This window comes from Hyperoodon ampullatus, assembly GCF_949752795.1.
Source record: "Hyperoodon ampullatus genome assembly, chromosome: 5".
NCBI lineage: Eukaryota > Metazoa > Chordata > Mammalia > Artiodactyla > Ziphiidae > Hyperoodon > Hyperoodon ampullatus.
In genome coordinates, this window is record NC_136918.1 from 117,386,737 (window position 1) to 117,530,915 (window position 144,179).

The window sequence follows — 144,179 nt, forward strand, 5'->3', positions numbered from 1 at the left end:
GGGGGTGAAAAGGGTTTTGTAATTTAGAAAGTCAGCTGCTGTACAGGGTTCATGAATTCTTTGTGGTGGGGGATACAGGGAACCTGCATAATGGGGATTTCATAGGAAGGCTTGAGGCTGGTTGGGCCTGATTGTTTTAGGCCTGATTACAGTCACCGTAAGTTGGTGGAATCAAAAGGGATGGTAAAATGAGCCTTGCTGTGCATCTCTGGTGCTTCAGCTAGAACTACTTCTTGGTTGACAGTAGTCATATGAATGACTTGACTGCCTCATGTTTTGAGATCAGTTTTAAAAGCCTCCTATAATTGTTGTAAGGAAAGAGAGGTTAAAGCAGGTGTAAGGTGGTCAAGAGATTTTCTGGGGAAGCCAGAGACGTTTGGGGGATTAAAATAATTGGTTGAAGAAGTGGGGCTGAGGGCTTGCCTGGTGGCACAGTGGTTGAGAGTCCGCCTGCCGATGCAGGGGACGCGGGTTCGTGCCCCAGTCCGGGAGGATCCCACATGCCGCGGAGCGGCTGGGCCCGTGAGCCATGGCCGCTGAGCCTGCGCGTCTGGAGCCTGTGCTCCACAATGGGAGAGGCCACAACAGTGAGGGGCCCGCGTACCGCATAAAAAAAAAAAAAAAAAAAAAAAAAGTAGTGGGGCTGGGCTTGGAAGCATGTAGATTTGGGACAGGGGTCCAGAGATCTAAAAGCTCTTCTGGGGGGTCAGGAACAGGGAACTGGGGCTAAAGGTGAGTATAGGAGGGAGGCAGAGGAGAATTTATGGTGAACTTAAATTTTTGTCCTAAGTCTGACTCCTGCTGTTTAATTTTGTTAAGGGAATCTTTTAAGCCAGCCGTAATACTTTTTTGTGACCTGCTTTCAATTTGATCCTCCCAGAGGTACCAAGAGGGTATTTGTTTAGGATGAGAGCTCTCTATAAATCCCCTTAAATATGAAAGTTTTATAAATCATAGGACCCATTGTCTGGCCACTGACACTTAGGATCCGCATAAGTATACATGTTCAAATGTAACACAAACCAATAAGTCTCTTTTTGGGAAGACCTGGAGGTAACCTTCCAGGCTTAGAATATGGTTTAACTATGTACATGTGAGGTGTCCCTGAAGAGGGCACAGAAAATGCAGCCTCCATAATCCAAAGTCACTCCCAAATATAGCTGGAAAGAAGGAGAACAAGTTGCTACCTGCAGTAAGAATGGTACTCCAGTCTCTCACAAAAGTGAGACACCTCTAATCAGGAACCATCTAATCCATGATTCCGGGTGGGCAATACTGAGAAAGGAATCTCAACACTACAAAGACAGTGAGATAGGAAAGGTTTTAGATTAGGCAATCCCCTGAGAGCTGATAATGTTACCTCATGTCTCAGAACCCTGACCTGACAGTCAACCTCACCCAGGCACAGACCCTATAATCTGCACCTGCAGCAGGCAGAAAATTAGAGAGAATGCTCTTTCTGGAGCTAGGCCAAGCTTTCAGAACACAAAATCAAGATGGAAGGAGAGCCTCATCCAGTTTTATAGGTGACTCACAGAAAAGTTTGTCCAAGTGAACAGCAGTCCAGTGAGAATCGCAAACTCACTGGCCTATGAAGCCAGCTCAAACAACAGATTTATAAAACCTCTGCCTGTATTCTACCCTACGATTCTCATTCTTATGAAAAACACTTTTAGATGGCACAATACAAAACAGTAACACAAAAGACAACGACAAATGGATGCAATGATTATCCCTGGGAAAGACTAATCCAAACCAAGAATCACAATACCCAGAGAACTAGTTCTAGCCAAAAAGTTTTTTTCTTGTAAATCTAAGTTATGGATATTTCCCTTTTTAAAAGTCAAGGGAAAGTTCTTATTGCTCTCACTTAATTGGATACTTAACAGAGACCCAAGAGTCTGACTGGTAAGAAAGCTTACTTTCTCTGGCTTGGTTGGAGGTTTCAAAATCTCAACTGCAGGGACTTCCCTGGTGGTCCAGTGGTTCAGACTTTGCAGGTTCGATGGTTCAGGGTGCAGGTTCGATCCCTGGTCAGGGAGCTAAGAGCTAAGATCCCACATGCCTCGTGGCCAAAAAACCAAAACATAAAACAGAAGCAATATTGTAACAAATTCAATAAAGACTTCAAAAATGGCCCACATCGAAATGGAGCTAGAGACTGTCATACAGAGTGAAGTTAAGTAAGAAGGAGAAAGACAAATATCGTATATTAACGCATATATGTGGAATCTGGTACAGATGGTACAGATGAACCTGTCTGCAAGGCAGAAGTAGAGACACAGACATAGAGAATAAATGTATGGACAGCAAGGGGGGAAAGGGGGAGAGGGGTGAATGGGGAGATTGGGATTGACACATATACACTAATATGTATAAAACAGATAACTAATGAGAACCTGCTGTATAGCACAGGGAACTCTACATAGTGCTGTGTGGTGACCTAAATGGGAAGGAAATCAAAAAAAAAAAGAGGGGATATATGTATACATATGGCTGATTCCCTTCGCTGTATAGTAGAAACTAACACAACATTGTAAAACAACTATACCCCAATTAAAAAAACAAAAATCTCAACTTTAGCCTCCAGAGTGAGTGGGGAGCCTGGAATACCCCATCCTCATTATCAGAACTGTTGGGAGAAAACAGTTCCCCTATCAACTTATGTCCAAGTGGGTGGGGACCTGTGAATTAATTAACAACATACAGATCAACAAGATCTATTGGAGTTCTCTAGAGAAACAGAACCAATAGGATTGGTTGGTTGGTTGATTGATTGATTGTAAGGAATTGTCTCACATGATATGGAGGCTGACAAGATCTGCAGTAGGCAAGCTGGAGGTTCAGGGGAGCCAGTGATGTAGTTCCAGTCCAACTCAATGCCTGAGAGGAGAGCCAGTGGTGTGCTTCCAGTCTGAAGAACATTAAAAAACCAATGTCCCAACTTCAAAGCTGCCAGGCAGGAAGAATTCCTGCTTATTCAGGGAGAAGTCAACCTTTTGTTCTACTCAGGACTGTAACAGATTGGATGCGGACAACCTACATCAGGGAGAGTAATCCTCTTTACTCAATCAATTTAAATATTAGACTCATCCAAAAACACCCTCCCAGAAATACCCAGAATAATGTTTGACAAAATATCTGGGCACCCTGTGGCCCAGTCAAGTTGATACATAAAATTAACCATCACATAGGAGGACAGTTTAAACCACATGCATGTGGGAACACTATAAGGTGGGGCTCCCCAAATACCAGAGGTCGTGGTTTATACACCAGTTTAACAAAAGGGGAGGGGTGGTTTAGAGCTTCAGTGGGAAAGTATAGAAGTTTCTATCAGGCTTGTTTACACAATTTTTCATCCAGGTGCTGGGGGCAGCCTCCTTCTGGGCTGGAAGCTCACCCTAAACGGAGTTTATGGTAGTTGAACTCTCACATCCCAATGCTAAGGATCCGTCTTCTCCCAAACAGGAAACTCCTTCAGAGAGGGGATTATGGCTCTGCTTAAGTCAGTAATGGGAAGTTTAGATAAGGTTTCTTTCTGAGGCTGCTGTTTGTTCAGATGTTTTTAGTTTAAAGTAATCCTTATACCATTCTGGTGGGTGGTGGCTCCCTTTATTAGCAAATTCACTTGTCTGTTTATATTTATGTAAGGAACCTGATACTACATTTTGAAAAAAATTAGTCTTTCTTAAGTGGCAAAATTCAGTAACCCTTAAATTCTGTTTATTATGAGCTAAGGTGTTTTGGGCTCAACTAACACATGCCTCTGTATGCATGGCCAGACATTTTTTAATTGTTCAAATGTCTGTACAACACTTGGTCTGAAAAATTGTCATCTTTTTTTAACCAGAGATTCTTAAATGATTATATTGCTTTAAAATTGAATTAAAATCGCCTGGGCTTAAAACATTATCCCTAGGTAGTAGCAAAGCTCAGGGCCATACAACCAGATTTTGGATGGCAGATCAGACCAGCCATTTGCCCCAACTTGCCCTAACTCAGAATATGTGCACAAAGATAGAATCTGATTAAAATAAACATCATACCCAGGAAACAAGAAGATAAGAAATTCCAAATGTCAGCCTGTGGGTTGTATGTGAACATAAGAGAGAGGCAGTTACATGCCATTACTTTGATGAAAGTCTCAGATCGGTCTTTATCACAAATTGGTACCACCTCCAGCTTCTGCCCACAGATTATCCAGCTGCCCATGCAGCAGTTTCTTCCCTCCTCGTCCCTCATCAAAGTAGGACTAAGACAATCATTCTGGTCCACTGTACCACAGAAGTAATTGGGAACCTTATGAAAGAATTGTGCAGTTTACCATAATGTACTTTTCTGAAGAACACTGAAGATGAATTCACTGAACTGCTTCAAAGAACTAAATCTTCAGGCGATAGCAGAATAGAACATCAATCAAACTTTGTTTAGTACAGGAGATGTTCATTACTTGATTTGGGGAGTATGAATGAATGAATGGGTGAATGATTAATGAATGAAGGAATAAGGAACTGAAGCTGTAAGAAGCTAATAATCTGAATAACTATTACTTATTCAGACGGCTGTGTGCCAGACATTAGTCCTGAGAAAAACACCTGTAAATGAGGAAGCTGAAGTTTAATTGCCCAAAAGTGCACATCTTTTTTCAGCAGAGTAAAGCTAGGATATAAGTGTCATGGGACCTGTTCCCGGGCTCTAAATATACTACCACACTATTGGTAGTAAAGATTTACTTGCAGGATCCATAATAACTGACTGGTGCTTTTAAATGGAAATTTGTTAACAGCTATCATAATTACCTCTTGCTAGAATTGATTTCATTGTCACTTCTTCTAGATACAAACCTGGACCTAATGGTCAGTGTGACTAAAAATGAGGCTCTGTGTAAAGACTCTGCCTTAACTTAGTATAAATTTCAAATCTATTAAGGTTACTTTGGGTAAACTAAATGGAGGTTTCCTGCAAATATTCTTTGGAAGAGAATCATTTTATGACAAAACTGCTTTTTCATTCTTTGATCCCCTAATTTTCCTATTTTAGTCCCATATTTCCTGAAGTTTCAATTCTTTTTCTCCACATAACAGTCACCACTGAGAAAAAACATGAGAAATTTTAAAAGAGCTAGTGGAGTGTGTGTGTGTTTGTGTGTGTGTGTGGATGGGTGTCTGTGTTTAAGAGTTATCGGTATCAAAAAAATCAAACAAAAAACAAATTAAAAGAATTTTTAAATGCAAGACAACACCTACAAAGATGAATGACAATGAAATGACATACTTCACTTAATTTTTGCTTGGTTAGTTTTTATGTCACTTGCTTAAAGAAACCTAAACTTGAGGCATATTGACTGTACCAAAATTTGAAAGAAAGGTACAATATAAAGCAGGATTTTTGTCTGGAGAGAGTAAGCAGCTCCCTGACAAGAGGACTTGCAAGGTGAAATTGTTAAATTTAATACAAAGAGCAGTCTATGAAGAGCCTGTTCCTCCATTTCAAAGTTCAGAAACCTGCTTATATCTGCACACCTATTGTGGATTGACTCACTTTAAATAATCTCATTGAAATACCAATTCCCTACCACCATGATCCACACTATAGCAACCAAATGACACTGGTTCCTTAGTCATGAATGTTTGAAGCAGCTAAATGTACAAAACCCAAGCCTAGCCAATCAGAGTCTCTTGGTGCCTTCAACTTCTGGCCAAAACGACTTGATCAGAATTGGCACCCAATCCAGGATGGCTCAGTCATGGTCTCTTCCTCTGGAAAAGACAGAAAGAGAAGGAGTGGCTGTATTCAGAAAATGTAAATTTAGGAGATGCCTGTAGCCGTTTTCATCTTGTGTATAAGAAAAAACAGATAAAGTCCTTTACAGAAGAGAATAACATAGATATGCAGAGAAAAGCAGAAAAGAGAGTAATAAAGACATTTGAGACCATGGTTCAAATAATCTACCTAAGAATCTGTAGTTTTACAATAAATTCCCTCTCTTTGCTTAGGTCTTTGATTTAGATTCTGAATAATATACTCCTTAAATCCAAGCATTTATTGTAACATAAGGATCATAGGTCAAGCTGGTAGTGATCTCTGTGTCAAAATCCAATCTGTTACTTAGGGTAAGTGGCTTAACACTTCTTATTTTGGTTTTCTCTTTAGAAAGATTATAGTAATCTATGTTTCTATTGGCAGTATTAGTCACTTCTGGCTACCATAGACAGGCTGTCTTATAAATAAATAAAATTTATTTCTCATAGTTCTCGAGGATGGACATCCAGGGTGTTCTCTAGTGAGAACTCTCTTCCAGGTTGTAGGCAGTGACCTTCTCATTGTTTCCTCACATGGCAGAGAGCAGAGAGGTGAGGCAAGCTTTCCCATGACTCTTATAAGGGCACTAATCCCATTTAGGAGGGTTCCACCCTCATGGCCTCATCTAGTCCTAATTACTTCCCAAAGGTTCCACCTCCTAATACCATGACATTAAGAGGTATGGTTTCAACATATGAATTCTAGAGGAACACAAACATTCATCCATGACAATATAAGGTAGCTCATTTTCCAACAATCTTACCCTCACTAGATATTTAATTTCTTTTATAATTGCCAATCTCTAATAAGCCAAGTATGTTATCTTGTTGTTGTTGTTGTTACTTTATTATAAATGAAATTTATGAGGAAAAAGAGGGTGAATATTTTATTTTAATTATTGATCACTTCCTGGTCTGTGTAAATGAAGTTCTTTGTCCATTTTGTCTAGTGGGGACTCATATTTTTCTTAATTTTCTTAGTTATTTTAAGTGGGTCCTTTATGAAAGGAATACTAACCATTGCACTCATAGTTGTTACAAATGTACTTTCCCTGTTTGTCAAGTCTTGTTTGGGGACCTTTGAACTGAAGAATTTACAATTTGTTCTCAAGTCTGTCATTTTTTTCCTTTGTGGTACCTTCTTTGGGTGTCATTCTTAGGAAGGTTTTTTCATTATTAAATTATGTGACTTTTTCCAGCTTTATCTCTGGCATGTTATTTCATATTTAGCATTCAAATATATAATATAATCTATCTAGAATTAATATTGTTGTGTGGTATAAGTTAAAGATCTAACCTATTTATTCTCCAAATAGTTATTTTAAAATGACTCCTCTGTTACATAATAAATTCTTACTTGTTCGTGTTTCTGTGCTTTTTACTATATTCCATTGAAGTAGTTGGCTTTACAAAAATACTACATTGTTTTAATTACTCTAGCTTCAGAATATAATCTCCACAGGCTTTTGTATCTCCATAAAACATTTAAATCAGTGCAATTTTATTGCAGTTAAAATTTGTTTTTCTGCTTATTTTATTTTATTGATGTAAGATAATTTAAATTCAAGAACTACTTACCAATAATTAAATAAGGGACCTAGCAAAATAATCACCTTGAAGGGTTAATTTTGCTTAGGATTCCTTTTTTCCTTCTTTTCTAATGTGAGTTAAAATATCTACAGAATTTTTTGAAGTCCTGGCAATTTATTTTGAAAATATATATGAGAAGGCTGCCCTCTTGTGTCAATGTAATTTACATTTTATCAGTCATTCCAGTTTTAAGTAGTCTCTATTCAGGGTGAAAAGGATAAAACAAAATCAATATTTTTGAACGTTTATATGACTGTGTCATTAGAAATAAATAATAAGGGAAAGTGAGCAATCTAATATTGCTTTATATTTTCTTCTCTCTTCTTTGTTCAATTGGTAACTCTTGTAACATGAAATTTTTTTTCTTCAAGTTCTCTTCCTATTATAAAAATGTGCCAACCCTAGTTCCAGTGGTATTGACACATAATACTTTAAAAGGACTAAACATCCCCAAGCCCTTGAATATTTATATCTATGTAAGACAAGTGTTTCCCCATGGAGAGACCTTCAATGGTATAGCCTTTTAGCATCCAGAAACCGGGAAAAGGCTAATCTGGAATTCATATAACATGACCTCTGGCTCAAGAGCAGGAAGTACTAGAGTTATAATAGGATGGTGTAGTTATTACAGGTGGACATGCAAATATTCTCTCTTAAATGAACATGTACATGAAAGTTATGGAATTCAGAAGTGGAGGAGACACTGACAGAGTTATCTGTTCTCTCTGGGCTGTTAGGTACCTGAACACCAGAAACATCAACAGCAGCTTCAACTGAGAAATCTTCAGAGGAAGTTTTCTCTAGCTGAAACAAATGTGAAAGCAGGAAGACTTTGTAGGTCTAAGCAATTCTACAACAAATGGTAGAAGCAACAAGGCTAAAAATACCTTCCCACGTGTGGAGTCCACATTACCTGACAAAGCTCCCCTTTAATACAGCAATGAAGAGTAAGGAAATGAAAATGAAGAGGGTTTTCCAGATTGCAAAGAAAAGCTTCCAACTTTGCAAAGGTCCACACTTTCTGAGACATTAGCAATGTTTTGATTGCCACTTCGGAAAAAAAAAGCGTATGTCTGTGGATTTTACCCAGAAATGTGGTAAATGCTTGTACCAAAATAACCCTCCTACAGGAATGAGTTGTGGTTTACAATTTATGTATCTATACAGTGAGCATTGACTATCTGGTATTAAATGGATAGCACTAGCATTCTGTCAGAGCTGAAACCAGGATGCCCTACCCATCGTCCCATCTACCCATCACTACTCATTTACAGCTAAGTCTCTTGCAATAGACTTTGGCAATGCTAAGTATTGAGTTCTAGAATTATAGTCCTCATGGCTAGGAATTGGCTTTTTTCTATATTTGCTAAGGGTTTGGTCAGTGCTGGGATATTTATGAGCTTCCTGTTAACTCTTGAACTCTTTAAAAGTTGAGGTACATCAGAGACTTGGTGGAAATGAACTCACCTTGAAGGACTTACACCCATTTTCAGTGAATTTGTAGTGTGTCAATTTAGCTGAACTGGAACTACATTTCCCAGAATTCTTGTCTCTGTAATTCCAGGTCATGTTAGGCATATGGAAAACTGTATCTGGAAGGAAACATGGAAGCAGCAACAATTAGGCTTTGAAGTTGTGTGTGGGACATCAGACACTGTTGCAGCCCACTGCCACACTGTTACTGTTCTGCAGGTTCACGTTCAAGCCCACAGCTCCTCAGTATCTCAGGGATCTCCTTGTTCAGTTTTTCTGAGTCCTGGGGCAGGCGTGTGTTTAGGTCTGTGTGAAGCGTCAGCTGCTTCTGCAGTCACTCACATCATCCTGGTTGGAAATTCTAAGAAATAAACATAGGTTCCAGTTTGTCCTTGATCACCCCACTTTCACATCCCCTTTTTTTTTCTCTACTTCTGGCCATAATGATCTATAGCAACTTCAGGCTGGCTACTGGATGCAGAGGTAACACTCTTCCAAGACTTCTCCACCAGGTTCAATGATAGTACAAGTTTTAATCCCTAGAATAAATCCCCATTCCTTATCACTCATAGTAGTTCTTCTTCCTTGGTTGCATCCTACAAAATCTGGTGCCTGAAATAGAAATGCTGTCATAACAACAACCTAAAACAACTGACCCTGGCTTTGGGACAGCATGGCAGGAAGAGGCAGCTGGCCGAAGCTGGAAGGGTCTTCCCAAGATGATTCGTTAAAGTTGAAGAGTCTACAGAAGACAGTGAAAATTTGAAAAACAGTAAGAAAATTTTTATTGGAAAGTTTGGTAACATAGCTCCCAGTCATAATGTGGAAAATAAATAAAGGATTTAATGAACTCGCTGATATAGCTGGAGAAATTTATAGACAGAACATGGAAAATTCCAACAGGCTTCTTTCTATGATTAAATACATAATGAAAGGGGGGTGGGAAAAGAAAGGGAAAGTAAAGAAAGAATTGTACCATTTTCACTTAGACTTTAAGAATTTAGAGGAAATACAAAGAATCCAGGGATTGTCAGGTTTGAAAATAAAATGGTTTTTCATCCGTAGTTATTCCCAAAAACATTCTCAAAGAAAGAAATAGCCTCAGCAAATGTAAAATCCAATGCACTGAAAGAAACTCACAGTAAAGACTGTAAATGTGTGGCTGCTCTAAATCTCCATGTTGAGACCTCAAAAAAATGTAAGCGCATGACTCCTAGGACTCTAAAGGATCTTATAGATGTTGCCCCACAGCAGCCTTACTCTCTGCCCGAGGTAGAAAAGGGCCCGTCTCGGTTAAAAAAAAAAATAATTGTGAGTGGTTTATGCTAATAGCATGGGTTTTAAAAGTACAATACAAAATACAAAGGAGTCTTTGGACCTCCCCAACCTACTATGGACAGGAAGCAGGCTGAGGATGTCACTTGGTTACAAAAAAAAATTGATCAGTACATATAGATAAGGACCTAAAAAGCAGAACCAAGAGCTGAAAGGCAATGCCAAGAGCAGAGGTGAATCATTCCCAGGGAGCAAAACTGTCCCTGACCCTAGATTTCAGTAACCCCTGTGCCTCTCATTCCCTACTTATTTGAACCGAGTTTCCTACTGCTCTTATTTTATCTCACCACTGTGTGGTGCTAGGAAAACGTGTCTCTTTAGTTCATAGCTCATCAGATAGAGAGGAATCAAGCCCCAAGAGCCAAGGAGGCTCATCCACACCTGGCATCTGGCCTGAGCGTGTTGCCGTAGTGCAGTGAGACCTCAGAGGGGTCATGGGAAGGGCTGAATGTATTTTCTGTGTAGTCAAAGGGCAGGCAAACTATCACGCTGCTTGAATCTGAGTGGACTCTTTGACTTCTCTGCAAATAGAATGTGGCTAAAATGATGAGATGCTAGATTCTGGGTCCAACTCTTAACAGACTAACATTTCCATTTCCTGTATCTCGAATATTCACCTTTGTAGTCTTGAGTCTCCATGTAAGAAGTTCAGCGGGAGGAACCCTGTGGAGAGGTCCTGAGACTGCCTGGAGAGATAGAAGAGCAGAGTTGAACCCAGTCTTTCCTCAATCTGTGCTAAGACAAGCATGCAAGTGAATCCATTTCGGACTTCTGTATCAGCCCATCAGCTGAATACCCCCAACTGACCCTGATCAAGACTCTGGGGAGCAGAAGAATTTTATAGCTGAGCCCTGTTTTGATGTCTGACCCACAGAATCATGAAATATAACAAAATGTTTTGTTTTTAGCCACTTAGTTTTGGGGTAGTTTATTACTCTGCCATAGATAACTGGAATGACATTCAGTGTGAGACATCTCAATGTACAGCAGCTGGGATATGGGAAGAAAAAAACTCTTATCATTTTAAAATGGAAAAAAAGAAGCACTGCTCTTTCCCTTGGTCTCCTTAGTGGTCACGTGGCCTCAAGGTGTAGGAATTCTCTGTTCCTCATACCAGAGATTTTACCAACACGACCTTTACTACGTTAGTAAACTTTTTGGATTTTAGAGTCCGATTATTGGGACCATTTGGATCTAATACTCCACTGCATCTTCCCACCAAGGTTTATTAATAAAAAGTGTTATGGGGCTTCCCTGGTGGCGCAGTGGTTGAGAGTCCGCCTGCCGATGCAGGGGACACGGGTTCGTGCCCCGGTCCGGGAGGATCCCACACGCCGCGGAGCGGCTGGGCCCGTGAGCCATGGCCACTGAGCCTGCGCGTCCGGAGCCTGTGCTCCACAACGGGAGAGACCACAACAGTGAGAGGTCCGCGTACCGCAAAAACAACAACAACAACAACAAAAAAAGTGTTATGTTTTGGCCTCCATCTGCCACTCCTTTTTCTTCAGACATCTTTGGAATTCAGGCAGAGATGTGGAGGGATATTTTCTCATTCCTCTCTAAAGTATTTCTGCCAAGCCCAACTTTCAGAATTTTAATGCAATCAGATTGGTTTTATTTGCTTTTAAATACCAGTGAGATGGAAAGGAAAGAACTGATTTTTTTTTGTCATCTTCCATTAACCAACGTAAATAACTTTCCATATGCTCGCTGAACAATTTAAATGCATTTCTGCAAGTCAGCCTACCTTTAATCTTTTTTCAGCATATTTGTTAACCAGGAAGTTTAGATCAGCGTGACACCTCTCCCTCCTTATGGTTAGAGAGTGAGTAAAATTACAGAGCTTTAATCCTGAGAGTAATCTGCAAAATTTTTTACTGTTCATTTCATTTTAACCATAAAAAAATCCCATTTAATCATATGCTGTGTCCATAAACAGTTTTTTTTTGTTTGTTCGGTGTTTTTTTTTTTTGTTTTTTTTTTTGTTTTTTTTTTTTGCGGTACATGGACCTCTCACTGTTGTGGCCTCTCCCGTTGCAGAGCACAGGCTCCGGATGCGCAGGCTCAGCGGCCATGGCTCACGGGCCCAGCCGCTCCGCGGCATGTGGGATCTTCCCGGACCGGGGCACGAACCCTTGTTCCCTGCATCAGCAGGCGGACTCTCAACCACTGCGCCACCAGGGAAGCCCCATAAACAGATATTTTAAAACCTGGTCTTAAAAGTCTTGGGAAATAACTTGCATTAAAACTACTCTAAGAATTTGCATATTCTGCTTATTTTTGGCTTTTAGCTCCTCTCTGAGCTGGCCATCTGTGTAGCTATCTCTTGGACTTCCTTTGTCACACCTAAACTCTGGCTTCCACAAAGCCACACAACCTAGAGAGCTTCAAACCCAGTTTAATCTTCTCAGGTCAAGTAGATTACAAAAGCTCTGTTTATGTCACTAAATGCCTTTCGTTTCTTTACATTTCATTCAAGGAGACAAAATAGTCTCTTCCCATCTTCTTTCCAAATCCACCCTGCTTCTTCACAGTTGACCATGATGCAGATCCAGCCGTGTCATTCTCAGGCTTCCTAACTCTAAACATCTAAGTGGTATTAGGCCCCCCAGTATTTCCTAGAACTATTAAATAAGAATCTAGGTATAAGAAAGTATAGAGTATAAGGTATTCTATAAATAAGAATCTGGAATCTATAGCTCTTTCATTGTTAAATCAGAGTTCTAGATCCCTCAGTAGACTGGATTATTGGGGGTTCCATCCAAAGGGACAGCTGTATACTGGCAAGATGCCCCCTCCTCTGGCCTCCTCAGTGAGAATAAAGGAGGGCTCCATATCTGTGATGCTCTGGCGAGAGCCTCATCACTCTCTCTCTCCCTACCGCCAACCCTGGTGCTCACAGCTCCTCCATCACCATTTCCCCTGAGCCCATTAAGACGATCCTTATTACGGTATCCATCTGGATTGCTTTCAGTTGCTACAAAAAAACACATCAGGGCTTCCCTGGTGGCGCAGTGGTTGAGAGTCCGCCTGCCGATGCAGGGGACACGGGTTCGTGCCCCGGTCCGGGAAGATCCCACATGCCGCGGAGCGGCTGGGCCCCTGAGCCATGGCTGCTGAGCCTGCGCGTCCGGAGCCTGTGCTTCGCAGCGGGAGAGGCCACAACAATGAGAGGCCCACATACCGCAAAAAAAAAAAAAAAAAAAATCAGGTCATCCCTCCTCTCCCAGACTATAGGGACCATGAGGCATCTGAACATCTCTCCTCTTATTTATGTTCCCCTCCTTCTCACTTCCTGAACCTTCCTGCTATGCTTTTAGAACTCATAGTCATTCAGTAGAAAAAAACCCCTGTATCCTTAACCTGTTCCCTTAACTACCTGCTCTAACTGAAACTAAGTTTTCCTCTGAGGACACTGGTTCCCTTGCAGCCCTCTCTGGTGGCGGCACCCACCAAACACTGCTCAGCCTGGAGGAGGGGTGGCTGGCTCTTTGCTCAGCATTGCCACTTCAAGATCACTCTCCCTTCTTCCTTCTATCCCGATACATCACCAGCCATGCCTTCTCATTGCATCATTTACAGTGATCTCTCTCACTTCTTTTTTTTTTAAACATCTTTATTGGAGTATAATTGCTTTACAAGGGTGTGTTAGTTTCTGCTGTATAACAAAGTGAATCAGCTATACATATACATATATCCCCATATCCCCTCCCTCTTGCATCTCCCTGCCACCCTCCCTATCCCACCCCTCTAGGTGATCACAAAGCACTGAGCTGATCTCCCTGTGCTATGTGACTGCTTCCCACTATCTATTTTACATTTGGTAGTATATATATGTCCATACCACTCTCTCACTTTGTCTCAGCTTACCCTTCCTCCTCCCCGTGTCCTGAAGTCCGTTCTCTACATCTGCATCTTTATTCCTGTCCAACTTCACTCCTGGCTCACTGTCCATCTCTTCAATGCTGTTCCTGCCAAAATTCTCAGTGATTTCAATGTACACCTAGCTGATCCTTCCAAAGCCCTTCTTCCTTAGTTTCCTGAACTGTCCTCTAAGGATCTCAACTCTTGCCCTACCTCATACACTCACTCCTGTGGTCATATCTTAGATTTTGACTCATTACCAAAAAATGTAACCACTCCATATTTCAACTTCAAGAATTCTTCTCTTCACAGACCAACTCCTGTCTTTCCATTAACAGGTGTGGGCAAGAGCAAGACAGAGACTAGCGCTCATATGATCACATTTTAAACCCTGAGCTAATACAGACTTGAGAAACTCACATTTCATAGTATTGCTTCATTACTTTATTGTTAGGAATTTGAAAAGTTTTTCACTAACATAGATAATGCTACACATGTGTACTACACATCTCTGATGTGTACTACACATCTCTGTATAGACTGCTGATTGTTAATGACTTTATTTAATGACATACATTTCTAGGAGTTAATAGATTCAGAAGAGCTCTTTTAGTCCTCCTATTGCATTAGTTGAAAGTGGCCAGATTTGCTCAGAGGAGTTATGATGAAGGTTGAGAGATACAACAGATTTTTATTTTTTCCTTTATACTTCTACAGTGTTTGAGTTTTAAAATAAGAACCAACATTTATGAATCAGTTGTGAAACTAAAATCTTTTAGTTTTAAAAATAGTAAATAATATTAACCAGTGATTCACAAAACAAGAAAAGTAAATTGCCAGTGAATATGTGAAAAATAATTTCCAAAGATGAACTCAGAGACCAGTAAAAATATTCTTTCATTCTTTGTAAGCAACTTAGTTATCCTGCCTTGATACTTCTAGAATTTTTCTATTTACCATTGTTTCTTAAAATATGAAGATATGTTCAAGGTGTTAATTTCTTTTCATTCACAGGATATTTTAAGGTGCGAATTTATTATCATTGACTTTACCTGGAATATGCTGTACTCTTCTTCCAATTTGGCTTTTTTTCATTTATGGAATATATTAAGTCCCTCTTTTTCTCACCCATCTCCTTTTTGTCATGTCTAACTCACCTTCATGCCAACCTACTCTTTCTTTGTGGTCTTCTGCCATGCTTAATTAATGTGGAAACACCTTGTATCCTGAGGAGAATTAACATGCTGATCATTATATGTCTTCAAGTAAATAATTTTTGGAGTCTCCTCTTTCTCTGAAATTTCACAAAGACTTCTTTTCTGTTGCTTTATCATACATTTTAAAATCCCTCTTAAAAATGTACTCAGTCCTAAATAAGGAGAACTCTCCCCAGGCACAGTGTTACCACATCACAAGGACCGAGGAATGAGTTTACGTCCATTGTGATCCAACTTGGGTGCAAGTCTCATTCTTTTATTGGGACTTTATCCAGAACACTGTTTCAAGAGCATGTGCTGATTTCATATGCTCTTTCATTACTTAGAAGGCTTTTATCTATTTGGATCCTGCAGGAATGAAATGAGCCCTTTCTATACTCACCACCTGAGTTTTTTACTGTTCTGAACGAATAATGCACATGGATCTGTAGAACCCTCAGTGCGTACCATGACTGGAGGTCTTCCTGACGCCATCCCTCTTTCTAATACTTATTTGTGTGCATTACATCTTGCAGAAGATAGTAAGCTGCCACCATCAGTCTCAATTTTGGGTGGCCCCTGGTTCTATCCCACTGGTATTACAGAAATTTTGGTCTCTAATTAAATGTAGAAAAATTTGAGTTGGGTTGTAGACGTTGACATCACAAGGTAGCATCTAGGAAGTAGAAGAATAATTTTTCTATTTGATAAAGATCTTCAGGTTCTGAAACAGGAAGAAAATGGCAGAGGATGCAGAGGGAATGGCTTACTGCTTCCCATCACTGAGCTAATTTGTTTCTCATTTCTATCATCCTAGCAGTTTGTAGAAAATGTTCCCAAATTCAGTTAGGTTTACTACCATGGCTGTTGTGAGTTTTTATTTTCTTCTGTTTCTAGAATCGGTTATCTGAGTTAGAAGTTGAGTGAGGCAAATTAATTATAGCCATTTTCTCAAAAGACAAGAGATCATTAACTAGAGGCTTTTTATTCATGAGATGTAAAAAGGGAACCAAAGCAACCGGATGGGGAAAAATACGGTATAAAAGATTGATTTTGTTTTCAAAATTTAAACTACTGATATTTTCTGCCATTTACTTTATCTTTTACTAAGAAAAGCATTTAAATACATGCTGGGGTACAATTAATTTAAACGGAAAGACTAAACATCTTATTAAAAAATCACATTAGTCTTGATTCCTCCTCTTAATGGCAGTCATATCATGAAAGCAAATTCATCTGTTCCTTCACCATAGCTTCTAAGGGAGATAAATAGTAACTTTGAGTCAAATGGACTGTGTATTGATTGTTTTTACCATTCATCTGAAGATATCATTGTTTACTAATACTTAGGTACCTAAGTCAGGATGCAATGAAAAATAATTTTACTGTAGGAACATATGCAATTAAATTAACTTATATCATTACTTAGGACATTTTCATAAATTACCATGTACTAGTCATCTTAAATTCCCTATAGAAGAGATCCTTAATATTTCTTCAAGAAACTTAATATCTGAAATCTATGTCCAGTTCAAATCAAATATAGAAACATGCAGCAATAAAACTTTGTACAATTTCTCTTCTTAGTTTATTCATACACAAAGTGGGAAACAATAATCTTTTCCACATGTTAAGGATAAAGCAACTAAGAATGTCCTAGGTATCTTACAAATGTTTAGTACATATTATTTACCCTCTGGACTGCAAAAAAATCTAACATGCCATATTTAATTTAAGAATTTGACATGTAATCATGAGAGGGTGTGTGGGAAAGGACTGATGTTTTCTCAGTTCTTAAAAGAAAAAGCAAAGTTGTGTTGCACGAAAATGAAAAAACACTCAACACAGAGCACAATTTAATAGCTTTCAATATTAATATGTACAAGGATATACTATAACTATGTTCAGTTTTCCATATTTCTATGCCTGTGTTTATCTATTGAGACAGATAATTTATACAATTCTCCATTTCAAGTGCAAGGATGAATTTTAATATTTTTCACCCTAGAAAACATAATCAGGAGAAGAGAAATGTATCTCATTCCCTTAAATTGTTTACCATTATCTAACTAGCATAGTCAGATTGTTACAATGTGACACATCACAAATAGTAAATTAAAATTCTTTTTAACATAATCTAAGGTAACTATCTGGATATCCCAGAGTGCAGTGATGATGTAGGGATACATTACTTTATTCTCCAGTTTTCTCTATGCAAAGAAAACATGAATGTTTTGATCCATCACCCCCTTTGCTACCATGGATATAGCAATATTAAAATCACTTACAAAATTCATTTTTGCAATGAGAAATAGAAAAGAGAAAAATTACATCTTACATGTGTCTAAGAGTTGTAATATTATAATCATAGAGCTTTCTGAAAAGATAGATGGCACTCATGAATATAGAATCATTATACAGAATCAATGATCCTACCCAGCAGATGTCAAAGGAAGGTTAAGAAAATCATTCCAGTCCCAAGAACGATAAGGGCAAGCTGAAAACTACTTCCAGAGAATAGGACTCCTCATCTTGACTTCCAACCATTGGCACTTCCCTGGGGTTCTGTAAGTATCATTAAAGACAGAGTTTGGCTATTGATCCCACTAATCCTGTGTGGAGGATTTTTTTTGTTTGTTTGAATTACCAAATCCAGTAAAGCGTAATAAGTAGCCAACTAAATATTAAGCAAAATCAAACTTCACTCGAGAGTCTTAACTCAAGAAGTTTTAGACATTGAGCTTCTAGTAAAAGGTCCAGAGTCAAGGGCACTCAGTATATCTTAGGACTGATCAATAAATCTCCTTGACCCTTTGCTCTTCTCTCACTGTGCTCTTTGTCAAAAATATCTCATCATGACCTCTGTGAATCATACCTGAGTTCATATTCCATCTCTGAGCTTACTCCTGAATACTGATCTCTTGTTCACAAGCCCCTATAATGTGTCTTAACTGAAGATACTTGACATATTTGATTGTTTTGAAGACCAGCAGGAGAAAAGCTAAGGTTACAGCTCTGCTCCAAGAAATAAGGAGTCCTCTCTACATTCCCTCTCAGGCAGGGAGCCCACCTGAGTTGTATCAAAGGACAATGAACAATGTGACAATGAACAGCTTTCTTTCAAAAGATATTTTTAATCACACAAGTGTCTATAAAGGTATTTGGCTGAGATCTGATCACTGAGACTAAAACATATTATTCTGGCCCACAGAATTTTATAGATGGGTAGTAAATCCAGTTGCCAGTACCATTAAACAAAACAAAAACAACAAACACATCAATATGGTTCCTTTAAACTTTCTAATTTTCATTATTTCTTGTGTTACACAAAATAAGATGAACTACTATGAAATGTGGCCGAGTGAATTACCCTATTGGAAGATATCTTTTTTTGATATTCATTGACAGATCATTTATTATCAGAGATGCCATATTTTGGCAAATTATGTGGAGAAATACTTAATATCTTCCTAATTATTGCTCAATAACTTAAATGAGTTACAAAGTAAAGTTATCTAAAGACTATGCTGAATACTGGTTTAGTCTATTACAAGCGAAATGTTTAAAGATGAGTGATCTGAACAGCTGGCACCTGAGTTCTTTTTAGGTGCGAGCAGTCTGTGTTTAGGAAAACACCTTGAGAAGCCACTAGAGGGCAATAGTTAGCAGGAAGTTGGGAAAATAAAATGTGTCAGAACTGTGTTAATGTAAAATAAAATATAAAATACAAAATAAAATGTGTCAGAATAGGATGGTGTGGGAGAGAGCTGATTAAAATGCTGTGAGACTGGACCCTTTGTTGGTGGAAAGCACCATGAGATAATGTTTAATGTTCAATTTCAAATTATTACTTTGTAGTCTAGGTCAACCTAGGTCATCTGTCCAGAACATCAGTAAAGTCAGATATGCCAGATAAGGCCTTCAGTAAAGTGTGTGTGTGTGTGTGTGTGTGTGTGTGTGTGTGTGTCTGTGTAGAAAATAAGGAAAACTCTGAGTTCACTGTTTGAGTTAACAAGTCGTGGAGAAGTGGCAATAAATTATTTGTTCTAATTTAGTTAAAGTAGGAGTTTGAAAGTAAAGATGACACTGACTAAGATTATGCTGGGTATTCCCAGAAGCCTTGGGGATCCCCTTGAATATTTCATAAGATATGGATTTGGGATTTGAATCAATCTTACAATCTTAAGAGGCAGGATAAGTTTAGTTATCACAGAAGATTTTAGATTAACATGCATACACACACACAGACGTGTACACACACCACAGTTATTAAGAAAAAGATTAGCACAGGGCTTTTAAGGGTTATTGGTTCATGGTGGCAGATAAAACAGTCTCAGCAGCCAAGTAGATGCTCCTTATTACTAGAAATTTATTTCTATATCTAGCATGTTTATCTCTATCTCTAAATGTATATATTTGCCAAAAAATCAGGGAGATATATATATATATGAGATGTATCATATATATATCAGGGGTTGGTAAACTATGAACCACAGGCTACATTCAGCTTGAGGTTTATTTGTTAAATAAACTTTTATTGTAATAATACAGCCACACCATTGTCTATGGTTGCTTTCACACTACAATGGCAGAGTTAAGTAGCTGTGTCAGAGCCCTTAGGGACCTCAGGATTTGTGGTTCTGCTAGTTTAGTGGTCTTGGTTCCCAAGGGAGGAATTCTTCCACTAGGAGACCCAGTAATATGGTTCCATTAAACTAGGAAGTTTAGCCTACCACCTGGCCACTTGCAGCTCCTCATCCCATCGAATCAGTAGGCAAAGAAGGAGGTGAATATCCTGCCTGGGCAATTAATTCCGAAGAGCTAGTGGAAATGGATTGCTACTACACAGGGGCATAAAGAGAAGTATATTTGGAATTCAAACGTTGCTCTGGTATCTTAGTGTTTCCAAATTGGTTGCTATTTAAAGTGTCCAGAAGATGGTGCTCAAGCAACATATATAGTTGACTTCGGGGGCTCCTATTGGCTGATGATTTGCTCCGACCAGCCGTCCTTTGCCAGAGAAAGGTAAAGGCTGAACTTGCAATTGCTAATGCTAGAGCTGGACATCCCCCTGCTTCTATATAGGAGCTGAATGTAATTGCTTATTTTACTTTTGGTGTAGAAAGAATAAAGGTCAGACTAATACCTTACATCTTTTATAAACCTCTACTGATACAATTTTTATAGAATCATAAAATAGTCTTGAAATTAAATCAGAAAGTGTTATATGGGCAAAAGGGCAATACTTTATAATCATATGTCATACTTTTAATTGAAAAGTCATATTTGAAAGTTGTGCTCTATTTTTAATCAATACTATATGCTCACTGTTTTGTTCTATGATTAGCCTTTAACCCTGAACAAGAACACTTATTAAGCCTTGTTTGATCTTCTCTAGGAATCCCTCATCAGCTGAAATAAATAGTCAAAATATTGTAAAGGATTTCAGCTAAAATTTACAAATCTATAGATAATCAAAAGCAATTGCTAAGCAAAGTTGAAGAAAGATAGACTATATAAAGTATTTAACTGTTTTGGGCGAAATGGTTGAAAGCACAGTCTCTGGAAAATAACCCAGGTTCAAACACTGTATAATTTGGAGAAACGTTGTTAGATTTTTATGTGCCTCAGTTTCCTCAATTATAAAATGAGGATCATATAATTTCTTCCTCATAAGTTTACTCTGAGATAACGTGAATACAAAGAAAGCACTTAGAACATGCCTGCCATGTAGGAAGCACTAAATGAATGCTAATAATATTAATTATCATTACTATTATTTAACAAATTTAAATTTTGTGAACAGATGTCTAAAATATTAAAATTGTACTATATAACTTGGGCCATTCATTTAAGTAAGTTTGTCCTTTTTCTTATTTAAATATTTCATACAAATCAACTTTATAAAATGCCATGTTATTATCTTCCATTTAAATAGCATGACAATGAGGGCATATGTAGTTAAATTGAAATGGATTTCAATTAACTCAGGATTTAATTCATTAGTCAGAATTAATTTCCTCATGCTTTTTTATGAATGCCACATTCTGGTTCAATATACCAATATTTATACTCTTGATAATTAAAATATGATTGCAAATTTTATACTTAACTGGAATAGTTTAGAATGCATATCCTGTATATTTCAAAAAAGGTACCCGATTTAATATATTTCAGTTAATTCTGTAGATACAATCACACATGGATTTTGTTCTAGTGAAAACATTTATTAAAGCTGACTGATTTTAATAGGAGCACTGGAGGGCCCCTCTCTCCCCAGCCGTCTCATTTACAGAGACTGCTGCACCTGTTTACATTGAGCAACTGTCTACAAAGCCTTAACAATTTGACTTTGATTATACTGAAAAGATATCGGTACTCCTGAAGTTAATGAATGCATTTAACAAAACCCCACCCCATATACTTATTTTGCAACTCAAGAAAATAATTCTAAAATTTTCTGGTAAAAATAAATTTTCAAAACTATGAAATAGTGCTTTGAAACAAATGGAACAATAAAAACCATGAGTTTAGCAAGCAAAGTATAGCCTGCTAAAGAATGAAACGTATTTGGATGCAACAATCACTAAAGTATTATTGTGTTGGCATGAAAATATATCAGTGAAAAAGAATAGAAAGTTCATAAACATACAATTGTCTATGACACTGTAAATATAAGGAAGTACATATCACTAAATATTGGCAAAGGGATAATATTTAATAAGAAATGTTATGAAAAATTAACAATTTAGAAAAAAAAGTTACACAAATTATAACATGTTCAGAAATAAATTCCAGTCAGGTTAAAGGGTTAAATTAAAAAAAAAAAATCAAGTCTTAAGAAAACCAATCCTCTCAAAAATCCTGCAAGATTTTTAATACTATTTGCATAGTATGACTGGGAAAGCTTATCTCAAAGAGGTTAAGTAACTTACCCAAGGTCACTGTGCTAATTAGTGAAAGAGTAAGTAATCAAATGAAAGTATATTTAAATACAAAATCTATAATTTTCCATTACAATTCTTTATTAAGTGCTTAGAATAGTGCCTGGCATGCTTTGAACTAGATAGATTTATCATTGTTAGTGGTGTTTACACCATTACAATCATTATTTTCCATAGAACTAGAGGAGAGTTGCAGAATTGATGAAATAAATAAATCAATTTAGAAATAAATATGACCTGGAAACAATGTTAGTAGTATACTTTTACATAATGTTGCCAAAAGTTACCAAGAGCCAATAAAAATTTTAAACCTCCTGAACTAATGATTCTTGGTAATTTGTTTCAAGGAAGTAATAAAAAGAAGTGGATAAAAACACTTTCTGCACAAAGAGGTTTATGACTAGGTCCTCTGTGACAGTAAAAATTTGAAAATAATTTAAAATTTGAAGAATCGACATTACTTCATTAATTAAATTTGCTGCATTAGCACAATAGAATAGTAGGTTGATTTTTTTTAAGTGATAATTGTGTAGATAATGTAGCAAAAGGAAATCATTGTAGCAAAAGGAAGAGCATAAATGTAATCCTGGTAAAATGCACTTAACTACAATAATGGTGCTTACACAGAAAATCACACATAGAGTGACCATCGTGGGGATATGGAGTTTTGGTGATTTTTTTTCTTCTCTCTTTTTTTCTTTTTTGGCAGTACGCGGGCCTCTCACTGTTGTGGCCTCTCCCGTTGCGGAGCACAGGCTCCAGACGCGCAGGCTCAGCGGCCATGGCTCACGGGCCCAGCCACTCCGTGGCACGCGGGACCGTCCTGGACCGGGGCATGAAACCGCGTCCCCTGCATCGGCAGGCGGACTCCCAACCACTGCGCCACCAGGGAAGCCCTTTCTTCGCTTTTTAAAAAAATATTTTTTATGTTTGTTCAATTCATAAAATTGGGATATAATACATTTACGTAATTTGCTTAATATATTCATAAATATAATTATTATTTCCAAATATACATAAGTATATTGACATTTAAATTCAAATTAATGTGAGATTTAATTAGATTGTTTCAGCTCATTAAAAAGGGATAAATTTAACATACTAAATAATGTATTTTCACTTTCTCCTCCATTTTTTACAAATTTGAATAAAAATAATTTTTTCTCATTAATCCTTAAATTAATTCCCAACTAATCACTGGAGGGGGGGAGAAACCATGTCTAAATTTTAGTAGGAATTTACTATGATTGAGGATAATCACTTCCATAGTCTGAAGAATCTAAAGCTTTTCTGATTTCCCTCTGTTCATTAATATGCCATTTTTACAGCCTAATTAATAAAACTTTCTTCTATAGCTCATCCTTGTCCCATAAATTCATCTTGTTAATGTTAATGGGAAGATAATGATTACATTCTTGTGTCATAACCACCACCTTTTCTTTAACAGATAAAGATTGATAGTGATTCCAAGTAGGAGAATGTTGGCCCAGGAAGGGATAGGGAAAGAGGCAGAAATTGTACACAACCTGTTGTGACTTCTTTTTCAAGCTTTCAAATACACACAATTTTTTTTTTGGAGTATAATTGTTTTACAATGTTGTGTTAGTTTCTGCTGTACAATGAAGTGAATCGGCTATATGTGTACATATATCCCCTCCCTCTTGGACCTCCCTCCCATGCCCCCCATCTCACCCATCTAGGTCATCACAGAGCACCGAGCTGAGCTCCCTGTGCTATACAACAGGTTCCCACTAGCTACCTGCTTTACACATGGTACTGTATTTATGTCAAACCTAATCTCCCAATTCACCATTCCCCCCACCGCCCGTGTCCACAACTCCGTTCTCTACATCCGTGTTTCTACTGTTTCTGCTTCTAGGTACTTAAACGATATTAACCTTATTTTGAAATGATACTTTTTTAACAAACAAAACCAACAAACAAAAAAACTACCAATGAAACTATGAAACAATATTCTCTTATCTATTAGATGTGTTATTTTATACTTCTTTAGAGAGCTTCTTTAGACTTTAGACAGTGGTTTTATTGTATCACTGTTGTGCCTACATAAAAAAGATAAATAGAAGCAAACCAAGCCAATTGATATATTTCTAAAACATCTTCACACTCAGATCCAACTTTAATAAATCTTTCTTTGGATCAGGGTTGTTTGGTCCTCTGTGTCCGCACTATATCATCCACTGTGCCATCAAGAACCATAGTGAGGTGGATATTCTGAAAAGTGCCCCACAGTTGTCCCAGCTTTTCTCCAAACTGTTGACATCGCTTTGCAAGTTTTCATGTCAAGGTTTCCTTGAATATTACCAAATACCACATTCCTTGTTCCTCTTTCTACTCAGGTGTTTGCTGAAAGACCCTTTTTCAGGGAGTCTCTTGCTGATCACCATTCAACAACATTGTATGCAACAACATCATCCATATTCCTTTTCCTCTTCCCCTCATTCTTCTTCCCAGTAGCATTTATTCCCATCTGACATCAAAACATTCCTCATTTATCTATTTATTGTCTTCCCCCAAGCACAGTAGACTGTGTTATGAGACAGGATTTTACTTCCCCACCCTTTTTTTACCCAGCACCTAGCACAGTGCCTATCCCATAATAGATAGTCAATGAATAACTGATGAATGACTCAATGACTATTCACCTAAACTATGGAAAATTCAGAAAAGTATTCCTAATTCACAGGCATCGCCCTGCCTTTGAAAGACAGGGTTTACACAGTGAGAAAATGTATTTCTCCTCGAACCTTCCTCTATGGTAAAAACCCCACCCCTTTTGACACCATCCTCCCTAGCTGTGTTAATATGAATGTACATACAAACCACCACAGCTCTTGAGTTTTGAGTGCACTGTTTCCCTTCCTTCTGACTACCTTGATGGTAAAACTGCTTCTGGTCAACTCTTGGCTTATCAGCCATATGACTCTTTACAAGTTATTTGTTTTCTCAAAAATGCATGGGTTTGGTTTTGTAGACTTCATTAGATATTGAATGTAAATATCTTAGTATATACTTGACAGGTAATAAATGCACTATACATATTAGCTATTATTATGTTTTTAAAGTCCTCCCGAGCTCTGTTCTAGCATCCTACATGAATTTAAGCAAAAATATTCAAATCTATTTGAAATGCATTATGTGCAGAATGTCCGGAAAGAATCCCATACAGATATGTGGGATAAGGCTCAATAAATGTTCATTTAAATACAGTAAATGTGGACTTTAGCCCATATTTACCTCCTTAGAAATCAAATAATGCTTCAGGTAATGATGGGGAAGGAAGGTGGAGAAATAAAGAATACAGTCCTGCTGCAGGTATAGCAACACCTAGTCATGGGAAGATTATATTTTTCAAGTAATTTACATCATAAAATGTATGAAAAAACAAACACAAAGAAGAATTCAGGCTTCCGTCCATAGTATTCCTTTACCTGAAATAGTTTGCCTCCAGCTATTTTTATGGCTCCCTACAGTGTATTTATCATGTCATAACCTGTGAGCCTTCACCAAACTAGTCTGGAAGGAGGTGCCTGTGTTGGTTGATTATTCTCTAATATTGCATCCTGTTCATTTTCTTCATTGCACTGTACATCTTGTAGTTATTTATTTATTTATTTTTGGTGTACTTGTTTCTTCTTGGTCTCTCCCACTAGTGCATAATTTGATGAGGACAGGAATGATTCATTACATTTCTAGCACCTTCCAGAATGCCTAGCACACAGAGGCACTAAATTAATGCTTGTTAAATATATTAATTAAGTAAAGAACAGCATTCAGCAAAATGCAGTGGAGATCCGAAGAAATTTTTTGGAAAATATTTGGAAACTCCTTTTTTTGCCAAGTCATGTGGATACAACTTTAGGATCGCAACAAAGATAATCACAAATAAACTGTGTTACTCTTTGTTAGTGTAAAAATGAGCAGACTTTGCATTTTCTCTCTTATGTTTGCAAATCAGTAGCTACTTGAGGCAAAATGAAAGGGTATCAGATGGGTAAAGTGGAAAAAAGAAACACAAAGAATCCGGGATTCAAGGAAATCTGATGTTTTTCCCCAGTTTTCCTTATGACTGTAATGTTGGGAAAGTCATCAAACCTTCTCCTGACTTGGTCACCTCCTCTGTGATGTGGTGGATTTGGAATATATCCTGAGAACCCTGTCATCTTTGTTTTTAATTTTTAACATTTATGAAAACATGTAATGGGTTTATTATTGTTATCTTTAAATAATTAATAAATATTTTTACACTTAAAATTTTAATTTCTAACATAGATATCAGTAGAGCTGCTCCACACACACAAAAGTTACTTGGGTAGTCAATAATTTTCAAGGATGTAAAGAAGTCCTCAGTCCAAAAATTAAGAACGCTTGATCTAAGAAAAATATAATATCAGTCCTGAAGAGAGTCCTTACAGCACTAACCATGAGGGCAAACAGTTGGAGTTAGCCTACATATTGTTCACTAAGTGACTAGTCAAGTAATAATCATAATAATTTATGCAATATTTACCATGTGCCCTTGCTGTTCTAAATGCTTTACTTATTACATGAATAAATCACATAGTGCTTACAACAAACCTATGAGGGAAGCAGTACTATTCCATTTTATAAATGGGAAAATGAGCCCTGAGGTGTTAATGATTTGCTGGTAAGTGGTGGTGCCAGACTTGCATCTGCAGTCTTACCTTGGAGCCTGTGTGCTCAATCACATTCTGAGTTCCTGGAAATTGCAGTATTTGCATAGAACAAAACATCATGCAGCAGTCAGGAACAATGTGTGAGTAGCCTCACATGGGTAGATGCTCTACAAATAATGTTAAGTGAAAAAATATGCGGGGAGGGAGGTAGGGAGGTGCATTGCAATAACTTTATAGGAAAATACCATTTGTATATATATTTGAAACAGGTGAAACAGCACCATAGAGTTTTTAAATATAAAGAAGTGTCTCAATAAATGTGTAGAAGTTGAATTGAAAGGATACTTATGTGTTACTCCAGATAAGTTGACTTATGGTGGGGAAAATGGATAGGAAGGTGGGGAAATAGAAATAAAACAAAATAAAATAAAAATGGTCCTTAACAAAATGATGATAGTATGCCAAGAACTGAAGAGTTGTGCATTCAATTTTAATACCAAGGTTAACAAGAACAAAGAAAATAACATCTATTCCATCTCTCACCTCCCATGAAGATATAACCTGCAATCACCTTGAAGAAAAGAATTGTCCCCTTTCTGCCACAGTGACAACCATATGCCCAAGTAACAATAGGAAACAGGCAGCTCTTTCTTTCAGCTTTACTTTTAATCAGTCTCAGGGATTCTGACCCTGATCTATGAGGCTCTCCTCAACAAGAAAGGGTGAGGTACAGTGCCTGCAGAACCTGTAAAGTAGAGCAGAATCCCTGGAAAGGTAAGAATCCTTCTAAGGAAGCTTTCCAGCGACCTAAAAAATTGAATATTGTGACATAAAATATGTTCCACTCCTTACCTATGATTTTTTTTTTTCCTGCAAAAGGAAATATTTCACAATTCAGCTAGCATGAGAATTCAGTGAATCAGAATGCTAATTTTGTGGTAAGGTTTGTTTATGCCAGGGTCATTTTATTTAATATTTTCTGTTCCTTAGACAAATCTGAATACTTCACTGAGTTTTCCTTAACTAAGCATTGAAGCAATAAAAACTGTAATTTCTTTCTTTCTTTTTTTTTTTGCGGAACGCGGGCCTCTCACTGCTGTGGCCTCTCCCGGGCCTCTCACTGCTGTGGCCTCTCCCGTCGCGGAGCACAGGCTCCGGACGTGCAGGCTCAGCGGCCACGGCTCACGGGCCCAGCTGCTCCGCGGCACGTGGGATCCTCCCAGACCGGGGCACGAACCCGTGTCCCCCGCATCAGCAGGCGGACTCTCAACCACTGCGCCACCAGGGAAGCCCTGTAATTTCTTTCTTAAAAACAAACAAACACCCCAAAACTCATGCCTTCATTTTCATTAGCATAGTCTTATCTTGTATCTCCTTTTGCGGAAGCTTGAGATTAAAATGTAATTTTGTGGGGCTTCCAGAGATGTTTCCCTCAATCCCTTTGGGTAGGGGCTCCAGCACTCCAGCTCCAACACACCTATCGGCCTTTCTAACTTCATCTATTCCATTACCTTAGGGATTCCTCTTTCCCCACCAACCAAGGAGCTGGGTCTCTTTAAAGAGCATAGTATTCATGAAAATCTGTCTGTTTCCAGTTGCTAGAGCCGCCCTTTCCTGAGGGGATTAACTCCAACAGGAGGAAGGTAGACATATGTTGAGTTTGGAGCCTGAGCCATTTCTAGGCCTTTTCTTCTTCCTGGCTTCCCCCTCTGGTTCAGGTTCAAGTTCCTTCTTTCCTTATAGCTGAAAAAAGCAGGAACTATCTCTATAACACCTTGCCTTTTCCACAAAGAATCCACAGAGTGAATAGTTTAAAAGTGCAGATGGAGAAAGGGCCCCTCAGGCTGAGGCTGCTGAGTAAAAGATGTCCCCAAATTGGTATGTGAATTTGTGAAAAGTTCTGGAAGACATGAAACAAAATTTCTAAGTCCTCAATTCTTCACAGACACATTTATTTTAAAGTGAAATCTACAACTTCCTCTTTGCATGGGGCCAGACAAATACCCTCTGAAGGGAGGAAGAAAGCCAAATAAATGTTCTAAATATTCCCCAGTACTTTAATTCCATGAGGTATCGTTTGGTCTAATCCTCATGTAGACATTTTTGGTACCTCAGTTTGACCCATTCTGTGGGCAGGCTAAAACTCCCCGTAAGTAACGTCTTTTGAACACCTTTCTCAAAGATGCTGGCCTTTTCTTTTCCTATATACTAAATTCTTTCCATTTACCTCTAACATTAATTTCAAGAAGCAGACAGAATGTTCCTTGGTCCTGAAACATAATACAAACACAATACCCATCCTTGTAAAATTATCACATGGCCTTATCCTCATTTATACAGAATTCTTAAAATTACTCCCTCTTCTGTTATTTCACCTTCTTACTGAACTGAAACAAAGTATTTCATTAGACCATTAGACACATCTCATGGAAAGTGATTTGTTGCATACACCAATACTTATTTATACAAAGTTCATGATCCATCAATATTTATTAAAAGTCAAAATGCTATTCTTCTTAATTTTCATATCCCCCTTTATAAGTCATGTATTTCATTTAGTTCTTTGCTAATCCTATACTACGAAGTTTTCCCATTTATTACATAGCTTTTGATTAATTTGAAAAGTAAAATTTAGATTCCCTATACTGTTATTATTTTATAATACTAAGGGAAGCATTTCATTAGTTTCTAATTTTAAAGCCCTTGCAGTTTAGTTCACTCTGTAAAATTCTACTGACACCTGTTGTCCTTAATAGTCTTCTGTAGGGGACAGCTGTTAACACTGTTTGCAAACACCTAAATGTCATCCCAAGGAAGAAAAAGCTTTCTGCTTCTATTATAAAGGGACACATTTTCTAACAGAGCAACCCTGGAAATTGAGAAGCGAGAATTACCGAGTCAAGTGCAAATTCCCCCAAAGGCAGAGATCTTTGGCCTCTGCAGAAGGTCCCACTTCTTCCCACTCCGCCCCTCTCTTTCCTCCCTCCGTCCCCAGCCGCCGCCCAGGGCGCTCGCTGGAAGCGCTGGTGGAGGGTAGGGCGACAGACTCCCGGGCCGAGTGCTCGCGTCCTCCCACCTTCCAGGCGCCGAATTGACCATCCCCAGCCAAGAGAGGTGACAGCCGCGGACCTCTATCCGCTTCCGGTCGCCGGGAGCCCTCGCGGACCATGTTTTCCAGCTTGGGGAGGTGGAGCGCCAGCGGCTCCTACCAGCGGCTCCCCCGGGGCCCCAAGGCGCAGGTAAAACTTCTCGGTGGAGGTGCGGGAGGCGGGACGGTTTTATGGCAAATGTGGCGGCGAGCGGAAGCGGGGAGAGCTGATTGTCCAGACCCTGAAACGCGAACTGGTGTCTTAGATCCCTGTTTTTGTCGTGATCACACAGGGACAGCACAGACTCAGACAGACGCGCACGCGCACACACACACACACACAGACACACACACACAGTCGGGAGAGCTGAGATCAGACCCCAGGATGGTGTGAAACTTCAGCCAGCGCGATCTCAGTCAAGGTGGCTGCTGGAGGAGAGAAAGCAGCATCTCTGAAGGTCTAAGTGACTCCCCTGTTTGCAAACAGAAGCAAACATTTGAGAAAGGAATGAATGGACCTGACTTCGGCTAAAGGAGTAGAGGTTGGGATAGGACTCTAAAACCAGTGATAGAGCCCGTTAAAACCACAGGAGAGATCTGGGATAAATAAACTCTTGTGTGTCAACTGACATGGTATTGACACTGAGGCCTGGGGCAAATCCAAAAACTGTAGACATTTGACTGTGCCTTGCTACCCTCCCCCCTGGCCCCCATAACACGTGCTCCTTGCACAATAGAAGTCATGTGCTAAGGCAGTAGTACAGGGAAATGAACCCTGCAGTTGTGTATCAGGAGCAATTTCCCTAATAAAAATTCTCTTTGTTTTACTTCTCATCACCTCACAAGACCGGGTCTTAGAACTAGCCCTTAACACATGTAGTTCTGTAGTACTAAAAAGGAAAAAAAAAAAAAAAATTCAGATTCAGATTTCAGAGGACCTTGTTCTAATCCTGGCTTTTGTTAGTAACTCCAAGTGTCAAATGAATATGACAGCTATTCTTCTGATTATGTATTAAACTATAAATTTCTTTAAAAGTAAAGCAAATTATATTTAAATCTATAAAATATAGGCATTGAATAAGTCCCTTAAAAATGTGCAAGCGCTCCACCAGGACAATATACCTTTTTTTATTTTAGACGTGGCAGGCTTAATCAGGTAAACTGGTTTAACATCATTAGTCTAACCACAGAGGTGGCCAAAGGCAGTGAAACACAAATAGGTGGGGTGGGAAATTATAAAACTCAAACAATTCCCTCACCCCAAATTCTAGTGGATTCTTCCTCTAAGATTCCAACAATGTTTATTTCCTTGACTATTACTCAACCTCAATAGCTTTATGGACCAAGAATCCATTTAGGCAAGATTGAAAATACTCATTTTCTATTTGTTATTTCTGTGATGCCAAGTTTAAAAAAAATTGATGGCTTCAAAGCATGTTGAAAACCTTGTATGATTACATTTCATTGCTGAGACTTTATATTTTTGACATAATAGATCTCAGATAAAAATCTCAACCTGACCTGTAAGCCAGGAACTTGACCTTCTGATTGAATTTCTAGGGCTGGCATAGTGACCCATGAATACAAAACCTCTAAAAATGTTTATTGGCAGTGTTTAACATTCATTCATTCATATATTCATTCATCTAAAACATGTTATGAGCTGGGTCCTGGAAATATAAAGGTAGATCAAACATAGTTTCTGTCCTCCAGAGAAACTAAGTCTAGCAGGAGAGAAGCACCTGTAGGCAAATGATTGGATAGTCAGGTAAGAGTGAGGGTAAATTCAGAGAGGGCAGATCTGAAGAGCCTTTAAACTATGGTAACACAGCAACAAGAATCTGAGCATTGGAGGTTGGGATGGAGGAGAGGAATGACCAAAGGCAATAAATGCTACAGAGGATTGGACCACAAGTAAGATGTAGCCAGGAGACGTGAAGTACAGGAAGTGGACAAGAAGAAAGGTGTTTCTAAGCAGCAGCAAACAGCAACAGTGTGTAACAGGTAGAGCTGAGGGTGTAAAATTATGACTGGAAAATAGAATGAATTTACTGGATCCAATCCAGTGTCTTATAGTTCTCAGTTGGAGGACTTTGGGCAAGTTTTTTTTAAACTCTAGGCCTGAGTTTCCTCTTCTATAAAATGGGGATGACAAAAATAGTCCCACCACAAAGACATGTTACATTTAATAATATAATTAGTACAGAATCTGGCACAGAATAAATGATTAAGAAACCTAAGTTCTTTTTGCTTTCTAGATGTTTTCCCTTCTCCATGGGCCTGTGCAGACACTTTCCCATAATTTCCTTCACGATTCCCAGGACCCTCCTTTAATACCCACAAGGAAAGCACCTGAAGTTAGTGGTTATGAGGTATTGTTAACTGTAGCAATCACACCACATCCTCAGGAGGCCGCATCTCAAGGTTGAACCCAAAGGAGATTGAGAGCCACACATTTCACTAAATCCTGGACCCAAGCTATGCCGTGGGCTAAACTTTCTGCTCCTGCATCATAATTCAGAAATAACAGGACCACCATTCAAGTGAAAATTGCCCATAAGTCATTAATATTAAGGTGTGTTTATGGGATGCCTACTATATGCCCAGTGGTAGTTAAGTACAAAGATAATAAAATAGCTTAGAAAACAAAGGCCTGTAGTGGGCCTGAGGAGATGAAAAAAATGAGAAATCATTTGGTGTCAGTTACATCTGCAGAGGAAGTGCTGTCAGAGTGAGAATAGATGAGTTAGAAGGATTGCAAAATGGCCAATGGAGCAGATGGGGGTAAATTAGAACATTGGAAGATACTGTCAGAATTGTCATATCCTGGTTTTTAACATAGATGTTGCTTTGCAGCAATATATCAATAAGGAACTCAGTGAGACCCATGTTATGAATTCAGTAATTATTTATTGAGAAGTCATTTATACATTCTTGGTGCTTGGTAAGGCTTAATTACATTTACCAGATATTTTACCTGCCTGCCATTTCTTCTGGGAGGTAAATATGCTTGGAATTCACTGTAATAAATTCAGTATAAGATGCCTGGCCCACATTTAAGGAGGCTATTTACCAGAGGACTCAAAGAGCCTCGTATAAGATGCTTTCACATGGAAAATGGGCCTAGAGCAAATATTAAATCAAATACGCAGTTTTTGGCTTCCCTGGTAGCGCAGTGGTTGAGAGTCCGCCTGCCGATGCAGGGGACATGGGTTCGTGCCCCGGTCCAGGAAGATCCCACATGCCATGGAGCGGCTGGGCCCGTGAGCCATGGCCGCTGAGCCTGCACGTCGGGAGCCTGTGCTCCGCAACGGGAGAGGCCACAACAGTGAGAGGCCCGTGTACCGCAAAAAAACAAACAAACAAAAAAACCCCACAAATACCCAGTTCTTGACCTGCTAAAGTAACCTTGTCTAGTAGCTTTGCAAGATTTTGGCCCTGAAAACAACAACCTTTTTTATTTAGCTAATGATTCTCTGGACCAGCTAGATCGTGTCCTGGTTTGGGTTAGCTTGGCTGATCTCTGCTGAGCTCTATCAGGCATGTGCTATCAGCTGGAGAGTTGGCTGGTGGCTGGATAATGTAGGACCAATTTCCTCATGTGTCTGGCAGTTTTCAAGCTGTTGGCCAGGATGACCAGATGAGAGCCTTGGTTCTCCTCCATGTGGTCTCTCATCCTCCAGGAGGTTAGCTGGGTCTCAGTCATGTGGTTCACTCAGGGTTCCAAGCATAGTAAGCCTCTTGAAGCTTAGAGTTGGAGTTCTCTTAATGTCACTCCTGTTGCACTGTCATAATCAGAACAAGAAGCAATGCCAGCCCAGATTCAAGAAGTGGGAAATAGGGTCTGTCTCTTGATGGGAAAAGCTGCAAAGAATTTGTAGTCATTTGTAGTCAGCCACAGAAATATATGTAATTTGGATGAGAATACAATCTTCACATTGGTGGCCAGTTATCAAATTGGCAACTCCCTGTAAAATAAAATGTGACTTCCAGGTTAATCAGAGAGTTTTCAGAACATTTTCCCCACTGATATATGCATTGATACTTATTTTCCAAATAATATGTTTGGTTACAAGAGTTATGACAGTTTTATAGTTCACATGTTTGAGTGGTTATTTGGGGCCACCATGTGATAAATGTTTTACGTTTGTCACAGCATTTACTTCTTGAAACAATCATATAAGGATAGACACCAGTTTGCTAAATTAGAGTTTACCCTTGAACAACACAGAGGTTAAGGGTGCCGAGCCTCACTGAAGTCGAAAATTCACATGTAACTTATAGTCGGCTTTCCATATATGCTGTTCCTCCACATCCAAAGCTCCTCATCCACAGATTCAAACAACCCCTGATTGTGTAGTACTTACTATTGAAAGCAATCCAAATGTTCAAATCCATGCAGTTCAAACTCATGTTGTTCAAGGGTCAACTCTATGTGTGTGTGTGTGTGTGTGTGTGTGTGTGTACACACACACATATATATTTCTTCAAAGATTTAGAGTATACTGTTTGCTATAACTAAGAGAACAGAATTGGAGTGAGTATTATGTTTTCTCCTCTATAGTCGGGACATTTTACTGTATAGGATGAAACACTGTTTCACTCATTACGTCTAGTATCAGAATTTTAAAAAATGTGGTAGGGGGCTTCCCTGGTGGTGCAGTGGTTGAGAGTCCGCCTGCCAATGCAGGGGACACAGGTTCGTGCCCCGGTCCAGGAAGATCCCACATGCCGCGGAGCGGCTAGGCCCGTGAGCCATGGCCGTTGAGCCTGCGCGTCCGGAGCCTGTGCTCTGCAACGGGAGAGGCCACAACAGTGAGAGGCCCGTGTACGGCAAAAAAAAAAAAAAAAAAAAAAATGTGGTAAACACTTTTTGAATATGAAGTCAGAACTGAATTAGAGAAGATCAATGAAAAAATTGTTAAATATGGGACAATTTCTAAGAATGAAATTTAATATTGTGATTAGTTTAACTTTTTAAAAGACACAGATTGATGCTGACCTTAAAAATGTAAAATTATGACTTTTGAGAACTTCCCTTTTAAACCCCTCCTCTTTTGGTTGAACTCACCAGGTCAATGGGAAGAATTTTATGGAACTATTATAACCTCCCCAAACAATATGCAATAGTGATAAATATATAATTGTGTGTATATTTATACATTTATACAAATTATGTAATTAAACACTTATGCAGAAGTTAGTAAACCAAATGCCTGTTATAGTCTATTATTTTTCTATTTTTCAGAAGAAAGCCAAAACTGTTTTTAATTTAAAAACAGTTAAATTAATTAAACAATTAAAATGTTTTAAATTTAGCTTATACATATATGTAAGCTAAATTATGTGTGTATATATGTATTCATATACATAAGCATTTGCATACATATATACACAGTCATAAGTTCAAGGAGCTATGTATATTATATATGTATATATATGTGTGTATATATAAAGAGAGAGAAAGAGAGAGGAAGTAATGGGAATTTTAGAAATAATTTTCCTTTTCTACATGGTTTCTTGCTATGTAAGCAGTTGTAATGTTGGGAGAAATCTTAATATTCATCTAGTGCAACCACTGTCCAAGAATATCTTAATTGTATTCCTTAAAGATTATGATATCAACGTAGCTGAAACATAAATGATTTCATGTCTACTCTTCCACTTGCTGACAAAGATTTTTCAAATGTAAAATAAAGACATTTTCTTCATACAATAGTTGTTTTATATATATATATTTTGTTTTGTTTTGTTTTGTTTTTTAGAAATGCAGTCCAGAGAAAAGTGCTTCATTCTTCAGTAAGATGACCTATTCCTGGTTTAGCAGGTAGGAATTTTACTAATTTATCTGTAGTATACCACACTGAGGAAGATTCCAAGAGAAATGACACTTACATATTATTCCTTTAATCTAAGTATGAATATTTTTACAAAATAACTTTGTAAAGGTTTTCTTCTCATATTATTTATTACAAAAAAATCACATATAGTAACATACTAAATAGTTCCACAGGTAAGACTACTAATACTCCTGTAATAAGGCTGCCCCTTTATAGGATCTGTATCCCTGTTAGCACTGGGGAAGGGCAAAAAAAAAAAGAAAAAAGTATATATATATATATATATATATATATATATATATATATATATATATATATATATATATAATATATATCCATCAAATATGTTACCCACTTTATACATTTTATTTCATTTAATTCTGCCGTATGTCCTATGAGATAGGCTTTAACAGATGAGAAAATCTGAGGCTTAGGAAGAGGAAGTAACTTGTCCATTGATACCCATGTAGGAGCACACTGACCTGTTAGAAGTCAGTTTTTTTTAGTTCATGTTTCACATTTTTGTTTGTTCATTTCATTATTCTATTCTTTACTGGAAATGCTCCCATATATACTTATGTATACTACTATTACAACACACAATCATTTTTGTAAGACATATAATGTGATTATTCTCAGAGTAATTCATCTGTAATGTGTGATGAAGGCTTTAACACAAGAGTTACATCATATTAAATAAGAAGAGTTGATGTTTTTCTAATTTTATAAATTCAGCTTTCTTTAGAAATGTATTTATTTTCCCCACAGAAATTTTATGATAATATGAAACTAAGTTTATCATCTTAATGCTTCTTGATCTTTAGTTGGTAGAAACAAAATTGCCCAATTTCATCTACAAATATGTTCTCAAAAGTAGCCAAATAGTGTAAAAAAAAAAGAAAAAAGAACAGTTTGGTTGCATACTAGAAGCCCTACATTATGCTGACTTTTAAAAATGCAGACATAAATGACCTAGATCCTGTCTTCCAGGAATTCAGAGTAGAATTAGAAAGATTAAGAAGTACAGTATCAATTACCCAAAAAGGCAAAAGGCAGTATAAACATGATGGAGAAACAATTTTCAGGAGTGTCATCTAACCAAGTTTGCACAGTTTGGGAGGGTCACTGACTGTAGATCAGTAGTTGAAGCCATGAGCATGATTGAGATCATCCAGAAGGAGAGCCTATTGAATAGGATGAACAAACAGTACATTGGGAATTCTCAGTATTTAAACAGTGAGAGAAGGGGGAATCTACAAAGGAAGCTAAGTACTCAGAATATGAGAGACAAACCAAAGAAAGCATGTGATTGCAAGCTAGGGAAACTGTCAAAAAAGGAGAAATATAAAGTAACCAATAGGGCTAAATACTGAAAAGGGGTAAATTGAAATAAGAGCTGAGTATATCCTCCATTGTAAAGATGATTGGTGATTTTTATGAAAGCTGTTGAAGTAGAAAACTGGTATACTTGATGAGCAAATAATTGGGCAGAAGAGGTTGAATTATGATAAGAATTCCAAGTTATACAAATATAGGAATCACTTAAAGAGGATGGCAAAAATTGTACACCAATATGCTATATTAAGTTATGCACTAGAAAAAAATAAAGGTTAAATAGAAATATAAATGTAAATGTGGGCTATTTACAGTTAACAATTTTGAATTTTCAAATTTGTGTATGTGTAGATATGTTTTCCAAACCTGAGCTCTGTCTCATCCATGAATTGAGAGAGTGATGTCTACACTGGCTTTAAAAATGTCAGACTGTCATTTTTTTGGTGGGGGGAGTGTGGATTTTTCTTTCCATTTTATTTTCATGCTTTGCCTTTTAAAAAAATCACTGAGGAGGCTTCCCTGGTGGCGCAGTGGTTGAGAGTCTGCCAGCCGATGCAGGGGATGGGGGTTCGTGCCCTGGTCCGGGAAGATCCCACATGCCGCAGAGCGGCTGGGCCCGTGAGCCATGGCCGCTGAGCCTGCGCATCCGGAGCCTGTGTTCCTCAACGGGAGAGGCCACAACAGTGAGAGGCCCGCGTACCGCAAAAAAAAAAAAAAAAAAAAAAATCACTGACATTGCCCTTGTCAGATTCCATACACAATTTTGTATCCTGCTTTTCAAATATACCATTATAATAAGTTTTTTCTTTCTTTTTTAAATTAATTTTTATTAGAGTATAGTTGCTTTGCAATGTTGTGTTAGTTTCTAATGTATAGCAAAGTGAATCAGCTATACGTTTACATATATCCCCTCTTTTTTGGATTTCCTTCCCATTTAGGTCACCACAGAGCACTGAGTAGAGTTCCCTGTGCTACACAGTTGGTTCTCATTAGTTACCTGTTTTATACATAGTTATCAGAGTGTCATTTTTAAGTCACAGACTATCACAGAATGTGAAAGATGCAAATAATTTTAAGTAAATGTACTTTAAAACTTTTATATCAAGTTATAAAAACTATATGCATTTATATTAAATATTACAAACACCATTTTAGGAGGCCTAAAGGAAAAAGCTGAAATTAAATGTAATAAGCAAGATAAAACATAGCAAATTTTAAAATATGGCAACCCAATAGCTTGAAGTCCATATCTTAGATCAAATAGGCAATAAGGTATAATTTTTGAAAATCGCATTTATTTTCTGTTTAAATTTAACATCTCAGCACTAGATAGGAGATATTTTCATGGCATGTCATTATTCTGAAACTATCATTGGCATTAACCTAATGTGGTTTCTTATCTGGTGATCAAACAATTACAGCTGAAATATAGCTATTGTTTAAGAGAATGTCTCTTTGAAGACAGTGGTTTATTGTGTTCTCAGATCTGTTCTTTGAGTTACAGAATGAAGTCAGAAATTATTTCCTAGACCAAATTCAAGCTCCCATAATTATATGAATAATTCAATTAAAATGTACTCAGATGATACAAACAATTAGCAAATTATATGCTTATGAGCCTTAATCCCTAAGGCAGTAGCTGTCTAGATCATGTTGATGATCAAGTATGAAGCTTATGAAAGCTTTATTAGCAAATATAATGTCATCAGTGTATAATAATCATGGTCATAGAATAATCCCCTTGACATACACGGAAAAATCTAGTTAAAGTTCTTATAGGTCACAGTTGAGTTATAATTTTAACCAGGGATACACTATTCAATCTGTCCTACCTTTTGCTCACATATTAATAAAACTTGTACATTTCCTAACTTTGTCCTATCCTACGATTTTTGTACAGACTGTCTTGCCTTTTCCCATTACACAATCACCCCTTTCCAGAAATGTTTAAAAATGTAATTAGCGGGCTTCCCTGGTGGCACAGCGGTTGAGAGTCCACCTGCCGATGCAGGGGACATGGGTTTGTGCCCCGGTCCGGGAAGATCCCACGTGCCGTGGAGCGGCTAGGCCCGTGAGCCATGGCCGCTGAGCCTGCGCGTCTGGAGCCTGTGCTCCGCAACGGGAGAGGTCATAACAGTGAGAGGCCCGTGAACCCAAAAAAGAAAAAAAAAATGTAATTAGAAATAATGAAAATGATGATGCTACTGTATATCTATACTTTCCAAGTATTCAATTATTACTCATCTACAAAATTTACTTTTCATCCCATCCTCCTACCCAACTGCCACTGGTTTACTACCTTTAACATCAGTTGGATGAGATACTTATGCACACTTGTTAATGTTAAATACACTCAGAATTCTCTCTAATGTAACAAAATTGAATGCAGAGTAAAAATATTACACTTAATGACACTGTCTGCCTTTGGTTAAGTTAGCACTGGTGTATATCACATTTAAATTTTTATTTATTTATTTATTTATTTTTGGCTGTGTTGGGTCTTCTTTTCTGTGTGTGGGCTTTCTCTAGTTGTGGCGAGCGGGGGCCACTCTTCATCGCGGTGCGCGGGCCTCTCTTGTTGCGGAGCACAAGCTCCAGACACGCAGGCTCAGTAGTTGTGGCTCACGGGCCTTGTTGCTCCGCGGCAAGTGGGATCTTCCCAGACTAGGGCTCGAACCCGTGTCCCCTGCATTGGCAGGCAGATTCTCAACCACTGCGCCACCAGGGAAGCCCTATCACATTTAAAAACCTGTGGCCAGTCCCTAGAGTTCCTGCTGTTTAACCATCTGTAAAAATGGGAAATTAATATTGCTCTGCATGCTGTAGAGAGGTGTATCAAAGTAGTTTAAGTGAATGTACTTTGAAAAGAAATATCAATCTAAAAAACACAAGGTGAATGTAAGTACCTTTATTATTGCTTTAGGACTAAAGTCCACAAGTTTGTGGGACCTGGTGCATGCTCCATTTCACTCATTGGGAGGGTCAACTATTGGTCCTAGTTGCTTCTCCAAAGCTGCTTCATCAATTGATTTAAAGAAACACCACTTCCTCTTTTCCTAGATGTTTATGTGTAAAAGTTAGACCAGAAGAGAGTGAAAGAGGTGGAAGAAGCACACACCTGGCAAAAGGGAAGTCACAGCCGAATCCAAATACACCACAATCAATTCAGCTTACGTGTCACTTTTAGATGCTGCATTATTTGGAGACTCAGCATGAAAGCCAGGGGTCACTTACGCCCGTGAACTGAAACCACTGAGTTTTGCACAGTTCTAACTCAAAATGCTGAAGGAGAAATGTTATTAAAAATGCTTTTGTGAAAATCAATGCAATCTTATTTTGAAAATGAATATTTATTTTGTGGAACAGAATAGAAGGACTTAATATGACATAAAAGTAGTTTATTGCTTAATATGTTTTTAAAAGTGCACTGAAGGAAGTTGTCCAGCATATTGAGACAACAGAAACATGATTATGGAAGGTACTTTCTTAGTACATTTAAACCTTTTTGTTAAATATTAATCATAATATGATATTAGACAGTGCAATAAAAATAAAATTGAATCCAGTGGAGACTGGTTACCTCAGGGTTTAAATCCATCCGAGGGTCAATCAGTTCAGATAGTTCAGTAACAATGACAATGAAAGCAGTTCCAATTTGGAGTAGTGTAATACTTTGTTATGGTCTCTTGGACTAATATACTTTGTAATGGAAAAAACTGAAGCTATAGAGTCAGAAGGCCTGGGTTTAAATGGTAGTTTAATTTCTTATTGAACGAGTCATGTCATCAAGCCCAAAACTGAGTATATCTGAACTATATTACTTAGCAGTGTGTTTGGCTTCAGGTAACAGAATAGCCAAATAATAATAGCTTAAATAAATATGTATTTATTTTCTTATGGTATTGGGTAGTTCACCAGCAGGGAATAGGCTGGTGAGCTACCTCAGAAATGTTATCAAGGACCCAGGCTTTTTCTATCTTTCCACCCTCCATTTCTAGTATTTGGCTTTTCACCCATGGTGGCAAAGATGGCTTCTCCATCTCAGACCATTATGTCTTCAGTACAGGGAGGAAGGAGGAAGGTGCAGGAATAGGAAGGCAAGCATTTTCTCCTTTTGAAGTTTTGTGTCTTTTTTTTTTTGGCCACGTGGCCCGGCTTGCAGGATCTCAGTTCCCCCACCAGGGATTGAACCCGGGTCACGGCAGTGAGAGTGTGGACTCCTAACCACTAGGCCACCAGGGAACTCCCTGTTTTGTGTCTTCTATTGAAAAAGAAAGTTCTCCTCAGTAGACTTTTGTTTAGATTTCCTTAGCCATAACTGAGTTATATTATTTAATGCTAAGCAAAAAAGTAATGAGATTACCAGGACTGATTTAGGTCAATCATAGATCATAACTCTGTGGCTGGAATAAGGACTTTCTCTGAGTTCAAGAGGTTTTCAAATGAATAAATATCAAATTCCAGTTAGTAGGAAGAGATGAGGCAGAAGGGATGGGTGTAAGGTAAATATAAATCATTGTTTGCCACAATAACGTTCGTGGTATAACTAGAACATGCACCTTTGTTTGCATGGGAAAATCTCAGTTTAGACCCATTGTTTTTGCATAATTACTCACCATGTACTCTGGGGCAAGCTTTTTGAATGGAGGAACGTGGAAGTACTAAGAGGCTGGCAGTATCTTACCGTACTTATTAAGGCATCAGCTCCCAAATGGCTCTGTGACATTGACTCATATGCTATGGATCAAAGTAAGTCATATGGCCAAGGCCTAAGTTTGTGGGGCAGATACAGCTACTCCACTTGGACATTCTGTAAAGTCAAGTGTCAAAGGGTATATATAGTCCCAGCAGAGGATGGATCCATTTCTCTTCTGATACAAGCCTAAAAAGCAAATATGGGTTTTGGCGTGAATACCTTACTGTGAAAGTTAGCTATTTAAATTTCAGTAAGGGAGGTAGGGTAGGTGGGTGTCTCCAGTATGAGATGAGTAAATGAAGTTAGTGTTTCACTGAATAATTGGATATCTAAACAACCCTGTTAAAAGCTACAAAGGATTATTATACATTATTGAACTCCAGGATAGAGTTGTATGATTTTTCAAACACACTCTCTAGTCATTCCAACCTGATCAATAAAATAATTTATAAATCAAGAAGTCAAGCAAATGTGTGCAAAATTAGTTTTAACTTTATTGTTGGTTTTGCTGAATTGTTTACCTTGCTCTTTCATTTTTAGAATAATTATTTTAGGCTATAAAAAACCTTTGGAAAGAGAAGATCTTTTCGAACTAAATGAAAGTGATTCCTCCTATATTGTGTGTCCCATCTTTGAAAAACAATGGAGGAAGGAAGTTTTAAAGAATCAAGAGAGGCAAAAAGTAAAGGTAATTAATTATTAAATTCTTAATACTTAATTAAAAAACTAGTAAAGCTTGTTCCAAATATGAGGTATCAATATAGAAAATCCCTTAAATATGTGAAATAACAAGCCATTTCTATAAGTATAATTGGTTGTCATTGCAGCTAATTTCTGTCATCAAATTATTAAGCATCTCCTCCCTTCAAAGCTCAGGAGCAAATGTGTTGATATGTATATAATTTTTGGCATCTCACCAATATCTTTCCTCATCCATCATGGCAAAGATGGTCTGCATATCTCAGAGAATCATGTCTGTTGGTCAAAGTAAGTCATGTAGTGACCAAGGCCAAAGCTTGTGGGGCAGGGATAGGTTCTCCACATATAGCATGATACACACACACACACACACACACACACACATATGAATATATATATAGTCTTTAGACTTCTCAAAAAGAAAATATAATTTGAAGATAAAAACTATTATTTAAACAGTTTCAAAACTCACAAAAGGGATAAAATAAAATATTTTTCCACTTATGCCACGTGGTATAAATAATACCATGTGGTTTGGAGACATACCATACCAATGATATGGGCCATATTTTCAAGTTTAGCTGAATTTATTCTTTTTTTGTTGCTTTACTATCTTTGGAGTACAATACTAATTTTATGGTTAGTTTATATATATTTTATATATTAGTTCTGTTCCCTTTTCACATTGTTTTTATTTTCTTTAATTATGTAGTCATCTTTTCATAAAGAGGCACATACCAGGAAACCATCTCTACTCCGTGCATTGTGGAACACCTTTAAGTTTGTCCTGATTCAAGTTGCTTTATTCAAAGTGTTTGCTGATGTTTTGTCCTTCACTAGCCCACTCATAATGAAGTAAGTTGAAGTCTTGTTTTTTCTTCTTTCCACAGGAAAATGATAAGCAAATCATTCACTAAAAAAGAGTGAGATAGGTCCCAATTACAAATTTTATTTAGAATACAGGCAGTCTATTACGTTTGCCTGTGATATGAATGTGAATTATGATACTATAGTGAGTAATTACTGAAACCTACCATGTACTAAGCACTGTTCTAAAATCTTTATATTAATTATCTTATTTAATCTTTACAACAATCCTATGATGTAGGAAGTAATATTGTACCCACTATCACAATGCAGAAACCAAGAAATTCTAGTACTTTGCCTAAGATCATACAGCTAGAAAATGCCAGAGTTACAATTCAAATCTAGGAAGTCTGGCTTGAGTATATGTTTAGAAAATGAAAGGACACATACCTCTACTATTTTTCTTAGCTGTGGACTTTTGGGAATTGAAATTTATCAGCCAAGGTAACAATATATAAATATATATAAATATTTATGTATGTGTATATTATGTGTACACATAGAGAGAAAAAAATTAAAGAATTTCTATAATATTTCTATAGTATCTATATGCAAGGATTCATGGGCAGACATTAAAAGTGAGTCCTTGACTATATGCTACTTTTTTCAAGGGGACATTGCCTTACCTCTGCCTGTCATATGAAGGAAATGCAAGAAAACATTTTTTTATGAACTAAAAATTATATTTTTTGTTTTGAATAAGTTTTCAAGTTGGAGTTTTTAAGAAACATTTAATGCATGAAAATAGAATTAACACTGAGTTGCCTGGATCCCAAATAATATTCAGGCACATATTTATCCAATATTTATTAAGCACCTACTACATGCCAAACTATTCTAAGTAGACCATGGGGATAGAGCAAAAATCCAAAAGTCCCTGCTCCATTGACACTGAGAAGGGAGAGATAAATAATCAAATGAATAAATGTAAATTGTATTAAGAAGTAATCAGTGCTAAGGAAAGCAAAGTGCAGCAAGGCAATAGGGTAGGGAATACCAGTCTGGGGAACTGGAAGTTGTTTTTTTCTGTGAGGTGATTAGGGAGGACATTTGTTATAAGGTGATATTTGAACAAAGTTCTGAAGGAAGTTAGGGAGGAAGCCGAGACCATATTTGTTGCAAATAGGAAGCACAGGTAGGGCTAAAGCCATGAGGCAGCAGTGTGCTTGGTGTCTTTGAGGACCCTTAGAAGGCAAGTGAGGCTGGAGCAGGGAAGCTGAGAGGTCAGAAAAGGAAAGTGATAAGACTGAGGTCAGAAAGATTTGGGGGCTGGAAAAGATTTTGAAGGGCCTTATGGGACGTGATATATTAGAAGGGAAACCTTTGAAAGATTTTGAGCATAGAATGATATGATTAGACTTCAGTTTTACAGGAATCTCTCTAGCTGCTGCACAGAGAATAAAGTAGAGCAAGAGTGGAAGAAGGAACAGCTAAGATAATCCAGGCAAAAGTCAATGATGGCTTCAACTAGGTTGTAGCAATGAAGGTGATAAGTGCTCAGCTTCTGGCCTTATTTTAAAGGTAGAGCCAACATAATGCACTGATAGATTGAACATAGGTTGAGAGAGGAAGAAAGGAGTCAAGGATGGCTCCCGAGTTTCTGTTAAATCACAAGGTAAATGAGTTACCATTTATGGAAGGTATGGAAGTCTCAGGAAAGAGTCAAGTAGGGAGTGGAATTTGCTAAATTTGAAATATGTATTAGCCATTCTGCAGAAAAGAATTAAAATAGCAGACCTGACTGCTGTCTTTTGGAAGGCCTGTTTATAGGGCTGGCCTTTGGCTGGCTGTTGGAACTTGAATTTCAGGGGGGTTCCCACTACCTTAACTGATAGGAGTGGTGCAGTATGTCCAGACTGTTTATACAGTCAACGTGGTCCATGCTGAATACCTGCTTTCCTTCTGGGAGTCTGGAATTTAGGCAGGTGTTAGGAAGAGGGTGCCCTGGATGCTGAGTCTTTAAAGGGCTTCCCTGGTGGACAACATTTCACATATTTGCCACAACTAGCCGCTGGGAGAATTTAGAGAGTTCTCTGTGACTCTACTGAGAGAAGACTTTTTGAAGCTTGTACCTGTTTTCCCCTAGACTTCACCCCATTCACCTTTTCTCTTTGTTAATTTGGTTTTACATCCTTTCACCATAATAATTAATAGTCATGGATATGACTATAAGCTGAGTCTTAAAAGTTGTTCTAATGAATCATTTAACAAGGGAGTGGTCTTGGGGATCCCTGACAGACATTTAGGTAAAAAGTTTGAATGAGCAATCGTCTACATAAGTTTGGAGTTAGGAAAGATATTGGCTAGAGTGATAAATTTGGGAACTGTTCCAAATTAGACTAGGTATATCAAGCTACTGTTCTGGATGAGCTCACCTTAGTTACAGTGAAGGGAAGTAAAGATGTCCACACAAAAAATCACAAGCTTTTACAGTGTGTAGAGGTGGTGAAGACAGGGAAAACCATCAAAAGATAGTGAGAAGGAGTGGCTGGAGCAGAGAGAGGAGAACCGAAAGAGAATGGTGTTAAGGAATCCAAGGGCAGAAGCTGTTTTATTGCTATCAGAAAACTGTTTCTGTTGTTTTTACCCCAGAGTCTCTATTTGGTTCCCTTGTCTACAAACATATAAGCCAATTGTCTCCTGGATTAACTGTCCCCTCCTCCCGCAGACAAAATAACAGATGTCTCATTCCCCCTGCCTCTGCCACTCAGCTCTGAATATCCCAGTTATTTTTATTTTTATTTTATTTTATTTTTTTATTATAATTAGTTTCTGCTTTATAACAAAGTAAATCAGTCATACATATACATCTGTTCCCACATCCCTTCCCTCTTGCGTCTCCCTCCCTCTCACCATCCCTATCCCACCCCTCCAGGTGGTCACAAAGCACCGAGCTGATCTCCCTGTGCTCTGCGGCTGCTTCCCACTATCTATCTACCTTACGTTTGGTAGTGTATATATGTCCATGCCTCTCTCTCGCTTTGTCACAGCTTACCCTTCCCCCTCGCCATATCCTCAAGTCCATTCGCAAGTAGGTCTGTGTCTTTATTCCTGTTTTACCCCTAGGTTCTTCATAACATTTATTTTCTTAAATTCCATATATATGTGTTAGCATACGGTATTTGTCTTTCTCTTTCTGACTTACTTCACTCTGTATGACAGACTCAAGGTCTATCCACCTCATTACAAATGGCTCAATTTCATTTCTGTTTATGGCTAAATAATATTCCATTGTATATATGTGCCACATCTTTTTTATCCATTCATCCGATGATGGACACTTAGGTTGTTTCCATCTCCGGGCTATTGTGAATAGAGCTGCAATGAACATTTTGGTACATGTCTCTTTTTGAATTATGGTTTTCTCAGGGTATATGCCTAGTAGTGGGATTGCTGGGTCATATGGTAGCTCTATTTGTAGTTTTTTAAGGAACCTCCATACTGTTCTCCATAGTGGCTGTACCAATTCACATTCCCACCAGCAGTGCAAGAGTGTTCCCTTTTCTCCACACCCTCTCCAGCATTTATTGTTTCTAGATTTTTTGATGATGGCCATTCTGACTGGTGTGAGATGATATCTCATTGTACTTTTGATTTGCATTTCTTTAATGATTAATGATGTTGAGCATTCTTTCATGTGTTTGTTGGCAGTCTGTATATCTTCTTTGGGGAAATGCCTATTTAAGCCTTCTGCCCATTTTTGGATTGGGTTGTTTGTTTTTTTGCTATTGAGCTGCATGAGCTGTTTATAAATTTTGGAGATTAATCCTTTGTCAGTTGCTTCATTTGCAAATATTTTCTCCCATTCTGAGGGTTGTCTTTTGGTCTTGTTTATGGTTTCCTTTGCTGTGCAAAAGCTTTGAAGTTTCATTAGGTCCCATTTGTTTATCTTTGTTTTTATTTCCATTTCCCTAGGAGGTGGGTCCAAAAGGATCTTGCTGTGATTTATGTCTAGGAGGTGGGTCCAAAAGGATCTTGCTGTGATTTATGTCATAGAGCGTTCTGCGTATGTTTTCCTCTAAGAGTTTGATAGTTTCTGGCCTTATATTTAGGTCTTTAATCCATTTGGGGCTTATTTTTGTGTATGGTGTTAGGGAATGATCTAATCTCATACTTTTACATGTCCCTGTCCAGTTTTCCCAGCACCACTTATTGAAGAGGCTGTCTTTTCTCCACTGTACATTCCTGCCTCCTTTATCAAAGATAAGTTGACCATATGTACGTGGGTTTATCTCTGGGCTTTCTATCCTGTTCCATTGATCTATCTTTCTGTTTTTGTGCCAGTACCACACTGTCTTGATTACTGTAGCTTTGTAGTATAGTCTGAAGTCAGGGAGCCTGATTCCTCCAGCTCTGTTTTTCGTTCTCAAGATTGCTTTGGCTATTCGGGGTCTTTTCTTTTTCCAAACAAATTTTGAAATTTTTTGTTCTAGTTCTGTGAAAAATGCCAGTGGTAGTTTTGTAGGAATTGCATTGAATCTGTAGACTGCTTTGGGTAGTAGAGTCATTTTCACAATATTGATTCTTCCAATCCAGGAACATGGTATATCTCTCCATCTCTTTGTATCATCTTTAATTTCTTTCATCAGTGTCTTATAATTTTCTGCATACAGGTCTTTTGTCTCCTTAGGTAGGTTTATTCCTAGATATTTTATTCTTTTTGTTGCAATGGTAAATGGGAGTGTTTTCTTGATTTCACTTTCAGATTTTTCATCATTAGTGTACAGGAATGCCAGAGATTTCTGTGCATTAATTTTGTATCCTGCTACTTTACCGAATTCATTAGTTAGCTCTAGTAGTTTTCTGGTAGCATCTTTAGGATTCTCTATGTATAGTATCATGTCATCTGCAAACAGTGACAGCTTTACTTCTTCTTTTCCAATTTGGATTCCTTTTATTTCCTTTTCTTCTCTTATTGCTGTGGCTAAAACTTCCAAAACTATGTTGAGTAAGAGTGGTGAGAGTGGGCAGCCTTGTCTTGTTCCTGATCTTAGTTGAAATGGTTTCAATTTTTTACCATTGAGGACGATGTTGGCTGTGGGTTTGTCATATATGGCCTTTATTATGTTGAGGAAAGTTCCCTCTATGCCTACTTTCTGCAGGGTTTTTATCATAAATGGGTGTTGAATTTTGTTGAAAGCTTTCTCTGCATCTATTGAGATGATCATATGTTTTTCCTCCTTCAATTTGTTAATATGGTGTATCACATTGATTGATTTGCATATATTGAAGAATCCTTGCATTCCTGGAATAAACCCCACTTGATCATGGTGTATGATCCTTTTAATGTGCTGTTGGATTCTGTTTGCTAGAATTTGTGGAAGATTTTTGCATCTATGCTCATTAGTGATATTGGCCTGTAGTTTTCTTTCTTTGTGACATCCTTGCCTGGTATTAGCATCAAGGTGATGGTGGCCTCGTAGAATGAGGTTGGGAGTGCTCCTCCCTCTGCTATATTTTGGAAGAGTTTGAGAAGGATAGGTGTTAGCTCTTCTCTAAATGTTTGATAGAATTTGCCTGTGAAGCCATCTGGTCCTGGGCTTTTTTTTGTTGGAAGATTTTTTATCACAGTTTCAATTTCAGTGCTTGTGATTGGTCTATTCATATTTTCTATTTCTTCCTGAGTCAGTCTTCGCAGTTTGTGCATTTCTAAGAATTTGTCCATTTTTTCCAGGTTGTCCATTTTATTGGCATAGAGTTGCTTGTAGTAATTGCTCATGATCTTCTGTATTTCTGCAGTGTCAGTTGTTACTTCTCCTTTTTCATTTCTAACTGTATTGATTTGAGTCTTCTCCCTTTTTTTCTTGATGAGTCTGGCTAATGGTTAATCAATTTTGTTTATCTTCTCAAAGAACCAGCTTTTAGTTTTATTGATCTTTGCTATCGTTTCCTTCATTTCTTTTTCATTTATTTCTGATCTGATCTTTATGATTTCTTTCCTTCTGCTAACTTTGGGGGTTTTTTGTTCTTCTTTTTCTAATTGCTTTAGGTGCAGGGTCTGGTTGTTTACTCGAGATGTTTCCTGTTTCTTAAGGTGGGATTGTATTGCTATAAACTTCCCCCTTAGAACTGCTTTTGCTGCGTCCCATAGGTTTTGGGTCGTTGTGTCTCCATTGTCAATTGTTTCTAGGTATTTTTTTATTTCCTCTTTGATTTCTTCAGCGATCACTTCGTTATTAAGTAATGTATTGTTTATCCTCTATGTGTTTGTATTTTTTACAAATCTTTTCCTGTAATTGATGTCTAGTCTCATAGCATTGTGGTCGGAAAAGATACTTGATATGATTTCAATTTTCTTAAATTTACCAAGGCTTGATTTGTGACCCAAGATATGATCTATCCTGGAGAATGTTCCATGAGCACTTGAGAAAAATGTGTATTCTGTTGTTTTTGGATGGAATGTCCTGTAAATATCAATTAAGTCCATCTTGTTTAATGTATCATTTGAAGCTTGTGTTTCCTGATTTATTTTCATTTTGGATGATCTGTCCATTGGTGAAAGTGGGGTGTTAAAGTCCCCTACTATGAGTGTGTTACTGTCGATTTCCCCTTTTATGGCTGTTAGTATTTGCCTTATGTATTGAGATGCTCCTATGTTGGGTGCATAGATATTTACAATTGTTATATCTTCTTCTTGGATTGATCCCTTGATCATTACGTAGTGTGCTCTTTGTCTGTTCTAATAGTCTTTATTTTAAAGTCTATTTTGTCTGATATAAGAATTGCTACTCCAGCTTTCTTTTGATTTCCATTTGCATGGAATATCTTTTTCCATCCCCTTACTTTCAATCTGTATGTGTCTCTAGGTCTGAAGTGGGTCTCTTGTAGACAGCATATATATGGGTCTTGTTTTTGTATCCATTCAGACAATCTGTGTCTTTTCATGGCAGCATTTAGTGCATTTACATTTAAGGTAATTATTGATATGTATGTTCCTATTCCCATTTCCTTAATTGTTTTGGGTTTGTTATTGTAGGTCTCTTCCTTCTGTTGTGTTTCTTGCCCAGAGAAGTTCCTTTAGCATTTGCTGTAAAGCTGGTTTGGTGGTGCTGAACTCTCTCAGCTTTTGCTTGTCTGTAAATGTTTTAATTTCTCCATCAAATCTGAATGAGATCCTTGCTGGGTAGAGTAATCTTGTTTGCAGGTTTTTCTCCTTAATCACTTTAAATATGTGCTGCTAGTCCCTTCTGGCTTGTAGAGTTTCTGCTGAGAGATCAGCTGTTAACCTGATGGGGATTCCCTTGTGTGTTATTTGTTGTTTTTCCCTTGCTGCTTTTAATATGATTTATTTGTGTTTAATTTTTGACAGTTTGATTAATATGTGTCTTGGCATATTTCTCCTTGGAGTTATCCTGTATGGGACTCTCTGTGCCTCTTGGATTTGATTAACTATTTCCTTTCCCATAATCAGGAAATTTTCAACTATATTCTCTTCAAATATTTTCTCAGTCCCTTTCTTTTTCTCTTCTTCTTCTGGAACCCCTATAATTCGAATGTTGGTGCATTTATTGTTGTCCCAGAGGTCTCTGAGACTGTCCTCTGTTCTTTTCATTCTTTTTTCTTTATTCTGCTCTGCAGTAGTTTTTTCCACTATTTTAAATTCCACCTCACTTGTCCATTCTTCTGCCTCAGTTATTCTGCTATTGATCCCATCTAGAGTATTTTTCATTTCACTTATTGTGTTTTTAATCGATGCTTGATTCATCTTTAGTTCTTCTAGTTCCTTGTTAACTGTTTCTTGCATTTTGTCTATTCTATTTCCAAGATTTTGTATCATCTTTACTATCATTATTCTGAATTCCTTTTCAGGTAGACTGCCTATTACCTCTTCATTTGTTAGGTCTGGTGGGTTTTTATCTTGCTCCTTCACCTGCTGTGTGTTTTTCTGTCTTCTCATTTTGCTTATCTTACTGTGTTTGGGGTCTCCTTTTTGCAGGCTTTAGATTCGTAGTTCCCATTGTTTTTGGTGTCTGTCTCCCGTGGCTAAGGTTGTTTCAGTGGGTTTTGTAGGCTTCCTGGTGGGGGGCACTTGTGCCTGTGTTCTGGTTGATGAGGTTCGATCTTGTCTTTCTGGTGGACAGGTCCACGTCTGGTGGTGTGTTTTTGGGTGCCTGTGGCCTTATTATGTTTTTAGGCAGCCTCTCTGCTAATGGGTGGTGTTGTGTTCCTGTCTTGCTAGTTGCTTGGCATAGGGTGACCAGCACTGTAGCTTGCTTGTCGTTGAGTGAAGCTGGGTGCTGGTGTTGAGGTGGAGATCTCAGGGAGATTTTTGCTGTTTGATATTATGTGGAGCTGGGAGGTCTCTTGTGGACCCGTGTCCTGAAGTTGGCTCTCCCACTTCAGAGGCACAGCACTGACTCCTGGCTGCAGCACCAAGAGCCTTTCATCTACCCGGCTCAGAATAAAAGGGAGAAAAAGTAGAAAGAAAGAATTAGTAGAAGAAAGAAAGAGAGAAAGAAAGAAAGAAAGAAGGAAAGAAAGGAAGGAAGGAAGGAAGGAAGGAAGGAAGAAAGAAAGAAAGAAAGAAAGAAAGAAAGAAAGAAAGGAGGTCGGGAGGGAGGAAGGAAAGAAAGAAAGAAAGGAGGGAGGGAGGAAGGAAAGAAAGAGAAAGAAAGACAGGGGAGAGGGAGGGAGGGAGGAAGGAAGGAAAGAAAGGAAGGAAGGAAGGAAGGAAGAAAGAAAGAAAGAAAGAAAGACAGGAGGGAGGGAGGGAGGAAGGAAAGAAAGAAAGAAAGAAAGAAAGAAAGAAAGAAAGAAAGAAAGGAGGGGGAGGGAGGGAGGGAGGAAGGGAAGGGAGGAAAAAAAGAAAGAGAGAAGATAAAGTAAAGTAGAATACAGTATGATAAAATATAGTAGCATTATTAAAATAAAAAAGTAATTATTAAAATTTAAAAAAAAAACAAAAAACCGACGGATAGAACTCTGGGACAAATGGTGGAAGCAAAGCTATACAGAAAAAAATCTCACACAGAAGCATAAACATACACGTTCACAAAAAGAGAACAGGGGGGAAAAATCGTAAATCTTGCTCTCAAAGTCCACCTCCTCAATTTGGGATAATTTGTTGTAAAAAGAGGAAAAGGGGAAAAAGTCTTAAATCTTGCTCTCAAAGTCCACTTCCTCAATTTGGGATAATTCGTTGTAAAAAGAGGAAACGGGGAAAAAATCTTAAATCTTGTTCTCAAAGTCCACCTCCTCAATTTGGGATGATTCGTCATCTATTCGTGTATTCCACAGATGCAGGGTACATCAAGTTGATTGTGGAGCTTTAATCCGCTGCTTCTGAGGCTGCACAGAGAGATTTCCGTGTCTCTTCTTTGTTCTCACTGCTCCCGGGTCTCAGCTTTGGATTTGGCCCTGCCTCTCCGTGTAGGTCGCCGGAGGGTGTCTGTTCTTCGCTCAAACAGGACGGGTTTAAAGGAGCCGCTGATTCGGGGGCTCTGACTCACTCAGGCCGAGGGGACGGAGGGGCACAGAGTGTGGGGCGAGCCTGTGGCGGCAGAGGCCGGCGTGACGTTGCACCAGCCCGAGGCGCTCCATTCGCTTTCCCGGGGAAGCCGTCCCTGGATCCCGGGACCCCGGCAGTGGCGGGCTGCACAGGCTCCCCGGAAAGGGGGCGTGGACAGTGACCTGCGCTCGCACCCAGGCCTCTTGGCGGCGGCAGCAGCAGCCCCAGCGTCCCACGCCCGTCTCCGGGGTCCGCGCCTTTAGCCGCGGTTCGCGCCTGTCTCTGGAGCGCCTTTAAGCAGCGCTCTTAATCCCCTCTCCTCGCGCACCAGGAAACAGAGCGGGAAGAAAAAGTCTCTTGCCTCTTCGGCAGCTCCAGAATTTTTCCCGGACTCCCTCCAGGCTAGCCGTGGTGCACTAACCCCTTCAGGCTCTCTTCCCGCAGCCAGCCCCAGTCCTCTCCCTGCGCTCCGACTGAAACCGAATACCTGAGCCTCAGCTCCCAGCCCCGCCCGCCCTGGCGGCCCGAGCAGACAAGCCTCTCGGGCTGGTGTGTGCCTGAGGGCACCGATCCTCTGTGCGGGAATCTCTCCGCTTTGCCCTCTGCACCCCTGTTGCTGTGCTCTCCTCCGCTACTCCGAAGCTTTCCCCCCTCCGCCACCCGCAGTCTCCGCCCGCCAAGGGGCTTCTAGTGTGTGGAAACCTTTCCTCCTTCACGGCTCCCTCCCACTGGTGCAGGTCCCGTCCCTATCCTTTTGTCTCTGTTTATTCTTTTTTCTTTTGCCCTACCCAGGTATGTGGGGAGTTTCTTGCCTTTTGGGGGGTCTGAGGTCTTCTGTCAGCATTCAGTAGGCGTTCTGTAGGAGTTGTTCCATGTGTAGATGCATTTCTGATGTATCTGTGGGGAGGAAGGTGATCTCCGCCTCTTACTCTTCTGTCATCTTCCCCCGGGATCCTATCCCAGTTATTTTTAAGTAGTTACCACTGAGTAATTACCATTCATCTATTACCAGAAGTCCATCTATGAGAGATGCATTGGCCAACATCTTCTCTCCTGCCCTGTTCTGGTGATCTATGGCTGCAAAATTAGCCACTTCAAAACTAAGTGGTATAAAACAACCATGATTTTATTATGTGCATGATTTTGTGGACCAGGACTTCAGAGAGAGATTGTTTTTCTCTGCTCCACAATGATTGGGGAATTAACTGAGTAGCTTGAAGGGTTGAGATAGTTGTAGCAGCTCCAATAGAGACATACATCTGGGAACTTGGACCTGGCTGTTGGCTGAGTGATACCTTGATTCTTTTCTGCATCTGCTGGTACCAGAATGTGAATATGGCTTCTAAACTTATATGCCTGATGCCTGGGCTAAGATGGCTGGAAATGGTCATCTCTCTTTCCCTCTTTTTCTCTCTCTCCACAGCTTCTCTGAATAGTTAGCTTAAGCATTGAGGTCTCTGGTGAGTTGATCTTCTTACATAGCAGCTGGATGTTCCCAGAGTAAACATTCCAAGAAGTTTAGGCAAGTCATTTTACGACCTAGACTTGGAAATCCCAGAATGTCACTTGGGCCATATTATTTTGGTCAAGCAATTCCTTAATTCAGCTCAGATCCGAAGGGAGGGGAATTAGGTTCAAATTCAAAATGAGAGGAGTAGCAAGTGATCCCTAGCCATTCTTAGTCATGTTCTGATTTCCATTTGCCAATGACTGACTACTGCTCAAGAAACTCATTAGAGAATCTCACTGTGGTCATTCTTTCTGAAAATAGTTATAGTCGATAGCAATTCAGTGTCTCTGTGTTCTTCCCAAATGTGCAGTCTGTGGGGTACTAAAGAATGGTTAAGTCCTTGGCTGTGGGGTAGAGAATTGTCTCCCTAATTTTGTCACACACTTTTTATAACATACTAGCTTGATCACACCTGCAAAACAGAAATTTCAACATTGCATTGAAATGAGTCAGCTGCGACATGTCTTTCTTCCTGAGTAGACTATAAGTTCCTCCAGGAACTTACTCAATTTTTGTGTCCTTAGCTCCTAGCACAGAGCCTGGCACATAGAATGAAATACAGTTCCTGAATGGATTACTGAGTAAATGGACTTATTCAAAGCTACGCTTTTCTAAGAAACACTCATTCTAGAGTAGCTGAATAAGCTTACAATTCCCACATTGGAGAAGAATTGAGTCATCAGAATTTTATGAATTTATATGATCATGTCTCATGTATAATAAATATATCAAAATAATACTTTCATTAATTTACTACTAGAAGAAATTTGTTTCTTGTTGATCATGGTGCTTACTCTTTTTTCCCATTTATTGAGATTTTATTCTAATGTCAGTCAAACAAAAAAATGAGTATTTATATCTGATATCATGAATATAGATTTACGGTCTTTACCATGCCTTGATCACAGATTATTTACAGTATTTCCTGGAAATATTTTTAGTAGTTCCATATTAATATAGTGATAGTCATTTAGTTGTTTGATTTTATGAAACAGGAAACAGTCTAATTGATAGATGTATCTACAGTAAGAAGAATAGTGCTTCTCATTCACGAAATTTAATTCTGAGACCAAGAAGTTATTTAGTAAGTTGCTTTTGTAAAAATAATTTGGAGTCCCAATGGATGGCATCTGATAGACATCAACTAAAAATACAGAACCTCCTGTTGTATAATGTTTATGTGGGTTGTGGTCACTTCAAGTAGTGATTTTCAGTGACTAGAGGTTTACAGTAGGATTATTAGAGGCACTGGTATTATATTTGATTCTAAGGTACAATTTTAATAAAGATAATTTTTGAAGTACTTGGTTTATAAAGCAATTTGGGCAACATGAATTGCTTTAAAGTATACATCCATTAACTGTCCAAGCTGTCAATAAAGTAGATCGAAGCTTAGATAATTAGAACCGTCCCCATTGTCTAGATGTACCCAGCATTGACCTTAATCATGATGACCATGTTGTCACCAAACTTAAGAGGAAATAAGTAAAGGTAGAGGAGAGGGAAATTGGATATGCGTAAAAGTAATTAAAGGTGAGCTATAATTCAGGCCTTTAAAGAAATAGTGTCTTTTTGCCATGCTAAGAGATTCTCTACTTAAGTTCTAATTGTCATTTCCCTATGTTTAACAAAATGCATGATTTCAGCAAAAAAAAAAAAGAACTTTTAAATGTCTCTGTGTCTCAATTTTCATGATGAAATTAGGCCAGAACATTTAATTATTTGGTGAGATTGCCATATGAAAACTAGAAAATATCCTTCTACCCACAAGCCTGCGATAATAATTGTTGATTCTATTTATTATATATGCTTGAGTAAAAATAAAGGGGGAAAGGATGCCAAATTGGGCAAGTAAAAAAAGAACAGGCAAGAGTATGTGTGTGTGTGTGTGTGTATAACATTTTGACAGTACTTAATTCACATAAGCATTTTATTACTTCAGATGTTTAACATTTCTTCCCTTTTCTCAATTTGCATATGACATTCAGGCAAATGATCATTTTCTGTGAACACCGCCCAGATTTTGGCTGGAGTGGCTATGGTTATGCTTTGGCACTTTTTGTCGTAGTCTTCTTGCAAACCTTGATCCTTCAGCAGTACCAACGTTTTAACATGCTCACTTCAGCAAAAATTAAGACAGCTGTAATTGGACTGATCTACAAGAAGGTAAAAAATTGAAGAAATTCCCAATTTCTAAATGAACTGTATCCTTATGTGCTTTAAAATAAGGGATCTGGAAAAATAGAAGTGTATATTAAAAAGTTCTAGTGTGTCCTTTGAATATACATTTATTTTGCTATGAAAGAACTTTGACTCATCAATATCGGTTGCATTAATTTCTTTATAGGGTTCTCTTTCTATAGTCCCTGAAACTTCTAGTCAACTCTAATCCATGAAATTAAAGGATGTTCTTTGTTCACTGTCACATCACTTAACTCCTCCTCAGAAAATGAATGGAATTGAATGTTTTATGGTTGTCTATATCTATGGATCAATAAAGTTTCTTTCCATGATCATTGTCCATCTACATAGTACCTTTTACTTCTGCTCACTCTGTCTTTTCATGCAACAAAGCCATCCTTCTCTCTACAGTCATTACCTATTTCTCTTTGAGTCTAAGCCCTCTCCCACCCACCCCAAAACCTAGCTGATCCTTATACCTAGCATGACCCTAAAGTTTAATTTGTCCTTTCTTGAAAATACAACTTTTTTTTAATTCTATTCTTTTTTTTAAAATTTATTTATTATTTTTGGCTGTGTTGGGTCTTCGTTTCTGTGAGTGGGTTTTCTCTAGTTGCAGCGAGCGGGGGCCACTCTTCATCGCGTTGCGCGGGCCTCTCACTGTTGCGGCCTCTCTTGTTGCAGAGCACACGCTCCAGATGCACAGGCTCAGTAGTTGTGGCTGATGGGCCTAGTTGCTCCGCGGCATATGGGATCTTCCCAGGCCAGGGCTCGAACCCGTGTCCCTTGCATTGGCAGGCAGATTCTCAGCCACTGCGCCACCAGGGAAGCCCTTGAAAATACAATTTTAAATACCACCTCTTTACCATTCAGAGCCTTTTATTTACATGATAGTTATAAACAATTAAAGAGTTTCCTCCCTCCTATAGTTATCACTGAGTTATTAAATCAACAAGTGTCTTTTGCCTTCTTAGTCTGTATTCCTCTATAAATTGTGGGCTCTTCAGATTTGGAATAGGAACTTTTTAACCTGTTGTACCTTTATCATCTAAGATAGTGGCTTTTACACATTTTTATAAAAGTTGGAAGACTGAGTAAATGAATAAATGAGCCACTGCCTTCAAGAAATTGGGGAGGGGGCTTCCCTGGTGGCGCAGTGGTTGAGAGTCCGCCTGCCGATGCAGGGGACATGGGTTCGTGCCCCGGTCCTGGAGGATCCCGCATGCTGCGGAGCGGCTGGGCCCGTGAGCCATGGCCGCTGAGCCTGCGTGTCCGGAGCCTGTGCTCCGCAACGGGAGAGGCCATGGCAGTGCGAAGGCCCACGTACCGCAAAAAAAAAAAAAAAAAAAAAGAAAAGAAATTGGGGAGAACTATTAGCATACATAATAAATGTGTGGAACTAAATGCAGATATTATAAGATATCAGATAAGCAGGAAATCTACAATGTGTGTAGGCAGTTAAGGAAGGTTTCACATAGAAAGGAGACTTGAAATAGTCTTTGGGAAAGCTGTAGTATTTGTGTAAGTGGAAGGAAATGTAATTTGGGTTGACCTGGGCATGAAGTGTTACAGACCATTTGGCCATATTAGGCCAAAATGGAGGCATAGAGTGATTTTAGAGACTCTGGAATGACCCAAGCTCAACTGAGCCAGGAAATACTAAACTTGAAGTAGAGCCAGCTCTGTATAACGTAGCCCAGATACAGGGTCAGAGAGACTGCCCCAGTTGTAATTTTAATGGCTGTAAATTCTGAGAATTTACAGAATCCAAATATGGAGAAAAGATTGATCAAAGAATCTAGGAATCAGTTTAAATGCTAACATTTGTTTTCAATATATGGTCTATATAGAACAGGACTTCATTAATTGATTAAAGCGTTGGAGTTTAAGTATAAAATTTGGGTGCATTTACAAGCATAAAAGAGTAGATTGCGGTAGAAATTGGAGCAAACTGTCCGAAATAAAAAGGAAAATCAAGTGCTATGGGTGAGTCAATTATAAGGGCAAAAAGACCCTGGAGATAATGTAAGAGGGAACAGAGTCTACAGGAGTGAGACTGTATGGGTCCTTAGAGAATGTTTAATAACAAAGGGCACTCAAGGATCAAAGGAATACGGCAATCAAGCTGGTTCAGTGGATCCTGCGTTAGGGATTAAGATTTAATTCAAACCCCATCAGACAAACAGCGGAAGACATTAGTAGTGACCTGTAGGGCTAGGATGCTCTGGGACAGCCCATGCAGGTGGCACAAATATAAGGCAGTCTTTCTTCTGAGTCTCTTATCTTATATCTGCTTTCCAGAGGGACTAACTGGGGTTGCTAAATTTCCCTTCTCCTATACAGATTTTAGGATTCTGATTTTTGTCATATTTAGATAACTTCAAGATCCTAAATAGCTCTCATAGTGGCACCAGATGACCCATATTCATCTGACATTGGCCCTCCTTCATCAGGGATTTGTCGTTACACTGGGGTAAAGCTGGTCTCACACCTTTTTCTTGGTGAGGAAGGGAGGTGTTTGAAAGCCCTTGTTCCGTATCCATCCACATGACTGCTGCTACTTTGGAGTAAAGTTCAGGGAACATCATTTTTTAAGGTTTGTGGGGAAGAACACAGGCCTCCTTCCACTTGATCACTTCACGAGTCTTTGGGTCTTAAAATTCAGATTTTGTTACCCCTTAGCTCTCCATTGCAGGCTCCATGGGAATTCTTGAGGGCTAAGAAACAAGATATGGTTCAAAAGCAGCATCAGTTAGTCCTGGGCTTAATGTGGGCAGTCTGAGGGCATTCTTCCATCAAATACCATCCAATAGGAGTTTCTGTGATTTTAAATATATTCTATATCCACATTGCCCAGTATGGTAGCCACTAGTCATATACGGCTGTTGAACCCTTGAAACTGAAACGTGGCTAGTAAGAGTAAGGAAATAGGTTTTTAATTTCAATTAAATTTAAGTTTAATAACCGTGTCTAGACTGTCTACATTTGTGACTTAAAGGTTTATTCTTTCCTTAATTGTGGGAAGTATATAATATAAAGAAAACTGATAAAATTCTGTTTCCATTCTTTAAAATAGATGTACTTAAGTGCGGTCAGAAGGAGGAGAGAGAAAGGAAATCCTGGCATACTTTTTTTTGCATCCAAAAGAACTGAAGAAAAATGAATTCTCATAGATTTATGAGGATCCACCTTTAGGAAAACCATGACTCATTAGAAGTATGGCAACCACTGTTTGAGAATCAATGGGATAGAAATGTTTAGGGCCCAGCAAGTTCTAAATTATATGATGTCTATGACTTATAGCTAGGATGGTCAGGAAAAATAGTTCAGGAAATAAAGATATGAACCAGGGCCGTGGCAATGAGTCCAGAAAGGAACAAATACATGAGGGAGAATGTGAAATTGTAAAACAAATTTCATCATCATAAGATGAAATGAACCATTAGTGAATTGAGCTCAGTGATAAAAAAAGATATTTCCAGTCCATAAAAAGGGTTTTTGAGGTTGGAAGCCATATCTGGTGTATCTGGGTCTTCTTAGAGCATAATTCAATCAATGAAATGAATGAAGTTTCAAAAAGTGATGAATCACATAGATGTGTTACAGATGCTCCTGAGTGGGTCCCCAACAAGAGTCCTTCTGTCCAGTGTCCTTCAAGCCAACGAAGTTTGGGTTAGGAGCAAAGGAAAGCTTCATTCTCTGATCAGATAACGGAGAGATGGGAGCTCGCTCTAAAGCAGGGGTCCACAATCCCCCCCCCACTCCGGACCCCAAGTCCGTGGAAGAATTTTCTTCCAGGAAACCAGTCCTTGGGGATCGCTGCTCTACAGCACAGGGCTCTCCCGACAGGCTGGCAGGGAAGGGAGGGGGCGGGGTTCTTGCTGGGTGGCTGCAGCTCTGTTGCTCAGGCTCCTGATCAAGGTGCCAGGCGCAACATCTCTGCTCGCGGCCCGCTGCTGCCATCTTGGATTAAGTGTCATGCGTGGCTACTGCACCCCGACACCGAGCTTCGGTGTAGGCTCAGCTGTTTTCTTTCTCAGGCGGAACTCTGGTCTGAAGGGCCGGGTGTGAGGCCTCTGCACACTGCCCCCTGGGAGCAAGCGAGAGTAGTCTAAACACCCAGGAAAAGGGGAAAAAAAAAAGGTTAGACTTTATTGTATTACCCAGTCCCCTTAGAATTGTTAATGGGTTTTGCCGGTGACAGTTGTGCTTTGTGTGTTTTCCAAAAGGAGGGTGTTTATTTGATTCCTTGGATAATTTGATGATTTTGAATTACTCAGTCTTTTAGTATTTTCATAAATACTAAGTGTGGTTTATCTTTTCCTTCTGGAAAAGTGGGAGAAAAGAGTTTATATTTGTTTATAATAGTAAGTTGGGGGTGAGTGCAATTAGAGATCAACGGATCTCTTAAAAAATGCTATAGTCTTAATGAAATGAGAATAACTGTTCTTGGATTTCCATTGTTTTACCTGGCCACTTTAAATGGTCAATAACTTATTAAGGGAGTTTACAAAGCTACATTTGGAGGAGACGTGGATAGAAGTCTAACGATTGTTGTGATTAGTATTTTTTCCTTTTTTCCTCTTATGGGAGCAGTATTTATTCTGTTTTATCATCAGCACCACTGTGCCCCTTAGAAGGCAGTAGCAGAAATGTAAAAGATTCAACACTGCAGTAGCCTTAGAGCTTAGGGGGATCCTGACACCTTGTGAAACTCCCAGGTCTGTGCATCTCCTCCAGCGGCCCCATGACCTCCCACACGCACTGAGCCCCTCGGCTTTAAGCTAGGGAATGTTAGAAGTGTTCCACTGAAGGTCCTGCCTACTTTTTTTCCAGATGGGCTTTCCCTCTCGCTTTGTATTAGTCATTTATTGAATAAATAGATCTTGAGTGCCTCCTGTATACCATTTACTTTTGTTAGATCCAGCTCTCAATCCTGTCTCTCTTTAAATCAATGTGATGGAAATTCTTTAGAACTTTTGTCATATGAATGGACTTTTGCCTCTTTTCCAGTTTAAATATAAACTTCCACTATTTTTACAGTTATTTATGCTTTTCACTGGGAATTTTAAATGAGTGGGAAATTAAATAAGTGAATTTATAATATCAACCTTAGTAAGAAGATACCAGTAATTAACCATAAGGATATTGAATTCAATATAATATTAAATAACATACACAGAGGGAAAGTGAGAATTAGGCTTTGGAAGAAAAGAAAAGATGTATTTCTAACTGGTCCATGAAGCCTTTTCAATACTCTTATCTCTCTAAATCCCCATGGCCCTTCTTACCTATTGTTAAACTTATAATCAGCCTGTGTGTAGGACGTTTGTGTAGGAGGGGAGTGGACTGCACAATTAGATTATAATCTCTTTAAGAATTAGGACTGTATCATTTAAAAATTAGCATTCATTAGATATTCATTGATTCACTTGTGTACTTTGTATTGATAAAAGTTAGATGGTTTAGCGTTATATGCCAGTAAACAGAGAGGAAGCTCAGTGCTAGAAATCTAGAATTGGTTTCTGTTGCAGTTTTTCAATTCCACAAATCGTAAAGGGTTCTTGGTGAATGTATTTGCTTGGGAATCCAACTGTTACTCTCTACCAATACATAGTAAATTTTAAAACTATGTAATTTGATCCATAATTGTTTTTTCTTCATCTAAAAACATAGCTCTTGATGTTATATGATCTGATGCATAAGTAATCATGCATATTTGTCTAAATATATTACAAATTTTTATTTTTAGTTAAAAGTTACCATTGTTTGACTGTAAAGATCCCTCATGATCTACAGAACTCTGAGTATTTTGCTTCTCTTTTTCCAGACCCTGCTTTTATCTAATGTTTCTAGAAAAATGTTTTCCACTGGGGAAATTGTTAACTTGATGTCAGCAGATGCCCAGCAGCTCATGGACTTGACCGCAAACATCAATCTCCTTTGGTCAGGTCCTTTTCAAATCCTGATGGCCGTATCATTTCTTTGGCAAGAGCTGGGTCCGGCAGTGTTAGCAGGGCTGGCAGTCTTGGTGTTTGTTATCCCAGTGAACGCTTTAGTTGCAAATAGAATGAAAAAGCTGAAGGTAAGAATATGATTGCCTCAAGTTACATGCATCCAACAGTACTTATTACTTTAATACATTTAGGTGCTGAAAATTTATACCTTCTTTTATATTTTTCTGGATTTTTCAAATAATTACCAAAAAGATTAGGCTTTAAAGATGAGAAATAGAAAATAACATATGATTATAAAATAATTATGAGTTACTAAACACACTAGTATTTAGAATAACAGGTTTTTCAGTAAATACTTTTAAACTAATTTTTAAAAAATATTCTGGATTTTAAATAATTGTAAGTCAAATTTTTAGGAATGGACTTACATTTTCAGGACCTTAATCTAGAGCCCTAAGACATCCAAAGAGACTCCAATATTATATACAAATATTCCAAACAGAAAATATGCTTTAATCACACAAACAATATTAAGGATATTAACTTGTATATGTGTACTTTGTTAGATATACAAATACTTATTATTATATATAAAATAATTGTGGCAGTATTATTGGAGGAAACCCTTAAGAAGCAATACCTAAACAATGATAAGTATAAAATAATATAAATATTAAGCATTTGAGTAAATATATAATACTTATATAATGTTTGCAAAAAAACGAGTATTTGAAAATATACATTTTAATCACTCTAATTTCCAAAGTACTAATAACACTCAAGATAGTACACTTAAAATATAGAAACCTTTATTTATATATATATATATATATATAATTGATAGAGTTTGGGGAATTTTTTCCCATTTTAATAGAATATGGATATTATTTTATCATTACATTCTAAATAACTATTATATTTTCTACTCTTTTAGAAAATGTACACCTTGTTTTTATCCTACTGCTGGCTACTTTTAAGTTTATAATGTCTATTTATAACTATTTTCTAACATTATCAACAGAATAATATTGCATGAACATTATAAGATGGTTTTATATAAAATAGTATATAAAACAGAGGAAATATATTGTATTTTTAAAAATAGCTATGGTCATGTCAATTAAAGTATTAGCAACTCTCGTCAAATATACTTTCATTTTCTTTCCCTTACATAGAAAAGCCAAATGAAGAACAAAGACAAACAGATAAAACTGCTCAATGAAATCTTACATGGAATTAAGGTAATATAAAAAGAGCATACCTTTAATTTAACTATTTAGAATATAGCAATGAGTTAAACAATAAATGAATTTTTTAACACTCTCAATATCAAAGTAATGATATAAGTATAGTTTTTGAGGGAGTATTTTAGATTTCAGATGTATAGGAATTCTTATTGTTGAAATAACATTTAAATAAAGCCAAATAAAATGCAGGGGTTTTTTTTTGTTTGATTCTCAACCAACAACTAAACACAAATATCCCAAAAGATACGAAATATTACTTGTTTCAAGGGTAGAAGAGATGGGATGAAGCAGGGCAGAGTGACAATACCATTGTCATCAGTGTGAAGGCAGATTTATACAGGGTCAGTGATGAGAAGGTAGATATATACGGGGTTCTTTTACTCAGAATAGAGATGATCATACAAATGCTATTCTATGAAAGGTGTGTTACAGATATTTGTTTCCTAGAAAAGCTACCCCCACTCCACACCACTAACATTTTCTCTGTGATAAAATGAGTGAAACCTGTTGAACTTTTGTATAGAGATCTTCCTGAATTTACAATGGGGCTGTATCCTGATAAACCCATCATAAGCTGAAAATATCCTTAAGTCGAAAATGCATTTAATACACCTAGCGTACTGAATGTCATAGCTTAGCCTAGCTGAAATATGCTCAGATGACTTACATTAGACTACAGTTGGGCAAAATTATCTAACACAGAGCCTATTTTATAATAAGGTGTGGAAAAGTTCATTTATTGAATACTGTACTGAAAGTGAAAAACAGAATGGTAGTATGGTTACAGAATGGTTGCAAGTGTATTGGTTGTTTACCCTCTGGACTGTGTGGCTGTCCAGCATCACGACAGAGTAGTATACCACATATTACTAACCCGGGAAAAGATCAAAATCCAAAATTGGAGGTGCAGTTTCCATTGAATGAGCATTGCTTTTGCACCATCCTAAAGCTGAAAAATCCTAAATTGAATCATTGTAAATTGGAGACCTTGTGTATATAATTTCAAATCCTATTGCACTTGGATTATAGCTTACCAGATTTTTCTAAAGCACAAAATTTGCAGAGTTCATATGGAATTTCCTTCTAACATTTAAAACTGCATAGGACGTTCCCTCTGTCTGGTGCATCTATCATTATATGCACAGAATAAACCCATTATATGTACCCATTGATTCACTTTAGAATCAATAAATGATATACTGTATTGTGCTGTGTAGAATTTTTACAAAAATATAAATTACTGAAGTGAAAAACATTGTTAGATTGAAGATACCTTGAAAGGAGGCTATTATTCATTTAATCATCTGAACTTTAGAATAGCAATAAGTAACTCTGAAATTTAACTCAGATTATTCAATAAGGTCACACATCCCCAAAGTATATGATCCAGATGCATCTTGCATCTCTTGGTGGGTTAATTGAGAGCCCCTGCATCCATTAGAAAGTAGAGTGATGTATGTTCATAGGTTTTAAGTATTGATATTCATAAAAGGAAATTTGTGTTATCAATAGGACTAGGACAGTGTAGATAAAATAAAAGAAAATTTCCTCAAGATCTAAGCAAAGTTCAAGATTTAAAATAGCAGTCCCAGTAGTAAATACACTAGAATATTGGTAGAAGTCCAAGTGACAATCAATTAGTATAGTTTAAAGGTGTGAGCAGTTTGCATCCTTGGAGTCTGAAAACAGGTGTCATAGAGACTCTATTTGATAATGATAGTATATTAGCATTTATTGAATATTTTCTATGTGTCATGCACTGTGCCTATCACTTTATATCTGTTTCCTCATATAATTCTTATAAACCTCAAGAAAAAGATTTCTCATCTTCATTTTACAAATAAGGAAACAAAGTATCTGAGCAGGTAAGGGTCATGTCTAAGTTCACAGAGCTGGGGAGAGATTATTAGAGATCTCCAGAGAAGCAGGACTAATGGGACAGATAGACATATAGATAGATAGATAGATAGATAGATAGATAGATAGATAGATAGATGATAGATAGATAGATAGATAGATAGATAGATAGATAGATAGATAAAGATTTATTTTAAGGAACTGACTTATGATTATGGGGGTTGGCAAGTGTGAAATCTGTTGAGCAGCCTGGAAATTCCAGCAGGAGTTGATTTTGCCATCTTGAGCCTGGAGGCAGAATTCCTTCCTTCTCAGGGAACCTCGGTTTTTTCTCTTAAGGTCTTCAACTGATTGGATGAGGCCAACCCATTTAATGGAGGGTAATCTGCTTTATTTTAAGTCTGATGATTTAAATGTTAATCAGATCTAAAAATTACCTTCACGGCAACATCTAGACTGGTGTTTAATCAAAGAACTGGTCAACATAACGTAGCCAAATTAACACATAAAGTTAATCATCACAAAGGGATAGAGCTGGAATTTGAATGTAGGTCTATCTCACTCTACAACATATGTGGTAAGCCATTGTATGATTCTGCTTCTGCATGTTTTCCATCTCAGAAAATAGTTTACGATCTCAGAACACCAGTAACCTTTCAGAAAACGGCTTGAAGTCCCAAGACATCAGTTTTCAAGAAATTGGGAGACCAAGGAGAGAAGCTTAGATATTTAGAAATGGGAAGAGAACAGAACTGAGAGTTGGACCAGCAGGAAAACTGACAGGATTAAGCTAGATAGAAACTGCTATGGAGCTCATGCCAGGGACTGGGATGTTGCCAAAATCTGGATCAAGAATAAGCTACTGGTGGGTAAGAGAGACATAAGCCTGGGGAAATGGTGATTTCCTCCCCCGACCCGCCCCAAAAAAACACAATTCAAGGAAGTGTTTTGACTCAGTTGAAAACAGGGGAAATTTTCTTTACTTTATAGGTAACATCTTTTTTTTTTTTTTTACCTACACAATTATGTGAGTGTGTGTATGTGTTATAGTGTGTGTATTTGTGCATGTTTTTATTCCTTCTATGATATTGATTGTCAAATAGTCATTGTCTGACTTCTTCACAGATCCTTAAACTTTATGCATGGGAACCCTCCTATAAAAAGAAGATTATTGAAATTCGAGAACAGGAATTGGAAGTTCAAAAATCAGCTGGGTATCTTGCTGTATTTTCTATGCTGACTTTAACTTGCATTCCATTCTTTGTGAGTGTGTGTATTATTTCTTGTTTTGATTTTCAAATTTGATTTGCAGATTCACCTTCAAATTACCTGGAATTAAGTTGTTCAAAGTGAAATCTTCTTTATCTGAATTTAAATTAAAAAAATATGCAGTCATTAACCTATGGAGATAAGAGAATGAAAGATTTAAAGAAGGGGAAAATTTTTTTGGTGCATTCTCATTGGTCTGTATTTTTTATATATAATAAGATTTTACATCTTTGTAAATTTCTTATAGATTGAACATATGCCATCCTCATTCTTAAAAAATATAACCTGTATTTCAGAGTTCCATTTCAGCTCTAAAATTTTTTGATTTTTCTGATTAATCCCTTTTAAGCAAGACCCAAAGTCACACTACATAGAGATGGGAAGGGAAGTTATCTAAACATTTATTGAGTGTTTCTACTGTTTACCAGACAAGTTATATGCATTGCTTTATTTCATTCTTGAAATAATAAGACATTACTTTTCTCATTTCACAAAAAGAAATGGAAATATTGATAGTTTGGAAACATCCTCAAAGTTATAGAATTAGTATTTGTAGGTGAATTGATATGAACTGAGGTCATTCTCCTTCTGTCACTTCATACAAATATTGGGAATCTCATGCTATTTAAAGAGTATAAATTGCCTTGAAATATGAAGCAGCAGCTGAAAGCCGAAGGATAAGAAAACTACATATACCTGAAGCATCAATTTTAACCAAAGTTACCACTCTCAGTGATGAGGGGGTCAGGGGACATTCTGTATGTCTCCCCTGTTGTTAATTTAAAATATTATTATTTTTTATTCAAACAGACATATGGGTATTATGAAAGTAAAAGCAATATTTACATTTGGAATATTTTAGTAGAAATGTCCAAGAAACATTTGTTTAAGACAGTCCTATGTACATGATAAATAGTCAATACATTCTCAGGCATAAATGAACTTTTCTGCCTTTTCTAAATGAAACTTATGTGAGTAAATATAAATCTTATCAGTCGTGATTTATTTATGCCTTCCTCAGTTAATACTAAGACACAGAGAAAGTATAATTATTGAATATGAGACAGAAGGTATGCACACGTTACTGGAAAAAATTTACATAAAACTTCTCCACTTTGAAAAAAGATGAACTACTATATGTTTTAAATGGGAATAATTACTCTAGTGAAAATATGATATGTCAAAGAAGGGAGCTAGACCACATGTTCATAGGATGTCATTATCTAAGATACACAATTGTATGATCTGTACTAAACTTTGATTTCATATCCTTCTGCAGTAGTACTGAATAGTACTGCATTTTAGTAAACAGCAACAATAAAGGTTATTAAAATTTTCTTTTCTAATTTTGAGTCTCTAACTCATAATTGAATAATTAAAGATAATAACATATCTCTATTTTGAAGGTGTCCCTGGCAACATTTGGCGTCTATTTCTTACTGGACGAAGGCAACATTTTAACAGCCACTAAAGTGTTCACATCTATGTCTTTGTTTAATATTTTGAGGCTTCCTCTGTTTGATTTACCAATGGTGATCTCAGCTGTGGTCCAGGTACATCCAAAGTATCCTTAAACTGAGAATCATTTCTCTGCTGAAATCTATGGTTTTGCATATTTCATTTCTTTGTGTTTTTTTAAAATTTCACTTTTTGTAGTTGCTTTACAGTGCTTTCAAAATTAACCTCACTGAATTAATGAGCAATAGAGAACATTATAGAATGGAAGGAATCGTGTCGTCTTTGCCTGTGCTCCTCTTCCATAAAAATGACTTTTAAGTGTCTTTTCAATAGAAAGTCAATTGAAAATGACTTTCAATATGTGATACTGTTTTCTTTGCTAAGTGTTAGTTTCTTTTTTTTAGCTTTTTAAAATTTGGTTTTTGACACTATGCCATTAAAGGGTTCATTTTCTGCTTTCAGCTGAAAAATTTTTAACTAGGTGCTTTGCACAGAGCTGGATCTGAATTTTCCCAGGGTTCATCAACATTTCATCTATACTGAATGAATAAACCAGAGAGAAAAGTGCATTGATAATATCAGTCTGCCAACAAACCTTGTATGAGGTATCTGGTTCAGCCTGCTTTTGTTGTAATCTCCAATTGCTAGAGGCTCTTTAGATGCTATAATGAGTAGAAGGCGGCTAAAACCACAAGGAATCCAAAGAACTGAGTTCCTTCATCCCTTTGCCCTGAGATTTTCTCAGTTAAATTTTTTTGATATCAAGTTGGGGCATTCCACCATCAAATCCTTTTCAAGTCTGGGTTCATAAACAAAGTGAATCTTTGCGTATTGGAACCGGCTCTTTGATCTAAGAACTTTGCCTTTTAATTTTTAAATTATTTAAATGAAGAGTAACATACTTCTATAGTAAATACCAATTAAGCTATTTTTGTTACATAATACCATTTTTATGTTATTATACTAATAATGACCAACAGAGGGCATAGAAGTACTATTGTTGTGATGCTTTTAACACTTGTTTCACAGCACACTTCTTTTAAAGAAAATGTCATTCTTAGAGTAACAGTTTAGTTTTGCTTTTGAAATTAGAATCTAGCTAAAGGTCTGGTATGACAAAGTGTTTTCCAACTCCTAGTGGTACTCTACTACTGTCACTAAACAAATAAGGAAAACAATTGTCAAAAAAAAAAAAAGAAGAAAAGAAAAGAGAAGAAAAAGAAAAAGAACCAGCTCTGCATACTGATATGACACACTTGGTAAACAAAACCACAGCCCAATTACATCTTATCCATTAACAATAGACATTTCCTAGCATAAAGTGAATAAAAATATACTAGAGGTTTCATGCAAGTCAGTTTCAGGGGGAAAAATGATTCTATTTATCATAATTGTAGCTAAACATTTTACAGGTATTTTACTATAACTAAATGTTACTATTGCCAACACAATCATTTTATTTATGCTCAGAAGCAGAATTCATTCAATCGTCCTGAAGTTGCTTTTAAAAACTAATTTCTTTATAATTATTAATTAATCAGTTATTATGTCTTTACTAGAATGTTAAGGAGGAATTTTGGTTTCTTCTTCTCATGCTTTCCTGCATATATGATATTTGTTTTGATCTTTGATCCTTGAAACTGTTCTTTTTCTTTATGGATGGACTTATTTATAAACATTAAAACAATGCAAACTATGCTTGCTGAATATTTTTATCAAAACAGTGCAAACTATGCTTGCTGAATATTTTTATCAAAACAGTGCAAACTATGCTTGCTGAATATTTTTATCAATATCTTCAATTTGCATCAAAAAATTTTAATCATACTGTAAATCACAATAAATGCTTTTCAGTTTAACTTGTGCTTGAAACCCAAAAAATTTCATTTGCATTTATTTTGATAGACAAGAATATCATTGGTTCGTTTGGAAGACTTTCTCAATACTGAGGATTTTCATCCTCGAAGTATAGAAACAAAGTACATAGGAGGTCAGCAGTTCCTCTTGTATTCAATATTTATTTGACTTCTAGGCTGAAGACAATTGATTCTAAGATATATTTGTATTTTTTTTTCTTCCTAGATCATGCCATTGGTTTTACAAATGCTTCCTTTTCCTGGGATAAAACAGGGATTCCAATATTAAAAGAGTAAGTCATGGTTTGGGGAAAATTAAAAACAAAAAAATTTTAGCATTGAATTCTATAATGTTCCATGTTTTTATTTTTTAGAGTTTTTAAGCAGAAGATGAATCTATAGGAATTTACAAGATTTTTTTTAAACCTCTCACTGCACATTTCATTTTTATGTTTGTTTTACTCTTTTTTCCCTTTTCATTTCCTCTGCATCATTTGCTGTTGCATTTTGGAAGTTTGGGTGTTTGTAGAATAATGTAGGACAACGTGAATAGCAGCAATTTCAGGGATGATACCCAGTGCAATGATACAGTAACTTGTCTAGGAATATACATTAAAAACAATTATAACAAGAACTTCTTATGTCATCTCTCTCCTTTTCTTGTCATGCAGCTTAAACATAAAGATTCCAGAAGGAACTTTAGTGGCTGTTATAGGGCAAGTTGGGTCTGGAAAATCATCTCTGCTTTCTGCCGTTCTAGGGGAAATGGAGAAACTTAAAGGAGTAGTCCAAAGAAAGGTAAGGTCAACAATTCATTCTTTTCACATCTCCTAGTGTAATAGGCTACAGCCAGCATATCATTAGTGTCAATAAGAATTTATCAAATTGAATTAAAGATGCAAGTATTTAATGTGCATTTCTAGTTTGTAACAATCATTTAAATTTCCACAGAAATTGATTAACTATGGATGGCTTAGTAAGAGCATTGTGTCCTCCAATTACTTCAGCAAATCATTTAGGAATGCTTATGGTAATTGTTTGATGATATTAACTAAATTGCAACCAATTATAGAGAAACGAATGTGATTTATAATGTAATTTGATTAGGTTTCTAATTATCATTCACTGCAATGTTTCCTAAGTAATTACGGCCGTTCCATTTCTAAGAAATCTTGTAGTTGCTCATGAGAAGGACTTTTGACCTAGAAAAACCTCAGGAAAATCATAATATTAATAGCTTACATTTAAATTTAAGCCTTTGGACTAAGGAGAGGTCTACTCCCAGCCATTTGTTTTATTCTTAAAGGACAGTAGGAATAAGAATTCAAGAAGTTCTTCATCAGCTTTTTCTTCTTTGAAATACTAGACTATCTAATGAGTTTTTCCTTAGACCTAACTAACTCTTAGGTAAAATACTACCTATTCGCTCTTCTCACATCTGACAAGATGCAGAAGCTCTATGGATCTGAAACCAGTGTCTTCACAGTTTTGCTCTCGAGGAAAAAGCAACTGCAAAACTTTTTATTTTTTGTTCATAATATATCTTTCCTCATGTCTTTATATCTTTCCTGACTCCAGTTCTTTAGCGATTATTTATTTCTCTCTCAGCATTGCTATTTCGTATTTTGGAATCAAGTATGATTTTTAGGACTTTTTCTGATAAGGTTACACTTAATGAATACCTCTACTCTTTAACTTTAAGTACACGATCTTTGTCTCCTTATGCTCTTCCTGATGATTACAATCAGCCATTTGTCTATCGATCAAGATGACTATACCTTTTCCTAGGCCAGTAAGTATCCTTTAAAAATATAATGCTTGTCATGTTGATTTTAGTATTGTTCAGTTTCTTTGGCTAATTTCACAAAGCAATCATTGAGCACATACTATGTGCCTAGCACTTAGTACCAGGGAAATAAACATGAATAAGATATGCTACTCTTCTTACAGAGTTCATAGTCTAGTGAGGGAGATACTAAGATCAATTACAACAAGTATTTAAATTAGATTTTTTAAATGAAATGGTATAAAAACAACAAATTCTTCTTTAAAGAGAAAAACAATCAGAAAGTAAGTAGCCTTTTATTTAACCTTGAAAAATAATTAGGAGTGTATCAAGATAAAAACAGTATCAATTCTAGGTTTCACCTGATGCATAAATGATAATAATAATCTTGAAAGGTTAAGCAGTAGATTGAATAAGATAATGTGCAAAGACCTAGACTAGTTCTTGGCATAGAGTCAGCTGGCTCCTTATGAATTTTTATGGTTATTGTTATCTTCATTATGATTGTTGAGGTACTCATGGTAAGATTTAAAGATTATTTCTGATACCTTTGAGAATTCATAATTAAGAAAGTGTTCATGGTGATAATAGAAACCATAACATTGCTATTACTAATTGTAAAGCAGAGAGGACACACTTTGTGTATGTTAAGTTAGGGTTGTCAAAGAGAAACAATATATATATATATTTTTTCAGAGGTATATAACGTGTTTTAATTCTCTCGGAAGAATTTCTCTTTAATGGCTTGTTTTTCTTTCTTTTTTTATTTTTTTAAAAATTTGATGAAAATTCATAATAATGCAACTGACAATGAAATTTAGTTTTTTCTGAGGTATACATTTTAAAGTAATAACTAGAATTATGACTTATAACATTATACCAGAACATATAAGATTTTTAGAAATTTCATGTAATGTCTGAAACATTTATATTAATTATTTCCATATAAATAACCCAAAGAAAGTTTAGTATTAGTTGTTTTTTGTTTGTTTGGTTGGTTGGTTTTTTATACTGCAGGTTCTTATTAGTCATCAATTTTATACACATCAGTGTATACATGTCAATCCCAATCGCCCAATTCAGCACACCACCATCCCCACCCCACTGCGGTTTTCCCCCCTTGGTGTCCATACGTTTGTTCTCTACATCTGTGTCTCAACTTCTGCCCTGCAAACCGGTTCATCTGTACCATTTTTCTAGGTTCCACATACATGCGTTAATATACGATACTTGTTTTAAAGGGAAATAATATTATCTGTCTGTATAATTGACCACATTGTTCTTTAGGAATCTTGTCGGTCTGGATCAGTGGAGGATTTGAGGTACCACACTCTGAATTATTTCTGAAAACATTTTTAATCCTAAATATATGTGTCATCCTTATTATATCTAATTTAGTAGTAATATCATAATGATGGCATGGCCAACTTAACATTTAGTATTTATAAGGTGATCTTGTTTACGTCTTTCTGTTTCTCAAGGTTTCACATGAGCATTTTTTTGAGGCATATCATTCCAACGTTCAAATTCTAAGATCCTCTATTCTCAGTTTCTAAGGCTTACATCAGACATCATTCATGCAGAGTATCCAATATTCAATGTTCTTTGATAAAACATCAGAGAGTTAGAGTCCATTTTTGAATTAGCAAAACTTCTATTGTGGTTTTATTATTAAGAATGAAATGAAACAAAAACATTCTCATTTGTATGTGAGATGCAAATGATAATTATAACGATAATAAAAGGAAAAATTTACATCTCTGTGAAAATTGATCAACTTTTTTTCAGCTGCTGTCATACCAGAACATCAAGTCCACACCTCTCAATGTAGTATTTAGTTCCGGTTTTATATTATATACCACTTTTCCCTGTTCTGCAATCTTTTCTCTTGTGTTCTTCACCCTCTGTTCCCCTTATCTTGACTAATGTATATCAAGTATTCAGAACTTCTATCACCCAAGGACAGATTTAATATGCTATTCTAATCAAAGGTTATTCACTAAATGAGACAATTCAAGAGCAATTACTTTTGTGTTCAAGATCAAGTCAGATCAGAACTATATTGTTTTGGCTCAAAAGCCATTCTATGTCTTACATGCTCAACAAGGAGGAATTAAAAGTTAATCTTTGACCTTCAAAGTAGTTGGTAGAAATCAAAAGACTGGTAGTTACACACAGGTCTATGTCAGAAAGTACTTTAAATGTGTGGTATTGTTACAGAGTGCATAATATTCAAAAAACTCAAATCAGTGTTTGGATAGAGTCCATGGGGCAGATTGAATGTGAGTCTCTAGTGCAAATACTGGGAGTCCTTTGGAAGACAAGGGCTAGTTAAAAGGATATTTTAGGGCTTCCCTGGTGGTGCAGTGGCTGAGAATCTGCCTGCTAATGCAGGGGACACGGGTTCGAGCCCTGGTCTGGGAAGATCCCACATGCCGCAGAGCAACTAGGCCCATGAGCCACAACTACTGAGCCTGTGCGTCTGGAGCCTGTGCTCCAAGAGAGGCCGCGATAGTGAGAGGCCTGTGCACCGCAATGAAGAGTGGCCCCCGCTTGCCACAACTAGAGAAAGCCCTCGCACAGAAACGAAGACCCAACACAGCAAAAATAAATAAAATAAATTAAAAGGATATTTTATGTAGCAGAGTCATATTCAAGAATAATGTCAAGACATAAAATTATCAAAAAATGAATTTAAGAGCAGTGAGTATGTGGAAGAGAGAGATATGCTGCCCAGACCCCCTTTTCTAGGAAGGGCTTGCCACCCAGCCTTGGGAGTACATATAACACATCAGCACCTTCATGCTGGCCTCCTGGGGTCCCACTCTGAAAGGCCAGGCCAGTTCAGCCTAACAGAGAACAACTGTGATGGGTGATGCACCTCCATAGCTCTCTGGAGGGTTGACCAAATCTTTGTTGGATCTGGATTGCTGTGTGACTTCCTGCTCTACCCAATCCTCCTTCTTCCTTTTCTTTTCTAAGACTTGATCCCAAGTAAACAACTTGCACCCCAAATTCAATATTATGGGCTGAATAGTATTCCCCCCAAATTCATATGTTGAAGTCCTAACCCACAGTACCTGAGAATGTGACTGTATTTGGAGATAAGGTCTTTAAGGAGGTAATAAGTTAAAATAAGGTCAGTAGGGTGGGCCCTAATCCAGTATGGCTGATATCTCTATGAGAAGAAGAAATTAGGACACACACACAAAGGGAAGGCCATGTGAAGACTCAGGAGAAGAAAGCCATCTACAAGCTAAGGAGATAGGCCTCAGGAGAAGCCAACCCTGCCAACACCTGATCTCACACTTGTGAGAAAAGAAATTTCTGTTGTTTAAGCAACCCAATTCATGGTACCTTGTTAGTGTGGGTAGAGCTGACTAATAAACTCCATGTCTGCTTCCAGAAAATCCCACCAGACAGGTAACTTTGATAGCAGCTAGAGTGAAAGTAAATTAAAGGCACAAAGTAACTCATTTGAAGGGGCCTCTAATAAAAATAAATAAGATTAAAACAGGATATAAGATTAAAATGTAAATAAAATATATTTACATTTAAGCAATAATCTAAATATTTTAAAATTCAATTCAAAGAAAGCAATACCATGGACTAAATATGTTCCTTTAATGTGGTGCATGCAAGTTCTCCTTTTCCCTTGTTAAGAGTATTTATTTTATTTATTTCTTTTTTAGGGCTCTGTGGCTTATGTTTCCCAGCAGGCTTGGATTCAGAATTGCATTTTGCAAGAAAACATTCTCTTTGGTTCTGTCATGCAGAAGCAGCTTTATGAGCGAGTTTTGGAAGCCTGTGCTCTCCTTCCCGATTTGGAGCAGTTACCAAATGGAGATCAAACTGAGATTGGAGAAAGAGTAAGGAAAATATATTTTATCTTATGCAGGAATAAGGAATAATAACATTCCATTCAGCTGTGCTAATAAAATACCTATAGCCTTTTTACTGAGGTCTTGAAGAGCTATAGAACTATAATTTTAAAAAGTCATTGTAGAATTCCTATGAAAGAGACGGCCATATTAAGGATGAATAATTATTTATTATTGACTATTTGGAAAATAGATTAAAAATCAGCAGGAAATTCCGTTGTTAGTATCCAAATGGGAGAATGAAAGCCCACCAAGTGGATCATCAGTGCTTTGCCTTAGTTGCTGGCATAATGCTGTTCACTGTCTAATGAGGGAATAATAGTTTTTTTTCTTCCTGAAGCTCTTGTGCACAAAGTCAAGCCTAGGACAGTAGCAACAGAGCCCCAGTCTCCAATGGTGGCACCAAGACCAGATTCCAACGAGGCTCTGAGAAGATGCTGTCATGAATGTACCTGTTCCATATTTACACATTCCTGCTTAAGAGGAACTTGTTTCCCAGGCATTGTATTCTTTGTTCTATTTTATTTTCATCACATTCATGAATAGTCATTGTGCTGCCCAGTGTTTTGGAGTTAAAAATAAAACAAAGCAAAACAAGATATCATGAGCCAAAGTATGAAGCCCAAGAGATGATCCCCAACCCATGACTAAAAATCTCCACTAATTAAACATGAATGCAAAAGCAGCCTCTGCCTAAGATTCATGTGTACTATGAAGATAAGTGAATAATCCTTAGTGCTTTGAATTTCTGAGAAGAGAGTTAGCATAACATTGTTAGGCATTTTTACCCTGGCTTCAAGTTATTTAATTGTCTTGTTATATAATTTGAAAACTATAGAACAAAACTATAGAAAGGGGAAATATTTAAAATCAAGGGTGTACATTTTGCTGTACATCTGAAACTAACACAACATTGTAAATCAACTATATTTCAATAAAAATTTAAAAAATAAAATCTAGGATGAGGCAAATTTTACCTTTAACTAGACTTATATTGGTTTCATTCATAGCCTGTTACTTTGCAGATGTATTTTCACAAAGTGTTAAATTGATTTAATTTTTTTGCAACCTCTGTGCTTTTTCTGGCATCTTCACTATCCCTTGGTGAAATGGCACCATAGCTAGAATTATGCAGAAATGTGACTTCTTTTTCAAACTTGTTAATACATATTGAACATTATGCTGATAAAGCCAATCTCTAATAAAATGAAATAGCTAAGTATGTAACTAAAAAATTAAGGTGGGAAAATTTCAAAATGTGAAGTATAGATTTAATATAGTCATTAAATGTTATTGCCACTTATAATTTCTGCTTTTTATATTTTTAAATTAAATTTCTCCCAATCTGATGATGTACTTTAAAATAAACATATAATTGAATATTTCAAAAAGAAATCTGTTTACAGCTGTTTATGAGACAACCAAGATAATGAATGTAGAATTTTCCTCACTTTTGTTCATCTTTTTCTTTGGCATTCTTCCATTGAACACAAATAGTTATTAATCTATTATATGCCTTTATTCTGCAATGGGGTATATAAGGGTGAGCAAAAGAGCTATCAATCACCCAGTCTTCAAGGGACTGCAATCAACTGGACCTCTGCCAATGATATTATCAATTGTCTTTACCAATATTTATTTGGACACTATGTGCTGGGAATGCAAGGATAAACTAGGCAGGAGCTCATAGGAGAGTGAGACACTTGACATGTGTATTGCTATTTCTAGCAATGGGAGAGTAAACGGGACACTGCAAGACAAGAAGGGAGGGAATGAATCACTTTACTTGGAACTTTGGGTAGAAGATTGATTTCAAAGAGGACTTAGAGTGAGTATCTTTTGAGTTGAAAAGGGAGGATATGGGCACCCAAGCAGAGTGTATAGGCTCTGCCCAGATATGAAAAGGCAGGCTAGTCTGCTTGTAGGTCACAGTCACTTGAGAAGGCAGCATTGGGTGAGTGGTTGAAAGATGAGTTAATACCAGAATATAAGTATCTTAGGTTTCTACTAAGGAATTTGCTGATGCTCATGGATGATGGGAAGAGAGAGAGATGGACGTACAAGATTTTTAAGCAAGATGATAACATAATTACAAGATACGTGATGACAAGTCAGAGGATGGATTGGAGAGAGGAGCGATTGGGTGATAATAGCTAATGTTGATTGTGTCTGTATTCAGTATTGGCTTTGTCCCAAATATTTTACACTCAGTAAATGCTCACGACAAGCCCATGAGTTGGGGGCTGTTATAATCACACACACACACACACACACACACACACACACATATACATATCATATTACTTTGTATATTTTTTTTTCACTCCTGGCTCCCCTGCTAAAATGTGACCTCCTCATGACAGAGGCTTGGTTTCATTTATGTTTAAATCCCAAGTGCTAGCACAGCATCCAGAATATAGGAGATATTTGTTGAATAGTAGGAGGATGAGAAAGGCAAAGAAGCAATGATATTTTACAATTATAGGGCCCTGGCTAAGTTCTGTGCTGCATGGAGAGCTTTTAAACCAGATCTGTAAACACTAAATATAAAATAAATTAAGTAAATTGGGCCTGGTCCCATAATTCTCCATACATGGCTGTACATGTCGACTTTAATTCTCACGGAGTGATGTATATTCCTTATTCTTGCTTCTTAGAGTTGTACTTTTGCCAACAAGACTTGTACTAATCTTTCTAAGGAAGAAAATAGGACATGTTGATTGCTGCTTTGGTAATTTAGCTATTATTCTCAGTCTCCTATGTGTCAATTTAAAAATGATCACCAGTGTCAGTACACGGCTGGCAGCCAAAAGTTTTCTTTAATGTTCCACAGGCACAACTTTTCAGAGTTAGGGAACTGGAAATTCTTTTCTCTATAACTGTTAGTATCTACTTTGGAAAGCAAGCAATTAAGAGAAAGCAGATATATCTGTTAATTTGCACAAATTAGTGGTGCTAGGAAATAGAGGCTTTTGGAATTTTAGGATAAAGAAAGGTTGGAGTGCTAACCCTGAATTCTTACCTATCCCTGCTACAGAAGAGAATTTGGACATAACTCTATGTGCTTTGAGATTTACACATTTTTCCTCTGGTTTTGTTTTGTTCTTTTTTCTCCTGCTTTATTTTCAGGGTGTGAATATAAGTGGGGGTCAGAGGCATCGTGTCAGTCTGGCCAGAGCTGTCTATAGTGGGGCCGACATCTACCTCCTGGATGATCCCTTGTCTGCAGTTGATGTTCATGTTGGAAAGCAACTTTTTGAAAAAGTGATTGGGTCCTCTGGCATGTTGAAAAACAAGGTAGCCATAGCATCACTTATGCTTTAGTGAGGGAAGGAGAGGATAATCTATGTAGCATTGTACCCAAAATTCTAATATTTTGTTTATTTATTGAAGCAGGGTAGTTAAATTTCATGTAAAGAATGAGATGTTATATTGGTCTTTTACAGACACACTTGAATGAATGTTTTAAAATTTTTTACAAGTTTACTCTGACCACAACTTATGTGATTATTACCTCATTGACTAATACCATATTCAAAGGTGGTTTACATGCCAAAATGAGTTGTTTTTAGCTTAGGTGACTTTTTTTGAAAAGTGGTATTTTGATGCATAGCACTTTTATAAAAAATAGTATTACTTTATTATTTACTACTTAAAATGTGGTATTACTAATCTAGCATTCATAACAATTCAATTGTTTTGTGAAGGAACCAAGAAGAAAGGAATTATTTACCAAGTTCATACTATGTTTGACACTAAATTAGTTCATTTAGTTCTTATGGCAAGTCTCTGAGATAGGCATTATCATTATTCCTGTTTTATACATGAAGAAACTCAGGGCTTATAATGACTTGATGTAGCTTGCTTAATTTAAGAGCCACAGAGATTTTTAAAAGCCTGTCTGACCACAAAACCATACACATCCATTCACAATATGTGTTTACAGATTTATTAATATAGAGAATCCTGGAAAAATTAAATAAATGTATAAAATAATAAAATAAATATTTAAGTAAAGAATAGACAAATGTCTTTACTTATTGAAATGAAACCAAGATAAATCTTCTCATTCAATTTTATGTATATGTATATAATATATGGAAATATTTAAAAATAAAGACTTGAGTCAAACATGTTTTTGTAATGCTACAGGACCTTAGAAAAAGGAAGCAAGAATGACAGTTATAAGATTGTTTTTCATTTGCTGTAAATTTGATTCATTTTTAATGAATGAAAAATACCTGAACTAATGGGTTAAAAATATTTGCTGACTTCTTTTTTTCTTTTTTCTTTTTTTTGTCTAGCAGTGTATCATCATTTATTGTGAAATATATTTATACATGCTGCCTTAATCTGGCACCTACCAAGAATTATACTCTAAAATAGTAAAGACAAAAAATAATGATTACAGCGCTCTTTAAAATGGCTTATTTTTGCCATGTAACCCAGGGAATAAAATACTCTTTTGCAGACTCGAATGTTAGTGACACACAATCTCACACTTCTACCCCTGATGGATCTTATTGTTGTAATGGAAAGTGGCAGAGTAGCACAAATGGGAACATACCAGGAACTTCTGTCTAAAACCAAAAATCTCACGAATTTGCTTCAGGCCTTCAGTGAACAAGAAAAAGGTGAGGACACAGTGAAAAATAAACCTAAGATACAGTGTGCTTACCCATTTTGAAAGCCCATTAATTGCCTGATTTCTTACTATGCACTTTTCTTCATTCATGCTACTTAAGTCAGGAACTGGGTGTCTTCCTTTCTCTAGAAAAGAAACAAGTACATTGGGACACATCAGCTAAAAATCAACCTTGTTTATGATTTTTAAGCAAAATGTTATGCCCCAGGGTCAGTTCGTTCATTTATGAAATAAGAGATTAGATGATTTATAAGCTCTGTTGCAGGTTTAGAATATAATGGGTCTAAACATTCTACTTTCTTTGAAATTAAATCCATATCAAATAAATAATAAATATTTAAAACATACTATTGCATGTTGTAGGAGAGAAACAAAAGAAAAGAAAACCTGAAGAATGAAAAAGGAGAATGATATTTGTCTAACTTTTACAAAATAACAACTGAGTTTATTTACTACTAATCTTTGTTACTATAGTCCTAGTATTTTAAATTAAGATTCATAGATATTTGTGTAAATGAAGTGGTTTGATCTTTATCTAATTAGGACATAAGGATGTTTGAAATCTAGTATTAGTTTAATATTCCAGAGATCAGTCATTTTCCAGCTCTGAAAGTTGGATGTACCATTATCTTTTTCCAGCTGTAGATGTTTTCTCATGTGTACCACCATCATGATCCTTGTTCTATACCTTTCCAGAACACCACTGAGAAATGGCTGTAAAGCTAGTGAACTATTTCATAATTGCAGGCTAAAAGAAGACATATAGAGTTATTCTTAGCATTTCCTACATGAACGGTATCTATTCATTCACTTTACACTTTACCTGGATATAAAAGTCAGAAAGATATGAAACTGGTTTATAACAAGATCAGTGCGAATTAGTATTTTAATGCCATGAAATCAAAAAGCAGAGACATTTTGCTGATGTGTTTCTCTAAGCTAATACACATTAGGTATGCACTACTATGTTTTTTATTCCTTGTTTATACTCCTTTCTCAAATTTAAATATTCTATATGTAGACACATTCAGAAATACCTGATCTATTGTCAGGTGGCTGTGATCAATCTTAATAAAAGAAGACCTTGTCTTTTCTTAATGGCTAGCAGTTTTGGAAATGAGCCCTTGCCTATTTGGTCAGACTAAGTAATAATTTATATTTAGTGTGTAGGAAAGATATATCTATGAGGGTCTCTGAGGGCTGCAATGAGGATGTGGTCATTTTCTCTATCCCCAGCACTTAGGTAGCCTCATGTTAGGCAAATAACAGGTACTCAGTAGCTGTTTGTTAAACAGATGAATCTGCCTCCATTTTTTCTACCAAAAGTATGTCTCCTCAGAGTGAATGGGATGATTTGTAATGCTATGATCCAGGATATATTTTTTGCTATTTATTTTAAAGGCAACATGAAATATAAGTTGTATTACTTTGGAAAATATAGCTCTGAAAGCAGGCAGTGTGTAAGTTTTAAGTTCAATATTTAATCTACCATAAAATATGGAACACAATTTTGAAAGTTGTGGAATTTGCTCTTGTTTAAGTCTCCAGTTTTGGAAACAAACATCATACCTCCCTCCATTGATATATCTTATGTACACCAGTCCTCTGTGGTAACAAGTGGAAAACATTCTTGAAGTTGAGCTGGCATTAATAGATGTTACTATCTTAGCAACAGAAATATGACATATTTAGGAAAATGTAAATTGAACTTTCTTCTAATTACTTCAGTATTGTATCTTTTCTGTTAAAATTCAGAAAGGTGGTGAGTAGAGATCATTTTTGTACTAGAAATAGAATATGTTTTTTACAATGAATATTTCTAGGATTTGATTTATTTGGATGCTGAGTAAAAAATATATAAAGTCTTTTAAAAAGCAGGCATAAAATTACTCATGTTAATACTAGATAGATAGATATTTGTAAAAGGTCAGCCATATATATTGTAATTTTATTAGTGACCACACAGAGCAGAACAAAAATAGATTAACTGATATAAAATTGATATAAAACATCCCCCAGACAACAACTTCAAACCTGGTTACATTTAGTCACATTCCTGCAGTATTGCCCTTAGACCTGGGCCAATTTGACCCAGTCCTGTACTACATCTCTGCTCTGCCTTCCCTGGCTGGCTCTCTGGCCAAGGCCTAGGGATTGTGCCCATCGGGGGTCCTCTTCCCATCCCCCCACTCCTTGACCACTCCAGGTAATTGGAGTCCCAGAGTTCTCTGCCCATATGACATAAATTTGCTCCAAGGACCTGGGCTCTCATTCTTTAGTTCTACCCTCTTAAGGGTTGACTGCTCTACTGGCATTCACTACTCCTTGGATAAAGGATTTTTTTTTCTTGGAGGAGGGTTAACAGAGTCTGGACATGTAGCTGAGGCAGCCACAGACATGGTGAGGGGTGGAGCTGGGGTGGGAGAAAACCCAGCAAGGACCTTGACCACATCACCCGGGACTACTGCATTCCCCAGAGGAACTCGCAGGACTGCAAACACTCTCACCTGGATTTTGCCTTCCAGGTGGTTGGGAAGGTGTATGTGTTAGGGTAAGCGATAGAACTTATTTACCAGTCTGTTAGTTCCATCTATAACTGTCAAATACGTAGAAGTATGGTATGTGGGCCTACATTTATACTCTTGCCCCAGTTACCACAAATGTTAGGTGCAGGCCTGTCCCTGTGGGGAATTTCTTTCTCTTCTTTGCATAAGTAGTGAATAAAAACCAACTTATATCTGAGAACATTTTTATCGGAATTTAGAAGAAAGAGGGCTACAGGACAGAGTGTGATTTGAGAAGTGTGATCCCCACTTCTAAATTCAATCTGTGGTCTATCATTTATTTTTTATGATTTATTCTTTTTGGCCTTGAGTCTATTCAGGAATTACTTTTAAAAGCACACAATATTTCCATTTAAAATTTTTTATTAACTGAATGTGACATGAAAGTGGGAGTAAAAGTCAGCACAACATAGTAGAAAAAACATGGGGCCAATTTCAGGAGCCCTGGGTTCTGGTTCTAGCACTGATAATTATATGAATCTTTGTAAAAATGACCTCTTTTCATTCTTCCCATTTATGAAAAATGGGACTTGAACTAGATCTGTTTGTCCTGGTGTCTGATATGGAAATGAACAGTGTACATTTTTATCACTCCCTTGCCCCCAAAACTGCTTATGACCCAGACACTTTTTCTTTTCCTATAATTCTCACTCTCACTACCAGAGTTGATGACAGATAAGTAGAGTTTACAGTATAATTTGGTTTGGATACATCAGATCTCTAAAAATCCATCTAGCTCTGAAAAATCTATAAGTCTCACCTTATCGGGATATTATATAAGAGGTGAGAATCAGAGGAGAGAAAAGAGTTTATGAAAAAAGATATGACTAAAGATAAATTTACATATTTATAGGTTTAGTCTAGGATAATTCTTACCCATACTAATAATACTGATGATAGCTAAGATGTCTTGGGTATTAATTCTCTCAATATAGTCACAAGTGTTTTACTTAATTCTCCCCAAAACCCCCTGAGGCTATATGGTCCTAATTTTACAAAGAAGATATACATCTTGCCCAAGTTAAGACAGTGTAAGTTTCAGAATTTGAATCCATCACTGCCTCTGTTTCATGTCAGAGGCCAATCAAACTCTTAAACATTGTACCAAACCTGTAGGAAAAAGTACATTGACTTAGTGTGAAAGACAGGAAGGAGTGTAGGGCTCGGCTCACTCTTGCTCTCTCCATCTCTCTGTCTTTCTTTTTTTCTCTCTCTCTCCCTCTCTGTCTCTTTGACACCTTTGGGTTTCAGGCAAGTCACTTATCCTATCTGAGTTTTACTTCTCCCTTCAAGATAAGGGTAAACTTACCTGTTCTCTTTATCTTATCAGCTCATTTTGGCACTCAACTTGTATAATGTATGTGAACACGTTCTATAAACTATAAATATATAAATTCAAACATTATTATTATCAGCTATAAAGATGAAAATGTGCCTTAGGCAGGAGAGGATGTAACATCCCCAAATTGAATTTTAATTCTGTGAGACATGGAATCCCACGTTTCTTAGAGGTACTTGATGTAAATCAGAGGCTTCCTTTAAGGACCAGATGTTTACTTCTAGAAATAAGAAAACATAGAGTTCATATAAGAGACCTTAGAAATCTCCAAGTCCACTTCCTTCTTTTTAAAGATAAGAAGTCCGAGATTCAAGGAGGTTAAGTATTACACTGTGGGAAAAGACAAAAATCTGCCTAGCTCTGAGATGTTTCCCATAGAATTCACTAACAGTAAGTTGAACCTCAGTCTTGTAATTCTAGATGTGTGACTTTGATTAATGCTACCTGCTTTACTTCTCTGTGCTTTTAATCTGTAAAATAGGGATAATCGTAGCATCTTCCTCACAGGGGTAGTTTTGAAACATAAGAGTTAAAATATGTAAAGTATTTAGAACATTGCCTGCCACGTAGGAAGCTATTATTAGTGACATTAGTAAGAACATGACAGAGATTCGAGGATTACCATTGCATGCTCTTAATACTTTTCACAATAATAACATTTGTCTATAAGACTTGATGATATTGCTTTTTTTTTTTTTTAAGACTGGAGTCATGTTCCTCTTGGGCAAATACTTAAACCTTCTGTGGAAGATCCAAAACAAGTTAGCACTCCTCTCTAATGTCTAAGAAAGAACTTCTCTGTAGGCTTTTTCATTACGGAGTCTTAGTTTTATCAAGACATTACAAAACATTTTAGGTGAATAGGAAATAATGGGGAAAATGAAAGGCTCCCAGTATACCTATGGATCCAGAACACAAAAAATTCTCTAACTTGTATAATCTTTCAGCGTATTTCTCTCTATTTTGTGCATTGTTTGCTTTTATGGATATAAAAGCACTCACCATCTTCTTCCGCAGCTCATGATTTAAAGCGAGTCAGTGTAATCAACTCCAGAACTGTACTGAAAGAACAAATCCTGGAGCAAAATGGTAGGTGAGTATTAGGGTAATACCAGGTTCATAGGGATTATGGACTAATTAATTACATTTTTTAGCATTTAAAATGCATGCTATAAAAATGATCTGTACATTATGATGGGTACAAAATGTACTTAGTGGTTTCCAAATTTTATACTATAAGTTACATGGTTGTATCTAAGTTTTTAAGTGAGATGTATGTGACTTAATTTGGGACACATAGTAACTCTCAGTAATTTCTAGCCAAATTCTACTAGAAGAAATCTACTTGGATTTGTGTGTGTGTGAGATAAGATATACCCCAAGTGAATCTGTTTAGAAAAATAGGAGGAAGGAAGGGAAGGAGGGAGGAAAAGAATGATAAGGGAAAGGAAGAGAGAAATAAAAATAATAAAACTTTGACCCTGATTAGATTGTTATATTATACTTCTTTTTCATTTTTGTAAGGAACTAAAATGAACAGTGATTGAAGCAAATTAACCTAATCAGTTATTTGCCCTAATACTCCAACAGTTGCAAAGAGGAGACAAAAAAAAAAAAAAGAATAATAACAAAAAGTGGTTTAAAAAGTAAGTGGCTAGAATTATAGGGAGCTGTCACTGGTCAAAGTTGCTAAAATGGAGAATTGGAATGGATTAGAGAGAAGCAAATACTTCAGGATCCAATAGCTCAGAATTTTGTAGTTTTGACCTTGAGTGAAAGAATGGGTCTTGAATTTATTATTTTTTTTTGAAAGGATTGGATATTCCTGTGGTTGTGTGATTATGTGGATGTTGCAGCTTGGAGCTTTGTGTACATACCAGGTTTAGCTGACTGAATAGGTAAATTAAATTATTCCTCTGGATCATAAAGACCTTGGACTGCTTTTCTTCTTTATTGTCTTGGTGTTGTCATCCAGTCTCATGACTTTAATTACCTTTACTCCAAGTTTATATCCCCAGCCCAACCTGTCCTCTGATCCCCAGAGTTGGACCCTCCTCTTTGATGTCTAATCTTCTTAGCTAATGGCAACACTGTTCTTCCAGTTGCTTAGATAAAATATCTTGCAATCACCCTTGACCTCTCTCTTACTCCATATCCAATCCATCATCAAATCCCATTGGCTCTATCTTCAAAATATATCCAAGAATCCAGAATTCAAACACTACTCATCACTGTCACAGCTTCCCTTTGTCCAAATCACTATCATTTCTCCCATGAATTATTATAATTGTCTTCTTACAGGTCTTCCTGCCACCAGCCTTGCCCTGTACAGTCTGTTTGCAGCATAACATCCAGAGTGGTTTGTTTTACAAATATGAGTCAGATCATGTCATTCTTCTGCCCCAAATCTCCAAAAGATTCACATCTCAGAGTAAAATCCCGAGTCCTCACAATGACCTATAAAGCCTTGGAGGACCTGGACCTGTTTACCTTTCTCAGAACCTCCTAAAGCTCATCTCACTATTCTACTGCAGCAAGACTGACTCTGCTATTCCTGTAAGACTAGGCATGCACCTCCCCTGGTGCCTTTGCACTTTCCGATCCCACTGCTTAAGGCATATTTCTCCCACATATCCATATGGCTTGCTCGCCCATCTTCTGCAGGTCTTCTGCTCAAATGTCACCTCATCAATGAAGACCTAGTTAGCCACCCTATTTTATACCACAATACTTTTTACCCCTTCCATGCTTTTTCCCCCATAATTTTTACTAATTATCAGCATACTGTAAAATATACTTATTTACTTTTATTTTGTCTTTCTCTTACCTCTAGGTTATAAGCTTTATAAGAGCAGGAAGTTTTGTCTTTTTGTTCACTCTTCTATTGCCATCTACATAACACATTTCAACTAAACACTGAATAACATGTGTTCAGTAAGTATTTTGAATGGGTGAATAAATAACTAGAGACTGAAAGCACACTCAAGGAACTTTTAATCCATCATTTATTTTATTTTATTTTTCTTACCATTATAACAATAAGTTTCATTTAAATGAGTGTCAGTTTTTAAGGATATCCAAGAAAAGCAAAAAACAAAACAAAACAACAACAAAAAAAACCCCACTGAAACAGACTTTGAAATTTCTGGGCTGTGGGATCTTCAAATCTCTAAATTATAAAGAGAGTTTTCACCTGTGTATAATCTCACCATACACTCAATAAGTAGCTTGCTTTAAGGCTTAAATCTTAAAAATCAATAAGTATTGTTATAAACATAATCATACCCTTTCCTCTGTAATAAATCATTTTTTCTATTTATAAGTCACGGTTAGTCATATCCAAATTGAACCTCTTAAAGTTTTTGTGAACCACTTTTACAAAATTTCTCCTTGAAAAAAGCACCCCAATCCCTATAAACGTTTGTTTACAGAACTGGTTTCTAAACATTTCTCAAGTTCTGGCGGCTCAAACAGAAGCCAGCATGCTGAAACTTACTTCTTCAGTAGAGTACATCAAAAAGATCACCACAATTCTCCTATGACACATTCATGTCAACAGAACCCAGCATCAAACTTACTTTTTAATGACTGTGATAAAAATGTTATTGGAGGTCCATGGATCCCTGCATACCAATCTTTTCTTGTTTTTAGGCATGGCAATTATATCATTTTTATCTTTTGTTTGAGAGGTCAGAGACCTATTTTCATTTCTCCAAAATATGTGCATCTTTGCCTACTTCCATGTATTTCCTAGTTTATTACTTTCTATACTATTCCTAGTCTAGCTTTCATCTTTTTTTTTATCTGCTTTACTATTTGGTAAGATATCATTACATGGAGAAAATTTTCCTGGCTTTCAACTTAATTTTTTTTAACCTTACCCAATTATTTCCAATTTATGCAGAATTAAGATAGACTAGAGATTGGAAGATACAAACAGACAAGAACTTCACAATGCAGACTCTCTACAGTGGGATGTACTGAGATAGAACAATGAATCTTCCTCATGGAAGGGTTCACAGGGAAACTAACTACCCATCAAGAGGGAGGTGGAAAGGAAGTTGGACCGAATAATGACTGACAGTCCCTCCCTTTGAAACTTAAGAGTTAGAATTACATTATGATGTTAGTTTTGTTTTCAAATGGGGACTAAAATAAGTTGAACTGTTTCAATATTTTGTTTTTCATTTTTTGGTTTAAATGTATATGGTATATATTATTTTATTTCCTTAAATATATATTACTATCTTCCCTGACCAAAATAAACTGGAAATGCTATTTTAGTATCTAGACTGCCCCCTTCTGGCTTTCATGTCAGACTCTATTAATCACTTTAATCCTCCCATACATACTCTATACTTTGCAACTGTATGCTCAGTTCAGGGATAACGGTTTCAGTATGTTAATTTTATATATTTTATACAAAAATATGCAGACCGGTATTATGCCAACTTTCCCAAGGGTTTCTGAAGGACAGAGCAAGACTCATTTTTAAAACTTCTCTACCAGCATAAAAAACTTTGCTCTTTTAAAATTAAAATAAAACCTGCTATTCACAACAAAATGCCCAGGACCAAATGCAGAACTTTTGTGGAAAAAGGATAATTAACATTGTAGTTTGGAAAAACAGTACCCTCCTGTGTAGTGGCCAGTAAATTATTGGTCTTTCTTAGTTATGTCTAATTAGGATGCTTTAATTCCCTTTTAACAGTTGGGTTCATAGCATTTTATATCCAGCTACATTAAGAATTAATTTTTTGGCTTGACACCAATGCTAAATTTGCTTATCCAAACAGAAGCCATGCCAAGGGCTTGAAGGATGATGACAGTAATTAACCCAAATCATATACCAGGAGCTATTCCAATGAAAGTGTCTGTTAAATAGTGTATCTTTTCCTGATGGTAAAGCTGATCCTACAAAGGGCATGCATGTACTGCAACCTCCCACAGAATGTTTCTTGACACTAATGCCAGAGATGGAAAGGGAAGAACTACTGGGCTGATCAAATAGCCATTTCTTATTCTGATAAACAAAATGGGAAATGTGGAGAAATGGGGGCATGTACCTCAGTTTAGAATTTCTAGAGGTCAGTTTGATATTAGATAGATCAAATGACTTAGAATGTAGCATATCTCATGCTCCTATGTCCCTACAAGGGACCATGAGAGATGTGTAAAGAGAATTATCATTACAGCAATAATTAAAGCAGGAAAAATTTGCAACCAGTATAAATTTTGATTTTGTTAAATAAATCTTAATATAGTAAAATGATAAAATATGATATTGCCATTTGACAAAATATAATGCTGTAATAGAATAATATTTGAGGTTCATTATATACTGAGTTACAAAGACGATGGGTAAATTTTTTAAAAAATTAAGACTTGTTATAGAGCAGCATTTGAATTATGATACCACACATGTAGAGAAAAGACTATAACAAGCCTCACCAGCATGTTAGCACTAAATATCTCTGGAATATAGCATTATGAGTATTTTGTTTCTGCTTCTCTTCCTCCTCTGTTTTCTCTCTTCTCTCTCCTCTGTTGTCTTTCCACCTCTTCATGCCATTCTGTATTTTCCAAACATTTCTTCAGTAACACAATTCCAGAGGAATTGACAGCTACTTAGTGATTGGTTGGAAATGTGTCAATGTTGAGACAGAGGAAGTGTTGTGGCCAGAGAAAGCTTTTGAGGAGGTAGGAAATAACTGGTTTCATGTAGGGTGTGTTTGAGATAACCAAACAGAGATGAAGTAGGTGGCAAGTAGGTTTTTTACCCTATGGATCTGGAGCTCAAGGAAGAGACATGGACTTGAGAAATCCATGTGAGAGTCACCCACAAAGACGAAGGTTGTTGAAACTGGGAATGGATGAGAGTGCTCAGAAAAGAGTGTGGAACATAGCAAGGAAATAATGACTAGAACGGAGCCTCAGGAAATATAAACGTTAAAGGAAGACAGAAACTAATGGAGGCCCAAAGAGGTGGGAGAAAACACAAATGTGTGATGGTAGGGAAGTAAAAGGAAATGTCTCTTCAACAAGGGAAAGGTCAATGATGTTAAATGCTATGGAGAGTTTAAGTGAAATAATTTTTAAAGTGTCCCATGAGTACAGCAATAAGTATTGTACTTATTTTATCAAAGCCCCGTTGATGGAAACCGTTTCAGCCAGGTGCCAGAAAGTTCGAGGAGAGAAAGGTGGTTTGGCAGAAAAATGTTTGGCTACAGAAAGAAGGCAAGAAGTAGGATAGTGACTGAACATAGAGTTGAGGATGGAATCATTTTTGTGGTGATGGTATTAATTATAAGATGAGAAAAATGTGGAGTTCTCTGTGGGCTGAAGGGAAGGAGTTGCTAGAAAGGAAGAAGATGAAGATTAGAAAAGAGAGGAAACAATTCAGTGTCTCCTAGATTTGCCTTAAGCTAAGAATCCCTTGCATCATTTGTTTAAAAGACAGATTTCTCGAGGGGAAATCTTATAATTTGCATTTTTAAAAAAACACTGTCAAGTGTGTCATCGACAGGAAAGTGTGGAAACGCTATATTTAATAAATGTATTTTGAGAAAATGGGGCAGAATGGGATTCAGCTCATGAGGTTATCCTTAGATCTGAGGAGAAAACTACCTTTGTTTTTTACAGGAGAGAATTAGAAAAGGCTGGGTGGAGATGCAGATAAAAGTAGAATTGTGGTGACTGACTTCCCTATCTGCTTTGACTTTCTCCATCAAGTAGGACATGGGGGCCCCTTCTGAGAGAGATGCAAGAATTTCTAGGCACTATACAAACCCAGGTGGAAGGAAGATATTAATTTATGGTGGAGCCAGTTTGCTGGACTCTATGATCTTTTGAAGCAGCACTCCACAGATGGGCAGCAAGTGTGACAAAGGCTAACTTGTCAGTTTTAACGTTGACATTTAATTGAAAGAAAGCTATTAAAGTTCAGAATGTCACCACAGTTTGGATGACATGGTAATCATGGAGTACAGGTTGGATAATAAAAGGAATCGAGACAGGGCCTAGGTTTGCCTGGGGCTGAGAGTTTCCCAGATGTGGGACAGTCAGTGCTAAAACCAGGAATATCCCAGGTAAACCAGGATCGTTAATCATCTTAGGGGGCAAGGATGATAGAAAGTTACATTTTCGAACTGGGGGTCTAGGTAGAATAAAAACCAAATACAGTGAAAGTAACTGAATGTACAACTTAGAAATAGAAAAGGTTATGTTATGGCCAGGGACTGAAACAATTGGAGTCAAGTTTTCAGAGGTGGATTTGTTCCAGGTAATAAGATTCATGGTTTGCGGTCATGAAAGTTGATGGCCAATGTAGAATGCAGATGGAGGACTCTGGAAGTATGAAGGTCATGAAGGTGAAAAGAGATTGAGTTTAATACAGTTGTTCTTGTCAGCTGTGACATCACCCAGAATGGTGGCAGGATGAAGTGGGACAAATTAGCCTGATGCTAGTCTTCTGAGAGGACAGGAGGCAAGTAGATGTGGAGGCACAGATTATGGTACAGCCAGATGGCATTGTCTTACACAATCTAGGGATTTAGCTCAAGTTTGAAGGATAATTATCTAGAAGAAGCAGTGAAAAAAATCATACAATATGCCCTGGCCCTAAAATATATGGGGTAAAAAAGAATAAACAATCTCCCTTCCAGAAGATTAAAGGAACAATGTTATTATCAAGGCAAGTCAGGTCTCTGTTAATGAAGCAGAAGAGTATGCAACAAAGTGGTTGAGAATGTTTAACTTTAAAAAAAATGTTTAGTTGATCTAAAAACCTAAAAAAAATGTACATCGTCTTGCTTTATCAGGCCCTTATTGGATCAAGGAAAACAGTTCTCAGTGAGAAAAGAAAAGGTCCCTGTTGGAGGGGTAAGCACCAGAATAACTAGTGTTATTTGTTACTAACCACTCAAATATAAATGTTATTAATAAATACCATATGTTTTTCATTGAATTTGAGGAAGGTTGCTATATGATAGTTTGAAGAAATTGAATTAAATGGAACAGGTGGACATTATAGTGGTGTTTAATTAGGATTAAATGTTATTTAGCTATGTATATTCTGGTTTACTAATAATAGTAACTAACATTATTTCAACTTTATTTTTAAGTGCTCAGGACTGTGCAGGCACTTTGCTTGTACTTATAAGATGGCTACTAGTATTACTCCAATTTATAGAAGAGTAATCTGAGGATTAGAGTAGTTAGTAACTTGGACCAAGATCATAAAGCTTAGTATATGTCAGAGCAGGATTTAAATCTAGCTTGTGTGACTTTTAAGTACAATAACTTTTTTTTTTAAACAACTTTGCTTTTAGGTGAAGTTCTCAATCATTCTGAAGTACCTCCAAGCCTTCGGCTGGCTCTGTGTATGGCTGAATGTGGCCACTTACCTGGGGCAGAATTTGGTGGGAATTGGACAGAATCTATGGCTTAGTGCCTGGGCAAAAGAAGCAAAGCACATGAACGATTTCACAGAATGGAAGCGAATAAGAAGCAATAAACTTAACATCTATGGATTATTGGGATTAATGCAAGGTTAAACAAAAAGTCTAGCTGCCTTTCTTTTCTCTTTCTAACCTAACTGATTCAGATGCAAACATAGGGCATTGTTTTACTTTTTAAAAATCTATGTCATAATATTCAAATACTTTGGGATAAGTCAAATGCCTGTTTTTAATTCACCATATTTGCAAGAGTAAACAAAAACTTGTATGTGTCAACTACATGGCCCACACTGAATATTATCAATTTGTCTCACTTAATCTTGACAATAAGTATTTAGAAAGGTGTCATTATCCCCATTTTACAGCTGAGGAAACTGAGTCTCATATGTTAAGTCAGTCAGGACTCAGAAGTCTTGAATACATGGCTGTCCACTGTATGTGTGAGGCTTGTGACTGATGTGAAGATCAGTAAGTGAGTCTTAAAAACTGCATTGTAAGTAAAGCTTAAAAGTACATTGCAAGCAATATTCGTGTAAAAGTAGTGAAAGAAAACACTGTGAGGATTTAGAGCAGGGGAAAGCCATATTTGGTTGAGAGATTAAGGTAATTTCCAAGGCATAGTTGGCATTTGAGGTGACACTAAAAAGATGGATGGAATTTTGTCAGGGATCACAGAGGACAAAAGCTGATAGATGCAGAGAAAGATGTGAATAAAGACAGATGGGGAAGGTGAGGGGGATATAGGCATAGGTGAGGATGCCAGTCTGAGTAGTCTTTAGGTTATTGATAGGGCAGTAGGGGAACTAGAAATGGAAAGGTAGTTTGGAGATGATAGTTGGAAAGGCAAGTAGAAAACTTTGAGAATTGGGGAAAAAGAAGTAACAGAATTTGGAGTTATTTTTCAGAATAAGAATAAATTTTCAGTGATGAAAAAAGATGGATTTTTATTGGTGGGACTAAAGTCAGAGACCAGGGAGAAGTTGGGGTTGGTAGGGAAAAAATAATCAAGGATCTTCAGGAGTCTAGATGGGAGATAATCTAGTACAAAAAGATCTCTTATCTGATGCATCTCCTTGTCACCCAAAGCACCTAGACTAGTGCTAACCAATGGGTAGGGAATGCAATAAGATTTGAATAAAGTATGAATGGAGGAAGGGTCAGAGAGCTGCAGTGGGACTGGAGCAAAGGGATGGATAGGAAAGACACTGCAGTGAAAACATATGTAAGAATTGCTGATTTGTGGGTAGGAAGAGAACATCACTCATGATTTTGAAGTTTGGGTAATTGAGAGAACAATGAAGACAAAAATAAAGAAACCAGGGATGAGGGAAGTCAGTTGGTAGAGCAGAGAAATGATTAATTCAATTTGGAGCACATTTAATGGGAAGTGTGGATACATATTTTTCTGCTGTTTTTTTTCTCCCCAGTAGCAGAATAGATACACATTGTCCTTCAAAGAAGTTAGGTGATTTGAAAGAGTAAGAAGAAAGACACTCAAAAGTATAGTACTCAAAAGTGTAGAACAATTAAAGGGAAGATATTTTTAATTGATTAATTAATTAACTTTTGGCTGCATTGGGTCTTCGTTGCTGCGCGCAGGCTTTCTCTAGTTGCGGCGCGCCGGGGCTACTCTTTGTTGCGGTGCGCGGGCTTCTCATTGTGGTGGTTTCTCTTATTGTGGGGCACGGCCTTTAGGCACGAGGGCTTCAGTAGCTGTGGCACACGGACTCAGCAGTCGTGGCTTGTGGGCTCTAGGGCGCAGGCTCAGTAGTTGCGGCACACGGGCTCAGCCGCTCCACGGCATGTGGGATCTTCCCGGACCAGGGGTCGAATCCGTGTCCCCTGCATTGGCAGGCAGATTTTTAACCACTGCACCACCAGGGAAACCCAGGGGAAGATTTTTTAAATAGACAATTTTTTATGTGTTTATAAGAAGAAAGGAAAACAAAGTGAAGGAGATTGATAAATTCAAATAAGAAATAACAAAGCCATCTATGTGGAAGTCTTGCTATCTAGGGATATGCATAAGGGAAAACAGAGATGCATGCTTTTGGTAACAGAAAATGAAGATAACATTTAAAAATTTGTGATTTAGTGCCTTGCTTCTGTTTTCTGCTCTCCTATCTTATTTTTATTGTGTGACCATAGTACTTCTTATAAGTATCTCCATCAGAAAGTAAGCAAATATTGTGAGACAAATTTATATTTGTTTTGTCATTCTGTTAACAACATTCATTGAGGAAAGAGTTGTTATGTTAACAACTAAAATGAGTTACAAGGACTCAGAATATGTTTGGTTTTGAGTCAGTGAATCAAGTTTTTTGGCTTGTGGTTTGCAACTCGAGGAAAAAGTAGGTATAGACATCTAGAATGCTGAGCAGCAAAAGAAATGTCCCATATACATCTCTATATCTATGTCTGCCACACATATATAGGAGGGTTAAACTCTTACCAATCCAGTGAGCTCATGTTACAGTTTTAAGGGAGACTCAATATCCTTCGGAGAATATTTTAAGTGAGCAAATACTGTTTTTCCTATACTAGACAAGGTATGCAAGTTTAGTGTTCAAAATTTTACTTGTGTAAAGTCTTACTTTTAATTAACTATCAGTAGGTATAGAAAGTATTTTGTAGTAAAGGTAACAGATTATGCAGAGTTTAATCAAAAAGATTTTTTCCTGATTGGATTTTTGTTTTTAGCATTTAAAAACACTTAAATGTTTGACTTGTTATTAAATACAATTATAAATTATTTATTAAGAAATGAAAATATATAATTTCTGATTTTTTTAGTAGTCTGCAGCCGTGTCCTATGGAACCTGGTTCAATCAAGAGCAGGCTGTATTCACTGACATCATCAAAGCTCACAGTATTTTTTGAGCTTTAAAACATAAATAGCACTTTCACATGTTAATACCAGAGGCTATGAATAATATAGAAGGCTAACATTCAAAGAAAACTGGAGTACTGAAGCAGAAAACATTGCATCTATATTTTATAACAATAATAAAGATCTTACCTTATCTTCTGAAAAAGAAATAGCCCTGAACATTTTATTCCTGGTTCCCAGCTATTTCCTTTAGAATCTCTAAGGCACTCTGAACATCCTTAATCTATTGTGTTTTATGCCCCTTTGTTAGGAACTTCCTTTTCCAACCCAATGTGTAAAATATAGGAGCCTTATTTTCAAAGTGCAATGTTTAAGGAGTACACCAGTCTAAGATGAGTGAGTGGATCATTTACTTTACTTACCTCACAAAATTCCACTGAAATGACAGTGGATAAATATAAAAGTAAAGGGTTCAGGGGATTTCAGAGTGATAAATGTCTACATAAGCGATTATACTGATAATCAAGGGTAGAAGAACCTGTAACCAGGAACAGATACTAGATGAAGCTGTAAAAGAATAGGGAGTGGTTCAGTCTAGCTGTGGAGGAGCTCAGGTACAGAGAGTAGGATTGAGTAGCGTCGAAATAATCAAAGTGATTCACTAGAACATTGTTCTCCTGTTACCAACTGGCACAGTAGTAGCACAGTGAAAACTAGGAAGCTGATGTTTAAAAAGGAAATTAGGGTTACTAGTGTGTGTGACATACATAGAAGAAAGCCTCCTTATGTGGCTTTTGGAGAAGTTCCAGCCTACATGTCTAGATCACCATATGAGATTTCCAGTGTCACACCCACTCAAGTGGAATTTCCATTCAGAGGAGATTGGGGGAAATTAATGTGTACACAGTCAGAAGAAAGACACACCAGGTACCTCTTAATTCACCATGTCTTTATCTTGCATGTTTTAACTGATAATGATGGATGGTCGTGCATTTTAATCAAGTGAGCAGTATAGATAAGAGCCACCAAATAGAGCAGTGGAGCCCAGAAGTAAAATAGTCATATTTGATATGTAAGAGAAGCTTAAAATTAGTATCTTCAGATATTCAAAAGCAGAGGCAAAGCAAGAGCAGAATGTGCTTAAATAAGTTCAATAATAAGAACAAGAAAGTTCTTAAAAAATTTAAAGAACTTAAAAAGATTGTACAAGTGTGAGAAGATAAATCAGAAGAAATTGTCTCAGATGTACAACATCCAAAACATAGATGGCAAATGATAAATAAGAAAAAATTAGAGGAATAATCCAAGATGTTCAACATTCATACAATAAGACACAGTAAATGCAGATGGAAATGATCAAATGCATAACATTTAACAACATTTTCTGTAACTGAAGAATACTAAAGTCTGTTCCCACAAAAATTTCCAGTTTAGAGCAGAAATACAGAGGGTTCCAAGAGAGTAGTTTATGTTGCAGGTTGAGGGGGTGAAATAGGATGAAAGAAATAACAGACTATCTGCTGAATTTAAACATATTCCAAAGAGATTTGCTGACTATTGAATTGTTTGGTAATAGATTAGTGCTTCTTGCATAGAAAAATAGTGGTACAAGCATTATAAATTTACTGAACTTCATGAACATTATGTTTAGTAGTAATGTAAACACTGAATATTTGAGAACAAAAGGGCAACAACCTATTTTTGGAAGGGCTAGAAGAAAGTATGGGGAGTGAGGTAGGAAAATAATAGAAAGTATTTAAGACTAAGAAATTATTAAAGAGCAGTGTGTGATGTTATTTAAAATATAAAGGAACTAGCTAAAAGAATTTGAGGTGGACAGGGTTAACTATTTTTGTTTTGTTTTGTTTTAAACATTATACCTACAATGGAGCAAGAATCCTGTTGGCAACACACTTTTACTAACAATTTTGTATAGTAGAGATCAGCGGTGCAATTATGTATCCCAGAAGACAAGAGCAAATGGCTTAAATAACATGGAAATTTATTGATGCCTCAAATGGAAAAGTCCAGGCACAAGTTTTTAAACACAGTTGAGCCAGGGTCTCAAACGAAGTGTCCACCATGCTTTCTCAGTTCTGCTTGTTTTCCTCTTTTCTTGAGGCATTCTCAGGCTTCACATGGTGATGAAAATGTTCTCTTTCAAAGAACCTCTTTCCATAGAAATCCATGAAATTACTCTCCTTGAAACAATTTGAGTCACATATCCACCCTTGAGCCAATCATTGTAACCAAGCATTTCTTCCTCCACCCCTACAAGTTCCCCAGTTTGGGGATTCTTTGTCCTTTCATTTCTTCTTATGCACCTGGATAGTTCTTTTCTGAGCTTGTCTCTTTCTTGTTATATTTTTGTCAAACACAGCTACCAATAGTCAATAGATAATATTAACTGTGTTTTAACCTATTCCACTGAAGCTACATGTTTATCATTTATATTTTCTAATTTTTAGTTTTTTCAAGAACCTTCTCACCAACCAAACTATAATAGCTTGACAGACCAAAAATAGTTTATTCATGACTCATACCACTTGTCCACTGTAGGTCAGGAAAGGGCCTCTTCTGATTCTAGGGCCCAAGTTGAAGAAGCAATCCAACCACTATTTTAAATGTTGGCAGGCACTGTGCAAAGGGAATAGGAGCTTTAGCAAGTCTGACACCTGGAAGTATCATGTGAAGTATCTCAACTTACTGTTCAGAACTATTCATTTGATTCCATCAATCACATGGAGGTCAGAAAGTGCAATTCTAACCATGGACCTAGAAGCTAGGAGAACTGAAATTATTTGTCTAGCAGCACCACTGACTACCACATTGTCTTTCAGGACATCATAACGTTAATAAGTTGCTAAAATTCTGTCAACCCGGTTGACCTCTTATCTTTAGAGCATTTCTCTAGAACCTATGCTCATGAATAAGGAGAGCCCTGCTCTGATAGCTCACCAGAGTGTCCATATTTATTTTCCATGCACCATATGCATTTACACTTAGTTTGGTCCACAGTGATACATTTTTAAGTTTGATATTTGAGTTTTCCATTAAAAATAAATGCTATTACAAGCAATCTTTTGAGAGTTAAAATTCAGAGTTTAAGCGGTTAATATGTCATCGATAACAATTTGTGTTTAGGTCTCTTTGTTTGCTCGGGAGCTTATGTAATCACCAGAGGATCCTTGGCTGCCTCTCGAACTTTGCATGCTCAACTGTTGGATAATGTGCTGCATCTGCCACTCCAGTTCTTTGAAACCAATCCCATAGGCCAGATCATCAATCGGTTCACCAAGGTAAGTAAGTCATACCTTATTAAATAGCATACGTATAAATGATCCACATTTAGTACCTTATTATCTCATTTGTAAAAAATATCATTCTAAAAAGATGAGATTACGTTTAGGGTAGATTTCATTGTTATTTTATTTCTAATTCTTGAGACATTTATAATTGATGTATAGCAGGGTCACATCTTACACACATACTTAAAATAACCCTTAAAAATTGCTGAAAGAATCCAAGAAGTACATGTGCTCTGGTGTCTACAACTCCAATTCTTACACACATTTAGTTTGAGAATCAGTGGTTCAGGCTGAGGAGGGGGAGAAATGTAAGTCTATATCGACATATCCAGATTTTAAGCATTCTGCCTTTAAAAGAACTATCAACTCACTAATGGCAAATGGGGGATGGGTAGAGGTTTCCAGAGTGTCTCTGCTAACCTATAGGGTTTTACTCATTGTGTTTACTACTAAGTACTTGTAATTGTACTGTCCAATAAAATGTAATGCAAGCCACAGTGGTAATTTAAAATTTTCTATTAGCCACAATATAAAAGTAAAAAGAAACAGTTGAAGTAATTATTTATAATAATATGTTTTAACAGAAAATATCTGAAACCTTACTTTAAAGTATAATCAATGTAAAATTATTGATTGAGTATTTTATTTTTCTCCTACAAACTCTTCAAAATCTGGTTTGTATCATAGACTTCTGTTAGATCTCAGTTTGCAGCAGCCATGTTTCAAGTGCTCAATAGCCATATATTGCTAGTGGCTTCTGTATTAGACAGTGCATAGCCATGATCTTAAAATATGGCAATACATTTTTGTGTATATGAAAAACATTTGGTGTGGTATGGGGAAAAATGAGGATAAAACATCAAAATATAAATGAAAATACCTAGCATAATCAATTCTTGATGGAGTATTAAATCTTGCTTAATCATACCAATGTCACACTGTTCTTTGAAAGTTTATAGAAGAACTTGATCACCAGTGTTTTTTGTCTCCCAGTGGACATACCTCTATGACCCTACTAAACAACTCTCATTATTATACAGTAACATGACAAATGATTGGGTCTTGAACAGATGAGAATATGAGAAGGTGTATTTTAAAGACAGGCAGGAAGTTACATATGAATATGATGCTCTTACACTATTTGGTATGTGAGATAATCAGGGAAGTCCCAAAGCAAGGCTGAGAATAAATAAAACTCTATCTCCATTCTTTATCGGTTTTGTCCTAAACTGAATAGTCCATCCCTTCAAGGTTGAGTGCCTTCCTATTCCCTGGGATCTCTAAGGTCGTACCTTATACCACAAACATAGCTTTAAGTTACATGTGAACTGATGAATGACCTTCCCATGTCCTTTTCTCAGTCCTATTGTCCACCTCTATCTTTCGGTTTTTAATTTTGTAAATGAAGATTATTTTGTTTTCCTGTTTCTTCTGATATTGGCAGGATCCAGCTATCCAGGAAGGTCACTGGACATGTTCTCAGTGGATAAGAATGGCCCAGGAGTGTTTTACAGTTTTTAGGGAGTGAATAATGGTAGACCAATGCCCCTGAATATCCAACTACCGGGGTTTGGACTCTTTTTTTTTTTAACAGAGTCTGATTTCAGTCATATAAATTAAGTGCCATGTAGCTGTCATTGGGAAGTACAAATTGCTTGATCATAGACATATTGGTACTAGAACACCCTCTTAATTGTTACAGCTGAAAAATACATGGGGGTGGGCTGGGGAGGGCAAAGATCACATATTGAATAGTTAGATATTTAATAATCAGATTGTCACATCTGGGTAAATGTTTTTATTTTTACATTGAATGATATATGTCTTCTTCCCCTCATTTTAAACCATGAAAAGTTAAAAATAAAGTGACTCGATATCAAATTTTTCAGGACATGTTTATAATTGATATGCGTTTCCATTACTACTTACGGACCTGGGTGAATTGTACACTGGAAGTTATTGGAACAGTTTTGGTCATTGTGGGAGCTTTACCACTCTTCATTCTGGGGATTATTCCTTTGGTTTTCCTCTATTTCACTATACAAGTAAGTACACGGATTTGTATGTGTATTAATAATTTATAGGTTCACAGTCAAATATAGTTTCAGACCCACTTAGACTGCCTGTTAGTTAAGGTTCTCTAAGGAGCAGACATCAAGAAAGGATTAGATGTACTAGAGAATTGCTGGGGGAAATGCCTGTAAAAGATAAAGGAGAGGGAGCAAGAGAAGGCTGGGTGAGCCCTTCGACAGTGAGGCAGGTCTGCTCCCTTCGAGGGAGAAGGAAGAGGATTGGGTAGGAAAAGTCTTGGACTGCAGAACGGTTCCATAAGGGGTTTGGTTGAATGAATGGGAAGTCCACAACCAACACTGCCCAGTGGATGCTCCCACGTGACCCCTGAATGGGCTTGTTTTAGCACCCCTGCCATGCTCTGTCTTTGCCTGGGAGCCACCTGTGGGAAAAATGGCCTTCATTCTACTATAGTAGTGGATTTGGAGGGGCAGCGGCTGGGCTGTCAGTTCAGCACCTATGGGCCCTGCAACAGGAGAACTGAGTTGTGCATTTTTATGGCCACCATAAAACCTAGGTGTTGTTTACATTTTAGCAGAAAGTTAATTTGCTTGAAGATCCAAGAGAGAAGCACATATTGCCTTTTGCCCTGTTATCCCTGCTATCAACAAACTATTGCTGGAAGAACTACAACAGATCTCTCATGATATGTATATATCCTTATATTCCAATTAAAATGTGGTCAACCGGGGGCTTCCCTGGTGGCGCAGTGGTTGAGAGTCTGCTGATGCAGGGGACAGGGGTTCGTGCCCCAGTCTGCGAAGATCCCACATGCCGCGGAGCAGCTGGGCCCGTGAGCCGTGGCCGCTGAGCCTGCGCGTCCGGAGCCTGTGCTCCACAACGGGACAGGCCGCAACAGTGAGAGGCCCGTGTACCGCAAAAAAAAAAAAATGTGGTCAACCAATTTGAATTCCAAAGTTATGTCACTGTGAGGCTGTAGTGTAAAAACAAAATTTCTTAACGCATATTTAAATTAAATATAAAAGTTTTTTGAGGCTCTTTATACAAAAGGATGCAGTTCTTGTAGTTTAATGTTTTCTCAACCTAAGTTTTCACATTCATATTGGAGTTTAATTTGTCCAACCAGGATGTTAATCATTTGCTCATTTCTATACCTGTACTATCATTATTCCTCCTACTTCCTATGCTGTCCCTCTTCTCCCTGCCTGTCTGGATCTTACTCACCCTTCATGCATAGGTTATATTCTACTTTCTGTGTGAAGCATTCTCTACCAAAGTAGGGCAAAGAGATATGACTCATGTAGGTATTATGGATTTATTATACTGCTAGTATTATAGGCTGTTTTTTTTTGTTGTTGTTGTTCTTGTTGTCATTTTATTTATTTATTTATTTATTTATTTATTTATTTATTTATTTATTTACTAGACCAAAAATTGTCTCCTCAATGTGTTTGTAAGTCCTCTGAGGCAGACACTATGTCTTATAGTTAGAAAAAAAAAAAATCAAGAAATTGTGGAATGGAGTTGAGGATCAATTGTGCCTGCTTACAAAAACAAAAACAACAAAACATATCACAAGTGATAGTCTTGTGTCTGGTACACTATAACAGGGTGTCTAGGAGTGGAAAAGAGCCTAGAAACCATGTCTTGTTAGGGGGAACTTTATAGGGTGAGCCCTGAATGAAGATTCAGGAGCCTCAAATTACTTTTCTGACTCCTGTGTTTGGTATATCACTTTTCCAGGCTTCATCTCTTTTCCCTGTAAAATAAGAGGTTCGCTTTAGGTCAGTGCTACTCAAAGTGTGGTCCCTGGACCCATGGGCCTATAGAATCAGAATCTCTTTTTTAAAAGATCACATTTTACAACCAACATATATACAATTTTTATTTGTTAATCATACCCTAATAGAGCAGGGGGAAATAAAGAATTTCTCACAGAAGTCTGTGTTTTTAAAATCCTTCTGGTAATTTTTACTAAAGTATGAGAAGCACTGATTTAAATCAAATGTTCCAAAGCTCAATGCTCTGGTCAGTTTCATGGAAGGACCCCAGGGCTTCTATAATTCATTGAACTTTTATGAAACTACCTTTGAGACAATCTCTTAATTCCCCTTGCAGGCTCAGAATGCCGTAATCATTTGTATTCTCTAGAGAACTTAGCATAGAGCAGACCTTGTAAACTGTAAGCTGACAGGCCACATGTAGCTTCAGGTACGTTTTAGCTTAGCTTGCTTAATGTTTTTACCAAAATGAAGACATTTTTAAAATTATAAATTTTACATAAAACTCCAGATCTGAAGATTTTCATGAAAAAAAAATTGCAAGATGTAGCAAACTCTTTATTTTCATTTCCAGTTTGTAGCAATTATGTGGGGCTGATGAAGGATGGTCCAGTTAACTCAGGGCACATTCCCTTCAGCTCTCCAGTCTCCACCCATCCCAGCTGTCCTCAGCCCAAGTCAGAGGGGAAGTAGTCAATTATAATTGTGGCCACGTTGGTTTTTTTGGTAGAAAAAAATAAAGAAAATTTTTCCATAACTATATTTAGGCACAAAAATATTACTGTTTGTACATTTGGTTGGCTTCCTTCATTTAATGGGTTAACCACCTGGCCACACTTCCAACATGTAACATAGAGTTTTTTCCACAGTCGGTACTGAATAATGGGTGTTTGAGAGCATTATCAAAGTGAAATTTTGCCCAGTTATGTTCTAGTTGTGCTATCCAGAATTTGGGGTTTTTACTGTTACAAAGGTGCATTCGTTTCCTGGGGCTCCTGTAACAAACTTGGTGGCTTAAAACAACAGACATTTTATTCTCTCACCGTTCTGGAGGCCAAAAGTCCAAAATCCAGGAGTAGGCAGGGTTGGCTTCTTCTGGAGGCTCTGAGGGAGCCTCTGTTGCATGCTTCTCTCCTAGCTTCTGGTGGCTGTCAGAGACCCCTGGCATTTTCCTTGACTCCTAGGTCCATCACTCCAGTCTCATCTTCACATGGCTCTCTCCCTGTGTCTGTGTCTTCTCCTTTTCTATTTTTTATAATGACACTCAGATTGTATTTAGGGCCCACCCGAAATCCAGGACGATCTCATCTCAAGAACTTTAATGACATCTGCAAAGTTCCTATTTCCAAATAAGGTCACGTTCACAGGTACTGGAGGTTAGAACTTGAACTTATCTTTTGGGGGCTGCTCTTTAGTGACACAAGTATCCACTACACAAGGATCTTGCCATTTTCAAACTATTGAAGCAATTTTGGCTACATCTTCCCAACCGCCTCTTTCTGTTTTCCTGTTAGAGGTACTACGTGGCAAGCTCTCGGCAGATTCGGCGGCTGGCAGGAGCATCTCGCTCTCCTGTCCTTTCCCACTTTAGCGAGACTCTACTTGGGGTGCCCACTATCAGGGCATTTGGACATGAACAGAGGTTCATCCAGCAAAACAAAGAGGTGGTGAATGAGAATTTGGTCTGTTTCTACAACAATGTGATTTCGAACAGGTAAGTCATATCCACATACCCAGTTCAGGACTAGTCTCTTCTTGGATATTTTGTTCACTAACTTCTAAACAGAAAGTGTTTTTTTGTTTTTTTTGTTTGTTTGTTTTTTTGTGGTACGCGGGCCTCTCACTGTTGCGGCCTCTCCCGTTGCGGAGCACAGGGTCCGGACGCGCAGGCTCAGCAGCCATGGCTCACGGGCCCAGCTGCTCCGTGGCATGTGGGATCTTCCCAGACCGGGGCACGAACCCGTGTCCCCTGCATCGGCAGGCGGACTCTCAACCACTGCACTACCAGGGAAGCCCCAGAAAGTGTTTTTAATGATATTTCATCAAAAATATTAAAGCCTTAAATATTTCTAGTATTTAATATACATTTAAGTTAAAGTGTATCTATTTATGTCCGTATGAATAGTACATGCTACTTTACGTGAAAATAAGGTCCCACGTTTTTTGAAGGTTATACAGGATGCTATTAGAATTAGTAAAGATGTGACTCTTTGTTGTATTTTATATTTGTAGACTGGATTTTCTTTGCAAACAATAATCTATAATATTTTGAATTTGAAGCTATGCATTTCACATAGAGGAGAAAAAAATAAAACATTAAATAGTAGTTGGGCACATGTTAACTTTTAGTGACTAATTTTATCATATAAAAAACGTGTATGTAATCAGAAAGGTAAGTGATTTTCCAATGGGATTTTAAGATAAATGCATCATTTCAGCTGATGTTCTTTTCTTTTGATTTTTAATTCTGATTAAGTTTTAAAACAAAGTTCTGAAAAAATAAAGTGTATTTTTATGCAGAGAAATCCTTTACTCTATCATCACTGCAAAAATCCTGTTTGATTGAGTTTTAAGTAAGTGTGAAAAAAGAGAATGCAGCTATTGATATTTACTTCTTCATTTTTCAGAGGAGAGTTCATACTAAGTGCACCAAAACTTTTGCATCTCAGTTCAGGAATATTTTCCATTATTACAGGTGGCTGTCTGTTAGACTTGAATTTCTTGGCAATTTAATGCTATTCTTTGCTTCACTGCTTGCTGTGCAGGCTGGCAATTCTATGGATTCAGCAGTAGTTGGTTTGTCCATATCCTATGCCTTAAATGTAAGTAATAGTGATTTTGTGGTATATGATATGTTTATAATCCAATTAATTAAGCTCTCTTCTCCTTTTCCTGTCTGAATTATAGATTGTATAACTAAGTAATGAGAGACAAATCTGGATTACCCTGGAGGCTCATTTATTTCTTTTGCTACTAGCAAAAGAGCTAGCTCAGTATTTCTAAGTTAGCTCACAGAGAAAACAGGCTGATACCCAAGGCACAGTGTTAGAGGATCCAGGAAACTCCTGCTGTTGCATCATTACCCAGAAGTTTCCTGTTCTCCTATCCTTATAGAGTTATAAAGTATAACAGGGATAGGGCCCCTCTCTACTGTGGCCTGTCCATCCGGTTTGCCCAAACTAAGCAGAGAGATAATGCAAGTTCTGGGGAGAATATATGCTCTGCTTGTAATTTTTTTCCAAATAAACCCTATTTTATATGATACTGCAAACTGCTAGTGTTATGACTGTGTGCAAGTCCCCTTAGTAAAATAGAAAATGTATCAAACTGCTTAATATAATTCATTATTTAAAAGATGGGTCTACATGATTTGGGTACATGCCCTTAGTCCCTTACCTAAAAGCCTCAAGTCAGTTGCATTTCAGAATTCAGAACTTAGGCTTCTAGAAAGGAAATATAATACATTTAACACACACACACACACACACACATATATATATATATATACACACACACACACACACACACACACAAATAAATATATCAATATGTATGTATGTATGTATGTATGTAGGTATGTATGTATGCAGGGCCTGGGGCAGAACTCTGTAATCAAACTATTTGTTCTGCAGTGAAATATGTGAATGTACATCCTAAGTGGGTTAAATCAACACTTTAAGGAGACCCACATCAGTTCAGTCAGGTCGGCCATCAAATGGTTTAGCACCAAACTCAAGAAAAATCTGAATCGTGAGGGTTTTGTGACTTTCAGAACTAGATTTGAAGTTACAACCTTGGGGAACTTATATTTAGGGGTAAGTTGCATGAGAAGAAAGTAGAGTTTGGGGGAAAAAAAGGAGACAGGAGTAGTCAGAAAATTCCTTCTAATGGAAGCTGGTAAAGAATGCCAAAGGTAACATTGTGTACAAATTTTTTCCTCACTTAGGATGTACATTTCTTAAGGCATATCCCATCAATCTTGGTATTCATCATTTCTTACACCAAGTATGTTCTCCTTTAATATATGTTGAACTATATTCATTCCATCTTCTGAGAAATAATAATTGTTTATGATATTAATGAATTTAACAAACTTAAAGAAGCACATATGTGTGTCTAAGAATAAATATGCTTACTTCTAAAGTTGTTAAATAATTCTAAGAAATAAAATATATGAAAATTCTGAAAAATGAAGCTTTATAAAATATTATTAATAGTATATAAAAGACTGATACTCATTCATTAAGCTCTTGGTTTTTCACCTCCAGATTACTCAATCTCTCAATTTTTGGGTAAGGAAAGCATGTGAAATTGAAACCAATGCAGTTTCCATTGAAAGAGTTTGTGAATATGAAAATATGGATAAAGAGGTAAGCACTCCTAAATAATAAATGGATGCAGAATTAAGATATTGTAATACACCTTGAACTGACATCTTAAAAATCAATTTTGAACAAAACCTGCATTTCCAAATTTATGCTGTAATATTTTGCATTTCGACGAAATTAAAATTCAATCTATTGTAAAATGCACCATTATTTTAAATAATCACTAAAGTAGAAAAAAAGCACTGCTAATTAAATTAGGACTGTTCATAAATTATAAGATATTCCATTTCAGTATTGTTATAAAAATGAAATATGAGCACCTGTTTGTTTGTTTGTTGCTGTTGTTTTTTGCGGTATGTGGGCCTCTCACTGTTGTGGCCTCTCCCGTTGTGGAGCACAGGCTCGGAACGTGCAGGCTCAGCGGCCATGGCTCACGGGCCCAGCCGCTCCGCGGCATGTGGGATCTTCCCAGACCGGGGCACGAACCCGTTTCCCCTGCATCGGCAGGCGGACTCTCAACCACTGCGCCACCAGGGAAGCCCCTGAGCACCTGTTTTTAAGGGGCACAGTGATCTGTCCCCTACCAAAGTAAAGTAAAATATGCAATCTATGATTATAACTTTGTAAAGATTTTACATTGAGAAAAGTGTCTTAATGCAGTCACCTCATAATTATTTACAGTCTGATTGTCCAATTTCAAAATTAACTACGCCTTTACTGCTTATACCTTCTGTCCCATTTACTCATCATTAACATCTCTGTGGATGGGAAGGAGAAGGAGAATAAATCAGTCTGTTTTGTTCCCTTTAATTAACTATAATTTGGGAGAGAGAAGAATTAGACTATAGACAGAGTATAATGTTAGCATTATCTACATATTTTACTAATCTAGGGTACTTCTGTCTCCCAGTTCCATGAATTAACAGGGCAGATGATAAAGTGTATATGTTGAATTTCTGTGTCTTCTTCAATCCATTTATAAAGGTATCTAAATCTTCGTGAAACTTTCCTCTTTTGCTCGTAACTCTGAAGAAGTGTTCCTCCTCCAAATAAAGACCTACAAATTTCCAGTTGTATTTTGGAAACATCTCCTCATATCTTTTCTCAGACCTTATTCCATTAACCACCTTCTCCAATTCCTAATTTCAGCACCCCAATCCCTTTACTCCTTTCAGCCTATAAATATAGTAAAATATTTTCTGCATACTCCAACTCCTACCTAAACTTTGAATCTTCCTCTAGGTTCTTCCCTGGGTCTTACCTTCCTTTTTCATACACATTTCACGAAAGATTAGTCTACCTTCACAATCACAATCACAGTTACCAATATTTAGCTTATTCAACTTATTGCCATGTAATGACTAATATAAAAATTGTATCATTTTCTATATTTTCTAAATCTTTTGCTATTAATAAATGTTTTTTTTTCATTTTGAAAAAATGACAAAATGTGTGTGCACACACAAGCACATACACATTTAAAAAAATCATCTTTATGTAATTTGATGCAAGTTGTAACAGACACCATTGCAAAAACTCTTGATGTGGAAAGAAGTAAATGTATCCAAATGACCCCTATTTACTCCTCTATAGCCCTGGTTCTCTGCTCCTCTTTACAGCAGAATTCTTGGGAATAGTTCCTGTACTTGCTCTCTCTAATTCCTCTTTTCTCATTTTTTTTCTGGACCCTCTTTCACACAGGCTTTAAATCCTACCACTTCACTGAGCCTGCCCTAGTCAAGATCACCAATGGTAGCCTCTCAGTCTTCACTTTACCTGGCCTATCATTTGACACTTGTGATCACTCCCTCTCATGAAAACACTTCACCTCACTGGCGGGGCACCACAGTCTTCTGCGTGTTCTTCTACCTCCTGCTTTTCCTCCAGTGTTCCAGAGCCAGGCCTCAGTCTCAGGTCCTCAGCATATGCAGTTAGTCTCCTTTACCTGGAAAGGGTTTCCTCTGATATCCACATGATTTTTTTCCTGACCATGTCCAGTTAAGCCTTTTCTAACCACCCTGCTTCAAATTACACCAACCCTGCCTATTTCCTGACTTCCAAAGCTTTATCATCAACTAACATTCTGCCTAGGCTATATGGTGCTTTTTGTCTCTCCTCACAAGCATGCATGCTCCATAAGGGCAAGAATTATTTGTTTTTCTCACTGCTAAATCACCAACAACCAAAGCATTAACTGGCACAGTAAACACTCAGTATTTGGGAAATGAATAAATGACAAACTGTCCTCCTCTCAGCTAAAATTTCAGGTTACCTTCAGCTCCTTTATAAGGTTTTAGATTTTTCTTAATAACTTAATGGAAGATGGGAAGCTTCTTTATGTGTAAAAATTTATTTCTAAGATTTTGGTATTTCTTAAAAGTGTTTTCAGAAAAATCATAATGTTTACAAATGTCTTTCATCATTTTTGTTTTATCACTTGTTTATATGCATGAGAATTATTTTGATTGGGGGAGATATTTTTATTGTAATTATAATTTTAAAAATATTTCTTTGTTTTAAGGCACCCTGGATAATGTCTAAAAGGCCTCCATCACAGTGGCCCAGTAAAGGGATAGTGGAATTTGTTAATTATCAGGCACGATACCGAAATGATCTTGGTTTAGCATTACAAGATATCACTTTCCAGACTCATGGGGAAGAGAAGGTACCATATATATTTTATAAGTCTCACTTTACCTTTCATCTGAATATATTTATTGTTAAGGCCAAAGTATACTGTGATATTGAATATAAGATGGTCATTTGTTCAAATTTCATATAAAAGTAATAAAGACATGTGGTTGGTTTGTACAGAATAAGTTTTTCCTCTATCAACAAAAAAATATATTTTAAGCTGTTCATAATCTATTGTGAAACATGATTTTACTATTTTTTAGCTTTATTGAGGTAAAATTAACAAATAAAAATTATATTTTTTAGAGTGTACAGTGTGATAGTTTGATATACATATATTGTGAAATGATTATCATAACCTTAAGAACACTTAAAATCTACTCTCTGGGCTTCCCTGGTGGCGCAGTGGTTGAGAGTCCGCCTGCCGATGCAGGGGACGCGGGTTCATACCCCGGTCCGGGAAGATCCCACGTGCCGTGGAGCGGCTGGGCCCGTGAGCCATGGCCGCTGAGCTTGCGCGTCCGGAGCCTGTGCTCCGCAACGGGAGAGGCCACAACAGTGAGAGGCCCGCGTACCGCAAAAAAAAAAAAAAAAAAAAAAAAATCTACTCTCTTAGCAAATTTCAGTATTATTAATTATAGTCACCATGCTGTGCATTAGATACCTAGAACTTATTTGCCTCATAACTGAAAGTTTGTACCCTTTGACCAACATCTTCCCATTTTCCCCACCCTTCAATCCCTGGTAACCTTTTGTCTGACATTTTTAGATTCCACATTTAAGTGAGATCATACAATATTTTTCTCTGTCTGGCTTCTTTTACTTAGCATAATGTCCTCGAGGTTCACCATGTTACCACAAATCACAGGATTTTCTTCATTTTGATGCAGGATTATATATATGTTTATATACATATATATTTTTTCTTTATCCATTCATGCATGGCATACATTTAGGTTGGTTCCATATCTTGGCTACTGTGAATAACGTTGCAATGAACTTGGGAGTGCAGATTCCCCTTCATCATACTAATTTCATTTCCTTTGGCTATATACCCAGTATTAGTATACTTTATTTTTACGTCCTCTAGTAAGTGAAGTGCAACAATAAGACAGTAAGATAATATATAGTTACCTATACAGTAAATACATCGGAGAGAATATTTGTATAGTCAGTGACATCATGTTTTCCAAGACCATTAGTGAAATGGGAAAATGCTTGAGATGTAATTTAGTTGATAAAAAGTATATACGAAACTATTGATAGTATATCATTTTTGTGTTTTAAACAAGCAAACATATACACATTAGCAAAAATCCTAGAAGAACAGTTACAAAGCATAAACACTGATTCTCTCTAGGTGATGGGATTTTAGATGATATTTGCTTCTATATTTTTCCCACATTTTTCAAAATGTTTTATGAAAACATATTATTATCCTGCCTAATCAGATTGATATTTTACAAATCAGTAAAAGTAAAAAAAAATTTTAATTAACAGCAATGTTCCATTTTCCCTTTTTCAAAAACCTGCCTTTGGTATCTCCAAACACCTCCTTTTCTAAGCCTCTAAACCAGGTCCACTGTAGTGACATCAAGGACAAAAATATTTTTGGAACAAATGAAATCATTGTGGAATTTTAATTATTCTAATGAATTCAACATACTCCTGGTTTTTCTGATGTATAATAGTAGTACATCAGATTTAAGATATTTAATTAGGGCAAACCAGCCACCATAATCTCCTCTCTGCCCAAAGTTCTACTAACACCAAGACACAAATCAGCACCCAAAAGAGGTTGCTTTAGTTCTCATGGCCAAAGGAACACATGCAATCACTGGATGTTTATGACAAGCTGATTATTTAGTCCAAGAGTCCAAAATACTTAGACATTATCTGTGACCACCCTTAGTGCTTTTGATGCAGTAGTTGTTTTGATACACCAAGGAAATTTGCAGGCATTCCTTTAGATTTTTTAGCCTATCTAAGCAAAGGGTTCCAGTCCCCTGTTTGTTTGCTTGTTTGTTTTGGGGGAGGGATGGTAGAGAAACCTCATTTTGAAAGTCTCAGGAAAACAACCCCATTATCAGTCTCTCTTTAAACCACACCCTTAATGGCTAGTTTAGGGATGATTCAGGGATGATCCACTCTTCCTGGGGCTGCTAATGTGCTCTAACTAGGTGGTAAGTAAATTACTCAAAACTGGAGGAAAGGGACTTCCCTCGTGGCGCAGTGGTTAGGAATCCGCCTGCCAATGCAGGGGACACGAGTTCGAGCCCTGGTCCAGGAAGATCCCACATGCCGCAGAGCAACTAAGCTCGTGCGCCACAACTACTGAGCCTGCAGTTTAGAGCCTGAAAGCCACAGCTACTGAGCCTGTGTGCCACAACTACTGAAACCTGTGCCCCTAGAGCACATGCTCTGCAACAAGAGAAGCCACCACAATGAGAAGCCCGCGCACCGCAAGGAAGAGTAGACCCTGCTCGCCGCAACTAGAGAAAGCCTGCGTGCAGCAATGAAGATGCAATGCAGCCAATAAATAAATGAATAAATAAAAATTGAAAAAAAAAAACAAAACTGGAGGAAACACACATATTAGCCCAAGCCTCTCCAGTGAGTAAGGAGTGTCTGGATAAAGACTCATCCTTGCAAGTCACGTTAAGTCTTCCATGACAGTCAATGTTATTCTGGTTGGCAAAATTAAATTCTTCTGACCTGACACATAATGTATTTGTTGTCAGTACCAAGGTCCCCTTCCCTTACAAAAAGTACAATGTAAACTGTTTATGATAATTTCATTACAGATTGGAATTGTGGGACGAACTGGAGCAGGCAAATCAACACTATCAAATTGCCTGTTTAGAATTGTAGAAAGATCAGGAGGCAAAATTATTATTGATGGAATTGACATATCTACAATTGGGCTTCATGACCTTCGTGGCAAACTTAATATTATTCCACAGGTAAAGACTGTTTTCTCGTTAGTCTTTCTTAACTCCCTCTAGGGAAACTTCATCTTTTGTTCCATTTTATTTTGTTTTTGTTTTAATTTTTTTTTTTTAATATATTCCTTTCAAGCATACACATTCATTTTGGGGAGCCAAATTATTTTAAAGGTATTATGAAAAATAACTATGTAATTAAATCCTATTAAACACTCTAAATCTGAAGTGTTCTCCCTACGTGCATTTATCTATTTGAAAAACTATCTTGCTTTGCAAGTTTCCTTCATAATAGTAAATACAAATAAAATTCAAATGTAGAGATCAGGCTGAAACACATTGGTATTTTTTGGAAGAAAAAAACAATTACTGAGGCTTTTGCTTAGTTGGTAATTTGAATGTAGGATTTTGATTCTTTTGACTTGAGGTTTAGAAATATTGAAAAAACGAAAAGAACAATAATGCAGTTAGATCTCTTTTCAAGCCCTTTGATTTTTCCACCTGTGGCATCAGAGGAACTTGATCATTAACAAGTATGCAAATTGGCTCAATAATATGCCTCTGCAGTCAAAGATGACTTTATTCAGTTGTGTTTGAGAGATTTAAGCTGAGCATTTATGAAATATCTTTATATTTTTCTTTAATTAAAATACTATCATCTCTTTGTCATAGTGTTTAAACACATACTTACATTCATGAATTTACTTCAAAACAAATTTGAGTAAAATCTGAAATTCTGACAGGGGTAAAATTGACTGGAGAAAAGAAACAGTCATTGCTCTCTTATAAATCAAAACAGGTGTAGTAAAATACAGTTTCACTAGACATGTCAGTGTATTGGAAAGAGCGTGAACTTGTTATCTTTGAATTCTACTTGAGCACTTACTTTCTGTGTGTCCTTGGACGAGAGCTTTTTAAAACCTCCAGTTCACTATCTGTCAAATGAGGATATTTACTTCTATCTTTCTGGGTTGGTGGGCTGATAGATAATATTATATACATAGTACAGATTACATTTATTCAATTCTTTTCTGTATTATATTATATCCCTGACTAAAGGGCAGCTACCATCATCATTATTATCGTGGATGTGATTGACGTTATTAATAAGAGGATGAAAAAGGATCAGGAAGCTTATAATGATTTAATCTAACTTGCAACTTATTCTGATTTTCTTCTACTTTGGGGTTCAATATAAAATGAATTTGATAACTATTTAGTTTTGATCATTTTGTTTTTTCCTTATTTAATGTACGCATGCCTCATGTGACAGTAAGATTACTGGTGACTATTTTATTCTCTAGGACCCTGTTTTATTTTCTGGAACGCTTCAAATGAACCTGGACCCCCTAGACAAGTATTCTGATGACGAGCTATGGGAGGTGCTGGAACTATGTCGCTTAAAAGAGTTTGTGCAGTCCCTTCCCAAGAAGCTGCTGCATGAAATTTCAGAGGGTGGTGAAAACCTCAGGTAAGCTGCTAAGAGCAGAACTTGCCCAGGTTATTCATTCAGGGCTTTTTAGAAACGAGTTGGCCTCAAAAGGAAGTCACTCCTGAGCTACCATGGATTTTGTCTGGCCTGTTCAAAGCACACCATTGCTGATTTCTCCTAGGGAAGACAGACAAGGAATAAATAAAATGATAGCCACTGGCTGGGAAACTGCTGGTGAAGGGAGACAAAGGGGAAAAAGAGGAACAGTGCAGTATGAAAAGTCACTATTTAATTGAATCTTCTTTTGCAAAGACTCCTACTCTAATAGCTTTCTTCCTAAAAAAAAATGTTGTAAGGGCTACTTTGATGTTTGATGTCTTAGGATAGTCCCTTTATGTGATCAAAGACCTAAGGGAAATCAGTTAGACCCTCTCTGCACTGGAGAGACACAGCCTGTATGACTCAGCATCTTCTTTGTTTACTCTCTCCTCCCTTTCTCTGTTTCTGCCACCTTGGCCTCCTTGGTTCCTTGCTGTTTCATGAAGATGCCAGGCCAGTTCCTGCCTGCCTCAAGAATTTTACATCTGCCAATCACTTTGCCAGGAACAAGTTCCCATTGGAAATCTTCAGGACTCACTTTCCACTTCCTTCAGGCCTTGAATTTAAAGGCATCTTCTCAGTGAGGATTATTTTGGCATGCCCATCTAAAATGCCCACCCCGTACGCACATTTTACATCCTCCCTTTCTGTACGTTCGAATCCTTCTCATTACTATGAATTTTGCTCATTTATCTTTATTTTTGTCTCCCCATGTAAACACACAGACAGAGCCTTTTGTCTGTTTAATTCATTGTTCTATTTGCAGAACTTGGACCAGAGTCTGGCATATAGTAATCACTCAGTGAATATTTCTTAAAGAAAAGAATGAATGAATGTGCGGGTTAGGAAGAGAATAACAGTATAATTAGAATTTTAGAACAGGAAGTGTGTGACCATAAAGTCCACTGTGGAAATCATTTTACTATTTTTTATAACAGTGTTGGACAGAGACAGCTTGTCTGTCTTGCTCGCGCTTTGCTGAGAAAAACGAAAATTCTCGTCTTGGATGAGGCAACAGCTTCCATCGATTTTGAGACTGATAACTTGGTGCAGACCACAGTCAGGAAGGAGTTTTCTGATTGCACCATCCTGACGATTTCTCACAGACTGCATTCTATCATTGATTCAGACAGGTATGCTTTATTTGTTTTCAGAAATAAACCAGTTTCTACAGAGATACCTACTGAACATATGAAACACATTAATTACTTGCCACTAATAAAGGATTTTATCTGTGCTGAGAGATACAAAATGTCCCCTAATAGTATGGAAGATATTTTCCAAAATAATTAGAGGAATTTGTTAATGCTCAAAGAATATTAGAAAACTTGATATATTTCCTGAGTTAAATAGTACATTTATTTTTTACTGACATGACTCATACAGTAATTTAAACTTTACGGTAGCAAGAACAAGAAGGGTGAACTGAAACCTGATTATAGGTTACCTGACTGGATTCTTTTCACATTGCAGGGTGCTTGTTCTAGACTCTGGAAGGGTTACACAATTTGAAACGCCACAGAATTTGATACACCAGAAAGGACTTTTCTTTGACATGCTAACAGAAGCAGGAATAACACAAGACTCAGGGACAAAAAATAAATACTTCTAGTTGTATATTGATTATACCAAATAAAAAAATAGTATTTGAAAAAATAAAGACAAGGGAGAAATGCAGAAAAGCAGGCCCCTAGCTACATGTTAACACAAACAGAGATAAGCACCATAGCTCTAACCATAATGGGCCATACCCAACCTTCTTTCTTCCATTCATTCCCTCGAGAATATCTGCCTTTCCTCATTGCCCAAAGTGCTAAATGCCATTTATCCCTTAAGTCTCTGACTGTGTTCAGGAGTCATCTTCTGCACAAAGCATCTCTTGACTTTTCCCTTCGCTCCCCTGTCTGATCCACATGCCCTTTTTCTGTCCTCTGAGTAGCCCTGTGTGCATACCTTTATCATGGCAGGGACCATACTCTATTTAAATTCTTTTAGTCTGCCTCTCCTTAAAGCTACTTGAAAGCAAGTGCCCAGTTTACTGTTTTTGTGTGTTAGGTTCCTAGCATAGTACCTTTCAGATTGTTGATACTCCACAAACATTTGTAGAATGAATGATTAGGCATTTTAGAGTAATATTATACAGGCACCTATATACATATGTAATAACTTTTGAGTTATTTTACAGTATATAAAATTATGGAGGAATCACAGAAAAACATATTGAGTTATGCAGCTGCTTTTTGGAAAGAGTAATTATATGTTAAGTGAATTTTATAAAATAAAATTTTGCTTTATTTAAAAATAATATTTTATAATATTTTTACTATTTACTTTGAGTAAAAAAATCTATATTTTCTATGGAACGTCATTTTTTGGCTTGATTAACCTCAGTGAGTTATATATCAGATGGTATACATTCACAAGTAATTGTTGATTTGTAGTACTAATTATATTTTGAAGGGCTTTTTCATTTGGTAGTTTTATGTAATAGAAGCAACATTATTTCTCTGAATTGCCATTCAGATTTGAAGTTTTCAAACTTAAATGGTATTTTCCTTTCAAGATGATTTTAATAAAATATTTTAACATGTTAAGACTCATCAGCCATTTCTTTTACCCTCTTTTTCTCATTCCTATGCAACAACTTTGTACAACCTTGCTTCATCCCCTAAGGGTATTTATGAAAATTTACCGTAAATTATAAAACCCTATATTATCTAAAGCTTCATTCCTTAAAATGTAAGCTACTGAAAGTGTTGTCCTGTCTTTGCAATTCCTGTAGTACCTACCACTATGTTTTGTACTCAGTAGGCATTGAATAAATATCTATTGAAATCCATTAAGAAAGGGAACTGGATATTTCATTAATATCAGTTAAAATTTATGTTTTGGTCTCTTTACACATGTAGTAAATCAATCAGAGACACTGCATAATTTAGAAATCTAATGGGAAATCAACAGTCACCTGGATAAATTGTGGTATCTTCATACAGTGGAATTCTATACAGCTATGAGAATGAGTGAACAAATGCTACAGGCAACAACACCGATGAATCTCACAAACATAATGTGGTGTGAAAGAAAACACAAGGGACTTCCCTGGTGGCACAGTGGATAAGACTCCATGCTCCCAATGCCAGGGGCCCTGGTTTGGTTCCTGGTCAGGCAACTGGATCCCACATGCATGCCGCAACTAAGAGTTCATGTGCCACAACTAAGGAGCTGTGTGCTGCAAATAAGGAGACCACAAGCTGCAACAAAGAGCCTGCCTGACACAACTAAGACCCCACGCAACCAAATAAATAAATTTTAAAAAAAACTATAAAAAAGAGAAGTCAACCACAAAAGCATATTCTTATATGATTCCATGATTCTATTGATACAAAAGGTTTGGTTTTTTTTTTAAAAAAAGAGGAGAAACTATACTCCTAGAAGTTGGGATACTGGCTACTCTTGGTGGTGATGGGTAATGATTGAAAGGGTGAACAAGGTGGGCTTCTGGGAAATGATTATGTTCTGTTTCTTGATCTGGGTCTGAGTATTTGTTCAATTTGTAAAAATCATCAACCTGTATACTTAGGATTTGTGAAAATATAGATAGATAGTTATAGCTATATATATACATAGATATCTCATGTATAATATAGTTAAATAAAGAGTAAAAAGAAAGAAAAAGTAAAATAAATTAGTCATTTAAAATGACTAAGCCAAAATTACTCAATATAATATTATTGTGTTTAAAAAAATCAATATTTCATTCTCATTTTTATTATGTACATCGTTTGTTCAATCACTGAAGTGCTCTTTGAAACAAAGTGCAGGATACTTAAAATGACTGGATTATAGAGAAGTAGTAAATTTGAATTAAAAAAACCTTTTAATTCAATGATTTATTTATTTCAAAATTTTAACTTCAAAATATATTAAGAAAATAATTTTTATCATTTAGATATGCAGAAATATTTACCTTAGCTGATAGAAGGAAAATCCTAAGAAGCATTAGGTTGAATACTTTTAGGATGAGAATATTTATTACTGAAAGCCCACTAATGCCAAGTAATGTGCAAGGCACTGGAATAAGTTATCACTTTCAATTCTCAATAAAGAATATAAGAAAGTTATTACTGCCTGCCCTATTTTACCAAATATGATAAGATACCAAGAGGATCTTGGCCAATAAAATGTAGAATCCAGGCCCACATGACTACAAAACTGATGATGATGCTCTTTTCAGTTCTCTAATAAGATGTCTCATTCCTAGAAGAGCCACTTAAAGAGTCCATAGTTCAAGAATTGGAGGGAGAAGAATTTTAAACCAATAGCTGTGTAGACAAATGGAATTAAATCTTGGGCGTAGGGTGCTTCTTCAAATATAGTATTAGTTTGAGCTGTATGAAATAGTCATTTTTGTAGGTAAAAAAATAGTTGAATAGGGGCAATTTCATATACTTTTAAATATAGCTTTGATATCAAAGTTAGTGTTAAGAAGATGTAATGCCGTATTTTAATACACGTCAAAATAATAAATAGTTCTAACTGGTCTAGAGGGCTTTTATTCTAGGAAAAAAATCAAGAAAATTAAAATAAGAAAATATTATAGTAGTTAAAAGAGTTCAGGATCTAGTGACAAAGTGCTTATGCTAAATCTCAACTCCACCACTTTCTAATTGTGTAAACTTGGGCAAGTTAACTTATTTCTCTGGACTTATTTGGGTGTAAGAATTTTATCTACTTCCTAAGGGTTTTTTTTCTTTTAAAATTAAATGAGATAACACAACATTTAGGATAGATAAAACACTTTCTGGAATATAGAAAACATTCAGTAACATGTTAGCAATCACTTCAGTACTAACAGTCATATCTCCTCTCCTTGTAGTTGCAGTTTTGTGTTTACAAAAAAATCACATCATAGGACATAGTATTAAGTAAAAAAAAAAGGGGCAAAACTGAGCCACTGTTTATGAAAGGCTATTCTATACACAGCAACAACTTGGGGATAATTGGAGATTAAAATAAGACACGGTCCTCAGGGGTGGGCAATGTGATTGATCTCAGTGAGATTAAGCAAAGTTGAGAAGGCAGAAACAGGGCAGATCTCTTTCTAGTTCCTTCCAGTTCTCCTAGTTCCCACTTTTCCAGCTGTCATTTTCTAAGCAAGTAGACCATCTTTGGAATACAGAAATCAGGACTTCTGGCTACATTATGAGCCACATTTCTCTAAATGTTTTTATGAAAATGAATACTATTTTGGTAGTTTGTATGGTGGCTGCTATTGGGTTAATGGGGCCAAGGTAACTGGTGTGAACCCAGTAAAGGCTGACTGGCTTCTCTTGATGACCACTGACTAGGTAACCAGGTTATTTACAGACCGACCAGATTTTGCACATGCTCAATAGTTATCATAGTTGATCAAAGATAGCAACATTTTATCTCTTGAGGGAAGCACAAAAAGAAAAATAAAAATGAATAGGCATATGAGTAAAGTGTAAAAATATATCATAAACTGAAAAATATTTGTGATAGTTGTGAAAAATATTTGTGAAAAATTTGAAAAATATTTTTCTAAAACACTTACAAGGAAAATGATACATGTGCATTTTTGTGTGTCAAGGGAAGAGATACAAGATTGATTTTTGAGTTCATGTTTATAAAACTCAGCTTATCATTAATATACTTGTGAATGATTATTGGTTTACTGCTATTTTTCAACTCTTGATAGACAGAAAATGTAATGTGGTTAGCAGAGAATAAGACTAAATGAATGATTTAGAATATGTGACAGTGGAGTACCACAGGAACTAGGCCTTAATGTTAATCCAGCTTTAGTCAACACTAATTCTGTCTGAACATCTGCTTCTGGCTTTCTGTTCTGAGCGTTTGTGCAACAATTTCCAGGTATTACAGAACACCCTCTGCTTTCCCTGTATTGCTATAGCTATGATTTTACAGAGGTAATAGACAAGAATTAATGTTGGCCATGATGCGTAAGGTCTTGAAAACTGTTGTTTCATGTATTTTCTTCCACTTTTTAGTTGAATCAGTTCCTTTTTATTCCGTCTTGGCCAGAAGCAGAAGTCCAACAAATGGCAGTTTGACCAAATGTTTAACCACAAAGTAAGGATCAAAAGTTTAAAAACACAAGGAAGGAAAGAATGAAAACAAAGAAAGAAGTGTAAACAACTAAGGGGCTTGTTTTTCTTAGGTAGAAAGAAGTCCCAAGGTAGAAAGGACAAGCTGGTCAGAACAGTTCCATAACACCAATGGCCGCTTCTACCTTTGGCTCAACCATCTATTACATGTCCATTGATTGGTAGTTGCAAACCCATTGCTTTATCTTCAGCATCATGTCTGCATTTCAAGAAGGTAGAGCAGAATTATGTCACATACCCATCCCTAGCTGCAAAATAATTTTTAAAGTAGGGGATGTCACCACTCCAAAAAAAAACTGGGTTCTGAAAGTAAGAACGAATAGAAAAGATATTGCAGTAGCATTTAGCAAGGTCTGCCACCACTACTTTTTGTCATAAAGTATTTTTCGACTATGACAAAATATTCTTAACTTAGTTACTTCGGAGACAAAAGAAGGGTAGTGGTTACAACTAATAATTAAGACCCAATTTCCAGTTTCCAATACTATATAGGCTATGTTAAGCAATTTAAGGTGGTTGGATGAACTCTTAACAGAATTGTGTGTTTGTGTGTATGTATGTATTTACATTGTGTATGTATGTATTTACATTGTGTATGTATGTGTGTATATATATATATGTATATATATATATATACACACACACACACAGACATATATTTAGCTATAGTTATAAAGTTGTGTTATGCCATTTAAGACATTTCAGGAGGTCTTTTAGGTAAGCCAAAAAATAGTTAATTCAATGAGGTGTAAGACAGATTGTATTTGTTAGTTTTTTAACATCCAAAAAACTTAATGTGAGGCAAGCTATTAATTCTTCCCAAAACTAAATAAATGCTTTACCCCAGCAAATTTATTTTCTCTTATATTTCTACAGAATTCTGCAGAAGTTTTTGACTCATAGCTTCAGGGTCTTGAGGATATTAGGGAAAATAACTTATTTTCTTGTGGTATTTTCTTATAATCCCTCATAAAATTAGCAAGTCACTGAACTTTGTTCATTCTCCTTCTATCATCTCCATTCATAATACTTAGCACTTTCTTGCCAGGCACTCACAAAACCCCAACGAATTAGGTACTATTATCTTCATTTCATATCTAAAAAAAATCTGTAAATTCAAATTTGCTTCTCAGAAATGTAAAGAATTAAATAGCACTGTCTAAACCTGTAACATTATCTGGTAAAAAAGAGGTCTTTCATGGATACTATCCAGTTTAGTACTGAACAAAAATGGTACTATAAGATTGCATTATGGGATGGATAAGGCAGCACAGCATTGTGGCTGAATATGGACTGGATTTGAATAACTCTGCCACGTATTAGTTGTATAATCCTGGGAAAATTACCTAACACATCTGTGCCTTAATTTCCCTATCTGAAAATGGGGTAAGAGTAACTATCCCTAAGTTTGTTAGAACAAAATTAATTAGAATTGTTAAAACATTTAGAACACTCCTGTACATAGTAAGCACTATTATCTATTGTTGAATAAGAAATTAATAAAAATTTAGTAAGCTTAAGACAAGAAAAAATGTATTATCTCAGTTTCTGTGAATCGTGACTCTGGAACTGCTTACCTCAGTGATTCGGGCTTAGGGTCTCTCACAAGATTACATTCAAATTTGAAGTATGGCTACATCATTTGAAGTCTTGAATACCAGGTCGAAGCATTGGAAGTCACATAAGAAGCTGCCTACCTCAATAGGGCACTGTGTATTTGTTAGCCAAGTGAAATAAATGTGGATGTATCACTATTATTTCCTCATATATCTTGAATCTCCCAGCAGCAGTAGTTAAAATAACTATGAAGGAATCACAGGAACTAGTGATTGGAGAGTCAAATCTACTGTTTTTATTTAAGGGCTCATTTGAAAAGACTACATTTATCAAATGAACTTTTAAAAAAATTGTATTGAGTTTCTTGCCCAAAGAATCAACTTTATTAGAGAATTATAAAGTATTAATCACCAACCAAAGGATTACAGTAGTCTATTATGCAGGATTATTAACTATCTAGATTAGTTTTGGCTCCGTTATAGTCAGAAGCCATGAATTGGTATTCAGAATTTTGAGTATACTGTTCATGATACAGGAAATGTCTCTTCTAAATTAAAGAAATATTTCACTCTATGACATATTTCTTTGACATATTTAATTTAGAAGAGACATTTCCTGTATCATGAACAGTATACTCAAAATTCTGAATACCAATTCATGGCTTCTGACTATAACGGAGCCAAAACTAATCTAGAAAAACAAATATCGTATATCGCTTGTATGTGGAATCCAGAAAAATGATACAGATGAACGTATTTGCAAAGCAGAAATAGAGACACAGATGTAGAGAACAAACATATGGACACCAAGGGGGGAAGGAGGGGTGGATGAACTGGGAGATTGGGATTGACACATATACATTACTATGTATAAAATAGATAACTAATGAGAACCTACTGTACAGCACAGGGAACTCTACTTAATCCTCTGTGGTGACCTAAATGGTAAGGAAATCCAAATAAGAGGGGATATATGTATATGTATAGCTGATTCTCTTCGCTGTACAGCAGAAACCAACAAAACATTGTAAAGCAACTATACTCCAATAAAAATTAATTTTAAAAAAAGAAAGAAGTAGAAAAGTAAGCAATTCCAGGGACATTCAGAATGTAGGGAATTAGGTAATAGCTGCTGAGGTCACATGCCGTGAGCATCAGATCAGCTCTATTCCCATTTCCTTTCTTATTTACATACCTCACAAATGTACTCTGGGCATAGTCCAGAACAGAAAATAAATGACACAATTTAAAAAACAAACTGCAAAGTGGTATTTATTTACATTAAAATGTGAAATACCTGTATACACACAAATCTAAGAGGCACAATCTGTTATGCACAATAACTAGGATCTTCAGAACATGTTATACACAACAGTATCTGCTGATACATAAGTGGTTCCAGTGAAAACACAGTAAATACCAAAACATTCCTGACACAAAATAAATTATTCATTCACATATTCTAATCATACAAGACAGTTAATATTTTAAAAGTTATGTACTTCAAAAAACACTAGCAAGATGTACAACCAAAATGTATTGTTTATGAAAAATGTCTTCAGATTATTATGCATAAATGATCCCTTTCAGAATGCATTTTTACCTTTTAAATAAATAAACTACATTGATTTCAAGACTATTTATATATAGCCCCCTAATATGATTGAAGACATTACTTAATTTTTTTAAAGGTATAACTATACTAGAGAATAGTTATGCTTTTCTAATATGCTAAACTAATGTCCCCCAATTCCAACACTGCCTATTTTTCAGAAACAATCAAATTATTTAAATTCCAATTTTAGAGTATGAGATTAGCTGCCGTGTTTTGCAAATTGTTTCCTCTAAGGACTGTTAACAGATTGTCCTGAACTATCTCATATACTGGAGAAATTCAAGCTTTTAAAAAAAAAATCTTAAAATGCTTTAGGTTAAAGCTGGTTACTATCTATGGAGATTTTGATAAATTGAACACTTTTCTCTTAAAGACCTTTGCAAAAAGATATTTTTCAATTTTAAAATCTAGTAAAGATTTTTATAAAGTCCAAAAGAACACTTGAATAGCTTCATAATGCAGTGAAGGATTCCTCTTTGGCATTTCTCCATTTAGTTCTAAAATAAAACATGTCAACATTTTATATTTTTCTATTTACCTACTACAGGCATTTTCTGTACACAAAAGTATTTGATTGAAATTGTTTTAACAGCAATTTCATTGCTAAGAAACTTTTTTTTTTTTTAGGATCTGCAAAAAACACTCAGATTTTTACTATGAGAAGCAGAAATGTTTTGATGTTGCTGAAATGAGTTTGCTTATTTCTCTTTTTCAGTGGTTGGAAATTCAACATCCTTTCAAATTCAACAATGGACAAAGCAGACATATTTTATATTAGCAAAACTGCTGACCAGAGTTTAATTTTTGAATATCGATAGGAAGTAACCTCTATTAAGGAAAAAGAAAATCTTCAAATAATAGGGGCATCACATAAATAAAACTACTATATTTTCCTTCTTGGTTCCTGCATCTTTTCTAAAAGGAAACAAACCAAAACTACTACAAATACGGATTTGTGGACATTTTTTTCATTGTCTTCCACATTAGATTCCCACATTATTTCCAGTATTCACAAACTTTTTGCTCTCATCACACACTAACCTTAAGGCTAAAAACAGTCCAAGTCTGATTATTTTTAAATGATGGTAGGAAACAATAACAAGGTTTTTACAAATGAGTACAATTTTCCTCATTCAAAACTAAATACAGGGAAAAATCTCAGTAAAACTGAATCAAATGCAAGCTAAATTCTCCAGGGCTTACTGAAAATAAACAATGAAACGAAAACAAAAACATAAAATAAATACTGTACCTAATTACTGCTGTTTATCAATGTCTACAAAGGTCTTAAATAACAAAAAACATTTATAGTAATGACGGCTTTATTGTGACATTAACACATTTTTAAAATGTAATTAATAATTCTCTATTGTTTTCAAACCATGCAGAATCATGGAAATCCAAGCAGAGAATGACACATAGCAGATGAAGGAACTAAAATATAAATTGGTAATGAAACATTTGAATAAATCTGTAGCTATTTTAGAAAGAAAATAAATTGATCCAATAAATATATTTTGAAAATCTGGAGAATGCAGGTTATAGGAATAGGACACAAAATGGGATACTGAGTTTGTGAAAGTAATTTTGTTATATATGGCAGTTATTGAATATTATATATGCAGCTTATATTAATAACACTGCTATCTCCCAGCCACTGTAAGTACCTGACATCAACACTGTCCTTCAAGTATAGTTCAAATTTAAGAGTTACATGTGATAACCAAGTAAATAAATTACCAGCTCCTGCTAATACAATTTAGTAAGAACTGGGAATCCTATAATTGGCACTAGGCAATGTTTATAGAAGATAGTTTTAAGTGCACATGGATATCTACTTCCAGAATCCAGAAAATACAGTCACCTATGCTCCTGTAAGAGTTTTACCTCAATTCTTTCACTTTAGAAGTATTTGTTGAAATGGGATCTCTCCAAAATCAAGGATCAATCTGGCCACATTCAATTCTAAAACAAAATGTTCTGTAAAATTTCATATATATAAATGTTACTTTTTAGGTAAATGTGTGAGATATTTTAGAGACTTGATTTAGTGGACAGAGGTGGTCTGATAAATAGGAAGAGATCATCAGACAAGATCTCAAATGACCATCCCTCCATAATTCAGTTGAAGTTGGTCTTTTGTAAATGCTTATTGGGAATTTCTAATGCACTGACTTGGAGAGGCCAAGAGCCTCCATCAATCCCTGCTTGGATAGCCACCCCTGTCACCACTGCCAAGTCAGGGTCTACAGACGTGTTGGGATCCTTTCCAAAGAACTCTTGAATGACTTGGCGGATTCGAGGAATTCGAGTTGAGCCCCCAACCAAAACCACCTCATCAATCTCAGTTTTTTCCAGGTGGCCTTCTTCTAACACTTGCTGAATGGGTACTAGTATTTTCTGGAAAAGATCTTCATTAAGGGTGTCAAAGAGCTTCCGTGATACTTCTGTTTCAAATAAAACCTGACTTTCTCCATTTTTCTTCTCAGGAAGGCTAGCTCCAAACATGCTGTTCACATGGGGGCTGTCTGCTGGGGAAAGTTCGTCCTTTGGCAGTTCAGTGTCACTACTCTGAGGTTCCTTCCCGTCCTTTTCCTCCACCGTTAGTAATACCGACATCTGGGCAGTCTGATGAAGAGTCAGGTTTAATTTGACCATTTCTACAGCTTGTCTTAATCTATGGATTTCCTCTTTCCTGGAGGGTAGGAAGCCATATGTTTGATAGATCTGTTTATATAAGTACTGAAGCAATCTTTGATTGAAGTCTTGTCCTCCAAGTTTATTGTTTCCTAAGTTAAAAATTAAAAAGTTTATGTTATAGTTATGAATATATGTGTATGTGTGTACATATATACATGTGTCTGTGCAGTATGTATGTATAAATGATATTCTGGGAATAATAAGTCCTTATTTAATGTATTAAGATTTTATTCATACAAAGACTGATTAAAAATAACTGGATTAAAATGATTTTAATTCAAATGTATACTATTAAAACACAGTGCACATCCGGGTTTAAATGATGTAATAGGAAGTATCTCAGTGATATCAAATACTTTTGCAGAAAGAAATTGAGAACACTGACGGGCTTTTAAGTAGCAATTTAAAAACACTAAATGTCATTATTTTCAACAGAAGGAAGTCCTTCTTTTAATTAAAAAGTACCAGTAAGCATTTTCTCTTTTTTAAAAAATCCTTTTGTTTAAATGATTAAGAGCTGAAAAGTAGAAAAAATAATTTAATTAGGAAAAGAGTAATGCAATATAAATGCCCACCACTGAACTTGGTCCTAAATGGAGTCCAGTTAGGCCATCTGTAACTTAAGCTCCACAGGCTTAACTCCTAAAACTAAATTAACCTTAAAAGAACATATAGAATGCAAAATACTATTATTAGATTTCCTAAAGATATCTATTTTGTGAAACAGATTATTAAATGAAATAAACTGATCGTCCTTCATTTTAAAATAATTTCTTTCCTTCTGTTCCCTTTACCATGGAGGTGAAAACTACTGGCTCAGTTAGCTACAAATGGCAGTATATTTATTTGACTTACAGGATGTCCAGCTATTTTTTGAGACTTAACTTTTTGCTATAAATACAATAAGTGGTGGCATAAGATTACATGTACAGAAGATTACCAAAATGAACGCAAAGAATACGGAAAAATTTTTAAATGAACACTTTACACATTAGATATGTTAACGTGCCTCAATCTCTTTAATGCTCCCTCTATTTTTCTTACCAGACATCGCTCGGGTTAAAAACATTCCTCCTTGTTTATTCAGCAATGACACATCTAGAGTTCCTCCGCCCAAATCTATCACCAAGACGTGAAAGACATCAGCTTTGTGGAGACCATAGGCCATAGCTGCTGCTGTGGGTTCATTTATTACTCTTAAGATCTTCAGTCCTAAAAAATTGGTTGGAGGGAAGAACAATCATGAGAGGACACTATCAAGAAATTTCTTCTCACTTAATCTTACAACACATTAGTATCTTCTCTGATGTGAACTCCACTGAGTACACAGTCACAGACCCAATAAAAATAATGACATGGGGCAAAAGGGAAGGGATGTGGGAACAGATGTATATGTATGATTGATTCACTTTGTTATAAAGCAGAAACTAATAATAAAAAAAAAAATAATGACATGGGAAGGATAAATATATGTTCTTCTAAATGGGTGTCATTAAAATTATTCTAAAAGAAGATTATAATATAAAGAAAGAAAGGCCCAGATTCAATGGAATACATCATTCTATTTATTAACACTTAATTTTTAAAAATCTCTCAGCCTCTTCTAATTTTCCTATTTTACTTGGGAATATATGAGCAAGTAAACTTTAGTCATTATGCACTGTAACGAATTGCTATAGATGAGGTAAGCTTAGTGTGCTCTTCTTTTAAAAATGACTTTTTGATAAAAAGAACACATGAATAAACAGAGAAGAAATGATAATAAAATGAAAAATCCAGATGATAGGCTCCAATAGCTACAATGACACTTTTAAAAAGTACTTAAAATGCAAGACACTTGAATGCAAATCTGAAATATACAGCAAAATCTGACTTCAAGGTAAAGTTAAACAGTAAATGTGCAAGCAAAAGATCAGATTTCCTTGAGCAGAACTCCTGCTTTAAACTAACTGCCACACATAATGAGCGGCCATGAAAGTAATATGGCTTTATGTATCACGAGCCATAGAAACTAGTCAAACTCTGAAGAATTTATTCAAAGACCGTAATACCCTTCCCCTGAGCTCTCTGACTTCATCACTCACTCTGCTCTGGCCACACTGGCCAACTTCCTATCTTCTTATGTGCCAGCAAATTCTCATTTTATGGCTGCTACACTGGCACTCTCTCTCCTACAACACAGTTCCTCCATATATCTGCTTAGCTCACTACCTTGCTTCCTTCAAATCTGCTTAAATGTCACTTTCTCAATGAGGTCTACCTGACCGCTCTCTTTGAAACCTGCAAATCCCCCTATTCTCTGATCACCCACCCTCTCCCCTTATCCTGTCTTTTTTTCTACAGCACGTTACTTTCTGACATACATTGTACCAAGGCTCTCAACCAGAGGTCATTTTGTTCCTCTGGGGACATCTGGCATTGTCTGGAGACATAAAATTATCACTACTTGGTGGGGAGAGTGCCACTACCTTCTAGTGTGTATAGGCCAGGGGTGCTGCAAAATACCCTATAATACACAGGACAGTTCCCCACAGCAAAGAATAATCCAGCCCCAAATGTTAATAATGCTAAGTAAGAAACGCCGTAATATACTTATCTTCAATGCTGATTTTCTGTTCCCTCCAATAGAATATAAGCTCCATGAGAAAACGGATTTATCTGTTTTGTTTACCTAGGCACTTAATACTTGCTGAATGGTGTTGAACGAATTTTCTCCCACCTCAGATTTTTAAAAAACATTATATTATATTCATCTTAACATTAAAAGAATTTTAGAAGAAAAAATTCCTCATTGCTAACATGTGTCCATGTTCTTTCTCAGCCTTTCTCATATGCCTCATAGGCTGCTGTCATAATACACACATTTTACATTGTACCATGGAGCTTTCTAAATTGTTTGTAAACCTATATAAAAATCCATCTGATTTATCAACCATATAGTTTGTCTAGGTGCCTAGTTAGGTGGTTTGCAAAATGATACACATTACTACAGATTTTCAGCCTAACAAAATTTTGAGCAAAATGTACTCAGGCAAGTGATATTACCTGCAAGGTTAGCAGCTTGAATTGTTGAATTTCTCTGCTTTAGATCAAATTCTGCTGGTACAGAAATAACAGCATTGGCAACTGGCATTCCAAGATATTCCTCTGCCATTTCCTTTAATTTCAACAACAGTCTAGAGCCAACATATTCTGGGGAAACGGTGATGGTCTCATTACTTGTCACAGAAAACTCAACCATTCCATTTTTGTTTAAAACCTGTGAATAAGATTTGCAAAGATAAAAAAATATATATATAAAACTGTGTATGTATATATCTACATATACGTACATACACATACGCTAACACACATACATATGGAATGTATTCAATAAAAACTTGCCTTTAAAGGGTCATAAAATTCATTTGTTATCTAGCAAGTGCATTTACTAAGATTAGAGGTTATTAAAAGTCATACTTTAAAAGCTGTAAAATGAATCCACTCCACAGTTCTCAATAAGAGCAGAAAAATAAAATTCATTACTAAGCATATAATTGAAACATAGAAGATTCTTAATATATATCTGTTAAATGAAAGAAAAAGATGAATGATGAAATAGAAGGAATAACAGTGGCTAACTCATGTTGTGACTCAAGATCTTCTTTTTTAAAAAATTAATTTATTTCCAAAAGTAATAGATAATTGAAAGAATGTTCTGGTACATATTAACAAGAATAATTTTAGTACTTCGTTATGTTCTTATCTAAGAATCAAATATCACATTCTTGTTTCCATGGAAACATGTATTAGCATCTTTTTCCTGCTAATGTAGTTGTACATTTGTACATTTAAAAAATTAGACTAATTCTAAAACATACTAGTTTCACCAATAGTTTGTATTAACATCAATAGTAAAAGAAAATTAGTCTGTTCTAAGAAATTATAAGAAGTTTACCCCAATCATTCAAGACTACATAATCAGTTTTCAATTAAGAAAATCTGACCTTCCAAAAAGTATTTTACCTGTCTGGGGAAAACAAAAACAAGCTATGAACACTTAAAATAAGGTCCTTAAAATAAGACCCAAATATACCAGTACCTCCAGAGTGATCATGAAACAGAAACAACAAAAATATCAGATCACTTAGAAACTTAAAACAAACAAACAAAAACCTTTAAAATAACCCTTGGATCAATAAGTAATGTACCCAAAGCTGTAATTTAGAGGAAACTGTATAGCTTTATATGATTTTATCATTACATAAGAAAAATTACAAATTAGTAAAGGGTCTTAAGAAAGAAGCTAAAAGAGAACAAAGAAGTAAACCTAAGAAATGCCTGGAGAGATTGCTTTGTTGCTCCTTTGAAAATGAATAAAAATTTGAGAATTTTTATGATGCAGTAATCAATAAGCAGCACTGATGCCACTATTTTAAAATCTATTTTCTTAGAATCTCACTTCATAATTAACCAAAAGGGGGGGGAAAGAAAACCCTACATGGAATAAACATTTAAATGTTTAAAGAAAAAAAAAACCCAGCAAAACCTAAACCTACAAATACTTATATAAAAGCATTAGAAAAAAAATACAAGTGGATAGGATGGGAAAGGCCACTGTAAGCATGGTAAGAGTCCAAAAACATTTTACAAAAATTATTAAGAGATGATTTTACCACATAAAAATTTAAGTCTTGACAGTTCAAAAATAAAATTATACGTCATTTTTTTAAAAAAAGGAAAAAATACTGAAAACACATCACAAAGGTATTTTATAGTCATTAAGGGAAAGATAAACACCCCAAAATAAAACATGACAAAGGGTAAGAAGTGGATCACTAAAGAAAATTAAAATGCCAATAAACACATTTTTAAAAGTCTGACCTCAACAGAAATCACAGGAATGCAAATTAATACAAGATATCATTTTTTTATTTATCTATTGGCAAAGACTGAAAAACAAAACTAGTGAAGATATAGGCAGTCTAAAAAATAGATAAGGGCACATAAACTTTCGGTGCACAATTTGGCAATACAAATCAAAACACTTAAAAACATGCAATCATTTGGCCTATCAATTCCAGTTCTTGAATTCAAATTTAGGAAATTATGAGAGAAGTGTAAAAACATACATATACAAGGATATTCACTGAAGCTCCAATAATAGTGGAAAACCAGGGAAAAAATAAAACTTACACTGACAGAGACTGGACAATTAATTGGCGGAACAGTCGTTTCACACAACCATGAAAGATAATGATGTGAGCCCACTGACTAACTGTACATGATATACTGATGAGTTTCAAATAAGTCATTACACAGCATGCCTAGTATGATCTCTTTTTATGTATATAAATATGTATACACACAAACACAGGAAGAATATCTGTTTATCCATCCACCCATCTATAGGTACATGGGGCTTCATTAGCCTCCGGCTACAATGAAAGAGCTGTGCAGACATTCTGAGGACAGCAGAGTGAGGAGATAGTAATGTCCTAAGTCCTCAGTAATACTGCGGGACCACTGAATTAGCTAACCCTGGAGCTGCTGTGGGATTGTTTGTTATATGAGATAATATAACTTCCAGGCAAACTGAGTCTGTTGAAATAGAATGTTTTGTGACTTGAAGCCAAAGCATTAATTGAAACAGTATGTTGAACTAAAGTTAAAATAGATTTTGGCTTCACTTACCTTAAATGGGTATCTGCCAATTTCAGCTTCTAGCTCTTCTGGGGTAAAAATCTTGCCTATGAATCTTTTCGCGTCATATATTGTGTTCTGAGGATTTGAGTCGGCCAGCTCTAAGCTTTCATACCCCACATAAACATCGCTGTCAGTAAAGGACACCATGCTGGGTAGGCTGACGTGCCCATTTTCATCTGGAATGACCTTTACTTTTCCTGTTCCAGGAAAAAACACCCCAACTGAACAGTAGGTAGTGCCAAGGTCAATTCCAATCACCTTAGGAGTAGGCAGTGGTAAATACTGTTGCGCGAAATAGCCAGCCAACAGGAGAGTCAGAACAGCTGATCCTGAAATACAGGCAAATTACAAGTTGCGTCTTATCAAACTAGTACAATGTGCAAAATTACGACAGTAAAATCCCTTTACTATCACGCTTCCATACTAGACTAAAAATACTCTCCAAATATTTTCTTTTATAGTACTCACGATAACATTTCTCAAACATCAAGTTTTTCATAATGCAAACTGACTATAATATAATTAAAATGAAGTAACAACAAAAACAAACAAACAAAAAAACCCCTGTATGTTTGTGTGCTTCACTTATGGGTGAGTAAAGGAATAAAAAATAAAAACATTTCGATAATAATTGTGCTAATGCTGACAGGAGAAGTCATTCATCTGGAGCAAAAGCTAGAATATAATCCAATTCTTGATCAAATGATATTTAGATTTTATAGTTTTATAATTAGCTTTAGATATCATTATTAAAAAGAAACTAGCATTAAAATTTCCACAGCAAAAGCTCTGTTATTGTAAGGGTGAAACTCTTTATCCTCCCCTCTCTTTTTTCCTTTCAAAAGGATGGAATGGATACACTGGATTAAAATAATTTTAGAAATTGCTTAGATATTTTTAAACGGTCCCTTCATAACAGAACATAGTTAACTTTTTCTGTATTAAATACGAATTAAGGACATCTTGCAGAGGTGATATTTCGGAGAAGAATTAAAAGTGTGTAACCCTGATGATAACATAAATGGAAGCTCTTTGAAGTCAGGTTTCAGTCACGCTGTATCCCCTGCACCAATGGTTCCTAGCCAGTAGAAGACTGTTCAATAAATATTCATTGCTGAAAAAGCCAAATACAAACAAACGCCACGCAGACTGTAAACATAAGTGATGGAGAAAGAAGTCAATTCGTATTTACAGCTAATCTGTCATTTTGTTTCGGGAGGCTGTGCTATACACCTGTGTTCATCCATGTTACATACAACTCAAAACACCAATTTGTAGGAGTCGGCTTTACTAATTATTAAGTCATCCTCATCAACACGTAATGAAATGACATCAGGTGTCAATTCCACCTTCCTCTTGCCCGTACGTACACATTTTCGGAAGCATTTCATCACCTTCTCCTCCGGAGAGGGTAATTCCTACCCGGATTGGTGGAAAGAACACTGGACTATATACATCAAAGAGGTATCTGGCTCCCTCAAAATCCAGCATCCCATGAGTCTACAGCTCGGGATGCTGCGGCTGCTCCTCCCCCTTCCTCCACAAAGGGGTCTAGGGGTCTAGGAGATGCACATTCTGGCAGCCTCTCAAAGGCCCCAATTCAACCAACTATTCAAAAATCGACGTTGCGTAGGAAAGAACCCTTCCCGAGGCCCAACGTCCCTGGGATGTATGCAAAGGCCGCCGCCGGCCTTACCCGGGCCTACTGCGGCCCGGGCCTTCCTAGAGGCGACCCCCAGCCCGGCGTCACGAATAGCCCCAAACCGCCTCTAAGTCACCTTTCTGGCGCCCTACCCGCTGCGTCAGCGGGATCCAGCAGATGCAACAACGACCCCAACACCCCGGCCTCCCTCAACCGCTCCGGTGCCCGCAACAGCGCAAAGGACCCTCCTGGTCACTGACCTAAGATCGTCATCTCTCCGGCCATCACAGTCCCGCCGAAGAGGCTTAGGATGACTGTACCAGACTGAGGCACCGCCCCCACGCCGCCCGGCAGCCCCGCGCTCCTCTGGGAAATGTAGTCCTGTTGCTCTGACGCGGCCCGAGAAGCTACATCTCGGACCAGAGAAAGGACTTCATTTACCGTGAGGCCGCGGGCATGAGGGCCCCCATTCAACCGCTGCCAGGGGCGCCCGAGCCGCCCTCCTACGCAACGGACTACAGAGCCAATTAGGCTGGAGTGGAGGAGCGCTAACAAGAGCGACTGGAGTTTCTAAGCAAACCTGTAGCACCTGAAGCCAACTTGAGGTAAAAACAGTCTTTTTAGCACTGCCCCGCCGCTTTGCCTTCTGGGAAGTGTAGTTCCGGCCTGTCCCCATTCGCCTGAGGGACAGTAAGCACCATTAGGTTATTGCGTTTTGGGGTGATGTCCCTAACCAGGCCCAGGTTCCAGCGTTTGTTATTTCGTTCTTTCTACCTTTTAAAGCGTGCTCGTTTGCCTGAGATCTGGATTCCAGATTGGGGGTGGGGGGGGTGTCCCAAACATTCCTCCCCCCCCCCGCCCCTCCCTCCAGCATCCCTAGAAGAGCCCCTGCCACAGTGCGGGCGTAGAGGGAGGCAGGGGCTGGCGACCCTGGAACTTGGATACGATCCTCACTCCTGTGCTTTCGTTTTGGAAAAAATGAATTCGAGGAATCCTCAGTCAATGCGATTTATCCAAAGGAGCAGGGACACATTTTCCTCTATTGCTAACACTGAAGAGGGCCGTTGAAAAGAAAAACGTAAACGAAATACCTTAGCTTTCTCTTGAATTAAGTTATAAGTGGCAGGAATTGTTTTCACGCACAAATCCCTTAACATGCAATGGCCATTTAGGACACTTGTGAACTGTTTTTCTGGTTCTAGTCTTAAATAGACCCGAGTTTTCTCGCTTCTTGGTCCCTAGTGTACTTTATGTGTGCTCTCCACTTTCGTGTATATTTTAAATGTTTCATAATGTAAAGAATAAAAAGCGTGTGTGCCTATAGTGAGTAGTGTTCACTACCATTTCTTTACGAAGAATGCATAATTCAAACACTCAGTTCCTGAATGTTACTGGGTATAATGATCACGTTAACATTTATTGAGCACAGTGTTAGCCACTAGTAACAACCAGAAGGAGAGACAGAAGATAAACACATAAATGCAATTTATTATGGTGTGTAACATAATTGCAGTATGGCCATAGGGCAGAAACAGGATTGAATAAAGGCTGTATAATTTTATCTTGAAGAGAAGACTTAGTGGAAGATAATACGTCTAAGCAGTACTTTGAAGAGTAAAAGGGAGCCACGAGATGGGTTGATGGGATAATAAGAAGCAGTTGGCTGGAGGTGTCCCAGGAAGAGGGACCTGAATGACCAAGGAGTGTGGAAGCAGAAGGCAATCTCATAGAAGGCTGCTGGATCATAAAGCGTGAGGTGGAAGTTTCAGAGATAGAACTAGAGGTGTAAACCATATCAGGAGGATTAGTCATTTGTGACAGGCACTGGTCATTGCCATTCTCCTTGCCACCCACCCCTTCCTCCTTGCTAATAGGGACAAAAATTGCTGGTAAGACTATCCCAGTTATTTCTCAGTGGTATAGTAATGTTATTAAGAACAGAAAACACCAGAGTTGGGAAATAAGGGTGAGGGCAGGGATATGGAAAGAAATGTGGATACACTGATTTCTTCATTTTTCCTAGCAGGGAGTTAATAGGTAAATAGGTATTATGTAGAATGGCGAATTTAAGAAATAGAAGCATAAGTAGAGCATTTAAGTTTATGAAGGCAACTTCCTGAAGGACCAAAAACTGATAAAACTTATAGAAAAAGGAATAGGTTATTCAGAATAAGTGAGATAAAATTAAAATGTACCTTTTTTCAGTTTTTCATGGAGGAGTGTCAGTATATATAATTTAAAGTTAAACTTTTAAAATCTATATAGCAAACTGTATCAACAAAGGAAGCAGTAAAACCAAAAAATATATCAGATGACAGATTTAAGATCAATTTTTATTATATTTAGACATATAAATGGGCTAGACTAAAAACTGGCACATTGTCAGATTTTCTTTTTTTTTTTTTTTAATGCAGTTGTAGCTATTTATGAGAGACTTTTTGATTAGATAACTAAATGAAGTTCATCGCTTGAAAATATCCTAGAGGGCAAGGTGGACCTACCCCTTAGTTACAGAGAGAAAAATAAAAGGCCAAGAGAAGTCAAGAAAATGATGCTCTCAATTAGCATTCATTCTCTTAATAAATTAAACCTCACCTTCAATTTAGTGATTAGAGGTAGGTAATCTTTAAAAATAGTAGGCAGAGTGAAAATTGTCTAATTATATATCCCAGTAATTCACATTATTATTTCAGAAATGTGCTCCATTAGGAAACTCATTGCCAAATAATTAAAATCTTACAACATATCAATGTAATTCAGAGGACAAATTGCCCTTGTTGTTGTTTAAGAAAAATTCATTCAATGGAACATCGATCCAGTTCTCTGCACATTCATTAAAAGAGTAAGTATATTGAAATTACAACTTACTGTGCATTACATTGTTAGACTGTAAGAAACACTATAATATTTGAACATAAAAAATTACTCCTTTGTTAAAATTATGCCATAACAGGACAAATCTCAGTTAATGAGCCAGAGTATGTGTACTTTTTTTTCTTTTACTAGAGTGTTATGGTTTCATATATTTCTATTTTTGGGGGGCTGAACGTTTATTACATGAAGATTTTTCATGTAACGGTATAGGTAAGTAATAAATTTGGTTTGTAACTAAAAAGCTGATGCCAGTGTTGTTTTTTCAAAGAATCTATTACACTTCAGAATCTTTGATAAATGTATTTCCTATTTAGTTTGATTATTTTGGATATTGCCTATATGTTTCAAATGAATTTAAATGGAAATATATATTACATATGTCCCCAATAAGTAACATATTGTCTTTTAAAAATATATTTCTGATCAAAGCAAAACATAATAAAAACTTAAAGGCATAAGAAGGCATTAATACTTCTTACATGGTCAACAATATATATCCCAAACAATAAACCAGACAAAACTTAGAATTATTACCAGTAAAACTGAGAATGAAATAAGTATACCCATTTACAACTATTACAGAGCATTGCTCTGGAGTTAACAGCCAGTGCAAGAGAATAAAATAGAAGTATAAATTTGGAGAAAGAATAAAGAAGAAAATGTATGATTCTTTTCTAATTATATAATTATTGTCTTAATTCAGACAACTGTAACAAAATGCCACAGACTGGGTAGCTCATAAACAACAGAAATTTACTTCTCACAGTTCTGGAGACTGTGAAGTCCAAGATCCAGGCACTGGCAGATTTGATGTCCAGGAAGAACCTGCTTTCTGGTTCCTAGACAGCTGTCTTGTCTTTGTGTCTTCACAGAGTGGAAGGGACAAGGGAACTCTCTGGAGTCTCTTTGATAAGGGTACTAACCCCATTCAGGAGTGTTCCACCCTCAAGATCCAGTCACCTCCTAAGGTCCCACCTCATAATACCATCACATTGGGGATTAAGTTTTAATATATGCATGGTAGGGGCACAAACACAAACATTCAGTCTATAGCAATTATATACATGGAAAAATCAGCACACCAAAAATATCTGAGAAACAATAAGAATTGAATAAGGGGCTCCTTTAATAATATTGTGCACAAATAATTTTCCTATATGCGAACAATAACCAGTTAGAAAAATATGGCAGGAAAGATCCTGTTTAATGTAGAAACAAAAAGGTAAAACCCATAGAATTAAATTTAAAAATAAAAGGAGAAACTTTCAAACTCCCCTAAGACTAGAACAATATATTTAAGTAAATGAAAGATAAAACCTTCTTGGATAGGAAAACTCAATAAATTTATTATAGAAAATTTTAAACATATGTAAAATAAATTAATTACATGTACTTTATCCAGATTCAATAATTATCAACTAGTGACTAATCATGTTTCATATCTATTTCCACCCATTCCCCATTCCATATTAGTTTGAAACTAGTAGGAAATAGATATATTTTTTATCTTTAAATATTTCAATAAATATATTTAAAAATTAATAATTTCCAAATACACACACAATTGTCAAACCCAAATATTAAAAATAAGTCTCTACTATTAAGAATCTAGTTAGTACTCAGATTTCCAATTGCTTCATAAATATTATATCATTTTCCAGTTTGGTCCATTGACTTAGAATTCAAATAAAGTCTACAACTTGCAGTTTAAAAAATATTGTCCTCCAAGGTTTTGTATAGTCTGAATTTTGCTGATTGCATCTCTATGGTATAAACATGTTTGTTCCTTTTGTGTATCTAGTAAAGATTGTTAGTTGGATATGGAGGTTTGATCTAATTTAGGATCTTTTTTGTTTTGTTCTTGCAAGACTATTTTGTCTTTGGTCATGTGTTTTTCTATTGGAAGGCAAATAATACTTGGTTGCCTCCCTTTTAGTTGATGATTAATGCCCAAGCTCATTAATTTATTAAGCATTGCAAAACAATGATATTCTGTTTGTCCTTCTTTGTTAGGTGGAATATATTTATAAGCAAGAACTTCTCTCATTTACTATTTGATTACCTAGTGGCATAGTTTATGTAAAAAGGCAAGATTAACCCCTGATTTGTTCTCTTTACTTTCTACTTTTAAAAATAATCAGTTAGCTTACTTGCATCCTCCAATGGTGACCAGTTAATTTGTTGTTATAGTTATTGTTGTTGTGTGGTGGTATATGTTCCAATCTATTTTAATTATTAGCCTTTTAATACTTAGACTTTCTTAACTTTGGCCAGTGGCAGCCTCTTCAAAATTCACTGTTGAGTGCTTTTACCACAACCCTAGTAGGCTTTACTTATTTCCTTGCTACTTGCTCTGAAAAGATGTCTCAGGATCCCCTTATTCTTTTTTTTTTGCCTCATATTTATTATTAGTCATACCTCCAAGGATCCCTGCACCTTTTGCCTGGGTTTGGTATTTAGAGACCATAATTTGTGAGATAGGGAGTTACTGTTTTAAAGATGCCAGTTCTCCTTATATTTTTAATTTCAATGAAATATCAAATACAATGCCAGAAGGATATTTTATAACTTGAAAAAATGACAATAAAACTCATTTGGAATATTTAGGAATAAGACTTAATGAGAAAGCCCTTTCACATGTTAAAATAAATGACAAAGCTACAAAAATCAAAACAACTTTATACTATAGAGGAAATAGAAAATAGACCAAAGAAGAAAGTGGCATTTCCTTTAAAATGAGGAGAAAGGGAGAGATGGGTTATCCAATAAGTTTTATTAGAACAATTGATTATGTCGTTAACCATAGAGATATTTTACTTTAACATCAAAATAAATTCCAGGTGGATGAAAGATTTAATTCAAAAAGTATAGGTGGTTTTATTCATTAACTTGGGATTTGAAGAGGTATTTCAAATTAAAACTTAAAACCCAGAAATTGTAAAGCAAAACTATACAAAAAAAGAGAAATTTCATTATATAGAATTTTAAATTATTCATATATAAATATATATGAAGTCAAAAGACAAATGACAAACTGAGGAAATATTAAACATACATGAGATACAAGAGAGATTAACTTCCTTACTTAACAGAGAGCTCCTCTAAATATAAATATTGACAACCGAATTAAAATATAATAAAAGTTATTAATAACCAATTAATAGAAAGAAAATAAAAATGCAAGTGCAGAGTCCGCACCAGAGAATCAGTGTCTCCTTAAATTTTGCACTCTGGTTCTGGCCTGTGACAAAGTAGACTCCGAAGCAAGAAGGATTATTAGATGTAAAAAGGAATATTTCATGATAATAAAGGATAACAGCGATCTTAAATTTGCATATGCCTAAAAAAAAGCTTTGAAATATATAAAGCTAAAATTGACATAGCTTTAAAAACACATACAGGAAAAACAGTAAAACCCAGAACCATAGATGGACATTTTAGCATACCACTCTCAGTAACAGAACATGACTTTATCATCATATGACATTTCTCTGCATGTCTCAGTGTATCTTTAGATGGCCATTTTCTTATAAGGACATCAGTAATATTGGATTGAGAAACCACTCTACTCCATTGTGACCTCATTTTACCTAATTACATGTGCAACAATCCTAACTTTCAAATAAGGTCACACTCTGAGGTACTGAAGGTTAGGACTTCAGCATATCTTTTTTTGAGAGGGGGACACAATTCAACTTATAACAGACAGCAAAAAGTCATGTTACTCTTTTGATTTACATTTATTTAAATGTGATTAGAGTTTCTTTCCATTTACCACTCCTATCCTTGAACTATTGCTATGTCATATTTTGTACATAGAGTATGTTATTAACCCCACAAGGCATACTTATTACTTATTATTACTTTTAAATCATAAATATGCATTTGATTTAACTTTAACTTTTATAGTGTTCCTTTCTTTCATCTTTGACTATTTCTTTCAACTTGAAAATATTCCTTTCATGTTTCTTATAGTGCTGGTTCACTGGTAACACATTCTTTCAGGTTTTTTAAGGAGGGGCTGAAAACATCTTTAATTCACCTTCATTTTTGAAGAATATTTTCATTGGATATAGGATTTGGCAGTTTTAATTTTTTCTTTCAATGCTTTAAAGATGTCATTCCATTACTTTTGTCTTTTATTATTTATTTTGGAAAGTCAGTCATAAATCTCACTCTTACTTTTTGAAAGTGATGTGTCTTTTTTTCTCTGCCTGATTAAAAACATTCTTTTTCTCTATAATTTGAGCATTTTAGCTGTGTTTTTCCATATACAGTTTCTTTATATTTATCCTTCTTGGGGTTGGCAGAGATTCTTGGATATCTGGTTGATGCCTGCCATCAGGTTTGGAGAAATTATCATCCATATCTTTTCAAATATTGTCTCCATCCCTTTTCTCTTCTTCTGAGATTCCAATTACACATATATTCATGTCCTGCATTATTTATTGTCCTATCGTCTAATATTCAGTTCTGTTTTTTCCAAGTTGTTTCTCTGTGTACTTCCGTTTGAATATTCTATTTTTATGCTCACTAATAATGTCTTTATTGTGTCAGTCTGCTATTTACTGTGTCTAGTCTGCTGTTAAACACATTCCATGAGTCCTTAAACTCATATATGTATTTTTTTCAGTTTTAGAATGTCTCATTTAATTTTTATGTTAATTCTAATTGTATACTGAAAATCTTTTATTCTTTCCATTATTTACTTTATTTACAATTATTCTTGTTATTTATTTTAAAGCTCTCATCTTTTTATTCCAATGACATGATGGAGGGTGGAGAATCTCCTTATATCATCTTGTTTCTTTTTCTTTTTCTTTTCAGTTACATTCTCCTGCTTCTTCAGATATCTCATATCTATTTTAGCATGCCAAAAACCATAGAGAGAGAGGTTGATCTTATTTTCCCTCAGTCAGTATTTGCTCTTCTCTGTTACGCAAATAGACTGAGGGCAAATTACTTCCGTTCAATTGGAAATTTAGCGTGATGGGTGCTGAATTGTAGGTTAAGATAAATTTAGTACTTCTCTGGTTTCATATATTTCAAGTAGAGACATTTCTTTTGTTTTCACAGGCCCCTCCCTGTAGAAGGGCTTTGTCTCCTAAGCATTGCAAGAAAGCAAGAGTTTTTTGCACCACCCCAACACTCATATTCCATTCCCAGTGACTACCCAAAGCTCTGCTAGTTTCTCTTTCTCCTAGTAGAGTTCCTCTACTTAAGTCTTAACTAGATCTTCAAATCACAGATTTGAAAAATGCTCCTAATGAAGCTAATCGCCACTGATCTCATCTTGCCTAAGAAGAGATATTCCATCTCTGGAAATAGTTTGTCCATTCCTCTTTGCTTCCTCACTGCTCTGGTGTCTTTATAAATTTGACTTATGGATGCGTGCATTTTTTCCCTGTTTGTTAACATGGTGGGGGTGAGTTATAGCTTGCACCTATATTCTGCATTCTACTCAGTGGTTTAAATAGATATTTTAGCTTTTTTGTTAAGTCTAATTAATTAGTCATGGCTGGTATGAATACTGTGATGAAAAGGATTTTGACATCACATTCAGACTCTTGGGGAATGAGAGCCATAATTAATTAACAATTTCTACCATGGGTTTGGATATGGGGGTGTGGCACATATGCTAGTCCTATGTCTAACTGCACTATTTATTACTGTGTGCTACAAACTTTGGTGGGTGGTGGATGTGCCCAAGACAAAGAAAGATAAAGACGGAAAGAGGCATGTACATTATAGACTATGAATGGAGCCTCCATGGGAGAAGGGGCTTTGTTGTCTTGTTCTCCATTGTATTCCCAGTTTCTGAAACAGTGAGTGCTAAATACATTGGGCCTGCTTAAAATATATTAACTGAATGAATAAGTAAGAGAAGTAAATATGGAGTCGATATAATTGGATGTAGGTGAGACCCTTTCCTGAATTTTGGGCACCCAGCTGCTTGCAGACTATGATCATGTCTGGCTCATCTTAGTATTTCCACACCGTGCCATACATGGTGATTAGATGCTTTTGAATGATTGATTGAATGTGTATTGGAGCAGGTCATCATATATATTTTTAGAGTTGCTAAAATAGTTGGATTTATCCATTCATTACATGAACTTTTACTGATTGTCTATCTGTTGTCAAGTTCTACATAAACCGAGGACAATTTTTACTTAAAGTAATAACAATATGAAAATTTATGCAAACAATAAGGTAATATCTTAAAATTTTTTTCACTAAATGCTACATAAACAGTGTATTCAACAACCTGTTAAAATAATTTTAGTCTTTTATCTTGTTTAATGAGCATTAGTGTCTTCTGCCACAAAGCTAGTCATTCAAAGATTATACTACCTTGAACTTGAAGATCAAAACAAATGACTCTACTCATGAGAGATAAATCACTTCTTTCTGAAAAGCCATTTATTAATGATGAATTTGTATTTAAATATGTATTATTTAAGTTCTCTTTAAGTTATAACAGTCTACGATTTGCTAAACAATTTATTTAAATGATGAATACAAAATAATAATATTTATTATTTATTTAATTCTATAGTAACTGCTTTATATGTATTATAAGCTGTATTTCTAAAAATGGATTTTGGGATAGGTTAATAATTTTTTACAGACAGGAAACTAAGATTTAGAGAGTTAGCTAAGGCAGAGTTTGAAACCAGTTCTGTCTTATTAAAAGCAAACAAACTATCTTCTTGTCTTAGTCAGCTTGGGCTGCCATTACAGAATAGACTGGGTGGCTTAAACAACAGAAATTTATTTTCCCATAGTGGTTCTGGAGGCTGTAATATCCGTGATCAAGATGCCAGCCAATTCAGTTCCTGATGAGAGTTCTCTTACTGGCTTGCAGATGGTTGCCTTCTCACTGTCTCCTCACATGGTTGAGAGGGAGAAAGGGATAGAGAGAGAGAGAGAGAGAGAGAGAGAGAGAGAGAGAGAGAAAGATCTCTTTCTCTTCCCTTTAAGACCACAGTCCTTTCAGATTAGGGCCCCATCCTTCTAACCTCATTTAATCTTACTTCCTAAGTACCCTATCTCTAGATACAGTCACATTGGGGGTTAGGGCTTCAACATATGATTTTAGTGGAACACGTTCAATCCATGGCAGTTCTTCAACACTATAATAGGCAATTTTGTAATTAGTACTATTTATAATTTTTAAATAAGGATGAAATGATTTAATATCTTGAGTTTTTTTCAGTTATTTTATTCATCTTCTGGGTGTAATTTGCTTTTTGACCTACAATTAATAACTCCATGAATAACTCTCTGGCACATGGTAATATTTGTTGAATTAATGAATGAATTCTATCTCCTAAGAACAAGTTTATGGTCATACAGATTTGTGTTCTTGTATGATTTTCAATTTTTTCTCTCCGAAGTATAAGTTATACATTATTTTTAATGCAAATGACACTCTTTAATTATTCTTCCTAGTAGCTCTAGAATTCATAGAATGGTTATAAACCTAAATTATCTTTGGTTTCCTAAATTTAATTATGCCTTATGATATGGCACTTCAACAGTCTAATCCTCTTTGTCACCTTCATTGTTCCTCAGCCCATCAAAAGACTATGTAGCCACAGCAAGATCATTATATTTTAGATATGGTTTTGGAGCACATGGATAAAACTGTCCCAATGGTTAAAAATTATTTTATATAGCTGGAACATTCCGTGGGGAGTTAATATGGATTCTAGAATATGGCAGTG

At 36.5% G+C, this 144,179-nt stretch overlaps 2 protein-coding genes across 2 annotated transcripts; one reads left to right on the forward strand and one right to left on the reverse strand.

The window, feature by feature from the left end:
• Positions 1–30,028: 30,028 nt before the first annotated feature.
• On the forward strand, positions 30,029–115,840 carry LOC307053089 (multidrug resistance-associated protein 1-like; the record flags this gene model as incomplete). Its single annotated transcript, XM_079704385.1, has 28 exons — positions 30,029–30,100; positions 35,715–35,776; positions 42,361–42,508; positions 43,232–43,374; positions 56,333–56,510; positions 62,356–62,610; positions 63,658–63,723; positions 66,712–66,849; positions 68,262–68,408; positions 70,219–70,303; positions 70,396–70,462; positions 70,841–70,967; positions 75,648–75,824; positions 78,966–79,133; positions 80,308–80,470; positions 85,402–85,477; positions 92,205–92,265; positions 92,715–92,934; positions 98,818–98,972; positions 100,871–101,026; positions 104,308–104,507; positions 105,489–105,615; positions 107,062–107,163; positions 109,643–109,786; positions 112,560–112,718; positions 114,002–114,168; positions 115,167–115,361; positions 115,702–115,840. The coding sequence occupies 28 exons, from the start codon at positions 30,029–30,031 to the stop codon at positions 115,838–115,840; spliced, it is 3,897 nt and encodes a 1,298-aa protein (XP_079560511.1).
• Positions 115,841–125,669: 9,829 nt separating this feature from the next.
• Positions 125,670–133,860, reverse strand: HSPA13 (heat shock protein family A (Hsp70) member 13; the record flags this gene model as incomplete). The annotated part of the gene is made up of 5 exons (XM_079704652.1): positions 125,670–126,337; positions 127,293–127,460; positions 129,294–129,507; positions 131,922–132,262; positions 133,836–133,860. 5 exons carry the CDS (start codon positions 133,858–133,860, stop codon positions 125,670–125,672), a joined length of 1,416 nt encoding a protein of 471 aa, XP_079560778.1.
• Between the last annotated feature and the right edge of the window lie 10,319 nt (positions 133,861–144,179).